The 107,364-nt window shown below is 45.1% G+C and overlaps 4 protein-coding genes across 6 annotated transcripts in view; 2 read left to right on the forward strand and 2 right to left on the reverse strand.

The window, feature by feature from the left end:
• LOC128347473 (zinc finger protein 436-like) overlaps positions 1-3,300 on the reverse strand; it is a 22,919-nt gene extending 19,619 nt beyond the window's left edge. The window contains exons 1-2 of the mRNA XM_053302215.1: positions 3,126-3,300; positions 1,720-1,846 (exon numbers count right to left, since the gene is read on the reverse strand). The gene's annotated coding sequence lies outside the window, so the exon portion shown is untranslated. The remainder of the gene's footprint in view (positions 1-1,719; positions 1,847-3,125) is intronic.
• Positions 3,301-9,201: 5,901 nt separating this feature from the next.
• LOC128347585 (zinc finger protein 850-like) lies at positions 9,202-41,655 on the reverse strand. Its single transcript, XM_053302536.1, has 4 exons — positions 41,254-41,655; positions 35,136-35,256; positions 27,965-29,200; positions 9,202-10,371 (listed from the first exon to the last, which is right to left on the reverse strand). Exons 2-4 carry the CDS (start codon positions 35,167-35,169, stop codon positions 9,314-9,316), a joined length of 2,328 nt encoding a protein of 775 aa, XP_053158511.1. The 5' UTR covers positions 35,170-35,256; positions 41,254-41,655; the 3' UTR covers positions 9,202-9,313.
• Positions 41,656-46,515: 4,860 nt separating this feature from the next.
• Positions 46,516-56,067, forward strand: LOC128347523 (zinc finger protein 501-like). 3 transcript variants are annotated; one of them, XM_053302428.1, is made up of 4 exons: positions 46,516-46,609; positions 47,818-47,974; positions 48,129-48,284; positions 54,367-56,067. In XM_053302428.1, exons 3-4 carry the CDS (start codon positions 48,269-48,271, stop codon positions 55,695-55,697), a joined length of 1,347 nt encoding a protein of 448 aa, XP_053158403.1. In that variant the 5' UTR covers positions 46,516-46,609; positions 47,818-47,974; positions 48,129-48,268; the 3' UTR covers positions 55,698-56,067. The 3 variants fall into 3 exon arrangements, with proteins under 3 accessions (XP_053158403.1, XP_053158401.1, XP_053158402.1); XM_053302426.1 differs by having other exon boundaries at positions 47,818-48,284; XM_053302427.1 differs by lacking the exon at positions 47,818-47,974 and having other exon boundaries at positions 46,534-46,609.
• Positions 56,068-62,836: 6,769 nt separating this feature from the next.
• LOC128348045 (zinc finger protein 420-like) lies at positions 62,837-72,162 on the forward strand. The gene is made up of 2 exons (XM_053303543.1): positions 62,837-63,451; positions 70,048-72,162. Exons 1-2 carry the CDS (start codon positions 63,436-63,438, stop codon positions 71,790-71,792), a joined length of 1,761 nt encoding a protein of 586 aa, XP_053159518.1. The 5' UTR covers positions 62,837-63,435; the 3' UTR covers positions 71,793-72,162.
• Positions 72,163-107,364: the final 35,202 nt, after the last annotated feature.

Raw genomic sequence — 107,364 nt, forward strand, 5'->3', positions numbered from 1 at the left:
GATTGATTGATTGAATTTATATTCCGCCTAATATCAAAATCTCTAGGCGGTGTACAGAATTAAAACATAATATAAAATATAAAACAGTTAATATTCATAAAAAGATGAAAATCATAATAATACACACATTAAAATTTAAAAATTGGGGCAAAAAGCCCATATATATGCTGATGGGGTCTGAGCTGTTGGTGACTGACCAGGAGAGAGATCTTAGGGTTGTGATAGACCGCTCGTTGAAAGTGTCAACTCAATGTGTGGCAGCTATGAAAAAGGCCAATTCTATTCTTGGAATCATTTGGAAGGGGTTTGAAAATAAAACTGTTAATATTCTAATGCTCTTATACTAAACTATGGTACGGCCACATTTGGAGTACTGTGTACAGATCCGGTCATCATATCTTAAGAAGAACATTGTAGAACTGGAAAAGGTGCAGAAGAGGGCAACCAAGATGATCAGGGGCCTCGAGCATCTTCCTTATGAGGCAAGGCTACAACACTTGGGGTGTTTTAGTTTAGAAAAAAAGATTACTGAGGGGATATATGATAGGTCTATAAAATCATCCATGGTGTGAAGAAAGTTGACAGAGAGAGATTCTTCTCCCTCTCATATAACACTAGAACCAGGGGTCACCCCATGAAACTGATTGCCAAGAAATTTAGGACCGACAAAAGGAAGTACTTTTTCACACAACACATAATCAACCTATGGAATTCTCTGCCACAAGATGTGGTGACAGCCAACAGCCTGGATGGCTTTAAAAGGTGTTTAGATACATTCATGGTGGACAAGTCTATCAATGGCTACTAGTCTGAGGGCTATAGACCACCTCCATCTTCAGAAGCAAGATGCCTCTAAATACCAGTTGCAGGGGAGTAACAGTAGGAGAGAGGGCATGTCCTCAGATCTTGGCTGTGCACTTCCCAGAGTCATTTGGTAGGCCACTGTGTAAAACAGGATGCTGAACTAGAAAGGCCTTGGGCCTGATCCAACAGGGTTTTTCTTATGACTTTCCAGGTTGAGACTAGTTACTACTGAACATTTGCTCTGAGGCCCGTATGTGGATCCAATAATGCCATCACACTGGCATTATCCACACCATGCTCTAGCGTAGCCAACTGATTGAACCAGCCTGACATCATTTTCACTGTCCCCTTTGGGAGGTTCACAAGAAATGTGTTTTTATTAGAACATAGGAAGTTGGACCATCAATCTATTTAGCCCTTTATTGTGTACACTGACTGACTGTCCAAGGTTATAGGCAATAGTCTCTCCCAGCCCTACCTGGAGATCCCGGGGGAATATCTTACAGTGCTCACATGTAGTCTCCCATCTGAATGCAAAGCATGGTGGGCCCTGCTTAGCAAAGGGGATAATTTATGCTTGCTACCATGAGACCAGCTTTCTAATAAAATAAAAATCCCACAGAGCTGTGAGAAGGGGATGTGAATGTACCAAATTATAGTGTTATTTATTCAGGACTTTAAAAATGGAGGCAGCAGGCCTGGATAGCAGGATAACTCTCTTAGCACACCTATCCTGAAGCAAGACAGGAAAGGAACTGGAGGAATCCTGCTTCCACTGCCTGCTGGGAAAGGAGGCAGGCCCATTCAACTGTTTGACCTATGTGACAACTTCCTGTCTTTGGAGCAAGTCGGCGGAATTAACCCATCGTTAGGAATGATGACCTCCTACACTGTGGGAGGAAGAGGATACCTTACCCAGAGAGGCCACAACCGCAACATTCTCCTCCATGACTTCCGTGTACAAGGCTCTTCGCTCCGGATCCAGCAGAGCACAGTCCTCCTCTGTAAAATGCACAGCTACCTCCTCAAAAGTCACCAGATGCTGGGAAAAAAAGGTTAAGTATTTTTATCTTTGTAGAGCACATGATGCTTCTTTCCATTCTTATTTTATTTATTTATTTAACATATTTTTATACCTCCCAAAACTTACGTCTCTGCTAATTCTAAGCACAATTCAAAGGGTCCTAAGTATATTTATAAACCTCTTTGCAAGGAAAAACATTCAAAGTGGTTTACACAGCAAAATTAATGGGGTGGGGGGAGGTTCCTTGTCCCCAAGGAGCTCAAAACTCACCCCCCCACCAAAAAGAGACTCTGTCAAGACACCAGTAATAGGGCCACTGGAAATGCCATGCTGGGATGAAGAGGCACATTTGCTCCTCTCCTAAATACAGGGGAGTCAAGACTTTCAAAGGCACCGCCTAGTCCAGTTGGTAAGATTCAGGCTTTCAGGAGTGGCTTCCGCAGCCTTCCTATTGGGCAGCTCTGACAAAGGCAGAGGAAGGAGAGGTTTTTTTCAGGCCCAGCAGAGGGGTCAGGAACAGAAGCAACCTGCCCACATCCCCAGGCTCCCCCCCCCACTGAATTGGTTGCACTGAAGAGTCTTCCACTCCACTGCAAAGAGGAGATGGCTGAGAATACAATGCCAGCATCACTGCAGCACCTGTGAAGGAAGCAAAAGTGATGGGAAGATGTAGGAGAATGAAATAGAGAGAGAAGCAAGAAAATATCCCTTCCTGTTGGCTTTGTGTATCATTCATAATGCAGATTCAAATGCATAAAATCTAAAACCATCACAATTCCAACATACATCTAAGCTGGGGAAGAGGGTGGGGAAAAGTGATCCCCATTACAACAGAAAAGATCCAAGGGGCAAAAAAAGCAGGGCAAGGACTTCAGATGGACCGAGGGGAAAGAGATTGGGGCCACCCCCATTGTGTTAGATCTCTCCCCTTCAGCTTCTGCTAAAGCAGGAACTGGTCTTCTGCTAGCAGCAGGAACGAGGCAAATGATGATATGACCGCAGGATAAAGTGTGTTTGTGTGTGTGTTGGCCGGGGGAGGGGTTCCTTCATCCAAAGTCCACGCAGACCAAGTCCTTCAGCCGGGGGGAGGGATCATCGCACAATGAAGCGACCCTGCATGTCCTCCGCCCCCAATCATTTCTCTCCCTCCCACTCTCAGCCTGCCTGCCCTGGGGCTCCTTTGAGCACAGCGATGCTTCTGCAGCTTAGTCCTCGAACGGTTAAATGCAGACTTTCCATTAAGCTCCTTTTGAGAAAACCGGGACAGAGATGGAAAAAGGGAAGAAAAGCTGCCCACCCCTCTGTGCGAAACGGGGCGAGGGGGAGGAGCACCCCCTTTCCCAGTCTCAGCAGCGCTCCTCCCAAGCAGCAGCTGCCTTTCCCCTCCGTGCTGCACACCCGGCAAATCTCTCTGCTCGCGTGTCTTTCCCTCCTTCTTTCTTCCCAATTACTTCTCATTTGCCCGCCTTGCATTGCTCACCCCCTGCAGCCCCACTGCAACTCCCGCCCACCCAAACACACACGTGGGGCTCACCCGGTATCAAAGGAAGGGAGCTAATGGTGGGCGGGCCACTCCGCAGAGCCAGCGGGGGCTGGAAGTGACGCGGTCCCACTCATCCCTTCCACTCTAGGAAACGAGATCCCTTCCCTTCTTCACCCCCTTAGAAGGACTCCCGTTAGATTACTTGGAAGACCAGCTCTGGCTGGCTGCCTAGTCCTAGAACAGAAAGGAGGACCGCGCTCTTTTTCTTGGAATCTGCCTCCTTGTTTGCTACACTTAGCCTGTGGGGGAAACCAAGCAGCTGCAGGACTCTCCTCCTGGGTGTTTCAAGCAGCCACAAACCAAAGGGTCGTCGGCGCTCTTCTGATCAGTGTTTTTCTAGCCTAGTGCTGATTCTTGTTAAAGTGTGCCATCGAGTCGGTGTCGACTCCCGGCGCCCACAGAGCCCTGTGGGTTGTCCATAATAGAATACAGGAGTGGCGGGGGGTACCATTGCCATCTCCCGCGCGCAGTATGAGATGATGCCTTTCAGCATCTTCCTATATCGCGGCTGCCTCATATAGATGTTTCCCATAGTCTAGGAAACATACCAGCCTTCTGATTGTCAAGCATTTCCCCGCTGCACCATTAGGTGGCTGGCTGATATGTTAGGGATGTTTAAATGATGGACAGGTTAGACTTTCCCTTGCATATTCTGCCACAGTCAGGCTTGTTTTTCTAACTATTCAATCAATCAATCAATCAATTTCTATACCGCTCTTCCAAAAATGGCTCAGTTTATTTATTTATTTATTATTTATTTTTACATTTATATACCGCCTTTCGTTAAAAGACAACCCCAAGGCGGTTTACAAAAGTTAAAACATACAATAAAAAGGCAATAAAATTTCTCTGTTTACACAGAGAAATGAGATAAATAAGATAAGATGGGTTCCATCTTGGAATTCCATTCCAATTCCAGCTTTAATAATGAGCCCCCCAATTGGCCTGATCTAGCTCATTATGTGCTGAACATGTGCCATCCAACCCTTCCCGGGGTTCAATGGCAGGTCACGTGTGTGTGAAAGGAAAGGGAGAGAGGAGGCATCCATTCTTGACACCAACATGCAACATCAGATACAGGATCAGGAAGCAATGCAGCCACCCTAAAACTGGCAAAACACAGCAATCCCCTTCCTTTGGGGACGCTTCTGATTTTTTAAAGGAAGTCCCCTCAAAATGCAGGGAACTCCAGCTAGAAGTTCCAAAGGGTGTGTGTGTGCAATTTTTTATTTCCTGCCTATGATAAAGCTTAACCAGCAAAGATGGGAGTGAATCACTTTCAAGGAAGTCTCAGACATATTCAGCACTTTAGAAATGGATCGGTGAGAACTTCTATATCTGTGGCAGAATGAACGTGGCCACAGGATCACTGGCAACAAACTGTGCATGGAAGGCTGCAGGCAGATCTTCACTCTCGATTATTTTGGCACCCAGACCAGCCCTTCTGTGAGGCCCCCCAAACCTACTTTTTAAAAAAGTGGCTAACCTACATGCCGTTAAAAAAAAAAAAAAAAAAGCCGCCATGCAGCCGAGGGGTGGCTGCAATGGGTGAGCTGAGTAGTCAGCCTCCCCCCCACCCCCCACCAGTGGGGGTGATGGGGGGGAGAAACCGCTAGGCGCGTCCTCTCTGCCCAACGGTTGCTGTGAACTTTGAGGCATGCCTGCGCAGTTCAGAAAAAGATAGTCATGAGCGGGGGGAGGTGGACTCCCCCCCCCCCGCAGCCCAGCACCGCTTTGGTGTTTTTTTTAAAGGTACGTAGGTTAGCCGTGGCACAGCGGGCAGGCATGAGGTGACTGCAGGAAGACCCCTGGCCATTTGGAGGCCCCCCGAACCTTTGAGGCCCCCCGAACCTTGGAGGCCACAGACTGGGGCCCCAAGATCCAGGGGTTAGAGCGCCTCTGCTGCCTCCCACTTGCTAAATATAAGCAAATCACCACGTTAAAGGGTGCCTGTCTGCTGTGTTAGTAGGGAAACCTTGGGAATAATTGTAATTCAGCAAGGGGGTCACCCCATCCCCAACAGTTCTCAGCACTTCCACAAAACTACAATCCCCAGGGGTCTTTGGTGGTTGCACTCAGACAGTTAGGTATAAAATAGAGGGGTGTTGTTTTGGTAAGGTGGAGATATTCCTAGTAAATATCTAATAACTCCTCTTCCTATCTCAGGCTTAGGCATTTCACTGGTGCTCACGGGCAAATGAAGAAGCCTCACGCAGTCCTTACATTTCCAGTTAGGAACAGCAAGAAGCGAGAGAAGCACAATTCTGCTAGGGACCCACTTGTCACCAGGATGCAGGGGCTGGAAGCTTGGGCGTACCTATGATTAGACAAGGGGAGAGAGTCGTTTGGTGGCTCACTGCCTTGAAGGGCCCCCAGAGACATGTCACATGACTCCCCATTGCCCACCTACCCAGCCCCAAGGCCCCTCAGCCAGCCCTCCTGGCTGGCAATCTAAGCAGCCAGCCTGCAAGCTGCTAGAGAGCTCGAGTGCCCCGGCAGGCAGGCAGCAAGGAAGGAAGGAAGGAGGCAGGCAGAGTGGCCATCGCTGGCTGCATTTTAGCCACCACAGTTCTCTGCAGACCCTCTGCCCAGCACAGACCAGCTTTTGCCTGCTTAGTAGTGGAGGTATGATGTGAATTCCTTTTTGTGGTTACTCCCCCCCCCGCCATATATAAGGATCTGCTTGTCATATGGCTTTGATATGGGGGGTGGGGGGAGAGACTGAGAAGTCTCTGAATATTTGAAACAGATTGGAAAATTTGCTGGTTTTTTTTTTTTTTTAAACCTATCTAAAAAGTCCTATAAGTGGCTTGTTTCATGGTAGAAATTACAAAAACTTCTGGAACAAACAAAATTTAATTTAATTTAATTTATTTATTCATTCATTCATCAATGCACTTATGTTCAAGTTGTTTTGCAATCCAGAAGGTCTGAGTGAGAACTGTGAAGCATGTGTTGTGCTTTTATTTTATTTTTCTTTAGAAATGCCAAGCTGGTTGGACATGTCCAAAAACCTCACTCACACTATTTACACTGTATTGTCATCAGTCAGTATGATTCTGTAATGATATGAAATGTTAAGGAGGCCCTGCACATGCTGATTTCCGGTGCTTCACCCCACTAGGGATGACCCTGCTTCTGAGCACTTGAGAGAGTGGTTTTTAATCTCAGTACAGTGAGAGACCACAACCAGCCCTACTTCCACATTGAGGAGCAGGGAAAATGACTTCTAGGACAGACTAGGGTGTAACTTCAGGAGCTCCTTGAGCCCCGGCATGTCTCATCTATCTTAAAATTTTACCAAGAAGAGGCAGATTCCTCATTCTGTCCCCCCCCCCCGCTTTTCCTCCTGAGGAATGGTGCTAATTCTTGCTCTTTTCTCTATTTCTCCCCACCTATCTTACTTGCTTCAGTGGGACTTACTGGTCTCCTATAGGGAGCAAAATATGCTGGGAGCACAAATTAGTTTGGTTTGCTTTACATCCTTGAGCATGTGCAAACTTATATGCACTTACCAGGGAAGGATCTCAGACAGTTGAATGCAATGGAGTTTATTTTTAAGTAAACATGCTTGCCTTGCTAGTAAGTCCTTTAGGTTTCAATGAAATGTACTTCCAGCTAAATGTGGTTAGATTTGCTGCCTGAGGCTGCAATTCTCCACACACTTACCTGGGACTTTCACACACAGCAGGCTTTACTGCAAGTTTACTGGAAAGCTTTATTGCAAAATTGTTGTCCCAAAGAACCAATGCAAAATAGTGGATTTTTTTAAATACTCCGGATATAAATCAAGCTACACTCTAACGAGCAGTGAAAAACCTGAATTGCGTGTGAACTGCTCCCCAATAACTTGCAGGGACTTCAGGGTAAATCTGACCAACATGTGAATGCAGCACCTCCGTTCCAGAGGAGATGTGTGTTAAAGGGCTTTAAAAGCCCCGTGTGAAAAACCTCCTGGAATCAAACTTTACTGAATTTGTTCAGAATTCTGAGAAAACATACATAAACTCACCCTGCATGGTTGACAGTCTCCTTTGCTAATCTGCAATGAGGGGCCCATTTTAATAATTAGTGTTTCTAGTGTGTTCTAGGCATTAAAAGTAGCACAAAAATATGGTATTCAATGTATATCACTATATATTGTGAAGTGTGCGTGTGTGTATTCAGTGAAATGTATTTCCAGGCAGCATATTTATTTTGAAATATCAGACTTAAATCCTTGGGGGCCTGGGGTGTGCAGAGGCCCTGGACTTTTAGGGGGGGCATTTTAAAATCTCGTCTCTGGGCCCACTCCAACCTTGCTACGGCCCTGATCATATGGGTGCAGAGGTGCACTATCCCCCAGACCTTGGGGACCCAGTCCGGTCCTCCAAGGTCCGGGGGAAGCTCCAAATAGCCGGGGCCCTCTGGTAGCCAACCTGCGCCCGCCCCACCAAAGCTCCACTTTAAAAAACAAAAACAAAACTCTTACCACAGCCGCGCAGTGGCAGCAGTGGGGAGCAGAGCAAAGCAGAGCAGTCCTTCTCCCCCGCTCCCCTGGCGGCACTGGGGTGGGAGCAGGAGTGACGCTGAGCCCATCCGTTTGGACCAGCGACTTTAAGCAAATGCTGAGCAGAGGAGATAGTTGCAAGCCCATGATGTCACGGACTTGCGACGATCTCTCAACTTCAGGCATGCCTCACACTCACAGCTGCTTAAAGTCGCTGGCCCGAATGGATGGGCACAGCGTCGCTCCTGCTCCCACCCCACCGCCACCAGGGGAGGAGAGAAGGACTGCTCTGCTCTCCCCCACCGCAGTCACCCCTCGGCTACGGTAAGAGTTTTTTGTTTAGCGGAGCTTTGGCGGGGCCAGCCCCACAAAGTAGGTTTGGGGGGTGGCCTTGCGCACAGCGGGGGGCTTGCAGCTGGGCAGTTTGGGTACCCAGATTACCTTGGTGCACCCCTATATGGGTGGGAAGCCATGAGCTGGGCAGGACAGGTGCAATCATAAAATGCTAGGGACCACATTCTGTCTCCTCCCACACAATCTCTCTCCCCGCCTCCTCCCTTGATCTTTGCTAATTGGGAATGCGCACAACTTCCTTACCGGGTACCCCTTGGACCCTGTTTCAGGTCATAAGAATAGCCCTACTATCATCATGGAAGATCACAAGTGGCCCCAAACCAATGTGGTTCCATCTCACCAAGCCAAAGGAGCCTGATTATCTACATAAAGATCTTCTAGAGCAATGACACATGGCAGCAAAATGTTGACTATCATGAGAATAGAAGTCACCTGATCTAACCTATTTCCACACTTGGTGGTCTCCTAAACCATATTGGAAACTGTCTTCCCTGTAAGTTAGCCACTTTTCCACCAACTTCCCAAAAATAAGGCAGCCTCTGAGATCACCAATGTCTCTGTATATGTTCCCCTCTAATAACTTTTGCATTACAGTCCAATACAAATAAATTCACAGCATATAAGAGGTGGTCCTAGGGGGATATTTTTTTGCCCATCTGCCATGTTGATTTAAGATGGCAGAGTCACTCAAAATATAGGCAACACTGCTTTGTAATTTATGTGCTGACAGTTGGATATAAACTAGGACCATTCCCATAGAAATGGGAATGGTCCTAGTTCTGATTGAAGCTCTTTTCACATTCCAAGCATTTATATGGTATTGTCATCATGTTAAAAGAAGTGGAAAGTAAGCTCTGTTAGTTGTAGCTTGAACTACTTATTTAGTTGAAAGAACAGATCTCTGGGCCAATGAGGGGCCAGAAATTTCCCACCTGGGAAGAAGGCTGTGTCCTCTCATCCAAACATTCTGAGGAAGCAAAACTAAGGTTGACAATTTGTTGTTTGGAATTTATTTGTACACTGCATCTCCTCTGTGGGTCCTTTCATGTAAAATATGGTTAGCATTGGAACTTGAGATCATTATACACTCTAAGCACTTCTATGGTTTTGCCCCTTTGTGAGTTCTTTGATGTGAAGTAAGAGAATCACAACGACTGAAGCGCTTTCCACATTCTGAGCACACATATGGTTTTTCCCCTGTGTGGATTCTTTGATGGGAAGTGAGGTTTGAATTCTGACTGAAAGTCTTTCCACATTCCAAGCATTTATAAGGTTTCTCCCCTGTGTGGATTCTTTGATGAGAAGTTAGACTTACGCTTTGACTGAAGCTCTTTCCACATTCCAAGCACTGATATGGCCTCTCCCCTGTGTGGTTTCTTTGATGTGATTTTAAATTTGTGCTGCAACTAAAGCTTTTTCCACACTCCAAACATTTGTAAGGCTTCTCCCCTCTGTGGATTCGTTGATGTGACATTAGGCTCGTACTCTTACTGAAGCTATTTCCACACTCTGAACATTGATATGGCCTCTCCCCTGTATGGTTTCTTTGATGTGACTTTAGGTTGGCACTGCAACTAAAGCTCTTTCCACACTCCAAGCATTTATATGGTTTCTCCCCTCTGTGGATTCTTTGATGTGACAATAAGCTTGTGCTGCAACTGAAACTCTTTCCACACTCCAAACATTTATATGGCTTTTCCCCCGTGTGAATTTTCTTGTGTGCAGTAAGATTTGTGCTCTGTCTGAAGCTTTTTCCACACTCCAAACATTTATACGGTTTCTCCCCTGCATGGATTCTTTGATGTGCAGTGAGGCTTTGGTGCACAGTGAAGCTCTTTCCACATTCCAAGCATTTAAATGGTTTCTCCCCTGTATGGATTCTTTGATGAGAAGTAAGGCTTGTGCTCTGACTGAAGCTCTTTCCACACTCCAAGCACTGGTATGGTTTCTCCCCCGTGTGGATTCTTTGATGGGAAGTGAGGTTTGCACTTTGACTGAAGCTCTTTCCACACTCCACGCACTGGTATGGTTTCTCCCCTGTGTGGATTCTTTGATGTAAAGTGAGGTTTGTGCTCACACTGAAGCTCTTTCCACACTCCAGGCATTTGTATGGTTTCTCCCCTGTGTGGATTCTTTGATGCGATTTGAGGGTGTCAGCTCGAGCAAAGCTCTTTCCACACTCCAGGCATTTAAATGGTTTCTCTTTGGTGTGGGTTTTCCAATAAGGGTTAAATTTTGATTTACAATTCAAAGTTTTAGCACACAGAGTGTATTTACGCTTTTCGTTCCCTTTGTCTATTTTTTCTTGGATTGGGATTTCATGGAAGACACTACCATGAGAAGCAGAGGACTCAGTTTTCTTTTCCTGTTCCCCTTCACCTTTCTTTCTCTGCTGTCCCTCCTGCTTGCATCTGGCTCTTTCCAACAACACCCAACATGCTTCTCCTTTATTCTTCCTTTTGTCACCTCCTGGAGAGGAGGGAGAAAAACTGGTAAGAGTTTACACACAGTGGGGAATTGCCAGTTTCCCCAGCCTGAGATATGGGGGGGACTTGAAGTTGGTGCTACAGACTGTCATATATCTCAGCTTGTTGGAAATAGCTGAATTGGGTCAGAGGTTTGCTCTCTGACCGTGCCCTGGATGCTATCCCAACCAACAACAACATCAACCACAAATACTGAGACAATACTGAGCTAGATGGATCAACGGTCTGACTCAGAATAATGCACCTTCCTAGGTTCCCTAAACTGCCTGACCCATGGGATATTGTAAGGACACTCCCTTGCCTATGCTGCCCTGAAGCAGCCACATGCAGGGGTGTAACTATAATAGGGCAAGGGGAGAGAGTTGTCTGGGGGCCCACTGCCTTGGGCCCCCCCGGGAGGCAAGTCACATGACTGACTCCTCCAGCCGTGCACCTGCCTGGGGATCCTTCAGTTGTGTTCATCCTCCGAAACTGATGTGAGTGTTAAGATCTGGAGCTACCAGAACAGCATGTCTTTCTCTAGCACCATTAAATAACTTGCATCATCCACAATTTACAAAACCTTTAAAAAAATAATTTAGGATGATGTTCTGTTGTGGCACATAGGTTACACACACACACACACACACACACACACACACACACACACACACACACACACCCTATGCTTTTTGTTACCACTGTTCAGCATCATTTAAGATTTCTTTACTTCATGAGCTGAGCTTCAGTGAGCAGGGGGGCCCATTTTAAAATCTTGTCTCTGGGCCCACTCCAACCTTTCTACACCCCTGGCCACATGGGGTAGAGCCTTCTCCGTGGCAGCACTTTCAACTACTACGATGGTGACAACAGCTACCACTGTTACAAGTATTTATATACCGCTCAAAGCGGTTTACATAGAAAATGAAATAATAAATGAATTCTCTGTGGCAGCCCCTTCAAGCTACTACTACAAGTATTTATATACTGCCCAAAGTGGTTTATATAGAAAAATATTGTAATGGCCTTTGGCCACAAACAATAAATTATTACTACACATAAAAATAAAGAATTAATAAAGGTGACTCATCGTCCCCAAAGGGCTCACAATCTAAAAAGGAAACTTAGTTAGACACTAGCAACAGCCACTGGAGGGATGCGTTGGGGATGGATAGGGCCAGTTGCTCTCCCCCTGATAAATACAGAGAATCACCACTTTAAAAGGTGCTTCTTCTCTCAGTTAGATAGAACTCCCACCCTTATACTTGCTCCCCTATTTTTCCAGACATTAGCCAAAACTTGGAATTTCGGCAAGCTGCACATCTTTCTGACTTGGTATTTATTTATGATGCTTATATCCTGTCCTTCCTCCAAGAAGCTCAGGCCAGTGTCCATTGTTCTCCCTCTCCACTTCTGTCCTCACAACAACCCTATGAAATAGGTTAGGCTGAGAGAGAGAGAGAGTGATTGGGCCAAGGTCACCCAGGAAGCTCCCAGGGTTGAGGAGGGATTTGAACCCAGACCTAGGCCAACACTACATCAACCACTAACTCACACTGCTGAAGTGTTATTCTCCTGATGTGGTGTGGAATTTGCTTTTTATTGTTTTTCAGATGTGAACAGTAGAACTGTGTTAATCCTTGTGGGCGTGAGCCACTTGGAATCTTAGAGAAAAGTGGGACACACATATTTTCTTATTCTGTCCTCTAAATAAATGTTTATTGCACACTGAACATTTTTAGTAACTATAGCATTACCAATGGATGTTATTAGCTGCTTAGAGGCTCTTATGATGACAGGCAACAGATACATTTAGTAAATAAGCTAATCATAGTAGCTGCATGCCCCCAAACAGTTCCCCAACTGTTGGTGAGTGTTGGGGTCTTTCTTGGACTGGGAACACCTATCTGGTGTTGGATTGTGGCCGCTGCTTGTGCAGCTTGCTTTGAAATGGGCAACTCTGGGCCAGGCCTTTTCTATAGCTGCCCTGCGACTCTGGAATGAACTCCCTATTGTTGAAAGAGCTTCCCCATCTCTGGTAGCCTTTAAACGACCTCTTAAAATTCATGGATTTAATCAAGCCTTTGACCAGCTGTAGGTTAGTTTTATTGTCGTTATTGCTGTTTTTAAATTATTTTTGACTGTGTTAATTGCTTGGTTTTTAATTGTTTCATTTTTTGGACGCTACCATGACACAGTTGTTTTTGGCAGCATACAAACGTACTAAATTAAACAAATAAGCAAGCAAGCGAGCTCTCTTGGAAAAGGAACCAGCTACAACTTTGGCTCAGCACAGGGAAAAAGAGCCTCAGGTAGCAGGGGGAAGAGCTGCCTTAGAGCATCTCACTTCCTCCCAAAGCCAGCAAGGTGGCAGTCAGACAGACTGACCCCATCCGATGTGGCTTAGAAAATGGAAGAGAAGCCAGTCCTCCTAGCAAGCATTAATTGTGCCTTTTGCTAAGCAGGGTCTGCCTTGGTTTCCCTCTGGATGGGTGATTCCATATGAGCACTGTCTGCTGTGACATATTTTCCATGGGGATGAGGCCATAAATTCAGTAGCAGAGCATTTGCTTTGCATGCAGGAGGCCCCAGGTTCAATCCCTGGCATTTCCAGGTGGGGCTGGGGAAAACCCCTGTTTGAAACCTGGAAAGCTGCTGCCAATCAGTGTAGACAGTACTAAATCAGATGGGCAAATGGTTTGGCTTGGTTTAAGGCAGCTTCCTATAAAGGACCAGCAATTAAGAGCTCCCTCTTGCTAAAAATAGAGACTCCACGATTCCACCAGGCTGGAACAAGAAACCAGGGAGCTGAAATATAGCAAGAATGCAAACAATGCCATTCGCCCTAGTTTTTTGGGTGTGTGTGTGTGTAGGTATCTTTCTATAAAATTTTTACATGTGAAAGAGAAAAGGAAATGTTACCCAGAGAGGCCACATTCTTAAAATTCTCCTCCATGACTTTCCTGTGCAGGGCTCTTTGGTCCAGATCCAGCAGCACCTTGTCCTCCTCCATGAAATGCACAGCCACCTCCTCAAAAGTCACTGGACCCTGGAAGGGGGAAAAAACCAACTTTGACAATAAGCTAACAGTTATTCCTCTAAGTCAGTGACCTTCACTATTTTTCAATCAGGGGCTACTTGGGCAAAAGACCTCCAATTTGTTCATAAATGATCTAGAAGTTGGGATAAGCAGCCAAGTGGACAAATTTGAAGATGATACCAAACTATTTAGGGTAGTGAAATCCAAAACAGATTGTGAGGAGCTACAAAAAGATCTCTCCAAACTGGGGGACTGGGGGACAAAATGGCAAATGCTGTTCCATGTAAGCAAGTGTAAAGTGTTGCATATTGGGGCAAAACACACCAGCTTCACAAATACACTGATGGGGTCTGAGTTGTCAGTGACTGACCAGGAGAGAGAACTTGGGGTTGTGGTGGACAGCTCGTTCAAAGTGTTGACTCAGTGCATGGCAGTGGTAAAAAAGGCAAATTCCATGCTAAGGATCATTAGGAAGGGGATTGAAAATAAAAATGCTAATATTATAATGCCCCTATACAAAGCTATGGTGCGGCCACATCTGGAGTATTGCGTACAGTTCTGGTCACCATATCTTAAGAAGGATATTGTAGAACTGGAAAAGATGCAGAAGAGGGCAACCAAGATGACCAGGGGCTTGGAGGACCTTCCTTATGAGGCAAGGCTACTGCATCTGGGGCTCTTTAGTTTGGAAAAGAGGAGACTATGGGGAGACATGATCAAGGTGTATAAAATTATGCTTGGAGTAAAGCAAGTGGACAGAGAGAGATTTTTCTCCTTCTCTAACACCACTTGAACCAGGAGTTATCCCATGAAACTGAAGGTAGGGAAATTTACATAAGAACATAAGTACAGTCCAGCTGGATCAAGCCCAAGGCCCATCTAGTCCAGCATCCTGTTTCACACAGTGGCCCATCAGATGCCTCTGGTGAGCCCACAGGCAAGAGGCGAAGGCATGTTCTCTCTCCTGCTGTTGCTCCCCTACAACTGGTATTGAAAGGCATTGTTCCTCTAAGGCTGGAGGTGGCCTCAGATCCAGCAGGGCTGTTACCAGCCACCAGACCAGTAGCCATTGATAGATCTATCCTCCATGAATTTGTCCAAGCCCCTTTTAAAGCCATCCAAGCTAGAGGCCATCAAGACATCCTGTGGCAAAGAACTCCATAGATTAATTATGCGCTGTGTGAAAAATTACTTCCTCTTGTCGGCCCTAAATTTCCCGACCTTTAGTTTCATGGGATGACCCCTGGTTCTAGTCTTGTGAGAGAGGGAGAAAAATTTCTCTCTGTCCTCTTTCTCCATCCATGCATAATTTTATACACCTTGATCATGTCATGTCTCCCCTTAGTTGCCTCTTTTCCAAAGTAAATTTAGGACTGACAAGAGGAAGAACTTTTTCATACAGCGCATAATTGATCTATGGAATTCTTTGCCATGGGATGTGGTGATGGGTTGGTTCTAACTTGAATGGCTTTAAAAGGGGCTTAGACAAATTCATGGAGGACAGGTTTATCAATGGCTACTAACCAGTGTGGTGTAGTGGTTAGAGTGTTAGACTAGGACCGGACTAGGCATGCCTTCTTGTAAACTGGGCTTTTGTCAACTATTTACCACCCCCCAATACTGTTTTTTTTTTTTTGAAAAAGAGGAGGTCCTTATAAATTTATTTTATTTATATAAACACATAATGTCTATTACTCCCACATAATATGTTTATTGTCATCTCTTTTGAAGACGTCATAGATAGATCCACCTCATCAGGATCCCCCAGGATCCCCTGCCACATACTGTAAATGTGATTTGTATCAGAACTGGACAGTAAACAGAACAGTTATTACCGGGACACGGACACACAAGCTTCCTATAAGGCAGGGGTAGGCAACCCTGGCTCCCCAGCTGTTGTTGAACTACAACTCCCATCATCCCCAGCCATTGTGTCTGTGGATGATGGGAGCTGTAGTTCAACAACAGCTGGGGAGACAAGGTTGCCTGCCCCTTCTATAGGGTGAAAGAGAGCTCATTTCTTCTGAGTCCCCACCAGCAGCTGAACTGCATACTTCCCCCCCTCGCCCCCCCCCGTTATTCATCAGCTGACTTGCCCACCTGGCATTTCCCACCAACCCTCCCCTGTAGCCACCTGGGTTCTCACCAGATCCCCCTGCGTGGGAAAGACAAGAGCGGAGCAGACCTCCCCGTTCCCCCACCAAGAGGGCAGAAGCAGTGGCGTGGATACTTCAGCTCTTTCTTCAGGGGGTTTCATGCAGCTCCGCGTTGAAGCAGAAACACAGAAACTCACACCGACCTCCAGCGCCTGTGTAATGAAAATCCCTCTGCAGGGTACAAAGATGCCCAGCTCCCTTCTTCTCTAGGAATATGAGCTCTACGCCTTTAACCCTTAAAAGTCCAGCCGAAGCCTCTCTCTGGGTCTCTCCTGGCTCTAGTCAAGGCAGACTTTCGTGGGAGGAGGAGTAAGTCCCATTGGAGACAGTGCAATGTGCTTATGAGTAAACGTGCCTAGGACGGGCGTGTGTTTCTGGGTGTAAAAGCAGCATCCCATTAAACAGGCATGCCACCAAGTCTTGTTCACTTCAACTGCTTGCTTCTTATTTCTTAATATTTCCTCCCCAGACTGAACAAGGAGGGACTCTCATTTTGCTTTGGGGGGGGGGGTTAATTTCCCCCCAAGAAGCGGAACATCTCATAACGTCCTGTCCAAATAGAACATAATTGTAGTGATGAATGTGATGGGGAGGAATGTTTCTGCAGCTTGGTCCCCTAATGGATAAATTAACTGGCAATCTAAAGCCCCAAAGGGTCACAATGACGCTAGTTATAACATTTCAGGCTCCCAGTCAAACGCAGCTGCATGCCTGAGAAGAACCCAACTGAGAAGGAGCACCTTTCCACATAACCCTCCTGTATCCTACCAAAGAAAACCACAGGGCTCTGTGGGCGCCAGGAGTAGAAACCGACTTGATGGCACATTTTACCTTCACTTTACAGGTGAAACTCGGAAAATTAAAATATCGTGCAAAAGTCCATTAATTTCAGTAATGCAAATTAAAAACCCCAAATCCACAATCCCAGAAAATTAGAATATTACATGGAACCAAGAAGACAAGGATTGTAGAATAGAACAATATCGGACCTCTGAAAAGTATAAGCATGCATATGTATTCAGTACTTGGTTTGGGCCCCTTTTGCAGCAATTACTGCCTCAATGAGGTGTGGCATGGATGCTATCAGCCTGTGGCACTGATGAGGTATTATGGAAGACCAGGATGCTTCATTAGCGGCCTTCAGCTCTTCTGCATTGTTTGGTCTCATGTCTCTCATCCTTCTCTTGACAATGCCCCATAGATTCTCTATGGGGTCAGGTCAGGCGAGTTTGCTGGCCAATCAAGCACAGTACGCTGTATACTTTTCAGAGGTCCGATATTGTTCTATTCTACAATCCTTGTCTTCTTGGTTCCATGTAATATTCTAATTTTCTGGGATTGTGGATTTGGGGTTTTAATGAGCTGTACGCCATGATCATCACGATTATAACAAATTAAGGCTTGACTTATCTCGCTTTGCATGTAATGCGTCTGTCTCATATATCAGTTTCACCTTTTAATTTGCATTACTGAAATTAATGGACTTTTGCACGATATTCTAATTTTCCGAGTTTCACCTGTATATCCCAGATATGCTTCCTGGGATGTAAGAGAGTATCCAGGATATAAGAGTGTGGATTTTAAACAGTGAGACATAGAACACTGAAGTTGACGTCTGTATGTCAAAATGTCTGTTCTTTATTTGTAGTTTTTAATTTTCTGTTAATCCATGCAATCAAACGGTCTTGGAGAGAAGAGTGCATACTTTAAAATACAAGTATAAACAGGATAAAATGATTTTACAAAATAAAACAAGGACTTTTAAAAATTAATTTATTAACTAAAAGCCTGGAAAAAACAGGTGTGTCTTGGGTCTCTTTCAGGGGGCATAACGAGGCTGAGCTTGGAGTGGGCCCAGAGACAAAATTTTAAAATGGGCCCCTCGCTGATACACACACACTCACTTCACATGTGACTTGCCTTGGGGGGGGGGGGGCCTCGAGGCATGGGGGGCACCAGGCAGCCGCCTCCCCTTGCCTAATGGTAGTTACGCCCCTGGTCTCTTTGAAAGCGGCCAGAGATGGAGAAGCTCTTATTTTGGCAGGGAGTGCATTCCAGAGCCCTAGGGCAGCCATAGGGAAGGCCAGGTCCCCGAGGAGCCACTGAACAAGCTGGTGGCAACTGTAACAGGACCTCCCCAGATGGTCTTAATAGGTGGGAGGGTTCATGGCAAAGGAGGTGTTCTCTTTAAATACCCTGGATCCCAGCCATTAAGGGCTTTATAGGTAACTAGTATTTTTAAGCCCGTTATGATAACGGGCGCTAGCTTTCTCTCATGCCTTTTAGGGTTTTTTTTTTTTTAAATTTACCTTTCTGAGGCCGGGACCGGGGGTGGAGCGGAGGCCATAGAAATCATTTTAAAAAATGCTGCCGCTTGTTCTATTCTACAATCCTTGTCTTCTTGGTTCCATGTAATATTCTAATTTTCTGGGATTGTGGATTTGGGGTTTTCATGAGCTGTACGCCATGATCATCACAATTATAACAAATTAAGGCTTGACTTATCTCGCTTTGCATGTAATGCGTCTGTCTCATATATCAGTTTCACCTTTTAATTTGCATTACTGAAATTAATGGACTTTTGCACGATATTCTAATTTTCCGAGTTTCACCTGTTTATTGGGCAGCAGCAATATAGGAAGATGCTGAAAGGCATCATCTCATACTGCATGGGAGGAGGCAATGGTAAACCCTTCCTGTATTCTACCAAAGAGAACCACAGGGTTCTGTGGGCACAAGGAGTCGAAATCGACTTGACAGCACAATTTACCTTTACCAATCCTATATACCAGGGATACGGATGTGCATGGAACTGGCGCGGGGGATACTTTTAAGGGCGGGGGAGGGTACCCTTAGCCCTCCCACCGTGTTTCCCCCACTGGTGCTCCATTTTAAAAGTGTCCATCTGGTTGGTAGCATACCTCCCTGCCGACCCATGTCTTCTTCAGCTGGAAGTAACAGGAAGCACCCGGCACACGTGCGCCCAACATGCAAGCGAACGCAACGTACACATGCGCGCTCCTGGCATGCACATGCACTGGGTACTTCCTGTTACTTGCAAACGAAGAGGACACGGGGTGGATGGGAGGTATCCTGCCACCTGGACGGACACTTTTAAAATGGAGAGCTGGTAGGGGAAATGCAGCAGGAGAGATATGGGCACCCTCCCCCACCCTTAAAGTTATGACTCCCCCCCCACCTTTGAACCGGCCCAACAGCCAGTTGTTCGAACCAGTTAGGAGGCCCTTAAAAGGCCAAATTTGCAGATGATATCAACCCTTTTGGGTAATGAAATCCAAAACAGATTGTGAGGAGCTCCAAAAGGATCTCTCCAAACTGGGGGCTGGGTGACAAAATGGCAAATGAGGTTCAGTGTCGGCAAGTGTAGTGATGCACATTGGGATGAAAAACCCCAACTTCGAGTATACACTGATGAGATATGAGCTGTCGGTGACTGACCAGTAGAGGGATCTTGGGGTCATGGTGGTCTGCTCGTTGAAAGTGTGGACTCAATGTGCGGCAGCTGTGAAAAAAGCCAATTCCATGCTAAGGATCATTAGGAAGGGGATTGAAAATAAAGCTGCTAATATTATAATGCCCTTATATAAAATGATGGTGTGGCCACACCTGGAGTACTGTGTACAATTCTGGTTACTACATCTAAAAAAGGACATTGTAGAACTGGAAAAGGTGCAGAAGAGGGCAACCAAGATGATCAGGGGCCTAGAGCACCTTTCTTATGAGGCAAGGCTACAACACCTGAGGCTATTTCGTTTAGGAAAAAAACAACTGTGGGGAGACATGATAAGAGATCTATAAAATCATGCATGGTGTGGAGAAAGTGGATAGAGAAATTCTTTTCCCTCTCACATAATACTAGAACCAGGGGTCATCCCATGAAATTGATTGCCAAGAAATCTAGGACCAACTAACGGAAGTATTTTTTTTCACACAACACATAATCCACTTGTGGAATTCTCTGCCATGAGATGTGGTGACAGCCAACAACCTGGATGGCTTGAAGAGGGGTTTGGATAACTTCATGGAGGAGAGGTCTATCAATGGCTACTTGTCAGAGGGCTATAGGCCACCTCCCGCCTCAGTGTCAGGATGCCTGTGAATACCAGTTGCAGGGGAGCAACAGCAGGAGAGAGGGCATGCCCTCAACTCCTACCTGTAGGCTTCCAGCAGCATCTGGTGGGCCACTGTGTGAAACAGGATGCTGGACTAGATGTGCCTTGGACCTGATCCAGCAGGACTGTTCTTATATTCTATCTGCCTCACATTTTGGTGGTTTTACTTGTCACCTAATTAATGTCTGCAAATATATGCAGATAGATTGAACAGACAGTTTTGAGTTTATGACAAATGGAATGTTCAGGGACTATCATGGGAGAATATTGAAACAAATTATTGCCTTAACTATACTGGAGCTTCTATGCGAATACCTGCCTTCTGAGGATTAGGGATGTGCACGGAACTGGCAATGACTAGTTCAACAGCCGTGTGTGTGTGTGTTTACCTTTAAGGAGCAAGGAGGGTGCTCTTATCCTCCTGCCGCATTTCCCCCACAGGCGCTGTGCTTTAAAATAGTCTCATGGGGCAGCAGCATACCTCCTTGCTGCCCCAGCGTGTGGTGGACCTGAAGTGTCCGGTGCGCCTGCAACATGCACACTGAGGACTTCCAGGCCGCCATGCACCAGGGCGGCAAGGTACACTGCTGCCCAGTGGGACTGTTTTAAAGCACAGCGCCAACAGGGGAAGTGCAGTGGTGGTGGGGAGAGAACACTCCCTGCCCCTTAATGGTAACCCCCCTGCTGTCAAACCGGCAGATTTTCAAACTGGGTCCAAGGTCCGTAAAAGGGCCTCCAAACCGGTTCATGAACATCCCTATTGGAGGATAACACTTGATACTTCCAATGAAATGGACTTTAGTCCATTGAAGTTTCTGCTACTGGTAGACTTTGATTCAACCTGACTTTTAGTGTTTTTGTTGGAATGATGTGCTTTTTTGGAAGGACAGGGTGAGGGGAGATAACTGCTTTTAGGGGACCAGGCAGGGGTGTAGCTATAATTGGAGATGAGGGTGGTGCCTACTGTCAAGGTGACAGCTCACTTTCCTCTCCCCAACACTCTGGCACACTGTTGGCTCCTGATGAGAGGACATGTCTCGGATTCAAGTGAGACAAGTTCTATCCAGGAGGGAAGGAGTGCCTTCCCTCCGGGCAGCATCCTATCCGGTGCCTATCTGGGCAGCATCCCTCCCTTATCCTGATTGGCCGGCAAGTGCTAGGTTCAGCCTTACCTAAGCTTGACTGATAAGTTCAACTGCGAAGAAAAAATTGCTGAGCATCAGTCAGTCATAAAAAGAAGAGAAGGGAGGGATGCTGCTTGACACTCCTCCCCCTCTCCTGAAGCCAAGACAGAGCTGAAAATATCTCCAAGTCAACAAGCATAGGGCTCCTTTTTTAATCCTGCTCTCATTAAAAACATTAGGGCTAAGCCATTATAATCTTTTTCTCCCCACCCCATACATATTCCCTAGCAGCTGGGTTCAGCTTATTCCTACATCGGGGTGGGGGTGGGGGCAGAATCCAGAACAGTTTCCCATGTTAAACTTTTGACTGGGCTATGTGCGTGTGTACATGATAGACATAAGTGTTGTAGATGTTACAATATGAGGTGCTAGTAGTATAGGTTGTTAAAAGTTAAAACAGTGTCTGCATGCATGGGGTGTGTGCGGTATTATTTTGCATGGGGAGAAATAGCATGCTTTTCTCACCATGTCCTTCCCATTCTTCTTCCGCAAAGACACAGAGGGCGGGGAAGAATTTAGGGGGAGCAGGGACCCTTCTTCACTTCTTGTCCCTGGGCCCACTCCAACTATGCTATGCCCCAAGGACCAGAGGTACCTTTGCCATAGAGCAGCACATGGCATGGAACAACAAAAGAACCAAACTAAGTTACAAGCCATAAATAGTGGTATAAGATATTTATTTTTGTGATAGATATTCATTGAGATATTGATACACACAGCAAAAAGGAGAAGATAGGAATCCTCTTGCTACAACTTACAGTTCTCAGTCCTATCTACTTAGACACATCATAAAAGAACTACAACCCATTATTGAAAGTGATCCCTATCTCAAAGAATCTATAGGGGGCATGCCATTACTATCATAGAGACAACCACCTAATCTGAAGCTCATGCTAACCAACAAACAACCCATCTTATCAAATAGACTACATGGCGCCAGACCATGCAACAAGCCCAGATGCCAGTTGTGCCTCTTAATAAGAAGTATTCTGTATGGCGAGCCCTATATACACGGCTCATACACATGTGCATCAAGGAGTGTGGTATATGTAATATCAGGCTTCAAATCCCCATCAGTCATATGTAACGAGGTTGTCCCTTAAAGACTGAGTAGATCTAAATCTGACATAAGAAGTACAATGACCAAGAAACCCACCAGCAAGCACTTTGACATGCAGGGGTCGCAGTGCCATGGATCTGAGGGTGTGTGTTTAGAGTAGATTAAAAAGATCGACTCTGGAAATCATGCGGAGCAGGAAATGGCGGGGCGGGAAGTGATCAGAAAACTTGACTGCATTAAACAAGGATTGGAGACGATGGTTTCCTGTCACTATTGAGGACTGCACTTGTTGTATTTTAACCCCTTGTCCCTGCCCCTTTATTTGTTATTTCTCTTTGTAAACCGCCCTGAGCCATTTTTGGAAGGGCGGTATAGAAATCGAATTATTATTATTTATTATTATTATTATTTAAGAGTCTTGAGGGCCACTCTCACATTGATGAATCAGGTGGGAAAATAACACCTCCTCCCCTAGTCTGGGAGCTATGCATACTCCCATTTCCTGATTATATTTGAGTTAAAAACAAGGTCCGAGGCAGGGGGAGTGATCATCTGCAAGGCTTGTGTTGGGTTGGAGGGCTCATTAAAAGGCTGGGTACAGCTGCTGGGCAGGATAGAGCCCTCCAACCTAACACAAGCCTTGCAGACCATCACTCGCTTCCTCTCCCTCTGACCTTGTTTTAATCTCCCACGCTGCTCCCGAATAAGGGTGGGAGGCATCTCCTATCTTATTTCCGATTGGGTGAACCAGCCTTCAGTGTTATCATGCTCTGCTTTGCTGCATTTCTCCAGTACTAGCCCACCAACTCATGAAGTGGGCTCTCACCCACAGGAGCTTACGCAACATTAAACCATCATATTGTCAGCAACAGATCAGGAAGACCTGGGTTCAGATTTAACCGGGTAGTGTTATACAAGCCCTTCTATCTGCAATATGGGCCTACGTAATACAGTAGTAATAGTAATACAGGCCTACGGTACAACCTCATTGCAAGATTTGGTGCTGTAGCTCCGTGGCAGAACATCTGTTTGGCATGCAAGGGGCCTCAAGTTCAATCCCTGGTATCTCCAGGTAGGGCTGGGAATGACTCTTGCCTGAAGCCTTGGAGAAGGCACTGACAGTCAGTATAGATAGAATACTGAGCTAAACAGACCAACAGTCTGACTTGGTATAAGGAGAATGTTCCCTTATGTTCCCTTATGATCTTCCCTTATGATCTTTAAAAGTTTGTGTCTGTTCTGTTTCTTTACAAGTACTAGATTTAGGCTACAGTGATTCTTAGTCATTTAGTGTTTGCATCTGTGTAAGCAACTACAGTTGATATAAAACTGGACTGGCTACTAAAACAAATACTTTCACAAAATTAAAAATGTTTAAATTCAAATCTTTCAGAATCTGGGTTAAAAAAAAAAAAACATGGAGCAGACAGAACATATTGAAACCCAGTGGAGAAAGTTTAAATTGGACAAAGATTGCAGGGGATGCATCTTCTCCCTGCACGACACAGGAATGCTTAAAGGAAATTCCAAGGTAAAGGAATCAGGCATGTTGCCACTTTTTCAAAGATTGTAGCCATGAACTAATTTTCAAGCTGATATTATATATACCCACAGGCAAGAGAACATCTTCTATAAGGCCTTTAAAAAAAAAAACACCCTTAAGTATTAGAAAGTGTCTGAAACATGCAAAATGTGTTGGTAACAGAATCAGAATGATTGGACATCAATTTCTGTACTTAGTTATATCTAAATTCAGCCCAATGCAGTCTTGGACAGCTAACTGCACTCAGTATTCAAAGTTTAAACTCAGGATAAGTGGATAAGTTGGCGATGCTATACACATATTAACTCCAAGCAATTACTCCATCAAGACCTCTTTATTGCGCAAGATAAAATACCACTCATCAAATATTAAAACAAAACTGGTTTCAGTGTCAAATACACCATCCTCAGTTGCTCAGACAACCGAGAATTTGACAATGAAACCGGTTTTGTTTTAATTTTTAACATCTGATGGGTGGCATTTCATCTTTGCACAATAAAGAGGTCTTGGTGGAAGAATTAGTTTAAGCTCAGTTTTTCTCTGCATGTTCTAATTTAAATCAGAAGACAAGCCAACATACTGGTAACAGCATCAGGTTGTTGTGTTGCTTACTAGCCATCAAGGTAAATCATTAATAGGAAGAAAAGCACGCAAATCCTGAAGCATATATATCCATTTGACGTTAATTCAATATTTAATATCATTAACACATTGCTTAACTTTGAGATACTGCACAAGGAAAACTGGTGAGCTGTAGTAGTAGCCCACACAGCTTTCAAGACTGGTGACAAAAATTGGTAGCTGGCTTATTTTTGGTGATTGCGATATGCATGCATCTGTCTGTGTGAACAGGAAGAGTACAATCTGTATTCATCAATGTATGTTTCCATTGGATGGATTAAAATGCACACACACTGGCTGACATCCAAACTACCACAATGCTGGTGCTCTAATGTTGCATGTGTATTACATGGGAGAAGCAATTTTCATAGAGCTCTCCTTCCCTCTGAAGCCCGTTAAGCTTCTGAAAATGTCCCTGAGGGCTGCATGATCCTCAGGGGCACATTTTCTGGAGGTACAGCATGCTTCAGAGGGAAGGAGAGACTGATGAAAATTGCTTCTCCCATGTAACACGCACTCAACTTTAGAGCACCTGCATCGTGTTAGTCTGGTTATTGGCGATTAACTTCATCCTAGTTGCCTTGCATTCATGATCCTTCTTTTTAACCTCTTCATAATAGTGTATTTTTCAATGTTTTATTGACTTTCAATATTTGGCGGTTCTGCCTCTGCTTTTCGGCAGGAATCAGCAGCATAGTTTCGCAACCTGCAGAGGCAATTTCCAAAGAGATAGCCACATTTTTGCCACTACAGACGAAGAGCTCTCCTCAGTTTTGAGACTGGTTTCAGTTCTAATTTCTGTTTGGAGATGCCTTGTTTATTTATTTAACACATTTATATACCGCCCCAAACCCATGTCTCTGGGTGGTTTACAATAAAGCTGTCGCTGGATTTCTGTCTCAAAGCAACTGGGTCAACCATTAGTCTTCATGTCAACATTTTGCAGTCTCTTCGGCTCTCATAAATTGTTACACTTTTCCTGCTAGGGCAGAGGTGGGCAAAGTTGGCTCTCCAGCTGTTGTTGAACGACAACACCCCAGCCACAATTTATTGTTGTAGGTGTAGTTCAACAACAGCTGAAGGGCCAGCTTTGCCCACCCCTGGGCTAGGGCCTCTTAATGACTGATATGCAGACTAGTGCTACGGGCATGCTTCTAACAAAAGTGTGCACTCTGCGCTAGCCTCTGCACTTCCAAAGCATAAGTGATCTTGCACAATGGGAGGTGATTTTTCACCAGTCTTCCCATGCTCAAGAAGCACTGTTTGGCAGCAGACACACATCCTGGAGGGCTGCACAGCCCTCAGGGTCATGATCCCGCAGGTCAAGGAGCACTTGCGGGGCATGTGGAGCTCAGCAAATATTGCCCCTGTTGCGCAAGAGTGTTCATGCTTCAGAAGCCCAGAGGAACATTGCTCTTGCACACATGCACCATTAGTCTGCATGTCAGCCAACGTTTCTGCCAACCTTATTTAGAGCTACTTTATTTATATATCCTAACTATTCAGAATAATGCTTTTTTACATATACATAACATTATACACATACACTTATATTCCCAGGAGCTATTTAGAAACTCAAAGCAATTATGCCACACAAAGAATTATAAAGAATATTTGAAGTAGACCTAATTGCAAACGACTGGCAATTGTCTTGTGACTGGTGGTCACGCATAGAAGACTTACCACGTTTTCTTGGCCTGTGCATGGAGAAATCTCAAACCAAACAGGATGCCGATTCAATTATCGATTCTGCTACGGTGGGGCGGGGAATCATTTACTACGTATTCTTGAGACGTGTTAAACCATATAATAAATGCAAATATCGCAGCAAGTTAAGTCATGAAAACTGTCTTTGCTTACAGTAAGTTGGATTTTTCTTTGCAGTTACACTTAAAAATAAGACTTCAGGCACTTTTATGGTAATGGAATCAGGAGTAATTCTCTATGGCTTACACAGTAATCGCCCCCACATTCAATTCTTAAAAACTCGATGACTGGATAAAAATAAAACCTTAAGTGCCCTCTTTAGAATCCATCATGCACATTTAGTATAATTTACTTATTTCTCTTTACTATCCATTTTAATAAGTTGGCATATTTGTTGTCAATGAGTGCTGCATTTTTCTTAGACTTTTCAGGCTTCCTGGCCAATGCTATGGCTACGATTGCCACGTGCCCAGTTTCGGCCTGGACAGTTCAGGAATCAGACAGTCTGTCCAGAATGTAAGAAAAATGTCCCGCTGATTACAAAATGTCCAGGAATTTGAGTGGAAAGATTGCTTTAATTAATTGTACCATTTTTCTGGTGCTTCTCTCCAGGCACTGTAGCTTACATGGTATCAGTGTTTAAAAGCCCCAAATTCTTACCCTTTATTTGGTACCAGTGCTGCTGACTGGCTGAGGGGAAGGGGCTTACATATGACTCAGTAAACCCCTTCCCCTCATTTAAACAATGGCCATTTTATAAACTGTTATTAAACAAAACCCTTAGTACAGGTTTCTTTAATTTCTCCACTTCACTTCTGTTAAATTTGATGACAGTATTTCACATATTTGATTGTGTTTATTGAGATGAAACATGCCTAACCCACTCCAGTGCAAAGAACACTATATAGAAAAATGCATGAAACAAGCCCCAAGATCAAGCAACCTTCCCAATCCTGGCCAAAAGAAAAAAAAAAAAAAGAAAGGTTTTTTAAATCTGCACACACCCCTCTTTTGACAGTTGCGTCCTGGAATTCTCTTCGACAAACGTGGCAAACCTAACTATGGCCAAGGCATATCTTCAGACTCTGTATTACGACACCAACTTTGGTCAGTTTACACCATTTTAGTTTTTCACCTCTATGTTACTGTTTTCATGGAAATGCCCTTAGGATGGAAGCAACCTTTTTCTCTTCTCAGCTGTCCAGAACCACATCCTGCCCATGCTGCTATAGAGCAATTGTACGCTCAGGCTGCAGAGGTTGAAGCATCTCCAACGAGAGAGAACCATATGGTGCTTGTGGAGAGTATAGTCTCCTCCTTGTATATATCCTACTTGTAATGGAGAGGGGAGAACTGCCTTTCTGGGGTTCACACCTTAGTTTTTAAAAAGTGAAAAGGTGCCTGCTCTGTTGTATGAAGAAGTCTTAGAAACATCATCAACTCATATTTTAGGCAGTGGGTGGGGTGGGTCAAGGGATAACGTGGTCGATTGCCACTGCTTTAAAGAGATGGAGACATGCTTGGAGATATACATCCACCAGCTCTGGGGTAGAACTGCAGACTGAAGCATTAGCTTTCATAAGCAAGGCCCCTCCTTTTGTCAAATGCACCCCACAGAAGCTCACATTAAAAAAAAAAAAAGACTTGCAAGGAGTAACAGCATTCTTTGCTGTTTTTGCCACAGGAGAGCCGTGTGGCACTCTTCCTGGAGTTCATTTAAAACGTGAATCACCAGCGTGGGTTCTTTGGTGAGAAGTAAGGGGCTGACTGTGATGGAGCCTCTTTCCAAGAATTCATATGGTTTCTTCCCAGTGCAGGTTCTTTGACATCAAGCATTCCACTCTCGCCGAAGCTCTTTCCACAGAGGATGCACTTATATGGTTTTTCCCCAACGTGGGTCCTTTGTCTAGTAAGTTTTTCACTCTCACCAAAGCCCTTTCCACACTCCAAGCATTTATATGGTTTCTCCCCAGTGTGGGTTTTTTGATGTTTATTAAGTTTTCCACTCTCACTGAAACTCTTTCCACACTCCAAGCATTTATAGGGTTTCTCCCCAGTGTGGGTTCGTTGATGTTTAGTAAGATCTGAACTTTGACTGAAGCCCTTTCCACACTCCAAGCATGTATAAGGTTTCTCCCCAGTGTGGGTTCTTTGATGTTTACTAAGTTTCCCACTCTCACTGAAGCCCTTTCCGCAGACCAAACATTTATATGGTTTCTCCCCAGTATGGGTTCGTTGATGTCTAGTACGATCTGAACTCTGACTGAAGCTCTTTCCACACTCCAAACATTTATATGGTTTTTCTCCTGTGTGAGTTCTTTGATGAGTAGCCAGATCTGAGCTCTTACTGAAGCTCTTCCCACACTCCAGGCATGAATACGGCTTCTCTCCTGTGTGAATTCTTTGATGTATAGGAAGATATGAGCTCTGACTGAAGCCCTTTCCACACACCATGCATTTATATGGTTTGCTTCCTGTATGAATAATCTGATGTCTAATTAGGAGTGTGCGTGAGCTGTAGCTCTTTCCACACTGCAAGCATTTATATGGTTTCTCCCCAGTGTGACTCATTTGATGTATAGTAAGAGAGTCAGATCGAATGAAGCTCTTTCCACAGTCCAAGCACTTATATGGTTTCTCCCCAGTGTGGGTTCTTCGATGTATAGTAAGATTCCCTCTCTCACTGAAACCTTTTCCACAGACCAAGCATGTAAATGGTTTTTCTCCTGTATGTATTCTTTGATGTCTTCTAAGAACTGCCCCCTGACTGAAGCTCTTCCCACATTCCAAGCACATGTATGGTTTTTCCTCTGTGTGCATCTTCCACTGAGGTTTAAGATTTGATTTAAAACTGAGGCTTTTCCTACTCACAGAGCACAGACTTCTCTCTTCTGCTTTCTCTATTTTTTCTTGGATTAGGATTTCATGGATGTCACCCTGCTGAGAAGCAGAAGATCCAGTCCTCCCCTTCTGTTTTCCTTCAGTCACCGTTCTCTGTTTCCTCCTTTTACATGTGGCACCTCCCAACAACCCTCCATGGGGTTTCTCCTCATTCTCACTTTCCCATCTGTCAATGGCTGAAATGAAGAGGGGGAAAATGGTTAAGTGGTGGGGGAGAGAGAAGGAGCCTCAGATCAGCCACCATCCCCCACCTGGTAAATCTTCTGATAATGGATCAACAACAGAGGCTTTCTAGGAAGGGAAATCCCTTCTGTGTATTGAAACCACCTCTGTTGATGGCATTAACTGACAGCTTTGGACTGGCAACCTGGAAATTGGAATGGCAACCTGTAAAGCTGCCTTATGATCCATGAAACTCATCAGAACAGCCCTGTTCAATCAAGCCCAAAGCCTATCTAGTCCAGCATCCTGTTTCACACAGTGACCTACCAGGTATCTCTGGGAAGCCCACAAGCAAAAGCTGAGGGCATGCCCTCTCTCCTGCTGTTACCCCCCTGCAACTGGTATTTAGAGTCATCTCACCTCTGAGGCTGGAGGTGGCCTTTAGCCCTCCAACTAGTAGCCGTTGATAGACTTGTTCATGAATTTATCGAAACCCCTCATAAAGCCATCCAGGCTGTTGGCTGTCACCACATCTTGTGGCATAGAATTCCATAAGATGATTATGCGTTGTGTGAAAAAGTACTTCCTTTTGTCAGTCCTAAATATCTTGGCAATCAATCTCATGACCCTGGTTCTAGAGTTATGAGAGAGGGAGAAAAACGTCTCTCAACTCTCAGGGTAGTGTTGGGGCCTGTCACTCTCCTTCAGCCAAAACTGCCTCATAAGGTTGTTGGAACAACCCCTTGCATCCTGCTCTGAAGTTCTTGGAGACAAGACCCAAATGCGGCAAAAACCCAAAGCAGGGGAGCCCTTGCCTGGATTTGTGTGGCTTTGGATTTCATGGCCTCCATGGATGGATAATGATATGTATCTGGTGCTATATCTTTAGCAGGGCACACTCTGGATCTGGTGTTTTGCGTGAGTATAGACAGTTGTGTGGATAAGGGCACTTTAATATAACTCTCTGCTCATGGAAAGATAGGAACATAGGAAGCTGCCTTATACCCAGTCAGACCATTGGTCCATCTGAGCAGACAATACTGCAGCTTCTCCAAGGCTGCAGGAAGGAATCTCTCTCAGCCCCATCTGGATTTGCCAGGGAGAGAACTTGGAATCTGCATGCAAGAGTGCAGATGTTCTTTTCAGAGTGGCCCCACCCACTAAGGGGAATATTTTACAGTGTTTGCACATGGAGTCTCCCATTCAAATGCAAACCAGGGTGGACTCTGCTTAGCAAAGAGGACAATTCATGCTTGCTATCACAAGACCAGCTCTCTTCCCTTTTATCTGGGGCTTAAAGCAGCCTTGAGACACTGCAGAGGTTGAGGATCAGAGATGGACTCAAGGAGCATGAACAAGCTGGAACTTAATTCAGATCAGGGCCAGCTCTTGGTTAAATAGTGCCCGGAGAGAGGGGAGCATCTTTGGTTCCAGCTCCCCATAGTTCATTTATCCCATCTGTCTGTCTCTCTCATTTCCAGCTCACAGCAATTAGTACACTCGGCAAACAGTGAGCCACTAAGCTCAGCTTGCTGCCTCCTTCAGGCTGGTGTCCTGGGCAACCACGCACCACACTCATGCCGAAGGCTGCCCTGGATCAGACAGGCCTTTTGGGAAATCTGAGCAGGAGATTTATAGACACTTGACACACACATAGTATTGCTTCACAGGCTTGGCTGTAGCAGCAGGGCCTGATGGAGGTTTGCCCTTGATGGCAGGCACCTCACAGGATCTAGTTGGCAATCTTCTGCTCAGGTGACTGTCCCTTTATTACAGGGGGAACCTTCTCCTACCAAACTCTCTGAGCAAATGCTGGCTCTCCCTCTCCCAACATGCTCAAGAAAGCTGAAACCCCCCTCCCTCTCATCTGTCAAGACTCCTTTAGAGCTGTCAAAAGAGAAGCTCACCATTAGAACATCTATTTTTCCTGAAGAAGGTCTCTGTTTATTACTCTGGCAGCATGTCCAAGTAGGCTTAGGAAAACTCTTGTCTGGAGCCCTGGAAAGTTGTTTCCAGTCAGAATAGGAAAGGAAAGATTGTGCTGTCGAGTCAGTGTCGACTCCTGGCGACCACAGAGCCATGTGGTTTTCTTGGTAGAATACTGGAGGGGTTGACCATTGCCATCTCCCGCGCAGTATGAGATGATGCCTTGCAGCATCTTCCTGTATCACTGCTGCCTGATATAGGAGTTTCCCATAGTCTGGGAAACACACCAGCGGGGATTCAAATCAACAGCCTCCTGCTCTCTCGGCATTTTGCTTCCCCGCTGCGCCATTAGGTAGCCCCAGTCAGAGTAGAGACTGCTAAACTAGATGGCTAAGAGTCCAGCCCCACATAAGGCAGCTTCATATCTTCAGGGTCTATTTATTTATTTGAAGTATTTGTATCTAGTACAATACTGCTCAGGGCAGCTCACAGATAATAAAGCTAATAAAATAGTATAAAATTAATAGAATTCAGTTAAGAACAAGACCCAACTAAAATCAGATTTACAAATTAACAACCTGTTAGAAACATACAAGGTTAAAACTGCTCACTTGGCAAAGAGGCACCTTTCAACGTGGCGATTCTCTTTATTTATAAGGGGAAGAATAACTGGCCCTATCCACCCCCGGCACAGTATCTCCAGTGACTGTTGCTAGTGTCTATCTTGTGTTTCTTTTTAGATTGTGAGCCCTTTGGGGACAGGGAGCCATCTTATTTATTTGTTATTTCTCTGTGTAAACCACCCTGAGCCACTTTTGGAAGGATGGTATAGAGATCAAAATAAAATAAATAAATATAAAACTAAAATGCCTCTCTACAAAGATGGGTCTCTTAAGTTTCTCTCAAACACCCTGAGGGACGGAGCATGGCAAAGCTCACTGGGGAGGGCATTCCAAAGCCGAGGGGCCACAAATGAGAAGGTCCCCACCAACTGGATTTCAGTCAATGGCAGGGCTGCGAACAGGGGTTGAGATGTAGAATGGAGGGGCCCTGGTAGGTTCACATCAGTGGATGTGGTCCAACATATATCCTGACCCCAAACTGCGTAGGGCTTTAAAGGTCAAAATCAGCACTTTGAATATAGCTCGGAAGCAAATTGGTGATCAATGAAAGCACTGCAGGATGGGTGTAATACTCATGATACAGTGCTCCCTCTAACAGGGGATCCCAGATGTTGTTGACTATAACTCCCATAATTCTCAGCCAAAGGCCGTCCCAGCTGGGGATGCTGGGAGTTGTAGCCAACAACGTCTGGAATTCGCTGCGCATGAAGTGATTAGTGCCCACGAGAAGCCCTGTGGCAGCATTCAGGACCAGCTGCAGCTTCTGAGCCGTCTTCAGGGGAAATCCCACGCAGAGCGCATTACAGTAATCCAATCTGGATGTCACTGATACCTGGGTGACTGAGGTCAAAATCAGACTTTTCAAAGTAGGGTTGCAACTGGTGTACCAGCCATAGCTGGCAAAAGGCACTCCTGCACCTGTGTCTTCAGGGACAGTGTTGGGTCCAGGTGAAGCTCCAAGCTACAAACTAGGAATGTGCACAGACCGGTTCGGAGGCCATTCTAAAGGCCTCCAGACCGGTCCGGTCACTGGGTGGTTTTGGTTCGGGTGGGGAGTTTGGGGGCTTCCATTAAGGGCGGGGGGGGGCTTTACTTACCCCTCCCGCGCTTTCCACACACTGCCGCCGTAATTATTGAAGAAATTGCTCCTCCGATGGCTGTTCCTATTTTAAAAAATGGCTGCCCCCTTGAAGCCCTGGCCCCCTGCTGCTGCCTTGAAGCCCCCTCCCACCCCCTTAAATCTCGCCCCGGGCCCTTAAATCATGCCCCGATAACATTAAGAGGCAGGCGGCGGGGAGATGTCCTCCCGCCCCCTTCCCTGCTAGGCTGCAAATGACTTTAGGAAGGCTTCTGCGCGCGCACGCGCAGAAGCCTTCCTAAAGTCTTTTGCAGCCTAGCAGGGAAGGGGGCGGGAGGACATCTCCCCGCCGCCCGTTTCCCTGCCGGTCTGCAAAAGTACTTTTACTTTTGCAAAGAACTTTGCAAAGAACTGTTTCTCCTTTGCAAAGTTCTTTGCAAAAGTAAAAGTACTTTTGCAGACCGGCAGGGAAACGGGCGGCAGGGAGATGTCCTCCCGCCCCCTTCCCTGCTAGGCTGCAAAAGACTTTAGGAAGGCTTCTGCGCGCGCACGCGCAGAAGCCTTCCTAAAGTCTTTTGCAGCCTAGCAGGGAAGGGGGCGGGAGGACATCTCCCCACCGCCCGCCTCTTAATGTTATCGGGGCATGATTTAAGGGCCCGGGGCGAGATTTAAGGGGGTGGGAGGGGGCTTCAAGGCAGCAGCAGGGGGCCAGGGCTTCAAGGGGGCAGCCATTTTTTAAAATAGGAACAGCCATCGGAGGAGCAATTTCTTCAATAATTACGGCGGCAGTGTGTGGAAAGCGCGGGAGGGGTAAGTAAAGCCCCCCCCCGCCCTTAATGGAACCCCCCACCCCAGTGCCGGACCGCAGCTCCGCGGTTCCGTGCACACCCCTACTACAAACTTTGTCCCTCAGGGGGAGGATGATCCCTCTAAGACCAAATCTACCTCCCAACTCAGGTTCAGACAGTTTTGTTTATTGCTTTTATATGCCACACTTCCTCCATCATGTGCCTCCCTCATTATCAAGAATGGAGGAGAGTTGGTCTTGTGGTAGCAAGCAGGAATTGTCCCCAATGCTAGGGTCTACCCTGGTTTGCATTTGAATGGGAGACTCATCTTCCCCTTAGGGGATGGGGCTGCTCTGGGAAGAGCACCTGTATGCTTGCAGGCAGAAGGTTCCAAGTTCCCTCCCTGGCAGCATCTCCAGATAAGGCTGAGAGAGATTCCTGCCTGCAACCTTGGAGAAGTCACAACCATATTATTCCTTTTTCTATGTTGAGGACTTTATTTTTGAAAACTAGTATATAAACATTAGGAGCATAGGAAACTGCCTTATATTGAGTCGGACCATAGGTAGATGGACCTATGGTCCGACTCGATATAAGACAGTTTCCTACGCTCCTAATGTTTATATACTAGTTTTCAAAAATAAAGTCCTCAACATAGAAAAAGGAATAACATGGTTCCCTGTACCAAAAGGGCCCACATTATGAAAAGAAACACAAGAGAGAGAGAAGCCAGCAACAGTTGCTGGAGAATCACTGTGCCGGCTTGAATAGGAACAGTTGGTTTTATCCCTTCTAAATAAAAGATATCCACCATTTTACAAAGATGCCTCTTTGCTCAGTTCCTTGTTCTTAAGAAGCTCACAGTCTATAAACAAATGCAAGGAAGATACCAGCAACAGCCTCTTAAAGGACACTGTTCTGGGCCTGGATAGGGACAGTCTCTCCCTCCCTGCTAAATATGAGCACTGTATTCTTTTCCAAGTATTCTTCTGAGGATTTATCCTCAAAACCACCCTTTGAAGTATGTTTGGCTGAGAGATTCCTGGCCCAAAGCCACTCAATGAGCTTCATCGCTGAGGGGGTGATGGAATCTCGATTTCCCAGCTTCTATTTTGATACTAACAACTGATTCACACTGGCTCTCTGGCCTGTTCATGGACCAAACCCACAGTGTTGGCATTTTTTGCACCATGCTCCCACCAGCTGAGTGAACCAGCCCTTACTCTCACCTTTCACAGTCTGCTACAAAAATATTTTAACAATACATAAATGAATACAATAAAAATCCTGCAAAGCCACAAGAAGAGGATGTGCATACAAAAAAAAAAAAAAAAAAGGTTGTGTGTATGTGTTGCTATTCAAAAAAGGATTGTATCTTCTAAAGCAGGGCTACTCAACTTGGGCCCTCCAGCTGTTTTTGAACTACAATTCCCATAATCCCCAGCCAGTGGGGTTCATGGGAGTAATAGGCCAACATCTGTAGGCGGGCCACAGCTGAATAGCCCTGATCTAGAAGAAGAAGAAGCTGTCTTACCCAGAGAGGCCACAATAGCAAAGTTCTGCTCCATGACTTTCCTGTGCAGGGCTCTTTGGTCCAGATCCAGCAGAGCCCACTCCTCCTCGCTGAAATGCACAGCCACTTCCTCAAAGGCCACCTGAAACAAGAAGAAGAAAACATGTTCTCCCTTGAAGATCACATAATGGTTCTTTCCCTTCTAAGCACAATCCAGAAAGTTCTTTAAGATGAGGTCACATAAGATGAGTAGGGGATATTCTCCAGCAGGTTTAGAAAGCACATTTATAGTCTGCTTTTCAATAAAAACATTCAAAGTGGTTTACACAACAAAGAATAGTGTTTTTTTTTAAAGGTTCTCTGTTCCAAAGGAGCAAGGGTGTAGGGTACTTAAAGGATCTCAGGCTCGGGTGCATAGGGTATGGCTTGGGCCCACAGCCTCCTCCATTTTAAATTTTATTTTAATAATTTTGTTGAACTACATAACATTACAAATTATAACAAAACATACAAGCCCTATCCATCCCCAGCACAGTACCCCCGGTGACTGTTGCTGGTGTCTATCTTGTATTTCTTTTTAGATTGTGAGCCCTTTGGGGACAGGGATCCATCTATCTATATTATTAATTCTCCTGGGTGTGCCTTAGAATGTGCATCCCAGCGCCCAGCTGATTGGCTGGGCGGCAGACGGGCCTGATTGGCTGAGGCGCACCCAGGAGGATTGGTCGCCACGGCAGCGGCAGGCCTGGCCGTAGAGGCAGCAGCGGGCCCAGCCCAGCCACAGAGGCAAGGCTTGGGGGGGGGGGGAGAAAGTTGGAGGGGCAGAAGTGGTGGTGGGGAGAAGAGGTGGCTGGGCCTGGAAGTGGAGACTGGGGCAGAAGGTGGGAGGGAAGAGGTAACCACTGGCCCCAAAGAGCGCACAGATGCTCTGTGCGGGGTCGACTAGTCTTATTTATTTATTATTTCTCTGTGTAAACTGCCCTGAGCCATTTTTGGAAGGGCGGTATAGAAATAAATAAATAGATAGATAAATACATACATACAAAAGCAGCTGATGGTACAAGAGAAATCCCATATACCTCCTTGCATGGACACTTATGCCGAATTATATCAATGCATCTAAAGTATGTGCTACAGCAAATTATGAACAGACTGAGCTGGAAGGCCCCTTATTGCTCAGATTATGCAGCCCGTGCCTAGTAAAGATAAGACAGAACTATTCTCCAAGTATCCCTCTCATTTGAGATTGCCAGAAAAATTCAAAATTTTCTGATTGTTTGAAAGGTAAACCAGGACGTAAGAACATAGAACATAAGAAAAGCCCTGCTGGATCGGGCCCAGGGCCTGTCTAATCCAGCATCCTGTTTCCCACAGTGGTCAAGAAGGTGGACAAATATTTATATAGTGCTTTTCAACAAATGTTGCCAAAGTGGTTTACAGATAGATAGATAGATAGATAGATAGATGAGAGAGAGAGAGAGAGATAGGCTCCCTGCCCCCAAAGGGCTCACAATCTAAAAAAGAAACATAAGATAGACATTGGAGCTCTTCTCACGATCACGGAGAAGAGCTCCGGGGCTGTCTGTGGGGATGAAGGTTTAACTTACCTTCCCTGCAGACGATCAGTTGTGGTTCCCTGGGCAGGCAGATCACCTGCCCAGACGAGCAGTAGCTCGCTTCGGGCTATCCTACGGCTTCCCCTGCAGCAATGGAAGTTGGGGTGCTGGGACGCCCCACAGCAGGTCACCCCCCAGAGCCCAAGTAATGCACTGCACAAGTGGGGTCCCCCCGCTGGGCTCTCCAGAGTGTGTCAGCCAAGGCTGCAAGCAGCAGCAGCTGACACACGATCAAAAAAATGAGGTTAAAGGAGTGCTTGCTCCCTTAACCTCATTTAAGAGGGAGGCTTCACAGGTGGGTTTGTCACCGTGTGAATAGCCCCATTACCAACAGCCACTGGAGGGATGCTGTGTTAGGGCTGGACAGGACCAGTTGCTCTCCCCCTGCTAAATAGAGAATCACCACTTTTAAGAAGTGCCTCTTTACTCAGTTGGCAGGAGATATCTGGGAAACCTACAAGCAGATGAAGGCATCTCCTCTCCCCTGCAACTGGTATTCAGAGGTCTCCTGCCTCTGAACTTGGAGCTAGCCTGCAGCCATCCAAACTAGTTAACCACCAATAGGTTTTTCCTCCATGGATTTGTCTGAGCCCTTTTTAAAGCCATCCAAGCTGGTGGTCATTGCCACATCCCATGGCAGAGAATTCTAGACATTAATTATACACAAGTACTTCCTTGTGCAGAGTTGGACAGACTGCGGAGACCCAAGTTCGAATTCCCATTCAACCATGGAACTCGCTGGGTGACTCTGGGCCAGTCACTTCTCTCTCAGCCTAGCCCACCTCACAGGGTTGTTGTGAGGATAAATACAGCCATGTGCACTGCTCTGGGCTCCTTAGAGGAAGAGGGGGATAGGAATGCTATCTGTTTCATTGGTTGACCCTTGGTTCTAGTATTGCGAGAAAGGGAAAAGAAGTTCCTGCTATCCACTCTCTCTAAAGGTAATGTGTGCCGTCAAGTCAATTTCGACTCCAGGCGCCCACAGAGTCCTGTGGTTTTCTTTGGTAGAATACAGGAGGGGTGTACCATTGCCATCTCCTATGCAGTATGAGATGATCCCTTTCAGCATCTTCCTATATTGCTACTGCCCGATATAGGCGTTTCCCATAGTCTGGGCAACATACCAGCAGGGATTCGAATCGGCAACCTCTAGCTTGCTAGTCAAGTCATTTCCCTGTTGCTTGTAGGGATCAACATATAAAGCACAGTTAGGCCTTGGACTTCTGGGTGAGAAATGGCTGTAACACTCTCCACACAACTGGGTAGGTTCACGCTAGCTGACCACAGAGCACAAGGTTTAGCAAGACATCACTGAATCTGCCATGTGGTCACCGTTAGGAGACAAACCTCAGGATGAGTTAAAGAATAAATAACAAACAACTTGACCAAAGACATGCCCAGTGATGGGAGTTACAAGAAGAGATTTTATTACCAGATCCAGACAAGAGATGGACCAATCACAAGAAACGGGTGAGTACAAGGAAGAACCGCCTGGTCAAAATAAATCAGCCATAAAAGGGAACAAAACACATCACTGAATATGATCTTTGATTCCAATGAGGTGGGATTATAAAATGTAACTGGATGAAGAAACAAGATTGACAGTTTTGTCAGTCCCAGAATATATGTATGCATGCTGTCTGTCATAAGCTTGATGTTGTAATCTATTTTGTATCTGCGCATTGCCAAGTGATGCAATAAATGTTACAAATGTTACTCTTATGCTTGATTTGCATCTTATTCTCCAGAGAGTAAACAATTAGAGAAAGATCCCTTTTCATTTTCTCCCCATTTTTTAGATTTATATCCCGCTCTTCCTCCAAGGAGCATGCTTATTTTTATCCTCACAATAACCCTGTGAAGTAGGTAGGTTTTGCTGGGCTTTTGGCCAGGTCTTGTTTAAAGGGAAATTTAAATTAAATGCAGTAGCAGCATATTAAAATACTCCTAATATTCAGTTTCCCCCTGCCCTTGCAATCACTACTTGCAACAGGTTTGTCAATATGTGAAAACTGGGGTGGGGAAGCCACTACAAAGAGTAAGAGATTGAGGGGTGAAATAATTATTTCACCCCTCAACCTCTCTCTTTTTGAAGTGGCTTTAAGAAGATTTCTAAACCATAAAAACACTTTTTGGGGTTAGCTAAGCATTCTTTTTGGGGGAATATTACCCACCTCTCTCTCTTGGGCCATTGCCCCCACTCACTCCTTTGAGCCCAGCAGTTGGATTTATTTATTTAATAAATTTATATGCCACCCAAAACATATGGCCCTGGGCAGTTCACAATGAACACAACATTTACACTTTAAAACAATTTAAAATTTAAAACAAGTTTAAAAAATATTAAAACTGTAAATCTAATTAAAAGCCTGGGTGAAGAAATGTGTCTTAATTGATTTTTTAAAAGTTGTCAGAGATGGAGAATCTCTTATTTCAGCAGGGAGCGCATTCCAAAGGGTCGGGGCAGCAGTGGAGAAGGCCCGTCCCTGAATAGCCATGAGCCGAGCCGGTGGCAACTGTAGACAAACCTCTCCAGATGATCTTAATGGGTGGTGGGAATCATAGTGAAGAAGGCATTCTCTTAAATATCCAGGGCCTATGCTGTTTAGGGCTTCATAGATTATAACCAGAACCTTGTATTTTGCCCAGAACCTTATCAGCAGCCTATACCCCTTTCAGTATAGGGGTAATGTGGTCTCTCCGAGATGACTCAGAGAACAATCTGGCTGCCGCATTCTGGACTAACTGCAGTTTCTGGACTACGTACAAAGGTAGCCCCACATAGAGCGCATTGCAGTAATCAAGCCTGGAGGTTACCAGCATATGTACCTGTTCTGAGGTCATTTATCTCAAGAAATAGATGCAGCTGGCGTATCAGCCGAAGCTGATAGAAGGCACCTCTGGCTGCCACCTCAATCTGGGGAACCAGAGAGAGGTTGTGATCCAGAAGCACCCCCAGACTGCGTATCTGTTTTTTCTGGGGAAGTGCAACACCATCCAGAACAGGCAGATCAAACTCATCTCCCAATTTCCAACTTCTCACAATAAGTACCTCTGTCTTATCTGGATTCAGCCTCAGTTTGTTATCCCTCATCCAGCCCATTACTGCCTCCAGGCAGGCATTTAGGGTGGTTATGCCTTCTCCTGACAATGTTGACATGGAGAAATAGATTTGGGTATCATCAGCATACTGATAACACCCTGCACCAAATCCCCTGATGAGCATTCCCAGCAGTTTCATGTAGATGTTAAACAACATCGGAGACAATATGGATTGTGACTGAATTGCAAGAGGGAGGGGAATTTGAAAACAAAGCTAATTCTGTGGGCCAGGGACCCAATCCTAGTAGGGCCCAAGCAATGCCCCGGTCTAATAATGCCAAATATAACTAAGATGCCCTAGTGATTAATGGTAATCATTAATCATAATCAATCTATCAGAAACTGGTAGAGAGTGTTGTTTGCCCAGACCTTGGATCTTTTCAGTACCAAGCAACACCCCTGCCAAGAGTCAAAGATAAACTGGAAAGGCAGTGTGGGGGGACCTGGATGGGTAAGTTTCTTCCATAAGGACAGCCCTGCTGGATCAGGCCCAAGGACCATCTAGTCCAGCATCCCATTTCACACAGTGGCCCACCAGATGCCTCTGAGAAGCCCACAGGCAAGAGCTGAGGGCATGCCCTCCCTCTTGCTGTTGCTCCCCTGCCACTGGCATTTAGAGGCATCTGAGGCGGGAGGTGGCCTATAGCCACCAGACTAGAAGCCACTAATAGACCTGCCCATGGCTACTAGTCTGGTGGCTACAGGCCACCTCCAGCTGCAAAGCCAAAGCCTTCAGTCCAGTGCAACACCCTTCCCCCACCTCCGGGGGGGGCCTTTCTTTGAGCCCTCTCTCACCACAGCTGCACCTGCTTCACCCTTTCTCCTCTACAACAGCCCCCATCCAGGACTCCTTCCTCCTCCTCCTTTTGAGATGCCGCTCAGGAGCCGGGCCTTGCGCTTGGCCTGCAGAAAGCTCTATTTCCATCCTCAGCACACCCGCCCGAAAGACCCCTGCCTGGAAACCCGGAGGAGAGCGACTGGCCAGTCCGCGCAGCCAATACTGGGCTAGACGGACCAAGGCCGGACTCGGCAGAGGGCACCTCCCCAGATGTTCCCTGCGTGCTCTTTTCTTCTTATGGCCAACAGGAAGGGCTTTAAAATGCTTTGGACCCATCAGCCCGGAGAGGAGGGCGCTCGCGGCCTTGCCGGGCGGAGGAAATGAAGCTCCGCGCGATCTGGGTGCAGGGGCAGAAATGGGCCACAAAGCATCTTCCAGCGAGCTGGAAGGGGCGGAATCGAACTTGCTCATTCAAGCCTCCCCCCGCGCCCATGCCTAGCAGCAGCTGCCTGCCTTGCCTGCCTTTGTTCTCTCTTTCTCCCCCCCCCACCCTTTCCTAGGTCTCCCCCCCCGCCCACCTGGTACTTCCCACCAACCAGCCCCCGCCCGCTTGCCCCTTCCCTCGAATGAACGTGGGACTCACCAAATCCCGGGGCGGGGAGACTAGAAAACAAGGCCCGCTTCCCCCCCGCCCTACAGAAGAAGTCTAGGAGACTCCGCTGCTCCTCCTTCGGGGGGCCTTTGTGCAGTTTCGTGGGGAAGCAGGAACTCTTGGCTCGCTCTCTCCGGGAATCGACCTCCAGCTCCGCCCCGAGGTGGAAACGCACAAAGCAGCGGAGGTGCAGCGGCCGCTCCGCCACCAGGCATCCCGTCCTGCCCTGCTCCCTCCTCTTCCTTCCTTCTTTGATTTCCTTCCTCTCGAGGTCAGAGAGCCAAGGAAGGTATGGAGAGCCTCCTGCGCCTTCCCCGCCGCCGAGCTACATTATGCAGCCGGCCTGCAGGTGGCGGCTGTGTAATGGGACGGGAGCCGGAACGAAACGCTGCCTCTTTTGTCTTTTCCTAGCTCTATGGTCCCCAGTGGATGATGCGCCTTTTCCCTCCTGTCTGTAGAGGGAGAAATCGGCTTGCCTTGTTGAGGCTCAGGCTTTGCTTTGTTCGCGAGAATCGAGGAGAAAGGAGAGCTGGTGGTGGTGGCAAGCATGAATTGTCCCCTTTCCTAAGCAGGGGTTTGCCCTGGCTTGCATTTGAAAGGGAGACATATGTGAGCACTGTGTAAGATATTCCCCTTAGGGGATTTTATTTTATTTTATTTTACTTTACTTTTTATATGCCGCTCTTCCTCCAAGGAGCCCAGAGTGGTATACTACATACTTAAGTTTCTCCTCACAACAACCCTGTGAAGTAGGTTAGGGTGAGAGAGAAGTGACTGGCCCAGAGTCACCCAGCAATTATCATGGCTGAATGGGGATGGGGCTGCTCTGGGAGGAGCATCTGCATATTTACAGTTACATTTTATATCCCGCTCTTCCTTCAAGGAGTCCAGAGCGGTGTACTACATACTTAAGTTTCTCCTCTCAACAACCTTGTGAAGTAGGTTAGGGTGAGAGAGAAGTGACTGGTCCAGAGTCACCCAGCAAGTCACATGGCTAAATGGGGATTTGAACTCGGGTCTCCCAGTCCTAGTCCAGCACTCTAACCATTACACCAAACAAGCAGAAGGTTCCTAGTTCCCTCCCTGGCAGCATCTCCAAGATAGGGCTGAGAGAGATTCCTGACTGCAAGCTTGGAGAAGCTGCTGCCAGTCTGTGTAGACAATACTGAGCTAGATGCTTCTAGCTCAGTCAAGGGTCTGACTCAGTATATGACAGCTTCTTATGTTCCTATGTACACTGCCTAGAGATGCATATATCAGGTGGAATAGGAATATGATAGAAAGATAAATTTGATAAATAAAAACAAAGAAATCCAACTGCCCTTTCTGCCAGCCTCTCTCAGGTGAAGGGTATCCCCATTCCAGTGGGGTTATAGATCTCTTGCCTCTGTCTTTGGTTTATAAAAGGATGCCTGGTTTGGAGAAAGTGGCTAGAGAGACACTTTTTTTTCTGATGGGGTTGGTTATGTTTAGTCTGGAGAAGAGAAGACTAACAGGAGGCATGATACCCATCTTCAAATATCTGAAGCACTGTCACAGAGAAGACGGAGTGGGTTTGTTCTCTGTGGCTCCTGAATGCAGGACTAGAACCGGTGGGTGGGAATTACAAGGAAGCAGGTCCAGGTTAGAGATTAGGAAGAATTCCCTAACTGTAAGAGCCTTTAAGAGTGGAATAGTCTGCCTCTTGCAATGGTGCTGCTCTCCTGTGCTAGAGGTCTTCAAACAGAGGCTGGACGGACATCTGTCAGGGATGCTGAAGTAGATTCCAACTCTCAGCAGGGGGTTGGACGAGAAGACCTTCAAGGTCCCTTCCGACTCTGACGTTCTAGGATTCTTGGCTTTGCTGTGCTAACTTAACACCTGTCGTGTGCTAACTGAGCAAAGAGGCACCTTTTAAAAGTGGTGGCTCTCTTATATGTAGCAGGGGGAGAGGAACTGGTCCTATCCATCCCCAGCACAGCACCCCTCCAGTGGCTGTTGCTGGTGTTTACCTTTATGTTTCTTTTTCGATTGTGAGCCCTTTGGGGACAGGGGACCATCTTATTTATGTATTATGTATTTTTCTATGTAAACTGTGTTGAGAATTTTGTTGAAGAGCAGTATATAAATGTTCACAGTAGCAGTAGTAGTAATATGAGGGACTGAACCTGGGACTGTCAGCATGCAAAATAGCTACTGTGTCACTGAGCACTGACAGTCCATCCCTCCTATGGTTCAGCACAGGGTAGACCTCTTTTTGGTAGTGGCTCCCAAACGCTGCAATGTCCACTCAGAGAGGGGCCACTTGCCTTCTGGCGAGCAGCCTGGCGGCATCAGCTAGCCAGCCGTTGATGTCTGTTGAGTTGGTTTTAATTAGATTTACAGAATTTGCCATTGTTTTAAATTGTTCTATGCTTAACGTTTTAATTCCTGTTTCAATTTATGATGTGGTTGTAAACCGCCCAGAGACACAAGTTTGGACTGGAACAGTATATAAATATGCTAAGTAAATAAATGCCTTTGCATTCAGTATATCATGTGTAGTTCTCCTCTTTGTCTCCGGTTAAAGCTCTCCGGTTGTGGTCACATCCTTGCTAAGTAAATAAATGCCTTTGCATTCAGTATATCATGTGTAGTTCTCCTCTTTGGCTCCAGTTAAAGCTCTCCGGTTGTGGTCACATCCTTCCCTAAGTCTCACACCCACTGCCTGGGCTGCTTGGATCCCACAGCTAGCCTCCTCTCCGTTGATGTAGAGTCCCAGAGTTAGGGCTCTCTGAAAGCTCACACCCACTTGTGGCCCTTTCTTGGATTCCAAGATCAGGAGTCCCTTGATTTCAGTATCCATTCTCCTACCAACCTAGAATCTGACTCTAGCCTTATGTCAGGGTTAGCATTTTTTCCTCTGGCATCATCTTGTCCTCCTGGTAGTGGATACGTTTCAGCTTAGGCAATCTGAGTTCTCCTCATGATCATGGAAAGGCACTTCAGCACTCCAGGATGTGTGAAATACATACACCCTCACATCCTGATACCATGTGATGGCTCACTGGTCCCATGAGAAAGATCTTGGATAGCTCCAAGAAAACATGGCACCACTGTGCAACCGCACTTTCCATTCTAGGGATAGTGGTCAAAAATCAAGCTCCTAATATGATTATGTTCTTATACAAATACATGGTGCGGCCCCATTTGGAAAACTCTGTACAATTCTGCTTGTGGTATCTTAGATGGGATACTACAGAGCTGGAGAAAGTGGCAAACGGAAGAACCAACATTATCATTAGCCTGGGGCACATTTTGTTTGGAAAGTTCCAATGCATGTGCAATCTGTACACAGCATATTATTATTATTATTTTTAACATTTTATATCCCGCTCTTCCTCCAAGGAGCCCAGAGTACTACATACTTATCTCCTCACAACAACCCTGTGAAGTAGGTTAGGCTGAGAAAGAAGTGACTGGCCCAGAGTCACCCAGCAAGTATCATGGCTGAATGGGGATTTGAACTCGGGTCTCCCGGTCCTAGTCCAGCACTCTAACCACTACACCACACTGTGTATGCATGTACTAATCTGCACAGATGTGCCATTATTTGTGTAGTACACTTACAGTGGTACATTTCCTATGTGAACATAACATCTGAGGGAGCCTGTATACAGGTTCACTTTTAAAGTGAATGCACATACATTAGGAACATAGGCAGCTGTCTACTACCGGATCAGACCATTTGCCCATCCAGCTCAGTATTGTCTACCCAGACCGGAAGCGGCTTCTCCAAGGTTGCAGGAAGGATTCTCTCTCTCAGCCTTATCTTGGAGATGCCAGGAAGGGAACTTGAAACCTTCTGGATGCAAGCAGGCAGGTGCTCTCCCTAGAGCGGCCCCATCCTCCAAGGGGAATATCTTACAGTGCTCACATATAAACTCCCATCCAAATGCAAACTAGGGTGGACCCTGCTTAGCAAAGTGGACAATTCATGCTTGCTACCACAAGACCAGCTCTTCTCTCCATTCATTCACACACAGAAACATGTATGTGTGTATAGATATCTGTGTGCAAGTGGAACAATGTCTGAATAGGGCTAGGGATGTGTCTGGTTTTGTTTTCTATCTCTCCCTTTCCAAAACAGTCAGTTCAGGGACAAGATCAAGTTCTCGCCTTCCGATCCAACTCCCAGAACTCTACTTCCAGTCTACAGGCAGTTCTGAAGGTGAGGGACACAGTTGTGTTGTCTCTGGAGAAATCTACATATTGGGGACCTGAAAATATTTGGCTGTGACAGATGGGGATAAATGAATGACTCTCTAAAAAGAATCTTGTGGTACCTTAAAGATTAACACATGTATTGTATCAGCAGGTTTCATAATTAATACAAGTTTATAATGTGTAGTCTTTAAGGTGCCACAAGACGCTTTGGTGTTCAGGCCACTACAGACTAACAGGGCTGTTACCCCGCTGGGAAACAAAACCAAAACCAAGAGTTAGCTGCTGTGAAGGCTTGCCCTATCAATACCCAGGGGGACACTCTATACCAGTGACTCTCAACATTTTTGGAGTCATGGACCAGTACATTCTTTGTGTGCAGTTTCCCAGACCAGCAGTTAGTAAAGGGGTCTCCCCATTGCTACCAATCTGATAGGATGCCTAATCACCATGATGAATTGCCTTCCACATAGCAAGTAGTGTTCCTTCCCTGAGCCTGGGACAACTTAGATAACGGGGAAATCTTGTGGCAGTGAGTTTCCCAGGTTAAATATAAGCCTTAGATGAAGTACTATTTTTTGCCTGTCCTGAACCTACAGCCCCAAAACAGAATTGATCATGTGGAGTCCAAACATTATGAGAGACTCAGAAAAAGTCTCTCTGGCTACTTTCTCCACACCAGGCATCATGTTATAAGCCAGAAATGAGGGATAGAGACCAATAACCCCCAGGAGTCTGGAGAGAGGTCCCTGAAAGGGGGTTGCAGAAGGATCCTGCCAGGCGCGTTACAATGATAGGGCAAGGGGAGACAGTTGTCTGGGGGCCCCACTGCCTGGAGGGGCACCCCAGAGGCACCTCATGTGACTCCCCATTGCCCCCTGCCCAGCCCCATAGCCTCTCAGCCACTTGCCCTGTTCGCTGTCTCTCCTGCTTGTTCTGCTGGCCCGCAATCGAAGCAGCAGGCAAGCGGCAAAGAGCTCCTTTTCTCCCGCCTCTCAGCTGATCGGCGGGTGGGCGGGGCTTCCACGGAGGCCTCCATGTAGGCCGCATTGAAGCCTGAACTCGAGTAGGGCCCAAGCAAGCCAGGAAGGAGGAGGCAGCCAGAGTGTTCTCTGCAGCAGAAGACCCCTTGGTGCCCTGCTTAACCCAGACCAGCATTTGCCAGGTAGAGTGTGAACTCCTTTTTGTGGTTACCTTTCCCGCCCCCCCCCCCATATATAGGGATCTGCTTGCCATAGGGCTTGGATATGGGGGGGGGAGGGACCGAGAAGTCTCTGAAAATTTATTTTGAAACAGCTTGGAAAATTTGCTGACTTAAAAAAACTATCTAAAAAGTCCTATAAGTGGCTTGTTTCATGGCAGAAAATTGCAAAAACTTCTGGAACAGTATTTTATTAATTTTATTTATTCATTCATTCATTTATAAATGCACTTATGTTCAAGTTGTTTTGCAACCCAGAAGGTCTGAGTGAGAACTGTGAAGCATGTGTGGTGCTTTTATTTTATTTTTCTTGTGTGTGAACTGCTCCCCAATAACTTGCAGGGACTTCAGGGTCAATCTGGCCAACATGTGAATGCAGCACCTCCATTCCAGAGGAGATGTGTCTTAAAGGGCTTTAAAAGCCTCCTGTGAAAAACCTCCTGCAATCAAACTTGACTGAATTTGTTCAGAATTCTGGGAAAACAAACATAGGCTCACCCTGCATGGTTGAAAGTCTCCTTTGCTAATCTGCAGCGAGGGGCCCATTTTAATAATTCATCTTTCTAGTGTGTTCTAGGCATTAAAAGTAATACAAATGTATAGTACTCAATGTATATCACTATATATTGTGATGTGTGTGTGTGTATTCAGTGAAATGTATTTGCAGGCAGCATACTTATTTTGGAATATCAGACTTAAATCCTTGGGGGCCTGGGGTGTGCGGAGGCCCTGGACTTTGGGGGGGGGGCCATTTTAAAATCTTGTCTCTGGGCCCACTCCAACCTTGCTACGCCCCTGGATCCTGCCCTGGAAACAAGGACATTCGGGTTCCACTTTGCAGCAGGATTAAAGAAGAAGTTTCAGGATGCTGGCAGAAGGATTGGGGTCTCTCCAACAGATGTGCAGAAGAAACCTTTGAGGAGCAACTCCTCACCTCCTTAATTTGAGGGGGGGGGCGCCTGGACATTTTTAGGACACTGTGTGGTGGGGGTATTGGGTTCTGCAAGAGAGGAGGTCAGTCACATGAGGCGGCGGGGTGGAGTGGGGAGCATCAGGAAGAGATCTGCTCTCCTGCTCCCCAAGCAGCACCTTCTTTCTCCCCGCAAACGACCTCCGAAATATTGCAGATTAATTCTTTGCTTTCTGCCGCTCGGTTGCTTCCTCCTTTCCAGGGAGAGGAACAAAAGAGACCTCTCAGCGGAGCACCATAGAGAGAGAAAAAGGCAAGAGGCACACAGTAGGGTTCCCATTTGGCGGCCACCGTGTGCGGAGCAGCACCGGGATCGTTTACTTAGAAGAAGACGCTCTGACCCCAAGAAGAAGTAAATGGTGAGGGCGGGGAGGGGGACACACAGCAGGGCCGGGGAAGTTGTAGAGCAGTTGGCCCCTCCTTAGAAGGCCGAGTCTCGGCATGAAGTGGTGACGTGTGTACTCCACCCCCTCTCCCCAACCTTCGCCCTTCCCACCCCGGGGCACTGCAAAGCCTGTAAAGAGCGAAGAGTTTCTCCATTGGGTCTTCAGCCAGCGCGGAGTTGCTGCACGAAGCTGCCTAAAGAAAGATCCGGAGCTTCTACGCCTCTTTGGGAGGGAGAGTGGCTTTTGCTGGACCACCCCCGCAACCTCATGACCCAGGGGTCTGGTGAGTCCCATATACTGGAGTTTGGGGTGGGGTGGGGTGGGTTGCGAGGGGCTACAGGGCTCCCGTGAATGTTTGTGGGAAATCCCACAAACACTTATATAATGAATAAGTTTGTCATCAGAGCTAAAGCCCATATCCTAAAAAACCAATCAGGGAAAGGAGGATTTATATTCTTTTCCCAATATGCTGCTATGGAAATCTTCGCAGCAGTCAATAATTTGATAATCATTTCGACATCATCTTTATATACAACACCTTTTAGGTAATTCAGTAAAATTCTTAAAGGATCCTCAGGTAACTGATAACCTGTTACTTGGTTCATATAGAACAATATCAATTGCCAATATTGCTTGATTTTGCAACATGTTCAGAAAATATGTAAATCTGCATGTAGTTTTATATATTTTCAGTTTGTATGGTGTTAAATAATTTTGATGTAATACTTTCAAATAGTTCTCTTTTAAATGGATAGAAATCAAGTTCTTACTCACATTTTCTCCTATCCATTTCCATACTTCATCTGTTTTAAATCTCTTTCCCATTTATTTTGGAAGGAAGATTGTTGATTACAATGAAAGTCAACAAGCATAATGTATAGTTTGCCAATCAACCCCTTATTAGTTTTCTAAAATAGCAGTAATTCAAATTTAGCTGGATATCTGAGTGGTCCATATTTCCTAATTAAGGCTAGAATTGCATGTCCTGTTTGAAAAAATTGGCACATCTTTGGGGAATACAATCTCATCTGATCCTGGAGTTGTTCAGATGGAAACACCACCCTTTTTTCCACATGCTCTTTTGACGTTAGTGTAGCCTTTTCCTCCCATTTGGACATATCATCTAAAATAGTACTATCCTTGATCTGTTCATTATATTGACATGATCTATATGGAGGAAGCCCAGGTGCCAACCTAGATTTCTATTTCCTCCAGATCTGAAATATTGTTTTACCAGATGGATGATGTGAAATAATATCAAGGTCTTTTAAAGTGCAATACCAAAGAGCATTCTAAAGGGATGGATATATAAAATTCTGTTCAAAGTGTTCTAGTCCAGTACCATTAACTCAATCTCAAATATTTGATAGCCTACAAGCTTCATAGTAATATATAAAGTTCTGTAAGCTAACACTACCATTCTCCAGGGCTTACATAAGGAGTTCCATGCTATTCTAGATCTTTTCTTTTGCCATATGAAAGAAGTACATAATGATTGCCAGCTTTAACAATCAGTATTTTATTGTTATTGATCAATAAACACAACACTTCTGGTAATATGTTCATCTTAATCATAGATATATGTCCCATCCAACTTGAGTTCGGTTTGGACCATTGATTTAGAACTTTTTGTATTAACTTTTTAAAAAATCCATCTATTATAGTATAGCTTGGAACCTTTACACATAAGTAAAACTTACTCTTACTTGTGTGTAGACCCCATAACCTTACTCATTAGAATAGAAGCAGGCAACCTTCAACACTCCAGATGTTGCTGAACTAAAGCTCCCATCATCCATAGTTGCAATTCATTGTGTCTGGGGATGCTGGGAGTTGTGGTTCAGCAACATTGGGAGTGCTGAAGGTTGCCTACAACAGCATTATCACCATCCTCCTCCTCCATTATTACGCCCTGCATTAGAATCTTGAATCCTTGCTTGCAAGAGGTCTCATGAATAGACCTCAGGACAAAGAGGTCAAATTTCTAGATATGCTAATTTCTAGATACGCTAAAGGACTGTGCCCTAGAACAGTTGGTCATGGAACCAACCAGAAAGAAGGCGACCTTGGATCTAATTCTGAGTGACACCCAGGACCTGGTGTGTGACGTCAGTGTCATCGACCCTTTAGGGAACAGTGACCACAGTACCATCAAATTCAGCATACATGAGGGGAGAGAATCACCAAGGATGTCTAACACAGACATTTTGAATTTCAGAAGAGGAAACTTCTCCAAAATGAGGAGTATGGTGAAAAGAAAGCTGAGGGGGAAAATCAGGAGAGTCACTTCGCTCCAGAGTGCATGGAGTATACTCAAAACCACAATACTAGAAGCCCAGTTAGATTGTCTAGCCAAAAGGAGGAAAGGTACCACTAAGTCCAGGAGGATGCCAGCATGGTTAACGGGTACCGTCAAGGAAGCCATAATAGGGAAGAAGACTTCCTTCCGAAAATGGAAGGCCTGTCCAAACGAAGAGAACAGAAAGGAACACAAACTCTGGCAAAATAAATGCAGGGTGACCATAAGGGAGGCAAAAAGAGAGTTTGAGGAACATTTAGCCAAAAGTATCAAGGGGAATAACAAAAACTTCTTTAAGTACATCAGAAGCAGGAAACCTGCCAGGGAGGCAGTTGGACCATTAGACAATGAGGGAGTGAAAGGGATTCTTAAGGAGGATATGGAGGTTGCAGAGAAGCTGAATGAGTTCTTTGCATCTGTCTTCACGGCAGAGGATACTGAGCATATACCTGTTCCTGAACCAGGCATTTTAGGGATGGAGGCTAGAGAGCTGAGTCAGATAGAAGTGACAAGGGATGATGTTCTAAAGTGTCTGGAAAAACTGAAAGCTAACAAATCACCAGGGCCGGATGGCATCCATCTAAGAGTCCTCAAAGAACTCAAATCTGAAATTGCCGACCTCTTTGCTAAAATATTTAACTTATCCCTGAAACCGGGCTCTGTACCAGAGGACTGGAGAGTAGCAAATGTAACACCGATTTTCAAGAAGGGATGCAGGGGCGATCCGGGAAATTACAGGCCGGTTAGCCTAATGTCCGTTCCAGGCAAATTGATGGAAAGCATCCTCAAGGATAAAATTGTAAAGCACCTAGAAGAACAGGCCCTGCTGGGAGTGAGCCAGCATGGCTTCCGCAAAGGTAAATCTTGCCTCACCAACCTTTTGGACTTCTTTGAGAGTGTCAACGAGTGTGTGGATCAAGGTGATCCAGTTGACATAGTCTACCTGGACTTCCAAAAAGCTTTTGACAAAGTTCCTCATCAAAGACTCCTGAGGAAACTTAGTGTTCATGGGATAAGGGGACAAGTACATGTGCGGATTGCTAACTGGTTGAAAGACAGGAAACAGAGGGTAGGTATAAATGGAGAGTGTTCACAATGGAGGGAAATAAGAAGTGGGGTCCCCCAGGGATCTGTACTGGGACCGGTGCTTTTTAATTTATTCATAAATGATCTAGAAGCAGGGATAAGCAGCGATGTGGCCAAATTTGCAGATGATACTAAACTCTTCCGGGTAGTGAAATCCAAAACGGATTGTGAGCAGCTCCAAAAGGATCTCTCCAAACTGGGGGAATGGGCGACAAAATGGCAAATGAGGTTCAATGTTAACAAGTGTAAAGTGATGCACATTGGGACGAAAAACCCCAATTTCAAGTATACGCTGATGGGATCCGAGCTGTCGGTGACGGACCAGGAGACGGATTTTGGGGTTGTTGTGGACAGCTCGTTGAAAGTGTCGACTCAATGTGCGGCAGCTGTGAAAAAGGCAAATTCAATGCTAGGGATCATTAGAAAGGGGATTGAAAATAAAACGGCTAACATTATAATGCCCTTATACAAAACTATGGTGCGACCACACTTGGAGTACTACATACAGTTCTGGTCACCACATCTTAAAAAGGACATTGTTGAACTGGAGAAGGTACAGAAGAGGGCAACCAAGATGATCAGGGGCCTAGAGCACCTTTCTTATGAGGCAAGACTACAACACCTGGGGCTTTTTAGTTTAGAAAAAAGACAACTGCAGGGAGATATGATAGAGGTCTATAAAATCATGCATGGTGTGGAGAAAGTGGAGAGAGAGAAATTCTTTTCCCTCTCACACAACACTAGAACCAGGGATCACTCCATGAAATTGATTGCCAGGAGGTCTAGGCTCAACAAATGGAAGTACTTTTTCACAAAACGCGTGATACACTTGTGGAACTCTCTGCCACAGGATGTGGTGACAGCCAACAACCTGGAAGGCTTTAAGAGGGGTTTGGATGACTTCATGGAGGAGAGGTCTATCAATGGCTACTAGTCAGAGGGCTGTGGGCCACCTCCAGCCTCAAAGGCAGGATGCCTCTGAGTACCAGTTGCGGGGGAGTAATGGCAGGTGAGAGGGCACGCCCTCAACTTCTGTCTGTGGCTTCCAGCGGCATCTGGTGGGCCACTGTGTGAAACAGGATGCTGGACTAGATGGGCCTTGGGCCTGATCCAGCAGGGCTGTTCTGATGTTGTTACCATATTTACTCAAATACGAGATGACTCTGAATTTAAGACAAGCCCCTTAAAAAACAGAGATTAGATACAGGTTAAACCTATATTTACCCAAAAGGAAGGGGATTCTGAATTTAAGATGATCCCCCAATTTCTAACATGAAAGAACTTGGTGGGGGAACTATTCTTGGATTCCGGTAAATACAGTACTTATGGGTAGCCCCTCAACCTTATGTATGGGTAGATGTTACATCTTAATTGTGAGTAGACCATCAGCCTACTCATATTTACCCTCCAACCTGTGACAAATGCATCCTATCTTACCAGTAGTCCCTCAAACGTTTGCATGCACCTTCCTCTTATTTGTAAGGTTTACTCTTGAGAGAGAATGGAAAGTTTACTTCTGGGTAAGGTTGCAGGTCTATTCACAAGTATGTGTGCCGCCTACTTGTGAGTGAAGGTGGGGTTTTACTGGTGAATATTTCTAGTCAGGACTAGATGGTCAGACTTCCTCATTAATAGACCCCCAATGTTTCCCATAAGTGTGGGGGCTTCTCATAAGAAAGGTTGACGGTCTACCAGTGAGCAGGAGTGGAAGGTCTGCTCATGAGTAAAGATGAGGTATATGTGCAACCAAGACTGCAGTGTTTCCTTAGGAGTAAAGTTGTGGGTCTACTTGCAATTGACATGGGATGTATTTGCAAATGCGGATAAGGACTACTCATGTGTAAAGATGGGTACATGGAATCTCATTCCTAAGCAGCATAATGTTCAATATTGTACAAAGTCTTTATAACTTATATGGCGCAGAGATTAAGATAAGCACCTTAACTTGCTATTTCCATGTTCTCTAGACCATGAGTAAAAATGGAAAGGATCTTAACTCTCACCTTAAGGTTTTTGCTTTTGTATTGAATATCTCAGTATTACAGAGTGAACATAAGAACAGCCCTGCTGGATCAGGCACAAGGCCTATCTAGTCCAGTATCCTTTTTCACACAGTGGTCCACCAGATGCCTCTGGGGAGCCCACAGGCAAGAGGTATGTGCAACCTGCTGTTGCTTCCCTGCAATTGGTATTGAGAGGCATCGTGCCTCTGAGGCTGAAGATGGCCCACAGCCACCAGACTAATGGCCATTGATAGACCTGTCCACCATGAATCTGTCTAAGTCCCTTTTAAAGCCATCCAAGCTGGTGGCCATCACCACATCCAATGGCAAACAATTCCATAGATTAATTATGTGCTGTGTGAAAAAGTACTTTGTCTTCTCGGTCCTAAATTTCCCAGTCTTCAGTTTCATGGGGTGACCCCTGGCTCTAGTGTTGTGAGAGAGGGAGAAAAAATTATCTCTGTCTACCCTCCCCACACCATGCATCATTTTATACACTTCGATCATGTCTCCACTTGGTCGCCTCTTTTCCAAGGTAAAGAGCCCCAGATGCTGTAGCCTAGCCTCATAAGGAAAGTGCTCCGGGCCCCTGATCATTTTGGTTGCCCTCTTCTGTAGCTTTTCCAGTTCTACAATAACCTTCTTAAGATACGGTGACCAAAGCTGTACGCAGTACTCCAGATCTTGCCACAACATAGATTTGTATAAGGGCATTATCATATTAGCATTTTTATTTTCAATCCCCTTCCTAATGATTCCTAGCATGGAATTAACTTTTTTCACAGCTTGAATTATTGATATTGAGTCGACACTTTCAAGGAGTTGTCCACCACGACCCCGAGATCTCTCTTGGTCAGTCACTGACTGATAGCTCAAATCCCATCAGCGTATAGATTGGGCAGGCTTGTTTATTCGAACACTTCTAGAACACAAAACTGGGGACTGTTGATTGATCAGATGCTCTTTTTCTACCCCAGGCTCTGAGCAGTTTTCTCTCTTCATCCCAGCAAGTGAAGGATGGGAGAGTGATAATGAGGGAAAGCCCCATGGAGGATTGTTGGGAAGTGCCAGACGTACAAAGGAGAAACAGAGGATGAAAACTGAAAGGAAACAGAAGAGGAGGAATGGACCTTCTGCGTCTCAGCATGGTGACTACCATGAAATCACAATCCAGGAAAAAATGGAGGAAGAAACAGAAAGAAATCTGGGTCCTATTTACCGGAAATGCTTCACTATCAAATCTAGCCTTCCACCTCAGTTGGAAAGGTACACTGGGGAGAAATCCTATAAATCCCTGGAGAGTGAAAAGAGTTCCAGTGCAAGTTCTCATCCCACTTCACATGAAAGTATCCACACAGGGGCCAAATCATATAAATGCTTGGAATGTGGAAAGAGCTTCAGAGGGAAATCAAGTCTTACTGCACATCAAAAGATCCACACTGGGGAGAAACCATATAAATGCTTTGAGTGTGGGAAAAGCTACAGGCAGAGTGTAAAACTTACTATACATCAAAGAATCCACACTGGGGAGAAGCCATATAAATGTTTTGAGTGTGGAAAAAGCTTCACTCGAGAAGACTCCCTTACTTCACATCAAAGTATCCACACAGGAGAGAAACCATATAAATGCTTGGAGTGTGGAAAAAGCTTCCGCCGAGCAGACTCCCTTTCTTCGCATCAAAGGATACACACAGGGGAGAAACCATATAAATGCTTCGAGTGTGGTAAAACCTTCAAAGATACTGGTAGTATTTCTAAACACCGAAGAACCCACACTAGAGAGAAACAGTACACATGCTTGCAATGTGGAAAGAGCTTCTCTCGGCATGACTGTCTCATTAAACATCAAAGGATTCACACTGGAGAAAAACCATATAAATGCTTCAAATGCGGAAAGAGCTTCATTCGAGCTGATGGCCTTTCTTTACATCAAAGGAGTCACACTGGGGAGAAACCCTATAAATGCTTGGAATGTGGAAAGAGTTTCATTCAAAGCTCCCTCCTCACTTCTCATCAAAAGAGTCACACAGGGGAAAAACCCTATAAATGCTTTGAATGTGGGAAGAGTTTCAGGGGAGGACCAGCCCTCACTTCTCATCAAAGGATTCACACAGGGGAGAAACCCTATAAATGCTTGGAGTGTGGAAGGAGCTTCAGGGATAAGGGAAGTCTTACTAAACATCAAAGAACGCACACAGGAGAGAAGCCTTATAAATGTTTGGAGTGTGGAAAGTGCTTCCGTTGGAGCTCACACCTCACTTCGCATCACAAGATTCACACTAGAGAAAAACCATGTAACAGCTTATAGTGTGAAAAGAGCTTCTGTCACAGGAAGTCATTTATCAAATAGTCTACTCTATGACTGATGTAAATGAATCCCAGGAAAAGAGCCACATTATTCTGCTCTGACAAAAACAGCAGAGAGAGAGAGAGAGTTTCTCAAAAGTACATTACAAGCCTCACTTCATAGAAGAGTTCTCAGTTATGTGGGGAGCAGCCATATCTATCCTTGGCATGTGGAAAGAGCTTTGGTGAGAGGCACTCCCTTACACCTCACCAGATAACCCTTTCCAGTGATGAAGATTGTAATGGAATTCACTTTAGAAAAGAGCTATTTTTAATCTGCTTGCAGCTTAAAAGTTTTATTTTTAAAAAATGTATACACCTTTTGATTTTGGCATGAGCTTCTGTTGGTTGTATTTGACAAGAGAGGGCTCTTTCCTGTGAATGGGAATGTTTTCGTCTCTATCTCCATCTCGCTGGTGAAGCACCATCCAGCTGCTTTCTATTTTACAATGGCGCAGCGCATTAACATTATCCATTGATCATGCATTCTGTAAAATTTCATTTTGATGATGGTTTTTCAGGCCTCCTCCCATAACAGACCACACATCTAGTCCCTTTTCTTTTAAAATAGTCTTGGACTCCTGAAAGCTAGTTCCCCTCTCTTCATTACAAGGTGGTTGGGTCGTACTCCCGTGTTAGTGCTTGTTTTGGCCCCAATTTTTTTTCTCTAAATGACAGTACTCTCCACAGGCACTGTCTGGTCCAGGAAATGTTTCAGCCTTTGGGGCTTGAGTTTAAACTAGCATTTGGGCAATGTGTAGAGGAATGGCACAGAAGAATCCTCTGGTCACTCAGACGAAAAGCACTCTGATCCTCCGGGAGAGGTAGAAAGACGTCTGCATTCCCAAAACAGGTGGTAGGCTGGGTGGTCCACCCCAACTTGAAGAAAAAGACCTTGGGGTTGTGATGGATAGGTCATTGAAAATGTCCACCCAGTGTGCAGCACCTGTGAAAAAGTGGAATTCCACACTAGGGATCGATCACGAGGAAAGGGATGGAAGCTCTAGCTCCCTGAATATACTGGCACAGTAGTGTTGGTATAGTGAAGATGGAGGGAGGTTTCTACCTTCTACCACAATAAGATCTGAATGTTCTATTTGTCCTAAAATCAAAACCATCGGTCAAGCATACAGCCACTAGGTGACACAAGACAACGCCCCTCCCAATTTATTACATTTTTATACTACCATCCACGCAGATGGCTCTTGGTGGGTTCACATAAATAAAACAGATAAAAACACAATCAATGGCCCATTAAATCAGCAAAATAAAATCATTTTAGAAACCATAAAGGCTAAGTTAAAAATATGTGGGGTTTTTTTTGGCTCTGAATGGCTGGCAAGATTCTTAAACCTAGGCTACAACCAGGAGGTGCATTTTACACCCCAGGAGCAGCTATTGATCCTGAGATGCCAAAAGGTGAGCTGGTGGCAGCAAGAGAGGGGCCTCTATCAATGACCTTAATGTGCCGGTGGGGATCATACTGAAGAAGGCACTTTCCCAGTTAACTCTACCCTACGCCGTTTAGGGCTTTGAAGGTAATTAGGAGCACTTTGTATTTTGTCCAGAAACGTATTGGCAGTCAGTGCTGCTGTTTTGAAATGCACATACTAAGGTTCCTCTGTGAAACCCTGACCAATCTGACTGCTGCATTTTGAATTAACTGAACTTTCTGAACTGTATACAAAGGCAGCCCCATGTGGAGTGCATTGCAGTAGTCAAGCCTTGAGGTTACTAGTAAGTGCACCACAGGTTTTCAGATCATTTTCAAGGAATGGATGCAGCTTTTGTATCAGCCAAAGTTGATAGAGATCCATTGAAGTTGATCAATGAATCAGCTTCATTACAGTCAGAGACCAGCATAGGTAATAATACAGTAGAGTATGTATGTATGTATGTATGTATGTATGTATGTATGTATGTATTTATTTATTTATTTAGATAATAGATAATATTATCTATTATTTAGCTAATAGAGCCATATTGAAAATTTCTACATATATGCATACAACTATCAATGAGTAAAAATGTCTAAAAAGTATAAAATAGGCTTTAAAATATAATAAAGGGTAAAAGAGATAGCTAAAAAATAAGACAGCTAACTGATAAGTAATAAAACTGATAAGATAACTTAATATAAATAATATGTAAAAATTGGTCCATTAAAATACGACTCTAGTAGGATGAGTAGTAAAATTATTTAAAGTTAACTATCTATGAGTTAAATGCATCTGAGAAAACAGAGGTATATAAAGAGACATATTAGGATATCCAGTAGTTAAAATCATGGATTCTTGGCTAGCTGTCATAGTCCGATGGATCTTGCACGCTGCCGCACAGAACCTAGCAACCATATATGTGAAGATTCACTTTACATCTGAGAGCAGCATCTTAGTGTAGGCTGGACTGGGGCGGCCAGGGTAGGTGAGAAGTAGAGGAAAGATAAGCTTCTCCTGGCCAACTTTATAAAATGGGCAGGAAAAGAGAACGTGTTCAGTGGTTTCTACCTCCTCAGAGGCACAGGAGGAAAGTAGGGATGTGCAAACAGGTTCGACCCTGAACCTATTCAAGGTCAAACGGGTTTGGTTCGACCGTTCGGGGTCAAACTGAAACCCCCCATGACAGTTGGTGGGATGGTCGCAGTTTTTTTTAAAATTCAAAATATTGTTTTTAACCTTTTTATCCTTCGGGGGAGTTCATTGGGGGGGTCCACGGAGGTTCCCCCTCCCCCCGCTGGCCTTGGTAATCATCTCCTCCATATATTGGCGCAGCGGCCATTTTGGAAGCCGCCGTGCATGTGCAAATGGCTTCTCCGAGGCCTGGCATGGCCCAGAGCCTCACAGAGGCCATTTGTGCATGTGGTTTGACCTTTTTAAAAAAAATCATTAAATTTTTTTAAAAAATCTATTCGCATACCCCAACTGAACTGAGGCGGTGGGTTCTAGGGGGTGCAGAACTGAACTGGGCCGGTCAAGTTCGAGTCAGGTTCGGATCCATGCACATCCCTGGAGCAAAGCCTTTCTGTTACTGGGATCTTCCTATATTTGCCTTTCAGCACACTGGATGGAAGAGCGTGACAGCAGGCAAGGGTGAACGCCCTTCTGTGGCTTGGAATTTTCATCTGAGTCAAATATGTAGGGGGGGATACCGTGAACCTAGAGCTGTCCGAGGCCAGGCCCCATACTTAGGTCCACCTGTCGTTGCATGTCCAGTATCTTCAGTTTGATGGCTGTTTTCGCTTTGTCACTGCCTGTAGCAAGAAGGGGAGTTGAAATTGATCGAAGTCCATCAATTTGGTGCAGATACATTGAAAAGTGGCTCAGTTCAAATATCACTCCTAAGAAGTTACAGTAAGTCTCCCATTTGCCAACAGAGAACAGATCTAATTTATTTTCAATGTTCTTTAAAATGCTTTCAAAGCTTCAGCTATATGCTGCAGCAGAAATCTGTGTTGGGTTTTTTGGGGGGGTGGGGGTGCGTGGTCCAGTATTTCCTGAGAGCCTTTGAACTCCCCATAAGAACAAAGTAAAATCAACACAGGGCTCTGAATGTTGATTTTGCCGCTTGGAAGTTTTGAAGCCAGAGTTGGGAGGCGCAAATCCTGGCCAATGGCCCCATAGCTTGCACACTGCTGACTGCAGTGAGCACTGCCTGGGACCCATTTCTGGAAGCAGAGGTGGGACTAGGGCTGGGAGCCACTATTTGCAGTATGCCGGGGTGGAGGGAGAAGGAAGGAGGCAGGTTCACCTACTTCACAGGGTTGTTGTGAAAGAGAAACTCAAGTATGTGGTACACCACTCTGGGCTCCTTGGAGGAAAAGCGGGATAGAAATGTAAAATAATAATAATAATAATACTAAAAATAATAAAAATAATTTTGTTTTAGAAAAGACAAGGACAGAATCGTTTCTTTGAACTCTAGTATGGTACTCTAGTATCCATACTCTGGTATGGATCAACCAAAGAAATAGATCTTGTCACTTCAAGAAATTTGTTGCAAAATGACATGACTGGTTTCCTAAAACCAAGTTGCAAACTCAGATGGTCAGTGCTTTTTTGGCTTGAGGTCATTCTTGAAGATTGGGATATACAGTAGACATTTTCTGAGGTATAATGGCTTCCATTATTTTTGGACCGGAAAGAATAAACACAGCTGGATGGTTTTTAAAAAATTATTGTTTTTCTCTTCCTTTTTTACCATTCTTCATTAGTGTTTGTAGGCTTACACGCTTTAGATCTTAACGACATATAAATAAATTATAACACTGACATAGGCACTGAATATAGTACTTAGATACTCAATTTTTTATATTAAACATATCATTTAGATACCAAAATTTTACATATACCTTAAAATCTAGGACCAACTAATGGAAGTACTTTTTCACACAACACATAATCAACTTGTAGAATTCTCTGCCACAAGATGTGGTGACAGAACCTGAATGGCTTTAAGAGGGTTTTGGATAACTTCATGGAGGAGAGGTCTATCATCGGCTACTAACTAGTCGGAGGGCTATAGGCCACCTCCAGCTTCAAAGGCAGGATGCCTCTGAGTACCACTTGCAGGGGAGTAACAGCAGGAGAGAGGGCTTGCCCGTTTCAACTCCTGCCCGTAGGTTTCCAGCAACATCTGGTGGGCAACTGTGCGAAACAGGATGCTGGACTACAGGTGAAACTCGGAAAATTAGAATATCGTGCAAAAGTCGATTAATTTCAGTAATGCAAATTAAAAGGTGAAACTGATATATGAGACAGACGCATTACATGCAAAGCGAGATAAGTCAAGCCTTAATTTGTTATAATTGTGATGATCAGCTCATGAAAACCCCAAATCCACAATCCCAGAAAATTAGAATATTACATGGAACCAAGAAGACAAGGATTGTAGAATAGAACAATATCGGACCTCTGAAAAGTATAAGCATGCATAAGTATTCAGTACTTGGTTTGGGCCCCTTTTGTAGCAATTACTGCCTCAATGCGGCGTGGCATGGATGCTATCAGCCTGTGGCACTGATGAGGTATTATGGAAGACCAGGATGCTTCATTAGCGGCCTTCAGCTCTTCTGCATTGTTTGGTCTCATGTCTCTCATCCTTCTCTTGACAATGCCCCATAGATTCTCTATGGGGTTCAGGTCAGGCGAGTTTGCTGGCCAGTCAAGCACAGTACACTGTATACTTTTCAGAGGTCCGATATTGTTCTATTCTACAATCCTTGTCTTCTTGGTTCCATGTAATATTCTAATTTTCTGGGATTGTGGATTTGGGGTTTTCATGAGCTGTACGCCATGATCATCACAATTATAACAAATTAAGGCTTGACTTATCTCGCTTTGCATGTAATGCGTCTGTCTCATATATCAGTTTCACCTTTTAATTTGCATTACTGAAATTAATCGACTTTTGCACGATATTCTAATTTTCCGAGTTTCACCTGTACACTAGGAACATAGGCAGCTGCATGTACTAATCTGCACAGATGTGCCATTATTTGTGTAGTACACTTACAGTGGTACATTTCCTATGTGAACATAACATCTGAGGGAGCCTGTATACAGGTTCACTTTTAAAGTGAATGCACATACATTAGGAACATAGGCAGCTGTCTACTACTGGGTCAGACCATTTGCCCATCCAGCTCAGTATTGTCTACCCAGACCGGAAGCGGCTTCTCCAAGGTTGCAGGAAGGATTCTCTCTCTCAGCCTTTTCTTGGAGATGCCAGGAAGGAAACTTGAAACCTTCTGGATGCAAGCAGGCAGGTGCTCTCCCTAGAGTGGCCCCATCCTCCAAGGGGAATATCTTACAGTGCTCACATATAAACTCCCATCCAAATGCAAACTAGGGTGGACCCTGCTTAGCAAAGTGGACAATTCATGCTTGCTACCACAAGACCAGCTCTTCTCTCCATTCATTCACACACACAAACATGTATGTGTGTATAGATATCTGTGTGCAAGTGGAACAATGTCTGAATAGGGCTAGGGATGTGTCTGGTTTTGTTTTCCATCTCTCCCTTTCCAAAACAATCAGTTCAGGGACAAGATCAAGTTATCGCCTTCCGATCCTACTCCCAGAACTCTACTTCCAGTCTACAGGCAGTTCTGAAGGTGAGGGACACAGTTGTGTTGTCTCTGGAGAAATCTACACATTGGGGACCTGAAAATATTTGGCTGCGACAGATGGGGATAAATGAATGACTCTCTAAAAAGAATCTTGTGGTACCTTAAAGATTTAACTCATGTATTGTAGCAGCAGGTTTCATAATTAATACATGTTTATAATTTGTAGTCTTTAAGGTGCCACAAGACGCTTTGGTGTTCAGGCCACTACAGACTAACAGGGCTGTTACCCCTCTGGGAAACAAAACCAAAACCAAGAGTTAGCTACTGTGAAGGCTTGCCCCATCAATACCCAGGGGGACACTCTATACCAGTGACTCTCAACGTTTTTGGAGTCATGGACCAGTACATTCTTTGTGTGCAGTTTCCCAGACCAGCAGTTAGTAAAGGGGTCTCCCCATTGCCACCAATCTGATAGGATGCCTAATCACCATGATGAATTGCCTTCCACATAGCAAGTAGTGTTCCTTCCCTAAGCCTGGGACAACTTAGATAACGGGGAAATCTTGTGGCAGCGAGTTTCCCAGGTTAAATATAAGCCTTAGATGAAGTACTATTTTTTGCCTGTCCTGAACCTACAGCCCAAAAACAGAATTGATCATGTGGAGTCCAAGCATTATGAGAGACTCAGAAAAAGTCTCTCTGGCTACTTTCTCCACACCAGGCATCATGTTATCAGCCAAAAATGAGGGATAGAGACCAATAACCCCCAGGAGTCTGGAGAGAGGTCCCTGAAAGGGGGTTGCAGAAGGATCCTGCCCTGGAAACAAGGACATTCAGGTTCCACTTTGCAGCAGGATTAAAGAAGAAGTTCCAGGTTGCTGGCAGAAGGATTGGGGTCTCTCCAACAGATGTGCAGAAGAAACCTTTGAGGAGCAACTCCTCACCTCCTTAATTTGAGGGGGGGGGCGCCTGGACATTTTTAGGACACTGTGTGGTGGGGGTATTGGGTTCTGCAAGAGAGGAGGTCAGTCACATGAGGCGGCGGGGTGGAGTGGGGAGCATCAGGAAGAGATCTGCTCTCCTGCTCCCCAAGCAGCACCTTCTTTCTCCCCGCAAACGACCTCCGAAATATTGCAGATTAATTCTTTGCTTTCTGCCGCTCGGTTGCTTCCTCCTTTCCAGGGAGAGGAACAAAAGAGACCTCTCAGCGGAGCACCATAGAGAGAGAAAAAGGCAAGAGGCACACAGTAGGGTTCCCATTTGGCGGCCACCGTGTGCGGAGCAGCACCGGGATCGTTTACTTAGAAGAAGACGCTCTGACCCCAAGAAGAAGTAAATGGTGATGGCGGGGAGGGGGACACACAGCAGGGCCGGGGAAGTTGTAGAGCAGTTGGCCCCTCCTTAGAAGGCCGAGTCTCGGCATGAAGTGGTGACGTGTGTACTCCACCCCCTCTCCCCAACCTTCGCCCTTCCCACCCCGGGGCACTGCAAAGCCTGTAAAGAGCGAAGAGTTTCCCCATTGGGTCTTCAGCCAGCGCGGAGTTGCTGCACGAAGCTGCCTAAAGAAAGATCCGGAGCTTCTACGCCTCTTTGGGAGGGAGAGTGGCTTTTGCCGGACCACCCCCGCAACCTCATGACCCAGGGGTCTGGTGAGTCCCATATACTGGAGTTTGGGGTGGGGTGGGGTGGGTTGCGAGGGGCTACAGGGCTCCCGTGAATGTTTGTGGGAAATCCCACAAACACTTATATAATGAATAAGTTTGTCATCAGAGCTAAAGCCCATATCCTAAAAAACCAATCAGGGAAAGGAGGATTTATATTCTTTTCCCAATATGCTGCTATGGAAATCTTCGCAGCAGTCAATAATTTGATAATCATTTCGACATCATCTTTATATACAACACCTTTTAGGTAATTCAGTAAAATTCTTAAAGGATCCTCAGGTAACTGATAACCTGTTACTTGGTTCATATAGAACAATATCAATTGCCAATATTGCTTGATTTTGCAACATGTTCAGAAAATATGTAAATCTGCATGTAGTTTTATATATTTTCAGTTTGTATGGTGTTAAATAATTTTGATGTAATACTTTCAAATAGTTCTCTTTTAAATGGATAGAAATCAAGTTCTTACTCACATTTTCTCCTATCCATTTCCATACTTCATCTGTTTTAAATCTCTTTCCCATTTATTTTGGAAGGAAGATTGTTGATTACAATGAAAGTCAACAAGCATAATGTATAGTTTGCCAATCAACCCCTTATTAGTTTTCTAAAATAGCAGTAATTCAAATTTAGCTGGATATCTGAGTGGTCCATATTTCCTAATTAAGGCTAGAATTGCACGTCCTGTTTGAAAAAATTGGCACATTTTTGGGGAATACAATCTCATCTGATCCTGGAGTTGTTCAAATGGAACCACCACCCTGTTTTCCACAAGATCTTTTAACGTTACTGTAGCCTTTTCCTCCCATTTGGACATATCATCTAAAATAGTGCTATCCTTGATCTGTTCATTATATTGACATGATCTATATGGAGAAAGCCCAGGTGCCAACCTAGATATCTATTTCCTCCAGATCTGAAATATTGTTTTACCAGATGGATGATGTGAAATAATATCAAGGTCTTTTAAAGTGCAATACCAAAGAGCATTCTAAAGGGATGGATATATAAAATTCTGTTCAAAGTGTTCTAGTCCAGTACCATTAACTCAGTCTCAAATATTTGATAGCCTACAAGCTTCATAGTAATATATAAAGTTCTGTAAGCTAACACTACCATTCTCCAGGGCTTACATAAGGAGTTCCATGCTATTCTAGATCTTTTCTTTTGCCATATGAAAGAAGTACATAATGATTGCCAGCTTTAACAATCAGTATTTTATTGATATTAATCAATAAACACAACACTTCTGGTAATATGTTCATCTTAATCATAGATATATGTCCCATCCAACTTGAGTTCGGTTTGGACCATTGATTTAGAACTTTTTGTATTATTTGGTATAGCTTTTTGTGATTAAATTCTACTAGTTCTTCCAGATTTTCAAACAACCAAATCCCTAAATATTTAACACCAGATGTTTGCCAGTTAATTTGCTAATTTCAAGCAAATTCATCTTTTTGCTGTCTAGTCATATTGATATCCATCCAAGTAGACTTTGTATAATTGATTTTTGCCAGATATAGAGACAAATTCCTTTAATAATGATATAGCCAATGGAAAGGTTATTGTTGGATCACTGTGGGAAAGCTGTATCTGCATACAAAAATAACTTCTGTTTGACACTTAATACCAGTTATCTGTTGACAGTTCCTAAGAGCTAATTCCAGTGGAGGAAGAGTGGGATATAAAATGTTAATAATAATAATAATAAATACAACGCATAATGGTTTTCCAAAATGCCACCTGAATAGTATGTGTAGCCAAAAATTCAAGACGTTCCTAATGTAGTTGCAATAACTTCCTCCAGACATATTGCATATATTTCTGTGTGATGTGTCTTTACAAGAGACTTTTTAAAAAATCCATGTTTTATAGTATAGCTTGGAACCTTTACACATAAGTAAAACCTACTCTTACTTGTGTGTAGACCGCATACCCTTACTCATTAGAATAGAAGCAGGCAACCTTCAACACTCCAGATGTTGCTGAACTAAAGCTCCCATCATCCATAGTTGCAATTCATTGTGGCTGGGGATGCTGGGAGTTGTGGTTCAGCAACATTGGGAGTGCTGAAGGTTGCCTACAACAGCATTATCACCATCCTCCTCCTCCATTATTACGCCCTGCATTAGAATCTTGAATCCTTGCTTGCAAGAGGTCTCATGAATAGACCTCAGGACAAAGAGGTCAAATTTCTAGATATGCTAATTTCTAGATACGCTAAAGGACTGTGCCCTAGAACAGTTGGTCATGGAACCAACCAGAAAGAAGGCGACCTTGGATCTAATTCTGAGTGACACCCAGGACCTGGTGTGTGACGTCAGTGTCATCGACCCTTTAGGGAACAGTGACCACAGTACCATCAAATTCAGCATACATGAGGGGAGAGAATCACCAAGGATGTCTAACACAGACATTTTGAATTTCAGAAGAGGAAACTTCTCCAAAATGAGGAGTATGGTGAAAAGAAAGCTGAGGGGGAAAATCAGGAGAGTCACTTCGCTCCAGAGTGCATGGAGTATACTCAAAACCACAATACTAGAAGCCCAGTTAGATTGTCTAGCCAAAAGGAGGAAAGGTACCACTAAGTCCAGGAGGATGCCAGCATGGTTAACGGGTACCGTCAAGGAAGCCATAATAGGGAAGAAGACTTCCTTCCGAAAATGGAAGGCCTGTCCAAACGAAGAGAACAGAAAGGAACACAAACTCTGGCAAAATAAATGCAGGGTGACCATAAGGGAGGCAAAAAGAGAGTTTGAGGAACATTTAGCCAAAAGTATCAAGGGGAATAACAAAAACTTCTTTAAGTACATCAGAAGCAGGAAACCTGCCAGGGAGGCAGTTGGACCATTAGACAATGAGGGAGTGAAAGGGATTCTTAAGGAGGATATGGAGGTTGCAGAGAAGCTGAATGAGTTCTTTGCATCTGTCTTCACGGCAGAGGATACTGAGCATATACCTGTTCCTGAACCAGGCTTTTTAGGGATGGAGGCTAGAGAGCTGAGTCTGATAGAAGTGACAAGGGATGATGTTCTAAAGTGTCTGGAAAAACTGAAAGCTAACAAATCACCAGGGCCGGATGGCATCCATCCAAGAGTCCTCAAAGAAATCAAATGTGAAATTGCCGACCTCCTTGCTAAAATATTTAACTTATCCCTGAAACCGGGCTCTGTACCAGAGGACTGGAGAGTAGCAAATGTAACACCGATTTTCAAGAAGGGATGCAGGCGCGATCCGGGAAATTACAGGCCGGTTAGCCTAACGTCCGTTCCAGGCAAATTGATGGAAAGCATCCTCAAGGATAAAATTGTAAAGCACCTAGAAGAACAGGCCCTGCTGGGAGTGAGCCAGCATGGCTTCCGCAAAGGTAAATCTTGCCTCACCAACCTTTTGGACTTCTTTGAGAGTGTCAACAAGTGTGTGGATCAAGGTGATCCAGTTGACATAGTCTACCTGGACTTCCAAAAAGCTTTTGACAAAGTTCCTCATCAAAGACTCCTGAGGAAACTTATCTGTCATGGGATAAGGGGACAAGTACATGTGCGGATTGCTAACTGGTTGAAAGACAGGAAACAGAGGGTAGGTATAAATGGAGAGTGTTCACAATGGAGGGAAATAAGAAGTGGGGTCCCCCAGGGATCTGTACTGGGACCGGTGCTTTTTAATTTATTCATAAATGATCTAGAAGCAGGGGTAAGCAGCGATGTGGCCAAATTTGCAGATGATACTAAACTCTTCCGGGTAGTGAAATCCAAAACGGATTGTGAGCAGCTCCAAAAGGATCTCTCCAAACTGGGGGAATGGGCGACAAAATGGCAAATGAGGTTCAATGTTAACAAGTGTAAAGTGATGCACATTGGGACGAAAAACCCCAATTTCACGTATACGCTGATGGGATCCGAGCTGTCGGTGACGGACCAGGAGACGGATTTTGGGGTTGTTGTGGACAGCTCGTTGAAAGTGTCGACTCAATGTGCGGCAGCTGTGAAAAAGGCAAATTCAATGCTAGGGATCATTAGAAAGGGGATTGAAAATAAAACGGCTAACATTATAATGCCCTTATACAAAACTATGGTGCGACCACACTTGGAGTACTGCGTACAGTTCTGGTCACCACATCTTAAAAAGGTCATTGTTGAACTGGAGAAGGTACAGAAGAGGGCAACCAAGATGATCAGGGGCCTAGAGTACCTTTCTTATGAGGCAACACTATAACACCTGGGTCTTTTTAGTTTAGAAAAAAGAAGACTGCGGGGAGACATGATACAGGTCTATAAAATCATGCATGGTGTGGAGATAGTGGAGAGAGAGAACTTCTGTTCCCTCTCACACAACACTAGAACCAGGGGTCACTCCATGAAATTGATTGCCAGGAGGTCTGGGATCAACAAACGGAAGTACTTTTTCACACAACGCGTGATCCACTTGTGGAACTCTCTGCCACAGGATGTGGTGACAGCCAACAACCTGGAAGGCTTTAAGAGGGGTTTGGATGGCTTCATGGAGGAGAGATCTATCAATGGCTACTAGTCAGAGGGCTGTGGGCCACCTCCAGCCTCAAAGGCAGGATGCCTCTGAGTACCAGTTGCAGGGGAGTAACGGCAGGTGAGAGGGCATACCCTCAACTTCTGTCTGTGGCTTCCAGCGGCATCTGGTGGGCCACTGTGCGAAACAGGATGCTGGACAAGATGGGCCTTGGGCCTGATCCAGCAGGGCTGTTCTTATGTTCTTACCATATTTACTCAAATACGAGATGACTCTGAATTTAAGACAAGCCCCTTAAAAAACAGAGATTAGATACAGGTTAAACCTATATTTACCCAAAAGGAAGGGGACTCTGAATTTAAGATGATCCCCCAATTCCTAACTTGAAAGAACTTGGTGGGGGAACTAATCTTGGATTCCGGTAAATACAGTACTTACGGGTAGCCCCTCAACCTTATGTATGGGTAGATGTCACATCTTACTTGTGAGTAGACCATCAACCTACTCATATTTACCCTCAACTTGTGACAAATGCATCCTATCTTACCAGTAGTCCCTCAAACATTTGCATGCACCTCCCTCTTATTTGTAAGGTTTACTCTTGAGAGAGAATGGAAAGTTTACTTCTGGGTAAGGTTGCAGGTCTATTCACAAGTATGTGTGCAGCCTACTTGTGAGTGAAGGTGGGGTTTTACTGGTGAATATTTCTAGTCAGGACTAGATGGTCAGACTTCCTCATTAATAGACCCCCAATGTTTCCCATAAGTGTGGGGGCTTCTCATAAGAAAGGTTGACGGTCTACCAGTGAGCAGGAGTGGAAGGTCTGCTCATGAGTAAAGATGAGGTATATGTGCAACCAAGACTGCAGTGTTTCCTTAGGAGTAAAGTTGTGGGTCTACTTGCAATTGACATGGGATGTATTTGCAAATGCGGATAAGGACTACTCAGGTGTAAAGATGGGTACATGGAATCTCATTCCTAAGCAGCATAATGTTCAATATTGTACAAAGTCTTTATAACTTATATGGCGCAGAGATTAAGATAAGCACCTTAACTTGCTATTTCCATGTTCTCTAGACCATGAGTAAAAATGGAAAGGATCTTAACTCTCACCTTAAGGTTTTTGCTTTTGTATTGAATATCTCAGTATTACAGAGTGAACATAAGAACAGCCCTGCTGGATCAGGCACAAGGCCTATCTAGTCCAGTATCCTTTTTCACACAGTGGTCCACCAGATGCCTCTGGGGAGCCCACAGGCAAGAGGTATGTGCAACCTGCTGTTGCTTCCCTGCAATTGGTATTGAGAGGCATCGTGCCTCTGAGGCTGGAGATGGCCCACAGCCACCAGACTAATGGCCATTGATAGACCTGTCCACCATGAATCTGTCTAAGTCCTTTTTAAAGCCATCCAAGCTGGTGGCCATCACCACATCCAATGGCAAACAATTCCATAGATTAATTATGTGCTGTGTGAAAAAGTACTTTGTCTTCTCGGTCCTAAATTTCCCAGTCTTCAGTTTCATGGGGTGACCCCTGGCTCTAGTGTTGTGAGAGAGGGAGAAAAAATTATCTCTTTCTACCCTCCCCACACCATGCATCATTTTATACACTTCGATCATGTCTCCACTTGGTCGCCTCTTTTCCAAGGTAAAGAGCCCCAGATGCTGTAGCCTAGCCTCATAAGGAAAGTGCTCCGGGCCCCTGATCATTTTGGTTGCCCTCTTCTGTACCTTTTCCAGTTCTACAATAACCTTCTTAAGATACGGTGACCAAAGCTGTACGCAGTACTCCAGATCTTGCCACAACATAGATTTGTATAAGGGCATTATCATATTAGCATTTTTATTTTCAGTCCCCTTCCTAATGATTCCTAGCATGGAATTAACTTTTTTCACAGCTTGAGTTATTGACATTGAGTCGACACTTTCAAGGAGTTGTCCACCACGACCCCGAGATCTCTCTTGGTCGGTCACTGACTGATAGCTCAAATCCCATCAGCGTATAGATTGGGCAGGCTTGTTTATTCGAACACTTCTAGAACACAAAACTGGGGACTGTTGATTGATCAGATGCTCTTTTTCTACCCCAGGCTCTGAGCAGTTTTCTCTCTTCATCCCAGCAAGTGAAGGATGGGAGAGTGATAATGAGGGAAAGCCCCATGGAGGATTGTTGGGAAGTGCCAGACGTACAAAGGAGAAACAGAGGATGAAAACTGAAAGGAAACAGAAGAGGAGGAATGGACCTTCTGCGTCTCAGCATGGTGACTGCCATGAAATCACAATCCAGGAAAAAATGGAGGAAGAAACAGAAAGAAATCTGGGTCCTATTTACCGGAAATGCTTCACTATCAAATCTAGCCTTCCACCTCAGTTGGAAAGGTACACTGGGGAGAAATCCTATAAATCCCTGGAGAGTGAAAAGAGTTCCAGTGCAAGTTCTCATCCCACTTCACATGAAAGTATCCACACAGGGGCCAAATCATATAAATGCTTGGAATGTGGAAAGAGCTTCAGAGGGAAATCAAGTCTTACTGCACATCAAAAGATCCACACTGGGGAGAAACCATATAAATGCTTTGTGTGTGGGAAGAGCTACAGGCAGAGTGTAAGACTTACTATACATCAAAGAATCCACACTGGGGAGAAGCCATATAAATGTTTTGAGTGTGGAAAAAGCTATCTTCGAGCAGACTCCCTTACTTTACACCAAAGTATCCACATAGGAGAGAAACCATATAAATGCTTGGAGTGTGGAAAGAGCTTCAGAGGGAAATCAAGTCTTACTGCACATCAAAAGATCCACACTGGGGAGAAACCATATAAATGCTTTGAGTGTGGGAAGAGCTACAGGCAGAGTGCAAAACTTACTATACATCAAAGAATCCACACTGGGGAGAAGCCATATAAATGTTTTGAGTGTGGAAAAAGCTTCACTAGAGAAGACTCCCTTACTTCACATCAAAGTATCCACACAGGAGAGAAACCATATAAATGCTTGGAGTGTGGAAAAAACTTCCGCCGAGCAAACTTGCTTTCTTCTCATCAAAGGATACACACAAGGGAGGAACCACATAAATGCTTGGAGTGTGGAAAAAGCTTCCGCCGAGCAGACTCGTTTTCTTCACATCAAAGGATACACACAGGGGAGGAACCATATAAATGCTTTGAGTGTGGTAAAACCTTCAAAGATACTAGTAGTATTTCTAAACACCAAATAAACCACACTAGAGAGAAACAGTGCTTGGAATGTGGAAAGAGCTTCTCTCGGCATGCCTCTCTCATTAAACATCAAAGGATTCACACTGGAGAGAAACCATTTAAATGCTTCAAATGTGGAAAGAGCTTCAGTCGAGTTGATAGCCTTTCTTTACATCAAAGGAGTCACACTGGGGAGAAACCCTATAAATGCTTGGAATGTGGAAAGAGTTTCGTTCAAAGCTCCCTCCTCACTTCTCATCAAAAGAGTCACACAGGGGAAAAACCCTATAAATGCTTTGAATGTGGGAAGAGTTTCAGGGGAGGACCAGCCCTCACTTCTCATCAAAGGATTCACACAGGGGAGAAACCCTATAAATGCTTTGAATGTGGGAAGAGTTTCAGGGGAGGACCAGCCCTCACTTCTCATCAAAGGATTCACACAGGGGAGAAACCCTATAAATGCTTGGAGTGTGGAAGGAGCTTCAGGGATAAGGGAAGTCTTACTAAACATCAAAGAACGCACACAGGAGAGAAGCCTTATAAATGTTTGGAGTGTGGAAAGTGCTTCCGTCGGAGCTCACACCTCACTTCGCATCACAAGATTCACACTAGAGAAAAACCATGTAACAGCTTATAGTGTGAAAAGAGCTTCTTTCACAGGAAGTCATTTATCAAATAGTCTACTCTATGACTGATGTAAATGAATCCCAGGAAAAGAGCCACATTATTCTGCTCTGACAAAAACAGCAGAGAGAGAGAGAGAGTTTCTCAAAAGTACATTACAAGCCTCACTTCATAGAAGAGTTCTCAGTTATGTGGGGAGCAGCCATATCTATCCTTGGCATGTGGAAAGAGCTTTGGTGAGAGGCACTCCCTTACTCCTCACCAGATAATCCTTTCCAGTGATGAAGATTGTAATGGAATTCACTTTAGAAAAGAGCTATTTTTAATCTGCTTGCAGCTTAAAAGTTTTATTTTTAAAAAATGTATACACCTTTTGATTTTGGCATGAGCTTCTGTTGGTTGTATTTGACAAGAGAGGGCTCTTTCCTGTGAATGGGAATGTTTTCGTCTCTATCTCCATCTCGCTGGTGAAGCACCATCCAGCTGCTTTCTATTTTACAATGGCGCAGCGCATTAACATTATCCATTGATCATGCATTCTGTAAAATTTCATTTTGATGATGGTTTTTCAGGCCTCCTCCCATAACAGACCACACATCTAGTCCCTTTTCTTTTAAAATAGTCTTGGACTCCTGAAAGCTAGTTCCCCTCTCTTCATTACCAGGTGGTTGGGTCGTACTCCCGTGTTAGTGCTTGTATTGGCCCCAATTTTTTTTCTCTAAATGACAGTACTCTCCACAGGCACTGTCTGGTCCAGGAAATGTTTCAGCCTTTGGGGCTTGAGTTTAAACTAGCATTTGGGCAATGTGTAGAGGAATGGCACAGAAGAATCCTCTGGTCACTCAGACGAAAAGCACTCTGATCCTCTGGGAGAGGTAGAAAGACGTCTGCATTCCCAAAACAGGTGGTAGGCTGGGTGGTCCACCCCAACTTGAAGAAAAAGACCTTGGGGTTGTGATGGATAGGTCATTGAAAATGTCCACCCAGTGTGCAGCACCTGTGAAAAAGTGGAATTCCACACTAGGGATCGATCACGAGGAAAGGGATGGAAGCTCTAGCTCCCTGAATATACTGGCACAGTAGTGTTGGTATAGTGAAGATGGAGGGAGGTTTCTACCTTCTACCACAATAAGATCTGAATGTTCTATTTGTCCTAAAATCAAAACCATCGGTCAAGCATACAGCCACTAGGTGACACAAGACAACGCCCCTCCCAATTTATTACATTTTTATACTACCATCCACGCAGATGGCTCTTGGTGGGTTCACATAAATAAAACAGATAAAAACACAATCAATAGCCCATTAAAGCAGCAAAATAAAATCATTTTAGAAACAATAAAGGCCAAGCTAAAAAGATGTGGGGTGTTTTTGGCTCTGAATGGCTGGCAAGATTCTTACACCTCGGCTACAACCAGGAGGTGCATTTTACACCCCAGGAGCAGCTATTGATCCTGAGACGCCAAAAGGTGAGCTGGTGGCAGCTAGAGAGGGGCCTCTATCAATGACCTTAATGTGCAGTGGGAATCATGCCGAAGAAGGCACTTTCCCAGTTAACTCTACCCTACGCCGTTAAGGGCTTTGAAGGTAATTAGGAGCACTTTGTATTTTGCCCAGAAACGTATTGGCAGTCAGTGCTGCTGTTTTGAAATGCACATACTAAGGTTCCTCTGTGAAACCCTGACCAATCTGACTGCTGCATTTTGAATTAACTGAACTTTCTGAACTACAGTGAGGGAAATAAGTATTTGATCCCCTGCTGATTTTGTCCGTTTGCCCTCTGACACAGAAATGACCAGGCTATAATTGGAATGGTAGGTTTATTGTAGCTGTGAGAGACGGAATAACAACAAACAAACCCTCAAAAGCCCAGTGCCCAAAAGTCAGCGATGGATTTGCATTGTAGTGAGGGAAATAAGTATTCGATCCCTTCACAAAAGATGTCTTAGTACTTGGTGGCAAAACCCTTGTTGGCAATCACAGAGGTCAGACGTTTCTTGTAGTTGGCCACCAGGTTTGCACACAACCCAGGAGGGATGTTGTCCCACTCCTCTTTGCAGATCCTCTCCAAGTCAGAAAGGTTTCGAGGCTGATGTTTGGCAACCCGAACCTTCAGCTCCCTCCACAGATTTTTTATGGGATTAAGGTCTGGAGACTGGCTGGGCCACTCCAGGACCTTCATGTGCTTCTTCTTGAGCCACTCTTTTGTTGCCTTGGCTGTGTGTTTTGGGTCATTGTCATGCTGGAATACCCATCCACGACCCATTCTCAATGCCCTGGCTGAGGGAAGGAGGTGCTCACCCAAGATCTGACGGTACATGGTCCCGTCCATTGTCCCTTCGATGCGGTGAAGGTGTCCTGTCCCCTTAGCAGAAAAACACCCCCAAAGCATAATGTGTCCACCTCCATGTTTGATGGTGGGGATGGTGTTCTTGGGCTCATAGGCAGCATTCCTCCTCCTCCACACACGGTGAGTTGAGTTGATGCCAAAGAGCTCGATTTTGGTCTCATCTGACCACAACACTTTCGCCCAGTTCTCCTCTGGATCATTCAGATGTGCATTGGCAAACTGCAAAAGGGGCTGTACATGTGCTGCCTTGAGCAGGGGGACCTTGCGGGCACTGCAAGATTTCAGTCCTTCATGGCGTAGTGTGTTACCAATTGTTTTCTTGGTGACTATGGTTCCAGCTGCCCTGAGATCATTGACAAGTTCCCCCCGTGTAGTTCTGGGCTGCTTTGTCACCGTTCTCATGATCACCGTTCAGGGTCAAAACGAAACCCACCATGACAGTTGGGGGGGAGGGTTTGCAGTTTTTTAAAAAATTCAAACTATTGTTTTTAACCTTTCCATCCTTCGGGGGAGTTCGTGGGGGGGGCGGTCCACGGAGGTTCCCCCTCCCCCCGCTGGCCTTGGTAATCATTCCCTCCATATATTAACGCAGCGGCCATTTTGGAAGCTGCCGTGCATGTGCAAATGGCCTCTGCGAGGCCTGGCATGGCCCAGAGCCTCACAGAGGCCATTTGTGCATGTGCGGTGACCTTAAAAAAAATATATATATATTTTAAAAAAATGTATTCGCATACCCCAACTGAACTGAGGCGGTGGGTTCTAGCGGGTGCAGAACCGAACTGGGTCAGTCAAGTTCGAGTCAGGTTTGGTTCCATGCACATCCCTGGAGCAAAGCCTTTCTGTTAATGGGATCTTCCTATATTTGCCTTTCAGCACAGTGGATGGAAGAGCGTGACAGCAGGCAAGGGTGAACGCCCTTCTGTGGCTTGGAATTTTCAGCTGAGTCAAATATGTAGGGGGGGATACCGTGAACCTAGAGCTGTCTGAGGCCAGGCCCCATACTTAGGTCCACCTGTCGTTGCATGTCCAGGATCTTCAGTTTGATGGCTGTTTTCGCTTTGTCACTTCCTGTAGCAAGAAGGGGAGTTGAAGCTTATCGAAATCCATCAATTTGGTGCAGATACACTGAAAAGTGGCTCAGTTCAAATATCACTCCTTTTGCCAGCAGAGAACACATCTAATTTATTTTCAATGTTCTTTAAAATGCTTTCAAAGCTTCAGCTATATGCTGCAGCAGAAATCTGTGGTGTTTTTGGGGGGTGGGGGGTGGTCCAGTATTTCCTGAGTTACTAGCCTTTGAACTCCCCATAAGAACAAAGTAAAATCAACACAGGGCTCTGAATGTTGATTTTTCCGCTTGAAAGTTTTGAAGCCAGAGTTGGGAAGCGCAAATCCTGGCCAATGGCCCCATAGCTTGCATACTGCTGACTGCAGTGAGCACTGCCTGGGACCCCTTTCTGGAAGCAGAGGTGGGACTAGGGCTGGGAGCCACTATTTGCAGTATGCCGGGGTGGAGGGAGAAGGAAGGAGGCAGGTTCACCTACTTCACAGGGTTGTTGTGAAAGAGAAACTCAAGTATGTGGTACACCACTCTGGGCTCCTTGGAGGAAAAGCGGGATATAAATGTAAAATTAATAATAATATATTGATATAAATGTAAAATTAATAATAATAATTATTATTAATTTTACATTTATATCAAATTATTATTATTATTTCTTGTTTACACAGTCAGACAGGTGTTATTGACTGGTTTGTTTTATCCAGACATCGAGTCCTTCCCAAGGACCTGGGATGCCAGAATTTTATTGTCAATGTTGTTGCTGTTATAGATATCGTCGCAGAATATAGGCTGTTCCCAGTAAAGCTGCTTTTTGTAATTGGCTGATGGTGATTTCTGTGGCCCCTATGGTGTTGAGGTGCTCTTCAAGGTCTTTTGGAACTGCACCCAGGGCGCCAATTACCACTGGGATTATTTTGGTCTTTTTCTGCCACAGCCTTTCAATTTCAATTTGTAGATCTTTGTATTTGGTGATTTTTTTTCTATTTCTTTTTCTTCTATTCTGCTATCCCCTGGTATTGCTATGTCGATTATTTTGACTTGTTTTTCTTTCTTCTCAACTACAGTGATATCTGGTGTATTGTGTGGTAGATGTTTGTCTGTTTGTAGTCGGAAGTCCCATAATATTTTTACATCTTCATTTTCTTCAACTTTTTCAATTTTATGGTCCCACCAATTCTTGGCTACAGGTAGCTTGTATTTTTTGCAGATGTTCCAGTGTATCATCCCTGCTACCTTGTCATGCCTTTGTTTGTAGTCAGTCTGTGCGATCTTTTTACAACAGCTGATCAGGTGGTCCACTGTTTCATCTGCTTCTTTACAAAGGCGGCACTTGCTGTTTGTTGTGGATTTTTCTACTTTTGCTCTTATTGCATTTGTTCTTAGTGCCTGTTCTTGTGCAGCCAGTATTAAACCCTCTGTTTCTTTCTTCAAGTTGCCATTCTTAAGCCATTGCCAGGTCTTGGTGATGTCTGCTTTTCCACTTATATTGTGCAAATATTGACCATGCAGTGGCTTATTTCTCCATTTTTCTGCTTGGTTCTTGACTTGTTCTTTCTTGTAGGCCTGCTTTGTTTCATTGGTGTTGAATAGTTTCGCGTTCTTGACCATTTGAAGTGCATCTTCTTCACTGTCCTTTATATATTCTTCAAGGCCTCTTTTCTCCTCCTCTACTGTTTGATGGACTTGCAGCATTCCTCTTCCACCTGAGCTGCGGGGGAGGTATAGCCTATCTACATCACTGCAGTGGTGCAGAGCATGATGGATGGTCATGATTTTCCTGGTCTTGCGATCTAGCGTCTCTAGCTGTGCCTGGGTCCAGTCTATTATTCCTGCAGTGTATCTGATAACAGGTATAGCCCAGGTTTTTATGACTTGTATGGTGTTCCCGCCATTGAGTTTGGACTTGAGGATTTTTCTAACTCTCCTGATGTATTCACTTCCAATTTTTCTTTTAACTTCAGTGTGTGTGATGTTATCAGCCTGGAGAATGCCCAAATATTTGTAAGGTTCTTTCTCTTCCAGGTTTTTTATGTTGCTTCCATTGGGCAGTTCTATTCCTTCTGTTTTTGTTATTTTCCCTCTGTTCATTATTAATGCAGCACACCTGTCTAGTCCAAACTCCATTGCTATATCGCTACTGAATATACGGACAGTGTTTAGTAGTGATTCAATTTCTGACTGGGACTTTCCATACAACTTCAGATCGTCCATGTACAGCAGATGGTTGATTTTACTGGATGTTTTAGATGTTTGGTATCCGAGGTCTGTTTTGTTTAGTATTTGTGAAAGTGGGGTCCTGGCGATTACAAACAATAGAGGGGATAGTGAGTTCCCTTGGAAAATGCCTCTTCTAATGCTAACCTGTCCAAGTGCCTCGCCATTGATTGTTAACTGTGTACTCCACATGCTCATTGCTTTTTAAATAAATATCTGAATGTTTTTGCTGACACCAGTTGTTTCTAAACATTTTAGTATCCATGTGTGAGGCAATGAATCGAAGGCTTTCTTGTAGTCAATCCATGCAACACTTAGATTGGTTTTTCTTCTCTTATTTATCTATTTATTTATTTATTTATTTATTTATTTATTTGATTTATATACCGCCCTTCCAAAATGGCTCAGGGCGGTTCACAATTAAAACAACTTATAAAACAGTAAAAAGCTAAAACAAATTAAAACAATAAAACAACAACTAACAATTTAAAACATTTTAAAACAAAAATAAAACATTATCCCCAGACCCCAGCTCAAGAAAACGTAGACTCAGTATAGAGGAAAAGGGCCACAACTTTGTTAACTATTACACACAGCATGGCAGACTGGAACACCAGGTGATTAATCACCCTTAAAGAACAGTGCGGGCCAATAGAAGCAGGTCAGAACTCTGAAATCCTACCCAGCACCCTACTGGGGGGACACACCCTGGCTCGGGAATGGGCAGGTACATCCCACCCAATTCCTTCAAAGCCAACCCCCCCTTCTGTAAGAGAGGGTCTGGATACTTCTAGGCATTCGTCCACCCCGGACCGCACAGCCCAAAGGTTAGAGAAGTCCTGAAGCAGGGTTCATGGCAATCATTCTCCCCGTGCCGCACAGGCTACAAAGGAGCGATTAACCAATCACCCCTTTTACATATCCAAGGGTGCTCACCGATGTTCTAACCCTCAAAATTGCCACCCCGCCCGCACTGTTCCTGCCATTGTGGTTGACCTAACTCTAAATACGCACCCAGGACACAGAACGGAGTAGGCGAAAAAACCCCCAACAGTGGCCAATGCGTTGGGAGCAAAAAATTCCTACTCAGCCCCCTCAGGCGGCCAGTCGCTAGACCCGCTCTGCACCGGGGAGGGAGGGAGGGGAAAGCCCCTTCTCCTGTGATTGCCTGACCCCAACTGAAGAGAGAATGGAAAATGGAGGATGGGGCCGGGATCGGTCAATCCTGGCAGAAACCCCACCCCTTGACCAAAGAGGTCAAACGGAACCCTTCCTGGGCTTCGCGCAGGACAGGCTGTGACAAACTCCCTCCCATCTGCACAAGGCGGGGGGGGGGGGTTATTAAGTCATTAAAAACACTAAATCAAGTTAAAAATTAAAAAATTAAAAAATTAGAATATATATATATATATATACATATACAAACACACATACACACATATATACATATATATACACATATACATACATATATATATATATACATATACATATATATATACTTTAAAAGCCCTGAAAGGCCAGGCCAAACAAATATGTTTTAAGGGCCCTCCTGAAGGCCAACAGAGAACTCGAATTACGGATTTCTGCAGGGAGCGCATTCCACAGCTCCGGAGCAGCCACAGAGAAGGCCCGCCTCCGAGTCGCCACCAGACGAGCCGGTGGCAACTGGAGACGAACCTCCCCGGATGACCTTAATGTGCGGTGGGAATCGTGCAGAAGAAGGCGCTCTCCAAGGTAACTTGGACCTAAGCCGTTCAGAGCCCTAAAGGTAATCACCAGCACTTTGTATTTTGCCCGGAAACATATTGGCAGCCAGTGTAATTGTTTCAAAATAGGCGTAATATGGTCTCTCCGGGTTACCCCAGAGACCAATCTGGCTGCCGCATTCTGAACTAACTGAAGTTTCCAAACAACGTACAAAGGCAGCCCCACGTAGAGCGCATTGCAATAGTCAAGCCGGGAGGTTACCAGCTGGTGCACCACTGTTTTGAGGTCATCCTCCTCAAGGAATGGACGCAGCTGTCGAATCAGCCGAAGCTGATAGAAAGCACTCCTGGCCACGGCCTCCACCTGAGAGACCAGGGTGAGGCCTGGGTCCAGGAGTACTCCCAAGCTGCGCACCTGCTCCCTCCGGGGGAGTGTAACCCCATCCAGCACAGGGAGATCTAACTCACTCCTCAGATTCTGAGCCCCCACAATGAGCACCTCCGTCTTGCTTGGATTCAGCTTCAATTTGTTCTCCCTCATCCAGCCCATTACTGCCTGTAGGCAGGCATTTAAAGACTGAGTGCCATTTCCTGAAGATGAAAAGGAGAAGTAGATTTGGGTATCATCAGCATACTGATAACACCCAGCACCAAATCCCCTGATGACTTCACCCAGCGGTTTCATGTAGATATTAAAAAGCATTGGTGACAGAATGGAGCCCTGAGGGACTCCATATAACAGCTCCTGCTTTGAGGAGCGACTGTCACCAAGCTCCACCATCTGGGATCTGCCCGAGAGATAGGAACGGAACCACCGCAAGCGGTGCCCCCTATTCCCAACCCCTCCAGGCGACCCAGAAGGATACCATGGTCGATGGTATCGGACGCCGCCGAAAGATCCAGGAGGACCAACAGAGTCACACTCCCTCTGTCGATTCCCCGGTAAAGGTCATCCATCAGGCCGACCAAGGCTGACTCAACCCCATAGCCCGTTCTAAAGCCAGTTTGAAATGGGTCCAGATAATCAGATTCCTCCAAAACCGCCTGGAGCTGGTTAGCCACCACCCTCTCGATTACCTTGCCCAGCCAGGGGAGATTGGAGATTGGCCTATAACTGTCCATCACTGAGGGATCCAGGGTAGGCTTCTTAAGAAGAGGTCTAACTATTGCCTCCTTCAAACAAGAAGGCACCCTACCCTCCCCCAGAGATGCATTTATGATATTAACCAGGCCATCTCCAACAATCTCTCCGCTAGATTGAAGCAGCCAGGTCGGGCAAGGATCCAGAGAACAAGTGGTAGGCCGCACCGCCCCAAGCAGTCTGTCCACGTCATCAAGAGTCACAGATTGAAACTGATCCATCCTAACACTGCAAGAGGGATTGCTAGATACCTCCCTCCCGGACCCTGCAGAAATAGTGGAGTCCAAGTCGGCCCGAATACAGGAGATTTTATTTGCAAAGAACCCACTAAAGGCGTCACAGCAGAGTGTCTCCGGGAACTGATTTGAGGCAGAAGGAGCAGAAATTATACTCCTCACCACCCGGGATAATTCTGCCGTACGTGAGCCCGCAGACGCAATTCGCGCCGACCAAAATTGTTTTTTTGCCACACGCACCGCCATTGCATAGGTCTTCAAATGGGTTCTATGCTGCATCCTGTCAGATTCGAGCCGAGTTCTCCTCCACCTGCGTTCCAGTCGCCTACCAAGCCGCTTCATCCCCCGCAACTCCTCCGTATACCAGGGGGCCATCTTAGAAGCAGGCCTGGAGGGACGCTTAGGAGCAATAATATCTACTGCCCTGGTGAGTTCTCTGTTCCATGTTCCCACCATGGCCTCGATAGAATCACCGGCCGCACCAACATCGAAACCCTCCAAGGCCTTTTGGAAACCTGCTGGGTCCAGCAGCCTTTTTGGACGGACCATCCTAATAGGTCCGTCACCCCTGCAGGGGTGGGTTGTGTCCGCGATACCAACCTTAACCAGGTAGTGATCCGTCCATGACAATGTGGTAACCAACGGATTCCCCACCCACGGAACACCCCCCTGATCCGAACAGAAGACCAAATCCAGTGTGTGGCCGGCAACATGAGTTGGTTCAAAGATTAATTGGGATAGGCCCATAGTTGTCATGGCCGCTATGAACTCCTGAGCAGCACCAGACAAGCCAGCCCCAAAGTGGATATTGAAGTCCCCCAGCACCAAAAGCCTGGGAGACTCCATCACCAACTCCGCGACCAGCTCCGACAGCTCAGTTAGGGAGTCAGTTGGGCAGCGGGGTGAACGGTACACCAACAGAATCCCCAATCTATCCCTAGTTCCCAGCCTCAAAAATACACACTCAATATAGGTCAACTGTCTCACAGGGGCCCTGGTAAGGGAGATAGTGTTTTTATGGACCACAGCCACTCCACCCCCCCGCCCACTTCCCCTAACCTGCTCCACAACAGAGTAACCTGGAGGGAGAAGCTGAGCCCACACTGGGCCACTCGCTTCCCCCAACCAGGTCTCAGTTATACACACCAGATCAGCTCCCTCATCCATGATTAAATCATGAACAATTTCGGTCTTATTTTGAACCGACCTGGCATTACAAAGGAGCAAGGTCAGGTTCTGTGGGTAATTGGTGCTGTTCCCCAAGGCCTGAGAGTTGTCAGAACAGTTGGAAGTAGAGATAGTCACTAAATTACCAATTTCTCTTCCCCTGTAACGGCCAGCTGTTCTGCCAGCGCCAATTCTTCTATTCCCCACCACTACAGCAATAGCCGCCCCCAGGCCGTCAGGCGCACCCCCCACTTCCGCCCCCTCAGGAGAACCCAAACACATCCCGTCAACTAGGCCTGGTACAACTCAGGACAATAATAAAAGCAGCATTCATACCCCCCCCCAAAAGAAAGAGAAATCCACCCACAAACAACCCCCATCCCCCAGCCCTCAGTCCCACCCCCGAAGGCCCGGCCCCAAAGGCCCAGCCCCCTTTGGCGGCCCCCTTTGGCAGCCGCCGGCATGTCTTCAGCAGTATTTATAAGACTCTAGAGCTACCCAGCAGCCCCCTCTGCCACAAAGGGCTGCCGGCTGACACAGGTGTTAGTTGTCAGGCTTTCTGAAGACAGCAGCTGGTAGGCAGCTCCTCGTCAGGGTAAGATAGATAGAAACACAAACCCAGAGGGGCCAGATGTAAAGTCCGGGTGGTGAAGGGGGGGAGGGAGAGAGGAAGAGAGGGAGGGAGGAAAAGAGAGCCAAACCCTCAAGCCTTCTTCACCTCCTCTCTTGCAGTTTTCTAAAATCATTTTGTCAATCAGCAGCTGGTCTTTTGTGCCTCTGGTGTTTGGGCAATTTCCTTTCTGTTCAACTGGAAGCTGTTTGTTAGTTAATAAGTGTTGCATCACTTCATCTGCTATTATTCCAGTTAATAATTTGAACATGGTTGGCAGGCAGGTTATCGGTCTATAATTACTTGGAACTGCACCTTTTGCTGGGTCTTTCATGATGAGATGAGTTTTCCCAGTTGTTAGCCATTGTTCAATATCACCGCCTTTCATAATGTGATTGAACTGTTTTGATAGTTGTTTATGAAGGCTTGTTAGGTGTTGAAGCCAAAAGCCGTGCAGTTCATCGTCGCCTGGCACAGTCCAATTTTTAATTTTCTTTGCTCTTTCACTTATTAATTCTGGTGTTATTATTAGATCTTGCATTTGTTGGTTACATTTTTTGACCTCTTTCATCCAGCCTGCTTTTTTATTATAATCTATTGGATTGTCCCATAATTTCCGCCAGAATTGCACTGTTTCTTCTTTATTTGGTGTTTCTACATTTCTTGCAGTTTCTCCTTCTATGCTTTGGTAGAAACGTCTCTGATTCGACTGGAATTGGAGATTCTGCCTGTGTTGTGTAATTCTGGCTTCATATCTGCTAATCTTCTTTGACACTGCTGTTATTTGCTGCTTTATTATTTCCAGGACTTCTCTAATTTTCCTTGAATCTAGGTGGTATTTTTGGATCAGATACTGTTTGGTGTTTTCATTCTTCAGCTTCTTGTCTTTCATATCTTTCAATTTACTAGCATCTGATCTAAGCGTGGAGATTTTATTTTCTAATCTAATCTTCCATTTAGGTGTTGTACTGCTTTCTTTTTTTACAGGTCCACTGATCTTATATCCGAGCTCTTGTGTTGTTATTGTTGCTGCACTGTACATTAGTTGGTTTGTTGCAAATTATTGGTTGTTATTTCTGCAAGTGCAGCATTGACATCTTTTAATGCCTGAGCAAGTTGTTTTTTGGCAACTGTTTTTAGAGCTGGAAGTCGAACCCTGGTGGTTGTTTGGTTCATGTGCTCAGTTATTTTTTGCTTTATTTCTTGTTGCTTTTCTGTTAAACGGCATTTGGGTTTTTGAGGTGAAGGCAAAGGGGTGGTTACCTGGTTTTGATTTTGAAACAGTTCAGTAACAGTGGCATCCTCTATTTCCAACACCTCCTCCACCTGCGCCTGAGCAACTGCTTCAGTTGGTGGTAATTCTTCTTCCATATCTTGAGCCTGTGTTGCTCTTTGCAGTTCTTCCAGCTCAACTCCTGTGAATACTTTATTTTTGATTATGTATCTTCTCTGGTCTGCTAGCGTTTGTTCTGTTATTTCTGTATCTGGATGCTTCTCTTTCCAAATTTGGTACATTCTTTTTTTAAAATAACCTCTTCTAGTTGGACTAGACTTGTAATAGCAGATCATTATTTCCTTGTTGGCATTTTTTGTATATTTTTTTCGGTTAAGCGACTTTTCTTCCAGAAACTTTGCTGTCTCCAGCCCTGGTTGCGCAGCTGAAGATCCTGAGTCCTGCAGCCCACTTGCCACCAGATGTCCAGGGACTATAGCATCTGGCGCGGTCCTTGTTGACCCGGGCGACGACCGATCTGGTATAGATTTATTAAAGCTATGTCTCACCATATTGTTGATGGGAGAGGCACTCTTTGTCTGGCTCCTCTGGTGAGACCTGTCCAGTATGGTTGGACCTCTCTGGCATAGCTCTCACCTTCATCAGAGCACACAAGCCCCACAACCACAATTTTAAATTTTAAATTTATATCCCGCTTTTCCTCCAAGGAGCCCAGAGTGGTGTACCACACACTTGAGTTTCTCTTTCAGAACAACCCTGTGAAGTAGGTGAACCTGCCTCCTATAATAATCGAAAAACAAGTGAAAATAATCGACATAGCAATACTGGGGGATAGCAGAATAGAAGAAAAAGAAATAGAAAAAATCACCAAATACAAAGATCTACAAACTGAAATTGAAAGGCTGTGGCAGAAAAAGACCAAAATAATCCCAGTAGTAATTGGCGCCCTGGGTGCAGTTCCAAAAGACCTTGAAGAGCACCTCAACACCATAGGGGCCACAGAAATCACCATCAGCCAATTACAAAAAGCAGCTTTACTGGGAACAGCCTATATTCAGCAACGATATCTATAACAACTGACAATAAAATTCAGCCATCCCAGGTCCTTGGGAAAGACTCGATGTCTGGATAAAACAAACCAGTCAATAACACCTGTCTGACTGTGTAAACAAGAAATAATAATAATAATTTCAGTTCCAGAAAAGACAAGGACAGAATCGTTTCTTTGAACTCTAGTATGGTACTCTAGTATCCATACTCTGGTATGGATCAACCAAAGAAATAGATTTTGTCACTTCAAGAAATCTGTTGCAAAATGACATGACTGGTTTCCTAAAACCAAGTTGCAAACTCAGATGGTCAGTGCTTTTTTGGCTTGAGGTCATTCTTGAAGACTGGGATATAGACATTTTCTGAGGTATAATGGCTTCCATTATTTTTGGACCGGAAAGAATAAACACAGCTGGATGTTTTTTTTTTTTAAAAATATTGTTTTTCTCTTCCTTTTTTACCATTCTTCATTAGTGTTTGTAGGCTTACACACTTTAGATCAGGCTTCCCCAAACTGCGGCCCTCCAGATGTTGCTGAACTACAACTTCCAGCATTCCCAGCCACAAAAAACTGTGTCTCGGAATGCTGGGAGTTGTAGTTCAGCAACATCTGGAGGGCCGCAGTTTGGGGAAGCCTGCTTTAGATCTTAACGACATATAAATAAATTATAACACTGACATAGGCACTGAATATAGTACTTAGATACTCAAATTTTTATATTAAACATATCATTTAGATACCAAAATTTTACATATACCTTGAAATCTAGGACCAACTAATGGAAGTACTTTTTCACACAACACATAATCAGCTTGTAGAATTCTCTGCCACAAGATGTGGTGACAGCTAACAACCTGAATGGGTTTAAGAGGGTTTTGGATAACTTCATGGAGGAGAGGTCTATCATTGGCTACTAACTAGTCGGAGGGCTATAGGCCACCTCCAGCTTCAAAGGCAGGATGCCTCTGAGTACCAGTTGCAGGGGAGTAACAGCAGGAGAGAGGGCATGCCCTCAACTCCTGCCCGTAGGCATCCAGCGACATCTGGTTGGCCAGTGTGTGAAACAGGATGCTGGACTAGATGGGCTTTGGGCCTGATCCAGCAGGGCTGTTCTTATGTTCTTATGTAGTAGCAATATAATATACCCTTACTCGTTTCTAGTTATGACTGAGACAGCTTTGTAATATTACTTTACCTTATTACAAATTAAATAGTACTTTACCTTATTGCATAGTAAAATCTAGTTAACACACATTCCAGTCTATAATTTCTTTTTGAGCTATTTCTCCTAAATTAGACACTGTTTCTATTATTATAATGCTGTGATCATAGATTTGGGATGTACTTGTCTGCTCTTTATTTTCTGTTAATTTACTAAATCTTGTGTGAAGTTCCTTTTATATACAGTAAGTTCTTATTATTTTGTTATCTCGGAGATTAGTGATAGGTTGGCAGTGGTTTTTTCTTGAAATGCCTTATGTAACTGCAGTTATTTGGAAATTTTGGATGTAATTATGTTTTTATTATACTTTTTACTAAATAAAACCAATAAAATGTAACCCTCCCCCCACAAAAAATTAAAAAATCCCACAGCTAGCCTCCTCTCCGTTGATGTAGAGTCTCAACGTTAGGGCTCTCTGAAAGCTCACACCCACTTGTGGCCCTTTCTTGGATTCCAACATCAGGAGTCCCTTGATTTCAGTATCCATTCTCCTACCAACCTAGAATCTGACTCTAGCTTTATGTCAGGGTTAGCATTTCTTCCTCTGGCATCATCTTGTCCTCCTGGTAGTGGATACGTTTCAGCTTAGGCAATCCGTGTTTTCCTCATGATCATGGGAAGGCACTTCAGAACTCCAGGATATGTGAAATACATACACTCTCACATCCTGATTCCGTGTGCTGGCCTACTGTCCCAGGAGAGAGATCTTGGATAGCTCCAAGAAAACATGATGGATAGCTCCAAGAAAACATGGCACCACTGTACAACAGCATTTTCCGTTCTAGGAATAGTGGTCAAAAATCAAGCTCCTAATATGATTATGTTCTTATACAAATACATGGTGCAGCCACATTTGGGAATCGCATAACCATTCTGCTTGTGGTATCTCAGATGGGATACTTCAGAGCTGGAAAAGGTGCAGAATGGGAGAACCAAAATTATCACTAGCCTGGAGCACATTCTGTTTGGAAAGTTCCAATGCATGTGCAATCTGTACACAGCGTATGCATATATTAATCTGTACACATGTGCCATTATTTGTGCAACACACTTTCAGTGGTACATTTCCTACGTAACATCTGAGGGAGCCTTTATACAGGTTCACTATTAAAGTGAATGCACATACACTAGGAATATAGACAGCTGTCTACTACCGGGTCAGACCATTTGCCCATCCAGCTCAGTATTGTCTACCCAGACCGGAAGCGGCTTCTCCAAGGTTGCAGGAAGGATTCTCTCTCTCAGCCTTATCGTGGACATGCCAGGGAGGGAACTTGAAACCTTCTGGATGCAAGCAGGCAGGTGCTCTCCCTAGAGTGGCCCCATCCTCCAAGGGGAATATCTTACAGTGCTCACATATAAACTCCCATCCAAATGCAAACTTGGGTGGACCCTGCTTAGCAAAGTGGACAATTCATGCTTGCTACCACAAGACCAGCTCTTCTCTCCATTCATTCACACACAGAAACATGTATGTGTGTATAGATATCTGTGTGCAAGTGGAACAATGTTTGAATAGGGCTAGGGATGTGTCTGGTTTTGTTTTCCATCTCTCCCTTTCCAAAACAATCAGTTCAGGGACAAGATCAAGTTATCGCCTTCCGATCCTACTCCCAGAACTCTACTTCCAGTCTACAGGCAGTTCTGAAGGTAAGGGACACAGTTGTGTTGTCTCTGGAGAAATCTACACATTGGGGACCTGAAAATATTTGGCTGCGACAGATGGGGATAAATGAATGACTCTCTAAAAAGAATCTTGTGGTACCGTAAAGATTTAACTCATGTATTGTAGCAGCAGGTTTCATAATTAATACATGTTTATAATTTGTAGTCTTTAAGGTGCCACAAGACGCTTTGGTGTTCAGGCCACTACAGACTAACAGGGCTGTTACCCCTCTGGGAAACAAAACCAAAACCAAGAGTTAGCTACTCTAAAGGCTTGCCCCATCAATACCCAGGGGGACACTCTATACCAGTGACTCTCAACGTTTTTGGAGTCATGGACCAGTACATTCTTTGTGTGCAGTTTCCCAGACCAGCAGTTAGTAAAGGGGTCTCCCCATTGCCACCAATCTGATAGGATGCCTAATCACTGTGATAAATCGCCTTCCTCATAGCAAGTGGTGTCCCTTCCCTGTGCCTGGTGCAATTTACAATAACAGGGGGTAAATCTTGTGGCAGTGAATTCCCCAGGTTAAATATAAGCCTTAGATGAAGTACTATTTTTTGCCTGTCCTGAACCTGCAGCCAAAAAACAGAATTGATCACGCAGAGTCCAAGCATTATGAGAGACTGAGAAAAAGTCTCTCTGGCTACTTTCACCACCCCAGGCAGCATGTTATCAGCCAAAAATGAGGGATAGAGACCAATAACCCCCAGGAGTCTGGAGAGAGGTCCCTGAAAGGGGGTTGCAGAAGGATCTTGCCCTGGAAACAAGGGCATTCGGGCTCCACTTTGCAGTGGGATTAAAGGAGAAGTTCCAAGATGTTGGCAGAAGGATTGGGGTCTCTCCAACAGATGTGCAGAAGAAACCTTTGAGGAGCAACTCCTCACCTCCTTAATGTGAGGCGGGGGCCTGGGCATTTTTAGGACACTGTGTGGTGGGGTCATGGGGTATTAGGTTCGGCAAGAGCAGAGGCGTATCTAGGGGAAATAGCGCCTAGGGCAAGCACTGAAATTGCGCCCCCTGTCCAAACATCTGACGGACCCATCTTTCAGATAACTTTACTATACTATCAGCTGAAAAATATAAGTCAAGCTCGTTAATCTTTTAAAATTTCAAAAACTATTTAACAGTGGATGTAGCCAGACCAAAAAATGCTGGAAAACTACAAATTTCAGTATGCTGGGGCTCACGAAATACCCAAATACTATGTGGAGGTGTACTGGGAAAACTAAACAGAAGTGCCTATCTAATTCTTTACTATGCATTGTAGCATCACTATTACATAAGTTTTAAAAATAAATGGAGAATTTGGCTTTTCCCAGATACTCTGAAAATAATTAAAGGATATGCAGAGTAAACTGTGTCACTGCTTGGAATATATTCTAGTATTTCAGAAAGATAGTTAAAATGAGAGAAAGAGAGCAAGAAACTCCCAGTGGGCCTTAATACTAACGATTTCATACTGATTCAAAGACACACTCACCATTAATAGCCATATTATTAAGACACCACATTTAACTCACTTATCATAAGAAGCAACGTAAGAGCAAATGAATACAATCTTAGCTCATAAGCTTCAGCTCAGTATTCACATGTCCTGATTCTCTGTACATAGTGCTAAACTGAATATGTGCACAGTGACTTATATTCTATTAAATTAAATTATTTTTAACCTGTAGCCCCTTCAGGGTGCTTCCTATAGGCCGTGGGAGGGGGGCATCTGCAAAGGTTACCCCTCCCATTGCTGGCCTCTAGGGCCTCGCAGAGACCATTTGAGCATGTGCAGTGGCCATTTTGTTTTTGGTGGCTATTTTTTTTTAAAAAAAATAATTTTAGGAATTTGCGCCCCCCTTCAAGTGGCACCCAGAGCACGTGCACTGCCTGCCCTACCCTAGATATGCCCCTGTCTGCAAGAGAGGAGTTCAGTCAAATGAGGCGGCGGAGTGGAGTGGGGAGCATCAGGAAGAGATCTGCTCTCCTGCTCCCCAAGCAGCATCTTCTTTCTCCCCGCAAACGACCTCCGAAATATTGCAGATTAATTCTTTGCTTTCTGCCGCTCGGTTGCTTCCTCCTTTCCAGGGAGAAGAACAAAAGAGACCTCTCAGCTGAGCACCATAGAGAGAGAGAAAGGCAAGAGGCACACAGCAGGATTCCCACTGTGTGCAGGGCAACAGCGGGATAATTTAGAAGAAGACGCTCTGACCCCAAGAGGAAGGAAATGGGGAGGGGGGGACACACGGCAGGGCCGGGGAAGTTGTAGAGAAATTGGCCCCTCCTTAGAAGGCCGAGTCTTGGCATGAAGTGGTGACATGTGTACTCCACCCCCTCTCCCCAATCTTCGCCCTTCCCACCCTGGGGCACTGCAAAGCCTGTAAAGAGCAAAGAGTTTCCTCATTGGGTCTTCAGCCAGCGCGGAGTTGCTGCACGAAGCTGCCTAAAGAAAGATCCGGAGCTTCTACGCCTCTTTGGGACGCCTCTTTGCCAATCAACCCCTTATTAGTTTTCTAAAATAGCAGTAATTCAAATTTAGCTGGATATCTGAGTGGTCCATATTTCCTAATTAAGGCTAGAATTGCATGTCCTGTTTGAAAAAATTGGCACATCTTTGGGGAATACAATCTCATCTGATCCTGGAGTTGTTCAAATGGAACCACCACCCTGTTTTCCACAAGATCTTTTAACGTTACTGTAGCCTTTTCCTCCCATTTGGACATATCATCTAAAATAGTGCTATCCTTGATCTGTTCATTATATTGACATGATCTATATGGAGAAAGCCCAGGTGCCAACCTAGATTTCTATTTCCTCCAGAACTGAAATATTGTTTTACCAGATGGATGATGTGAAATAATATCAAGGTCTTTTAAAGTGCAATACCAAAGAGCATTCTAAAGGGATGGATATATAAAATTCTATTCAAAGTGTTCTAGTCCAGTACCATTAACTCAGTCTCAAATATTTGATAGCCTACAAGCTTCATAGTAATATATAAAGTTCTGTAAGCTAACACTACCATTCTTCCAGGGCTTACATAAGGAGTTCCATGCTATTCTAGATCTTTTCTTTTGCCATATGAAAGAAGTACATAATGATTGCCAGCTTTAACAATCAGTATTTTATTGTTATTGATCAATAAACACAACACTTCTGGTAATATGTTCATCTTAATCATAGATATATGTCCCATCCAACTTGAGTTCGGTTTGGACCATTGATTTAGAACTTTTTGTATTATTTGGTATAGCTTTTTGTGATTAAATTCTACTAGTTCTTCCAGATTTTCAAACAACCAAATCCCTAAATATTTAACACCAGATGTTTGCCAGTTAATTTGCTAATTTCAAGCAAATTCATCTTTTTGCTGTCTAGTCATATTGATATCCATCCAAGTAGACTTTGTATAATTGATTTTTGCCAGATATAGAGACAAATTCCTTTAATAATGATATAGCCAATGGAAAGGTTATTGTTGGATCACTGTGGGAAAGCTGTATCTGCATACAAAAATAACTTATATAAGATTTAATATACTGCCCAATCCACCTACTCTGGGTGGTGTACAAAGCAAGAACAGCATCCGAGATTTAAACAACAACAACAACAAAACACACCTTAAATTAAAGGGCAGAACCTGGAGGAAAAGAAATGTCTTCAATAAGGATTTAAAAGCTGAAAGAGAGGAGGCAGACCAAAACTGGCGGGGAAGAGAGTCCCAAAGTAGAGGGGCAGCAACAGAGAAAGCCCTTCTGCAGGCCCTAGTACTATGGACCTCTCTAAGACCAGGGACCCAAAGAAGGGCAACCTGAGAAGATCTCACAGGGTGGGACTGGCCGGAAGAGGTGGTCCTTTTTTTTTTTTTTTTTGCATTTTTAAATTTTATTGGTTTTTACAGTAGTCTTGAAGGTAAGCAGGCGCTAAGCCCTGAAGGGTTTTAAAGATGAGAACCTTTAAATAATAAAGCACCAGAATTTTTTTGAGATATTTTGATGTTGTGAATTTATCCTTTTAAACATCCTGATTGATCTTTATCAATGTAGCCAGGATGGTGGTCCATGTTTTAAAATCATGATTCAATAAGAATATTGGATGGTAAGATTATGTTAATGACCCATCTTATTTTGTGCACCATAAAAGCTGTAAAGATTTTGATAAATTCTGTTTTAGAAATGAGGCTCCAGCACCCTCACTTTACTTGAATCTTTCAGCTTGAGATTGGGCTGGGGAGGGATGCATCCTGGCAGAAGTTCAATAGATGGTTTCTCAAATGAGTTTGCTGGGTGACTCTGGGCCAGTAACTTCTCTCTCAGCCTAAACTACTTCACAGGGTTGTTGTGAGGAGAAACTCAAGTATGTAGTACACCGCTCTGGGCTCCTTGGAGGAAGAGTGGGATATAAAATGTTATTAATAATAATAATAATAATAATAATAATAATAATAATACAAGGCACAATGGTTTTCCAAAATGCCACCTGAATAGTATGTGTAGCCAAAAATTCAAGACGTTCCTAATGTAGTTGCAATAACTTCCTCCAGACATATTGCATATATTTCTGTCTGATGTGTCTTTAAAAGAGACTTTTTAAAAAATCCATGTTTTATAGTATAGCTTGGAACCTTTACACATAAGTAAAACATACTCTTACTTGTGTGTAGACCCCATATCCTTACTCATTAGAATAGAAGCAGGCAACCTTCAACACTCCAGATGTTGCTGAACTAAAGCTCCCATAATCCATAGCTGCAATTCATTGTGGCTGGGGATGCTGGGAGTTGTGGTTCAGCAACACTGGGAGTGCTGAAGGTTGCCTACACCAGCATTATCACCATCATCATCCTCCATTATTACGCCCTGCATTAGAATCTTGAATCCTTGCTTGCAAGAGGTCTCATGAATAGACCTCAACTTACCATGTTTACTCAAATACAAGATGACTCTGAATTTAAGACAAGCCCCTTAAAAAACAGAGATTAGATACAGGTTAAACCTATATTTACCCAAAAGGAAGGGGACTCTGAATTTAAGATGATCCCCAAATTTCTAACATGAAAGAACTTGGTGGGGGAACTATTCTTGGAGTAAATACATTACTTATGGGTAGCCCCTCAATCTTATGTATGGGTAGATTTCACATCTTTACTTGTGAGTAGACCATCAGCCTACTCATGTTTACCCTCCAACTTGTGACAAATGCATCCTATCTTACCAATATTTATTTATTATTTTTATTATTTATTATTAAAACTTTTATACTGCCCTTCTAAAAGGCTCAGGGCGGTTGTACATTAAAACACCATTAAAATCAGTTAATAATTAAAACAAAAATTATAAAGCATAAAGCAATGATTAACAATTAAAAACATCATAAAACAACAATTAAATAATCAGAACAATTTAAAAACAAGTTTTAAAAAGCTGAGAAAGCCTGGTTGAAGAGATGTGTTTTCAGGTGTTTTCTGAAAATTGCCAGAGATGGGAAGGATCGTATCTCAGCAGGAAGTCCATTACACAATCTCGGGGCAGCAGCCAAGAAGGCCCGTCTCTGTGTAGCCACCAAACGGGTTGGTGGCAACTGGAGACGGACCTCCTCAAATGACCTCAACGGCCGGTGGGGCTCATAGCGAAGAAGACACTCTCTTAAATACCCAGGGCCCAAGCCATTTAGGGCTTTATAAGTTATAACTAGCACTTTGTATTTTGCCCGGAAACCTATTGGCAGCCAGTGTAACTCCATTAACAAAGGAATAATGTGGTCTCTCCGAGATGACCCAGAGACCAACCTGGCTGCCGCATTCTGAACCAACTGAAGTTTCCGGACTACGTACAAAGGCAGCCCCACGTAGAGCGCATTACAGAAGTCCAGTCTGGAGGTTACCAACAAATGTACCACTGTTTTGAGGTCATTGATCTCGAGAAATGGGCGCAGCTGGCGTATCAGCCGGAGCTGATAGAAAGCGCCCCTGGCCATCGCCTCAACCTGAGAAACCAAGGAGAGACGTTGATCCAGAAGTACTCCCAGGCTGCGAACCTGTGCCTTTTGGGGAAGTGTGACCCCGTCTAGAACAGGCAGATCAAAATCGTCTCTAGAGTTCCGACCCCACACAATAAGTACCTCCATCTTATCTGGATTCAGCTTCAGTTTATTCTCCCTCATCCAGCCCATTACTGCTTCCAGGCAGGCATTTAGGGAGGATATGCCAACTCCTGAAGTAGTTGACATGGAGAAGCAGATCTGGGTGTCATCAGCATACTGGTAACACCCAGCTCCAAATCCCCTGATGATCTCGCCCTCAAACGTTTGCATGCACCTCCCTCTTATTTGTAAGGTTTACTCTTGAGAGAGAATGGAAAGTTTACTTCTGGGTAAGGTTGCAGGTCTGTTCACAAGTATGTGTGCAGCCTATTTGTGAGTGAAGGTGGGGTTTTACTGGTGACTATTTCTAGTCAGGACTAGATGGTCAGACTTCCTCATTAATAGACCCCCAATGTTTCCCATAAGTGTGGGGACTTCTCATAAGAAAGGTTGACAGTCTACCAGTGAGCAGGAGTGGAAGGTCTGCTCATGAGTAAAGATGAGGTATATGTGCAACCAAGACTGCAGTGTTTCCTTAGGAGTAAAGTTGTGGGTCTACTTGCAACTGACATGGGATGTATTTGCAAATGCGGGTAAGGTCTACTCATGTGTAAAGATGGGTACATGGAATCTCATTCCTAAGGAGCATAATGTTCAATATTGTACAAAGTTTTTATAACTTATATGGCGCAGAGATTAAGATAAGCACCTTAACTTGCTATTTCCATGTTCTCTGGACCATGAGTAAAAATGGAAAGGATCTTAACTCTCACCTTAAGGTTTTTGCTTTTGTATTGAATATCTCAGTATTACAGAGTGAACATAAGAACAGCAACTCTCACTTCTCATCAAAGGATTCACATGGGAGAAATCCTATGAATGCTTGGAGTGTGGAAAGAGGTTCTGTCACAGGAACTCTTTTATATCACATTAAAGAACCCACACTGGTGATTCGCCCTGTAAATGAATTCCATGAAAAGAACCACATTAATTTGCTGTGGCAAAACCCGCAAATAATCCTGTAATTTAAAAATGTAAAATTTGATTTTGGCATGAGCTGTTTGGGAATGTGATTGAAGAAAGAAGGTCTTTGGTTATGAATATGAATGGATTCATTGAACAGTTCAAGCTCAGCGCTGAAGCACTCATCCAGCCTCTTTTGCTCTTAAAGTGGCCGAGAGGAGCAATGTTATCCATTGACCCACACCCACATATTCTGTTAGACATATTTTGTTGTTTTGAAGTAGTGCAAAAGTCAACAGAAATTGCAATTTTCTGAATCAGTGTCTCATCTTGTCTGATGGCCACTCAGGGCTTCTCGGTAACTTCTCAGTAGCCTTCTTGGCTACTGCCCCGAGGCTTTGGAATGCGCTCCCTAGTGGAATAAGAGCCGCCCTATCTCTGACAGCTTTTTAAAAGTCTTTAAAGATGCATCTGTTCACCAAGGCTTTTAATTAATATTGTTTTAATGATTTTAATGCTGTTTTAAAATATTGTTTTAAAATTTTTAAATTGTTTTAATGTTTTAAATTTTTTGTTTTTGTTTTAATTAATGTTTCACTTTCTGTTTTTATTTTGTTGTAAACCACCCAGAGACGTAAGTTTGGGGCGGTATAAAAATATGTTAAATAAATAAATAAATAAATAAATAAATAAAAATAATGAATGCAATAAATTTCTCCTTGATACACTATTTGCAATGTTGAATACGAATACGACAATACGAATATGACAAATATTTATATACCGCTTTTTAACAAAAGTCCCCAAAGTGGTTTACATAGATGTAAATAAATAAAATAAAATGGTTCCCTGTCCCTAAAGGGCTCACAATCTAAAAAGGAAAGCTAAGACAGACACCAGCAACAGCCACTGGAAGGATGCTGTGTTGGGGACTGATATAACCAGTTACTCCCCCTGCTAAATAAAGTGAACCACCACTTTTAAAAGGTGCCCCTTTGCTCAGTACCGTGCTGAACTTGGGCACAGTAGCACCTAAGGCTTAATTAAAGCATATTAAAACATCTAGAAGTTCCTTGTAATCACAGCTGCTCCCCTCTATCAATGATTTATACATGAACTAGCTATTATAAGCACTGAGCAAACGTTTTTAAGCTACTAGTTCTTTTGAGGAACTAGTATAGTTATCTGCTCATATGGGAGCAGATAACCGTTTTTCATATCTTTATGGGGGGGGCTTACTGCTTTGGGGACTTTTTTGTTTAAAAGTGATGTGTGTGTATAGAGAAAGGAAAGGGAGAGGGATGTGTGTGTGTGGGGTGTGTGTGTGGATATCCAATCAAACCAGTTTAAAATTAGCAAACAATCCAGGATGCTAGCCCCACTCTTCCCCAGCTTTCAAGTATTGTGAGCCATTCTGGGAGTAAGGAACTTTTTCTAAAATGCTTTGCTGTGTATACCATTTTGAGAACTTGTTTGGTTGAAAAACAACTGAATATATTTCCAACCACCAGCACCACAGACCAACCAATAACCTGGCCCCCACACCCCTCTCTTCCTTCCTGCTCTTTCCTTTCCATGGAGAGGACAATGACTCATTGCAAGTTCTGAGGGAAAGATCACATGGGCCAGGACTTAGAAGGAAGGACCCAGTCATTTTTCATCATTGAAAACAAGTTAAAAATATCTCAGGCACAAAGAAGGGCTTGGGGGAAAGACACAGAGGGAGGCTTTCAATTGGGGACAGAATATCTCTCTCAGACTTTCATACACATGGTCCATAAATGTGGGAAGCGGCGGGGGGGGGGGACGACACATTGGCTTCTGAGGGGAAGAAACCACACACAAAAAACCAAACAGATCAGGGTTGTTTGTTTGACTTTCCTTGCTAATTGAGCTCAACAGACAGACAGCTTCCAGATCCTTTGCTCAGCAGCTGCATTCAACTGTCCAGTGGGGGAGGTGTGCAAGGCAAGGAGGACCAATCAGAGATGGCTGCTGGTGCTGCACAAAGACAGGGCTGGTTTTTAACATTTTCCTTTCTCTGCAGCTGCTGCCCTCCTGACTGAAAAAAGAGAGATCAGGAGACACAGAGAACTTGCCTTGGGGGGACTGCATCTGATGGGGGGGAAAGAGAAACATTTGGGGTGGGGAATGTCACCCCCTGGCCACGGGTCCGCACCCCACTTGTTATCTGACCAGCCTAAACTATAAAAGAGGAACTCATAGATGCCCAAGGGAAGAATCATCCTGCTTTAGAGATGTGCCCGCCACTTGAGTTAAGAATGCCACCCCAGCCCCCCTCCAACAACAGATCCTAGAACCTAAGAACAGCCCTGCTGGATCAGGCCCATCTAGTCCAGCATCCTGTTTCACACAGTGGCCCACCAGATGTCACTGGAAACCTACGGGCAGGAGTTGAGGGCATGCCCTCTCTCCTGCTGTTACTCCCCTGCAACTGGTACTCAGAGGCATCCTGCCTTTGAGGCTGGAGGTGGCCTGTAGCCCTCCAACTAGTAGCCATTGATAGATCTCTCCTCCATGAAGTTATCCAAACCCCTCTATAGAGACATCCAGGCTGTTAGCTGTCACCACATCTTGTGGCAGATAATTCCTCAAGTGGATAATGCGTTGTGTGAAAAAGTACCTCTGTTTGTTGGTCCTAAATTTCCTGGCAATCAATTTAGTGGGATGACCCCTGGTTCTAGTGTTATGTGTGAGAAAGAAGAATTTCTCTCTATCCACTTTCTACACACCATGCATGGTTTTATAGACCTCTTATCATGTCTCCCCGCAGTCATCTTTTTTCTAAACTAAATAGCCTCAGGTGTTGTAGCCTTGCCTCATAAGAAAGTTGCTCTAGGCCCCTGATCATCTTGGTTGCCCCCTCTTCTGCACCTTTTCAAGTTCTACAATGTCCTTTTTTAGATGTGGTGACCAGAATTGTACACAGTACTCCAGGTGTGGCCGCACCATAGTTTTGTATAAGGTCATTATAATATTAGCAGATTTATTTTCAATCCCCTTCCTAATGATCCCTAGCATGGAATTGGCCTTTTTCACAGTTGCTGCACATTGTGTTGACACTTTCAATGAGTAGTCTAGCACCAACCACAAGATGAGACATTCCTGCTTTTCAAAGTGCATTCTCTCTTTCACACTCACACGTCCCCTCAAGTTGCAAGTTGAGTTTGGGAGTGGGGCTGTAAATGATAATCTTGGGCTGAGAAAGTACATGCATTCGTGAGCACAACTCTTAAAGACCACTTATGTTTAAGCTAAATATTAACATTCGGGGACAAAGTAAAACAGACTCAGAGACACTGGACCAGCTCTTTTTGGTGTAGGAGTGTGTAAGCTGTCCAGTTACACAGAATGCTTCAAAAAGTAGAATGGGGAGGCAGGGCATGTGGCATTGCTATCAAAAGCAACGCTTTACCCACCAACTAAAACAGTCCCTTTCATCACTCATCATCCTTACAGGAAGAAAATAACACCCAAAGAAATCAAAAGAGAATAACTGGTTTGTTTTAAATATATTAAAATGTGGGTTGCTTTAAGAAGGACACTTACTGCAGTGATACTCAAAAAACACTTACTAAAAGTAAGACTACACTGACTTGAAGGAAATGTGATTAGAATTGGGATCATAGAGTTCTGTCATTGCATATGAAAGTATTCTTGATCCACTGCTAGTATGATTTTAAAAAATGAAATATATCTCTGTGTGTGATTTGTAAAAAGAAAAAACATTGACCTGATTCAGTAGTTTACTATACATGTGATCATTCTCTCTCTCTCTGGCGTAAAAGTCAAGCTAAATCAGGGTTAAAGTAGACTGCAAACAAAGAATTGCTTCCTGTAAATTATAAAAGTAAAGGCTTAAAATACAGCCAAGAACATACTTTACCTAGAAATGTGTGTGGTGTGGGGTGGTGGTGGAGACTATTGCAAGAGGATGTGCTCTTGCACTCTGAAATTGGAGCATGTACGTTGCTGACAATGCTTTGCACTGTCAAGGGCCATTTGAAATGTGAAGGTTTTTAACATTAGACCTGACCTGAACAAAAGCTGGTTGCAACATCAAAATAATATGCACATCTAGAGAGATGCTATTGTTTTGTGTTTCCTCTTCAGCCACTGGCTGTGATTTTAATTGTGCTGGAGGATCTTCATTAGTATTAGCACATGGCATGGGCGTAACGATAGGGGGGGCAGGGGGGGCACGTGCCCCGGGCGCCACTCTGTTTGACCACGTGGGGGCCGCCAAAAAGTGCCCCCTTCGAGCCCCTACCTTTCCATTAACAAAATTTTTTGTTCGATTTTTTTTTTGCGCAGCAAGCAGTGTGTGGGACGCATTAGCAGTCCCCCTCCCCCTCCCTGGGTCCCGGCGCCCCCCCCCATTGCTCTGGGCGCCGCCACGGCGCGAGCGCCTAAAGTTTCAGTGAGTGCCTGCCTGCTTGCTGCCCTTCGGCGAATCGGCGTCGAGTCAGTCACATCAATATCACTCCGCTCCGCTCGCTGACATGCCGTCCCCGCCCGTGGCGCCCCCCCACACCAGTCGCGCATGCGTGTCTGCCGCCTCGTGGACTTCGTCTTCCTTCCTCACGCAGCGCGGCAGCGACCACAACGAGGCAGGCAGGGTGTGGGAGAGACCAGCGCTTTGTGCAGCACAGGCGCGGTCGGCGGAAGGATCTGCCTCAGCCTGTTCAATCAATAAAGCAAGCGTTAGCCAAGGATAACAAGGTGTGTGTTTGTTTCTTAATCTTATTACTTTGCAAAGTTTGCTCTCTCCAAAGCAGAGAGTGGGTGCGCGCCGCGCAATTTGCTAGCAGGAAGGTCCCCCAGCGTGCCTTCCTCAGTGGCTTCTGTCAGTGCTGTGTCGCATGTGGACCGCACCTTTGTTTAATTCGCAGGACTGACATGGAGAAAGCAAGGCGAGGGCCGAGGGGTTTGTGGCTAGGGGAGGGGGAGAAGCAGGGACAGAGATCCTCTGGAACTGGAAGCCCCGGATTGCTCGGGGGCAGCGGGGGCCTCCCGCTTCCTAGCGGCGGCAGCTCAGCTGCTCGGAGTCCAGCTATGAGGGGAACGAGAGAGAAGAGGAGTCACTGTAACTTTAGGCGCCCGCGCCGCGGCGGCGCCCAGAGCAATGGTGGGGGGGGGGCGTACATAAACAGCACCTCTGAGCATGTTCCTTCCAGGACTACCCCTGCAGCCATCTGTCCCAAAGGAAACACATTGCTGACAGCACGTCTGGAGACAGACACAGCCCCCCCCCACACGGGCACTTTTCGACTCGGCCGTCTGTCTGCGTCATCATTATTCTTAATTAAAGCGTGCAGCACTCGGCAACAAGGTGTGTGAACTAACTTCTCTGTGTCGTGTCGTTGCTTCCCTACCAGCGGCGTGCTAGGAGACACAGCTGAGCAGGCTGTGTCTGTTATCGTCAGTTTATCTTTGCTCGCTGCAAACCTTCCTCCCAGATTCACAACGTGTCTCCCCCCACCACCCTTTTGCTGAGCCTTCGTGGTGATTTGCAATTCAAACAGATTTGCTTGTATAAGCCAGCGACAAGGTGTGAACTACTTCTCTTCTTCTCTGTGTCGACAAGGTGTGAACTACGTCTCTGTTTCGTGTGAGGAGGCACCCGCACCGTGTTGCTTCCCTACCAGCGGCGTGCTAGGAAGGAGACACAGCTGAGCAGGCTGTGTCTGTTTATATCAGTTTATCATTGCTGCAAACCTTCCTCCCAGATTCACAACGTGTCTCCCCCCACCACCCTTTTGCTGAGCCTTTGTGGTGATTTGCAAACAGATTTGCTTGTATAAGCCGAGCACCTGCTTAGGATTTATCTCACCCCCCCCCACCGTTAACTTGCTGAAAAAAGCAGGTGACTCCTACCTGCCAGAGGTAGATCATTTTCTTGGGAAGGATTGCAAGGTAGGAAACGAAGGTTTTTAGGTTAATCAGCAGGGATTTCTTCTCCCTTGTTCATAGATCTGCTTGTTCATAGATCTGGTTCACGGAATCTAAAATTTCAGCTCATAGGATTGTGTAAGAACAAGTTACATGGTGGATGATGCAGTTAGATAAACTTTTTTCACATGTAAAATGATCACTGTGATGTTTGAAGTAGTCTAAAAGGTGGGAGTTTGGAAAGTTCTTGCTGACTGATCATCCTTTTTAATTTGAATTGTTGCCAGGCCAAGGTGAAGCAAATTTTCTAGTTCTCACTAGTACATGTTAGTGTGGGGATTATTGACTTCTATCAACTTAGTGCATATAATTAGAAAGTTCCTTCTTGCAGCCAGCATGTATATATTTGAAAACTAAGGAAGATGACCTGTAGATGTATCCATGAAACGCATAAACCATATTAAGACATTACATTGTACATATGTAGGTTAAATTAGTTTATTTTAAAAATGAATCTGGATACAAGTCCCCTCAAATGTAGGGTACAGCTAGGAAGTGTACTACTGTATGTGTGTTGAACATAATTTGTGAATAACTGTACATGGGTACAGATCTGCATGCATGTACACTGTACACAGATTGTACATGCATTGAACATCCTATCTACATTCATACATTACATTGTAAGTGTATACAGGTGTATGTGCATATGTACATGTTGTATGATTGTATATGCATTCATTTAAAAAGTGAACCTAGGTGAATGCTTGCTCAAATGCAGGGGGAAGATAAAAGTTTAATATTGTACACGTGTTTAATATAAATAACAATATGTATGTACACTGTATGTACAGTAACTGTACCATGCAATACCAGTCAAATGCAATTTGATGTTTCTATACCTGACTTGGCTGCTGGCTTGTTGGAACACTGAGAAGGGGGTACAGAGGCTTATTGGAAAGTTGGTAGCCCTGGTGTGGCTTGTGCTATCAAGTTGGTTTTGACTCCTAGCAACCACAGAATCCTGTGGTTTTCTTTGGTAGAATACAGGAGCGGTTTACCATTGCCTCCTTCCACATAGTATGAAATGTTGCCTTTCAGCTTCTCCCTATATCACTGCTGCCTGATATGGGTGTTTCCATTCGAACCCGCAACCTTTTGCTCCCTAGGCAAGTTACTTCCCTGCTGTGCCATTAGGTGTGGCTTGTATTCCTTGTAAATCTAGGAGTAGGCAGTTGTTGGTGTGTGTGTGTGTGTGTGTGTGTTTGTGTGTGTGTGTAGGATCTTGATTATGGAAGTTGGCTGAGTGTCAGGATGGGACAGGTGTCTTGTGTGTGTGCTGCAGTAGTATTTAGGAACATAGGAAGCTGCCATATACTGAGTCAGACCATTGGTCTATCTAGCTCAGTATTGTCTACCCAGTCTGGCAGCGGCTTCTCCAAGGTTGCAGGCAGGAGTCTCTTGCAGCCCTATCTTGGAGATGCTGCCATGGAGGGAACTTGGGACCTAGATGCTCTTCCCAGAGTGGCTTGATCTCCTGAGGGGAATATCTTCCAGTGCTCACACTTCTAGTCTCCCATTCAAATGCAAACCAGGGTGGACCCTGCTTAGCTAAGGGGACCAGTCATGCTTTCTACCACAAGACCAGTTCTCCTCCTCCACAACATAGGAGTATATACTGCATGTTGGCATCTGATGTAGGACTCTGCTTATGGTGGGCAAACATGTGTTATGTATGCACAGTATGTTGAGGGGGTGGCGGGGTGGCGCGGCGGGGGAGGCAAATTCAGTGCTTGCCCCGGGCGCCGTTTTCCCTAGTTACGCCTCTGGCACATGGAGAGATTTCACAAAGCTGCTTCATTAGGTGTGTGGGGGTGGGGGTGGGGGGGTGGTTTAGCAGAATATCTTACAGTTCTCACACAAGTCTCCCATTCATATGTAACCAGGGTGGACCCTGCTTAGCTAAGGGGACAAGTCATGCTTACTACCACAAGACCAGCTTTCCTCTCCTCACAAGTTTCTGTGAGGAGAAACTTAGATTTGAAGTAGGTTAGGTGAAGTAGGTTAGGCTGAGAGAGAAGTGACTGGCCCAGAGCAACCTAGCAAGTATTATGGCTGAATGGGGATTTGAACTCAGGTCTCCCCGGTCCTAGTCCAGCACTGCTTTCCATTACATGGGATATATACAATCGTTCAGGTATGTTTGCCAGGAAATCTAGATTGGACCCTGCTCCCCCCTGTGCTTACTGCTGTATAAAGCCAGAAGCTGCCCTCTGCCATAGTTTCCTTATCTGATTGATGATACCCATCTACTTTAAAAAAAATAAAGTTATTACTGTAGAGGTACCATTTGTATATGAGAAGTAAATTGCTTAAATTCACATAGCTAAGTAACTACTTCAGAATAAACAAGGAGGTCTTGCAGCACCTAACATGGCAATTAAAGCCTAACCTTTTTGTGGACTTGAGCTCACTTCATCTAGTTCATGAAAGGCTGTGCTACAAAAAGTGAGTTAATCTTGAAAGTGCCACAAGCCTTCTTGTGTTCTCACTGCATCAGGTATCATGGCCCCTCTGGCAGGGGCATAATGAGGGTGGGGCAGGCAGGGCATGTGCCTGCCCCAGACTGGCTTTTAAAAAGCCAAAACTCAGAAATCCGGCTGTTTTCAAATGCTTCTGGCTGCACGAAATCCTACTGGCTCTTTGGCTTATTTCTGGCTTCCCCCCCCACTTTTCTGGCTGAGGAAACCTGGATTGGTTTTTCTGGCTTTGGTGTGGCTTTTCCTTGGCTTTTTTGGCTGCGTTTTGGCTTTGGCTTCTTCTTGCCCCTCCCCAACTTTGGCTGCAGGGCAGGAGGAGGGCAGAGGGCAACTTAGGGCTATCAGTGATATCAGCCTATCACCCTGACTCCTCCATCTCACAGCCACACACACAACAAAAAACACACACACCCCGTCCCCAGAAAACAACCACCAATCCCGTAGAGCCTCGTCACTGACCACTGACTGCAGCCAGGACCCGAATCACCCCACCGACCAATAGCTGAGCCAGCCCTGTGCACACATCACGAGGTGCTGGCTGCCCGGGCCACTTTAAAGAGCCCGCGTCGGCATGCGCTCTCTCTCTCTCTCTCTCTCTCTCTCTCACACTCACACGACGGCAACCAGATCAGTTTCCCTCCCTTCACCGAAGACATCAGAAGAGAGAGAGAGAGAGAGAGAGAGAGTGCGCCTGCGTGCGAGCGAGCGAGCGAGCAGCAGCGACACCACCACCAAGTGCGAGGAGCGGCCGGTGACTCACCATGACCGGGCAGCGGAGAGAAAGGCAAGTCCCGGCGGAGAGGCGAGTCGTGCACGTGGCGGCCTGCTGCCTGGCCCTGGCCTAGCTCTGCCGTCTCTGCCCTCCCAGCCCCTGGCCTCAGCCAGGGGCGTAACTATCATTAGGCAAGGGGAGGCGGCTGCCTGGGGGCCCCCACGCCTCGAGGGGCCCCCCAGAGGCAAGTCACATGTGAAGTGAGTGTGTGTGTGTGTGTGTGTGTATCAGCGAGGGGCCCATCTTAAAATTTTGTCTCTGGGCCCACTCCAGCCTCGTTACGCCCCTGGCCTCAGCCCTCCCTGGGAGGGTAATGGATCATTCATGCATGGGGTGAGTGAGGGGCGGAAGCGGGACGGAGGGAGGGACTGCTGTGCTTGCTTAGGTTGATGCTGCTGCCGCGGAGCCTCTCTGGCCCCCCACCCCCCTGCTGTTCACCGTCTCTGGGCTGGCCCGGACGGGGGTGTTAAAGCTCGGCCCCGAAAGCCCCATTCCTCTGAGGGGGGTCTCTCCTCCTCTTCCCTCTTCTTTGCGTGCCAAGCTGTACAGCAATAGTTTCTGCCCCCCCCCCCCAAATTTCCTGGTCCATCCCTCTGCTGTACGCGCGTGTACGATGCTGTGGTGGCCAAGCACCGGGTGAGTCCCCAGCTGAAAGGCATTGGTGTTGGGTGTCTCTGTGTGTGAGCATTTCTTTCAAGCGCTTAGAGTTTCCCGCGCATGGCGACGCGTCACAGCTCCGTCAGAGGCGGCTTGGAGGCTTGGGCGAGCAGCCGGAGAAGCAGGCGGTGGGCAATGGCAGGGAAGCGAGAGGAGGCGGTAACACCCCCTCCTTCCCGGAGAAAAGGAAACCAGGAGAAAAGGAGACATAACATTTCGCTCCTCCCCCCCACCTTTGTCCCCCTCCCACCAAGTAGTAGCAGCAGGTCTCATCCTAGTTGCCTTTGAGGAAGAAAGGGGAGGACTCCTCTCGTGTGCTCTTTGGGCACCTTCATGAGCTGGTGTTCCATGGCAAGAGAAGTTGGTTTCAGAAGGAAAAGGAAGGCGATTGAGCAGGGACCGGGCGGGGAAGGGGGGCTTCCTTAAGGATTTAAACTGATTCCTCAACCTCAGCAGTCCTCTGGCAAGAAGACCACCCTGCCAGAGCTTGGGAAGCTTTGGGCAAGTGCCAAGCCAAAGGCTCTCACGGGCTGCTTTTCATTGGAAATGGTCAGGAGAAAATAGGGCAGGGTGCACTTTGCAGCTGTGCAGGAGCTTGATCTCATGCAAGTAAGCGAGAGGCTTACTTCCTCTCGCAGGAAAGCCCCGAGCCTGGGAAACCTCCTTCTGTACTCTTACAATACCCTTTTTGAAACTGGTGACAAGAGCTTCCTGTTATGCAGTTACAAACAGGCCTCGGGGTATCTTGGTAATTCTTATCTACCACATGCTGACCCAACCGCTTTTGGAGCCTGTGTGAGTGATGGGGTGGTGGTGAGGGTGGGGTCCCCCCCCCCGCAAGAAACCCCCCCCGCAAGAAAATGAATAATCTGTTGAGCAAACAGCAGTTGGGGTGGGGAAGGCGAGGCTGGATACCACTTTGCTGTCTGGTAGGTTAGCCTGTTTACATAGGGAAATCCACTTTGTTTGGGACCATCTGAGCTTATCCAGAAAGAAAACATGCCAGAAACACAACCTTAATAAACAGAGGAAAGAAAGAAATAGCCGCCTGACTCCAGGGCTTGCATGGAAATGACACAGCTTTATTGGTACAGAGTTTTCAGGTGAGTCTATAAAGGACTGCCGCCTTTCAGGCCTTGCTTTCCAAGGTCAATCTCCCTTTCATATCTGCATATCTGGCAGCAGCCCCTGTGCATATGTAAATCCCAGAGTTCAGTAGGGCTTCCCTTCAGGGTTTTAGGCTCAATTCCAGTATCACAAAGTTAAAACAAAAATGGCTACCCCCCCTCCTTTTTTTGAAAACACAAAATCTAGCAGTTAGCTGGTTCTGTCTACAGCACTAATGGGAACACAAAGCTCTCTTGCGAGGCAAGTTTCAAGAGAAACTTAGTAGTCTTTATATTATAAAAGCTAAATATTGACTTTAGATAGTAAAATATCTACTAGGAAATATACCTCTGTTGAACTCCAGTGTTTGGGCTATACACAACCAGTTGCAAGATCAGAGTTGTATTGCTTTGCTTTTTCATTTCAATATCTATGAGTAATGAATAAGTTACTCATCTCTGTAGAAAGAGATAAAATAACCTGAAAGTAAATCTCCAATCATTAGATCCTTGCATATCCCCTCTCATCAATGAGTAGTAGTGTTGTGGGTAAGCCGAGGGGCTTCCCTTCTCACCTTAGTTCGGGTCTCTTGGTTAGGTAAGTTGCCAGACACCAGTATCAGAGTTTCAAATCAAACTTTATTGCAATAACACAGAGCTCGAAAGGAAGGCGACCGCCCCGGGAATCTGGGGCAATCTCCTTATATAGCATGCTGTTTACAATTCATTCTTGCAGTATTAGTGCAATGTTCTATCGATGACACAGTGGTAGTATCTCAAACTCTTCTATTGGCCTAGAAATAAATACTAGGCTGCAGGCTCTTTTTTTTGGAGGGGGAGGGGGTGAACTAACTGGGAACAGAGGCATTTTACTGTCATGTGTCCTCCTTGATTGGGGCTTTGGGCATGTTTGTGAGGAGAGACATGGAGCCTGCTGACTCCTCAGTTAGTAAGAGACCCCGTGGAGCAGTGAGGGGCCCATATTAAAATCTCGTTTCTAGGCCCACTCCAACCTTGCTACGCCCCTGATATCCTTTAATTATTTTCAGAGTATCTGGGAAAAGTCAAATTCTCCATTTATTTTTAAAACTTATGTAATAGTGATGCTACAATGCATAGTAGGGAATTAGACAGGCACTTCTGTTCAGTTTTTCAAGTACACCTCCACATAGTATTTGGGTATTTCATGAGCCCCAGGCCAGCATACTGAAATTTGTAGTTTTCCAGCATTTTTGGCTTGGCTACATCCACTGCTAAATAGTTTTTGAAATATTAAAAGATTAACAAGCTTGACTTGTATTTTTCAGCTGATATTATGGTAAAGTTATGTGAAAGATGGGTGTCAGATGTTTGGACAGGAGTGCAATTTCAGTGCTTGCCCTAGGTGCTATTTTCCCTAGATACGCCTCTGTGGATTGCCTGTCTTCAATATTTTAAGCAGGAATGAAAACGTGAGATGGGCTTTAGGTAGGGGTGGGTCCAGACCGGTCCGGAGGCCATTGTAAAGGCCTCCGGACCGTCTGGACCAGTTCGGACCTGGCCGGTCCAGGTGGAGGGGGTCCCCTTAAGGGCGGGGAGGGTTTACTTACCCCTCCCGCCGCTTTGCCCCCTCCAGCGCCCGTAGTTCTTGTAGAAATTGGGGCGGCAGGATACCTCCCCGCCGCCCCTTCTTGCTCTGCAATGCAAAGGCTGAAAGAAGTCTTCTGTGCACACGTATGCGGCGCGGAAGCTTCACATCTACCCGATGCGACGGGTAGACCGGGCCTCCAACCGCCGGAGGCCCGGTCTACCCGCCGGGACGGCCGGGTAGACCGGGCCTCCGGCGATTGGAGGCCCGGTCTACCCGTCTCATCGGGTAGATGTGAAGCTTTCGCGCCGTGCCGCGTGCGCAGAAGGCTT

This window comes from Hemicordylus capensis, chromosome 2 (genome assembly GCF_027244095.1).
Source record: "Hemicordylus capensis ecotype Gifberg chromosome 2, rHemCap1.1.pri, whole genome shotgun sequence".
Classification (NCBI taxonomy): Eukaryota; Metazoa; Chordata; class Lepidosauria; order Squamata; family Cordylidae; genus Hemicordylus; species Hemicordylus capensis.

What these genes read in the sequence shown, in the direction of transcription:
- LOC128347585 (XM_053302536.1), bottom strand. Translation starts at nt 35,169, where the DNA reads ATGGAGCAGAACTTTGCTATTGTGGCCTCTCTGG. An exon ending in TGCTATTGTGGCCTCTCTGG is followed by an intron (nt 29,201 to 35,135) that starts GTAAGACAGCTT and finishes TCTTCATTTCAG; the next exon opens with CCATTGACAGATGGGAAAGT. An exon ending in TGGAAAGAGCTTCGGCGAGA is followed by an intron (nt 10,372 to 27,964) that starts GTGGAATGCTTG and finishes GCTTTGCTCGAG; the next exon opens with CTGACACCCTCAAATCGCAT.